A 144,179-nucleotide genomic window follows, 5' to 3' on the forward strand; every position below is an offset into this window, starting at 1 on the left:
GCTTCTGTACGGGACTTTAGTTTCATATGAATTTCACAAAACTTGCCACAAGATGTCGCTAACGTCAGGATAATTAGGCCCTGACCTTATCAGGAAAAGTATTCACGTGTTCTGATTGCAATTGTGAAGTCAAGTTCAAAGTTTATTGTCATATGCACAGTATAGAAACAAGTTCCCTGTACAATGAAATTCTTCCTTTGCCTTCCACTTATGAATGCTGTTAAGAGTAAGAAGTACAATTAGTAAGAAAATACAAGAATTTATAGTGCTGTCAATAGTTCTGTGCAAAATGCATATTGTGTACAGTTGGTTGGGGTGTGGGTGTGTATGTGTGAATGTATGCATGGGCTAGGCCGGGGAGGTGTGTATTTGTGTATTTGACCCATTCAAGAGTCTGATGGCTGTTGGATAGAAGCTGTTCCTTACTCTGGATCTTCTGCATTTCACACTTCTGTACCTCCTGCCAGAGGGTAGACGTGTGAACAGTTCGCACTGGGGATGTCCTGCAGAGAGGGTAACCTTGAAGACCACGGAAATGGAATGATGAGAAACTTAATTTTTGGTTTACAACATTTGCCTATCAAAAAAAAATCAGAAATATCCGTGCTACTATTTGTTCCAGTATGAATACTATTTGCAGGGCAAAATATTTTCATTAAAAATTTCTTATTGCTTGTTAATATTTATGGACTATCATAGATTAATGCCTCAGAGAAGGGGCATATGGGCAGGCATATATCGTTATGTAGTTCAGCTACTCATATGTAACAGATATGGAAATTAGCTGTTCACATGTCACTGGGAATGTGTGTATAGGTGGAGTGTTACCATGGATCTGTTCAATAATTTTCTTTTAAGAACTCAGAAACAGTGTAGTCTCTCTCAGGGAGGACAGGCCCTCAACCACTTTATGCATGTTGGGTGAGATTAAAAGAGGGGGAAGAGCTTGGCTATTATCCCTCATTGACAATAGCCACATATTCCCATCAGTTTAGCCAAGCGGTTCTTTCCTTTCCCTCCTTGCTTTAACTCCCAGGTTGTCATATTTAATACTCCTCTCTTTCCACCTGTGAAGGAGAGCCCTCACCACCTCCCCCTAGGGCAGGGGTGTCCAAACCTCTCCTGGAGGGCCACTTGTCCTGCATGTTTTAGGTCTCTCCATGCTCCAACACAGCTGATTCAAATGATCAGTTTGTTATTCAGTAGCTTCAGGAGTTTGTTACGAATTGATCATTTGAATCAGCTGTGTTGGAGCAGGGAGAGATCTAAAACATGCAGAACAAGTGGCCCTCCAGGAGAGGTTTGGACATCCCTGCCCTAGAGACTAATGTTAATTGCCAATCAAGTGTTAATTGTGTTGACCTGTGTTAATTTGTTTGCGGAACCAGCCTATTGGCTAACAAGCCACACCTGGCTAATTGAAGGTGGATTAAATACAGGTGTGTCTGGAGAACAGTAGTGGTGGGCAGAGTGAGGCTTTGTGAAACACTGAAACTGTCAGGGCTCCCGCCCCCTAGCTGTTGTGTTTTTGTTTTTCCCTGTCCATGTGCCTTTGTTTTCCTTGTGTTCTAGCCCTGCCCCGCTCTCCGCCCTGTCTCCGCCCACCTGATTGTCTCCACCCGCCTGCCTGCACACCTGCTTCCCATCACCTAATCAGCCCAGCCCTATATCTACCCTGCTTGTCTCTGTGTTGTTTGCCAGATCGTTTCAGTGTTTTCTGCCTGTCTCGTTTCCCGCCTGTTTTCCTGTTTGGATTTTGCTGGTTTTTGCCTTGCCTGTTCCTTGACTACGTTTTTGCCTGCCCTCCTGTCCTGATTGCCTGATCTGCCTGCCTTCTAGGTTTGACCCTGCCTGTTTCTGGTTTTGATCCTTGTTTTTCCCCTTGGACTGTCTACCTGGTATTTTTTGACCCTGCCTGTTTTTGGACTGCCGGCTTGTTTGACGATTCTGCTTATAAACGCCTGTAATTGGAGCTCTTGTGGTCCGCGTCTGAGTCCGTGCCTGAGTCCTGACAGAAACGTTTGAAGCAATTGTGGCGGAAATTGTTTCGAGGTTTCGAAACAATCCGACACCCATCTCCATGGTGATGCTTTACTGGCTACTTTTGCGATCTTCATATCTTGAGCCGTTTTCACATATGAACTCCGGACAAAGTGCGGAGAATCTTGCCCTTTCATACATGTAGCACACAACAGGAGATTGTCTGTGACAGACGCGTTCTCACCTACAGGAAATACTCCGGTTTGGTTTAGGTGAGGGGCGGCGCCTGGGTAGAGCGTGCAGGAGGCAGGGCATGACGCAAAAAGTACGCTGCAGAAATCGCAGTGGCTGTATTAGAAACCGCCTACTGCATACTGTGTACTGCGTCCTACTCAAGTATACTGTGTATATACTGCATGCTGTTTTTCAGTGTAGTACCCAGTATGCGACCATTAATAATTACATTTGTAGTATGTTACATTGTCGCTTGAAATCATTGCGAGTTTAGAAACGTCAAGATTTCCTCCTGGTATTTTCCAGTTAGACGCCACTTGCATTTTCACGAAGGAAAAGTATTGAGGAGATCACCTAAAGTATTCGCGAGTTGAAGTATTTTCAGTTTTTTTCTTTTCAATGTCTTTCCTTTCGGTGGTACGGGTACATAATGTGGCACGGAGGAGAAGAAGGCAAACATAGCTATTGTACTTTTGGGTAGCCTATATATATATATAAAAAAAAACACACATAGCCATCCAAATGGTGCTACCGACACATAAAATTTATTATTAATTATACATTTATTATAACAATAAGGTAAGTTTTTGTTGTTCGCTATGTAATGTTAGGTCACCAGTTTACCTACCTCACTATACCTATCACTATTACTTAGCTACAGCTTAGCTAGCTACTAACCAGATAATAAACTACTAACCAACGTTATTAATTGTTATGGCCCGGTCGTAACACCCCACCCCTTAAGACAAAAACCATCGGTAATCCTGTCTGGACGGTAATCTAGGACACAGAGCGTGAGAGCGCATCGGCCACGACATTATCGGCACCTTTTTTGTGCCGAATTGTCAGATTGTATCCCTGAACAATCAAGGACCAACGCATTAGGCGCTGATTCGAGTTACACATCCGATGAAGGAAAGTTAGTGGCTGGTGATCAGTAAAAGCGATGACTGGTTCGGAAGAGGACCCGATGTACACCTCAAAGTGCTGTAGTGCCAGCAACAGCGCGAGAGTTTCCTTTTCAATGATGCTATAATTTAGTTGGTGCTTGTTGAATTTTTTTGAAAAGAAGCAGATAGGATGATCGATATCATGATCATCTTCCTGGAGCAACACAGCACCAGCTCCAATAGCGCTAGCATCGATTTCCAATTTGAACGGCTTCACAAAGTTAGGGGCTGACAACACCGGGGCACTACACAGAAGACTTTTTACAGCCTCAAAAGCACACTGACACTTAGGGGTCCAGACAAAACTCTGAGAGTCTCGAAGCAGGTTCGTCAGGGGTGAGACTACATTGGAGAAATTCCTACAGAAACTCCGGTAGTAGCGGGTCATCCCCAGAAAGCGTCTGAGCTCCCGTTTACACTTGGGGGTTGGGAAGGAACTAATAGCTTGGATTTTTGCATCCAAGGGGCGAACTGTACCTTGGCCAACCTGCTTACCCAAATACGTAACAGTTGCATGCCCAAAGTTGCATTTAGCCAAGTTTAAGGTAAGCGAAGCATCTTGGAGGTGGGAAATCACATGGTCTAAGGTGTGGAGGTGACTATCCCAGTCAGGGGAATACACAACCACGTCATCGAGATACGCTTCGCAGTTTTCGAGATTGGCGAGAACTTTGGTCATTAGCCGCTGGAATGTAGCAGTTGCGTTTCGCAACCTGAACGCCATGACCTTATATTGCAGAAAATGGTCTGGGGTGGCAAAGGCTGAGATCTCGGAGGCATGATCAGTGAGAGGCACTTGCCAGTAGCCTTTCAATAGGTCGAGCTTGGTAACAAATTTGGCATGTCCTATGCGGTCTATACAGTCTTCCATTCTCGGAAGAGGAAATGAGTCTGGCTTGGTTAACGCATTTACCTTTCGGTAATCCGTGCAAAACCAGTGCGTTCCATCGGGTTTAGGGACAAGTATACAGGGGGAACACCAAGGACTGGAGCTCGGGACAGCCTACCCGTTGTCAAGCAGGTAAGCGGCTTCACTCTTCATAATTGCCCGCTTAGCCGGATTAATGCAATATGCATTTTGCTTTACAGGGCTATGACCACAAACATCAATGTCATGCTTCAGGACATTTGTTCGGGAAGGGGTATCAGAGAACAACGATGGGTACTTCTCAACAAGCTGCCTGATATCCACCTGCGCAGACTCTGACAAATGGGATATCTTCGAGGGAAGCGATTGGAGGGTTTCGGAGTTTGGCAATCTTGCACACGGGACGCTGGCGCTACCTTGAAGGAGTCCGTCAATCTCGGGCGAATATTCTGATGGGGACACTACCTCCATTGAAGCAGCAACTGTAACAATAGGCGCGGGCGAGGTGGGAACCTCAAGCCTGGAACGAGACACATAAGGCTTGAGCATGTTTACATGGCACACACGAGTCTTTTTCTTTCGGTCAGGCGTCTTAATCACATAGTCAGTGTCACTGATTTTTGACACGACTACGTAGAGGCCAGAAAACTTTGCTTGGAGAGCAGAACCTGGTATGGGCAGCAACACCAACACCTCATCCTCAACTTGGAATGAGCGCTGAACCGACTTTCGGTCGAACCGAGTTTTCATACGAAACTGAGAGGAAGCTAGAGAGCGTCTGGCTAAGTCGCACACTGTGTGTAACCGCTCACGGAAGGTGGATACGTAATCCAACACATTTCTAGGACCAGACTGCACCTGATCGGAGGATAACCACTGCTCTTGCAGAACCTTCAGTGGACCACGAACCGTGTGACCGAACACTAATTCGGCTGGACTAAATCCAAGGGATTCTTGCACTGTGTCGCGAACGGCAAACAGAAGAAGGGGAACTGCTTCATCCCATTCTTTTCCCTCAGCGAGGCAGCATGTACGAAGCATTGTCTTCAAGGTTTGATGGAACCTTTCCAAGGCGCCCTGGGATTCTGGGTGGTAAGCACTAGAAACCTGGTGTTTAATGTGTAATTGTTTAATCACATTGGCGAAGAGTTTGGAAGTGAAATTTGATCCCTGATCTGTCTGAATAAATTTTGGCAATCCAAATGTCGAACAGAATTTCACTAGGGCTTTAATCACAGTTTTTGCTTTAAGGGTGCGCAGAGGTATGGCCTCAGGATACCTGGTGGCCGCGCACATCAAAGTTAAAAGATACACATTTCCTGCCCTAGTCCTGGGCAGCGGTCCAACACAATCAATAATGATCCTCTCGAACGGTTCACCCATCACAGGAATTAGCCTTAGCGGAGCAGGGGGAATGACCTGGTTGGGCTTTCCCGAAATTTGACAAGAGTGGCAGGAATGGCAATATTTAGTAACGTCAGATTTCAGAGCTGGCCAAAAGAAATGTTTCAAAATACGATATGTTTTCTTCACTCCAAGGTGTCCAGACTGTTCGTGATCGTGAGCTACCGCCAGAACGTGACTTCTGGAGGACCTTGGAACGACTACCTGAAACACAGAAGTCCACTCATGTGCGGACCCAGGCGGTGTCCATTTTCGCACGAGTACCTCACCATCAAAGAAATAAGCTACAGGATGTAGTGACAAGTCCGCCTTGCTTACGACCGCAGCGAAACAGTGGGACAGAGACGCGTCAGCTCGCTGGGTAGCAGTGAGTTGTGCTCTTCCCAAAGGCGGAAGAGGTTCAGTGTCATCTGTAACAGGTGACTCCTTCTCAGACACAGGATACACAGATACAGGAGGATCCACAGTACATTTAGACCCATGTTTCGAGTCCTCGTCACACAGAAAAGTATCAGAGAGATCCACCACATCCTCGAATTTACGAGCTTGAGCGCGTGTGACCACACACGCTGTAAACACAGAGGGAAACCCGCTAAGTCGTTACCAAGGATGAAGGCGACTCCTTTAACCGGCAACTTTAGACACACGGCGACCTTCACGAACCCAGATACGACATCTGACTGTAGGTAAACAGTGTGCAAAGGGATTCTCACAATCCCTAGCTCGATGCCTTGCACGAGCACGTCCGATCCACAGGACGATCTCTCCGAAAATGGCAAAGCACTTGCCAAAATGAGGGACTGGGCTGCTCCAGTATCTCTAAGGATGCGCACAGGGCAACGTACAGTGTCTGTATCGGAAAGCGAAACAACCCCATCTAAAAGAAATGGTTCAAATGAGGGGTCGACAGATGACATAACTAACCTGCTGTCGACAGGGAGAGACGGAGTGTGAATAAGACCTACACTCTTCGCAGGGCCTTGTGCTTTCTGTAGCTGAGTTTTACGTTTCAAAGCTGGGCAAACAGCAATGAGATGTCCAACTTCATGGCAATAAAAACATTCACGGGTTTCACCAGAGGGATCAGGGGACTTGGAAGACTTGGGTACGCTAGGTGATGATTTTGAACTGATATTACGTTCCGTAGCCTCTCGCCTCAGAGACGAGAACGTACCCTTATGCGTGAGCACAAACTCATCCGCCATTACAGCTGCTTCAGATAGCGAAGAGACCTTTTGCTCATTTAGGTAGAGGACGATCTTTTCGGGAAGGCAACTTTTAAACTCTTCTAACAACAATAATTCTTTCAACTGCTCGAAATTTGACACTTTGCTGGCAGAGCACCACTTATCAAACAAGGTAGTTTTCACACGAGCAAATTCAACCAATGTTTGATTAGCAGCCTTAGAAGTGTTCCTAAATTTTTGCCGGTATGCTTCTGGGACTAGTTCGTAAGCTCGTAATACAGTAGTTTTGACAACATTGTACTCTAAGCTTTGCTCCAGAGACAAAGCGGAGCACACTTCCTGCGCTTTCCCAGTGAGTTTACTCTGAAGGAGTAAAGACCATACATCCTTTGGCCAACGTAAAGTTGCGGCGATTCGTTCAAACACCGAGAAGTAGGTATCCACCTCACTTTCCCGGAACAGGGGTACCAGTCGAATGTGTTTAGTCACGTGTTTAGTGTTCACGTCAAAATCAGGGGAGTCAATAGAAGCACCACCGGACACAGGCACAGGAGAAGAGGCGCGGATGGGCACAGGTGCAGCGGGAGAGGCAGGTATCGGAGAAGGTGCAGACACTGCAGAGCCAGCCGCCGACGGAGATGTGCCGGTCTTTGACCGTCGCGGGAAAGGAGTAGGAGCGGGACGAGGTCTCGATCGCCAACTCCAGCTCTTTAGGCTTGATTTCCCGGTCAGTTTCAAGCTCAAATGCCCAAAGTTGCAGAAGCCGGTTCTGGTACTCCTGCCTACACAACTCCAATTCGAGTTCCTTCATGCGCTGCGCAAGCATTTGATCACCCCGAGGCGAGTGCGGATCATCGGGATCTATGCGGGCGGGCGCTTCGGCTTCAGCTGTTGCCGCAGCCTGTAGCGTACGGGCCTGAGAAGCAACACCCGAGACCTCATCTCCCTCAGGGAGGATCTGCTGCAACACCAGCTCTGCGTACAACGCGGCCTTAATCTCCTGCTTCCTCGCAGTACGAGGCACCGAAACATCAAAGAAGTCCGCTACTAGGAGCAAATCCTCTTTTCGGCACAGCTCGAATTGTTCCAGGGAAGGGCAAAGAACAAACTGCTCAAAGTTAAATCTTGAGGCCATCACCACAAGCCAACTGTAAGCCACAGTCCAACAAATACAAGCACCTACACCCCCCCACCGCAAGAACAAGCGCGGGAAAAAAAAAAAGTGGATGAGCCCCCAAATCTGTTACGGCCCGGTCTAGGGTCAGACCGCAACAGGGAAAAAAGAGGGGAGACCACGCACGCAGCCGGAGCAAAACACATACATCGGGGAAAATGAACAAACACAAACACAAACAGTAACGACCATGGTCGTAACATTAATCATCGTAAGAGATAGGTTTTGGCAGTATAGCTATAGCTAACTATCTCTTTAATGATCATTGGACTCAAAATAGCATGTATTTGGACATATCCGCAATGTCAACGAAACAGTGAAAAGTTCAGGCACGCGGAAAAGAGTACGAAGCAGATGTTTGTAGTCTTCCGGTTTCACGCCAGTCACTTAATAGAAACGTCATCAACACGCCCACTCGCTCGCGGTGGATTTTCCGGAACGTTGCCTACTCTGTTCACACATGGGCTCACTCCGACATGAGCCGGACTTTGTACTAGGGAGCTGGCAGAACGAAGTCCGTCACATGCCCGTCCGACTGATTCGGATATTTGCGTTCTCACGTACAGCTCCTCCGACTAAGGGCCGGATACGTTCCGGTGTCCAGTGCATGTGTGAAAGGGGCTTTGATAATGCTATTCTGTGAAACAACGACTCAGACAAGCGTTGACAAATTCTAAACTACGTATTATTCTGGTGGGTTATGCCAGGCTATCAATACATATGATCAACAGCCTACATATTTAGGAGAAATCACCATACAACAAACAAAGAAACAAAGGCTTTCATATTGTCAGGGACAGCAAACTGGGACTGTCATGAACAGTGTGTTTCAATAAATATTTGTTTTTTTCTGTTGTGTTGTGTTTATTAACATCCATGAGGCTATTTCAATTGCTTGGTATTTCACTTTCATGTGTAAGACATGACATTTAGGAATTTAGGAAATCATACACCTCACTTCATTTGGGGTTTCCAAGTGGAAATGATCCCACACCAGAGATCGGGATATCTTACATATTCTCCATTTTAATCTTTCCAATTCAAGCGTCTTTTTGCAAAACGAGGTTAGTTTGTCTCTTATCAAAGGGGTCTTATCACAGTCATTATTGGGAGGGTTTATCATTTCAGAAAAATCTTTTACAAAGATAGTACATGGCAGGTTGGAACAAAATAAATGTACAGTATCGATTTTAACATCGACCGTGCTTACCGGCTTCGGTTTGCAGAGGATGTATTTGTAACGTCAGTGTGAAGGAATTTAGAAATACCTGCAACCAAGGAAACCGGCAATATTAGTTTTCTGTTTTGAGATATTAATGAACAGTATTGTAATCATCACAAAATTAATTTTTGAAGAATTCAAAGAAAATATTACACAATGTCAAGCAGCAGCACTGTCTATGATGATCAAATAAGATTCTTGCCATTCATGGGGGGATATGTTCTTGAGATCCCTGTGAGTGGGATTATCAATAATAAACTCATATAGTAGTGCAAATGAAATGGTTAATATGTGCTTCAATGTGATAATACAATAAGCATATGTATTGTGTAAAATAAATATAGATCATAAGTGTTGGCTTCGTGTTTTGCAGGCAGAACAGAAAGTAAAGAACAGCCTAGCAATCAATATGTATCACTAACCTTATATCTAGCCTATCACTCACTAAATCGCACTGTCAATCGCTATATGTCGCTATCTTTCAAAATTTCCTCTCAAACCCTCGAAGTTGGGATGTGACTTTTACGCATTCTGAGAGTTTGCAGTTGAGACAGATGTGTGATCAGATTTGTTCCAGACACTGTCAATGTTAATCAAACGTAGGAGCGGCGGGTATGCAACCTGTCGAAACGGGTGAAACGCACCGAAGCTTCACTTAGCCATGGTCACGTGACACGGGAGTTTTGAACCACATCTCGGATCAGTGTTTCGAAACGTCTGCGCTTCGGGAGCTCGACACAGCGTCCAATCCCTAGAGAACAGGAGAGGTTCATTTTGTCCCTGCCTTCACCTTCACCTCTTTTTACCTTTGGTTCTTTTCTGCTCATTTATGGGAGAAGTGTCGATCAGCTTCTCTACACCACCCTTTACACCTCTCCATCTCAGTTTTTTTTTCTAATAATGGAAATAACTACGTATAAAAGGTCTAAAATTAGGGGACTGATTCACAAACTTTTTGGAAACAAAGAATTGGGCATTAATTGTACAATGTTATAAAACTGACATGATTTTATTGCAATAATACATAAATATTGACCAAATCGGTGACTAAAACTTTTTTTAAAAGTGTAATTATATTTGTTGCCATAACAGATGGTGAAGTCAGGAACACTAGCATCCCCTGATGAGGATGAAAACATGGGAGTGAAATCCTTATGCAACAAGCCTGACGTCACGATACAATCATGTATCTTTTGGCCGTAAATTTTACAATTTCTGATCCCGTCAGATGAAAAAATATGCGTGATTGACGAAACACGGCTCATGTAACAAAAGAGGAAGCGAAAACGCAGGCTGTATTACTTATGCACCTAGACAGTCCCAGCTATCAGTATTTAACAACACGAAAGAGTAAAAGCTTGACGGATTGCTCAAGCTTTTACGTCTTTCGTGTCGTTGCTTCGCGCAAGCCCTGTTGCACCGATTGGTTAAGTACACTCTTTTCCTTTCCTCTTTTTCTTATCTAGTCGCTTGGTTTACATAGATGTTCTCACTTAAACGTGGGAGGAGTTCCCTTGGTGAAAGTGTGACTCAGCAGACATAAGAGAGCAAAATATTCCATTCAAACAAAATCATGTTCCATACGTGACAGCGACAACTCTTCCGTGATGTCAAAACAGATGTACTTGCAGAGGATCTCTTGCAGCGCCCGTGCTCGAATTTAATCAATTCGCAATGGACGGGAACCATCTTCGGCTACTTTCGAATCCTTAGGGACAATGTGTAACGTGCAGATGAATTATTGATTAAGGCAGAAGTGGATCACTCCTTGCCTGTGACAAACCGTCGTTGGATATGTGGGTTGTGTGTAATCATTTATCAAGAAACGAAAAATAAGAATTTTTCATTTGTTTTGTGTCTGGCAGAATATGATTCGCTAGACAGAGAAATTATTTTAGTAGCTTACGAGTTACATATTCCGAAGTTGGTCCTCTCTGACCGAGAATTATTTTTTATTCACGGATGTCCCTTTCCAATTCAAGCGTCTTTTTGCAAAACGAGGTTAGTTTGTCTCTTATCAAAGGGGTCTTATCACAGTCATTATTGGGAGGGTTTATCATTTCAGAAAAATCTTTTACAAAGATAGTACATGGCAGGTTGGAACAAAATAAATGTACAGTATCGATTTTAACATTGACCGTGCTTACCGGCTTCGGTTTGCAGAGGATGTATTTGTAACGTCAGTGTGAAGGAATTTAGAAATACCTGCAACCAAGGAAACCGGCAATATTAGTTTTCTGTTTTGAGATATTAATGAACAGTATTGTAATCATCACAAAATTAATTTTTGAAGAATTCAAAGAAAATATTACACAATGTCAAGCAGCAGCACTGTCTATGATGATCAAATAAGATTCTTGCCATTCATGGGGGGATATGTTCTTGAGATCCCTGTGAGTGGGATTATCAATAATAAACTCATATAGTAGTGCAAATGAAATGGTTAATATGTGCTTCAATGTGATAATACAATAAGCATATGTATTGTGTAAAATAAATATAGATCATAAGTGTTGGCTTCGTGTTTTGCAGGCAGAACAGAAAGTAAAGAACAGGGAGTGCCTGTAAGGACTCAGGCAGGGACTCAGTCGCAGACCAAGAGAGCTTCAGGTTGCAGGCGGGTTTATTAATGACGGCAGGAAAGTAGCGAAACCAAAAGCAGGCAGGGTCGAAAACCGGAAGGCAGTCCGTGGACAAAAACAGGGTCAGTAACAGAAGCAGGCAGGATCAGGAACCGGGCAGGCAAACAATCAGGCAAAGGGACACAACGGCAGGCAGGAAACGAAGACGAAGGGCAGGCAGAGTCAGGCACAGAGAATACAGAAATCCAAAAAACTGCGGGAACGAAACAGGTACGAAAACACTGAGACGAACTGGCAAACAAGACAGGAACAAGCAGGGTAGAAATAGGGCTGGGCTGATGAGGAGATGGGATGCAGGTGAGCAGGCAGGCAGGTGAAGGTAATGGGGCAATCAGGTGGGCGGGGACCAGGCGGGGAGCGGGGCGGGGCTGGAACACAAGGAAAAACAAAAGCACATGGACAGGGAAAAACAAAAACACCACAGCTAGGAGGGCGGAGCCCTGACAGTACCCCCCCCCCCCCCCCCCTACGGACGCCCCCAGGCGTCACAGCGGGTTCGCCAGGGTGCCGGCGGTGGAAGTCCCGGATGAGGTCGGGGTCCAAGATGTCCCTGGCAGGGACCCAGCACCTCTCTTCAGGACCGTAGCCCTCCCAATCAACCAGGTACTGGAGTCCGCGCCCCCGTCGCCGAACTTTAAGCAGGCGGCGCACGGTGTACGCCTTCGATCCGTCGATCAGGCGGGGTGGCGGGGGCGCCCGGGGTGCAGGACAGAGCGGGCTGCGGAAGACGGGCTTGATCCTCGAGACGTGGAAGGTGGGATGTATGCGGCGGAGCGAGAGCGGCAGCTTCAACCGGACCGCTGCGGGACTGATCACCTTAGCAATGGGGAACGGCCCGATGAAGCGGGGGGCGAGCTTGCGGGAGTCTGTTCTGAGGGGAAGGTCTCTGGTGGAGAGCCACACTCGCTGACCCTGGCGATAACGAGGGGCTTTGGAGCGGTGGCGGTCGGCGAAGCGCTTAGCCTGGGCTGAGGCTCGCAGCAGGGCGAGCCATGCACGCCTCCAGGTGCGGCGACATCGCCGGATGAATGCAGCTGCCGAGGGGACGCCGACTTCCTCCTCCTGGGCAGGAAACAGGGGGGGCTGGTAGCCCAGGCAACAATGGAAAGGGGACAGCCCCGACGACGAAGATGGCAGGGAATTTACGGCGTACTCCACCCAGGGCAGGTGCTGGCTCCACGCCGACGGCTCCTGGGACGTCAGACATCGCAGCACCGTCTCTAGTTGTTGGTTCGCCCGCTCGGTCTGGCCGTTGGACTGGGGGTGGAACCCCGACGACAAGCTGACTGATGCGCCCAGCAATCTGCAAAATGCCCTCCAGAAGTGGGAGGTGAACTGGGGACCCCGGTCAGACACCACGTCAGAGGGCAGGCCATGCAGCCGGAAAACGTGAAGAATAAGCAGCTGCGCTGTTTCTTTGGCGGAGGGAAGTTTGGGCAACGGAATGAAGTGGACAGACTTGGAAAAACGGTCGACGACGGTGAGAATGGTGGTGTTACCATCTGACGAGGGCAAGCCAGTGATGAAGTCCAATGCGATGTGGGACCAGGGTCGTCGGGGAACTGGCAGGGGTTGCAGCAGACCGGCAGGTGGCTGGTTGGACGTCTTATTCCGGGCGCAGACCGAGCAGGCGGAAACGAAGCAGGGAATGTCCTCCCTCATGGTGGGCCACCAGAACCGCTGACCGATGAACGCCGCAGTACGTCGGGCGCCAGGGTGGCAGGCAAGTCTAGACGAGTGCCCCCATTGCAGGACCTGGGATCGGACAGACTGAGGGACAAAGAGACGGTTAAGGGGGCAGGAGCTAGGACCCGGCTTGGTCCGGAGGGCAGCGCGGACGGTGGTCTCGATGTCCCACTGCGCTGCCGCAACCATGCACCGGGTAGGCAGGATGGTGCTGGGTTCTGGGGTCTCGCCTGCTGACGCGAACTGGCGAGAGAGAGCGTCAGGTTTCCCGTTCTTGGTACCCGGTCGGTAGGACAGGGCGAAGTCGAACCGGGAAAAGAACAGGGACCAGCGGGCCTGTCGGGGGTTCAGACGTTTAGCCGACCTGATATATTCCAGATTTTTATGGTCGGTCCACACCAGGAACGGCGTCTTTGCCCCCTCCAGCCAATGCCTCCACTCCTCCAGTGCGAGCTTCACCGCCAGCAGCTCCCGGTCGCCGATGTCGTAATTGCGCTCGGTGGGCGTGAGGCGGTGGGAGAAGAACGCACAGGGATGGAGTTTGTTGTCTGCAGCCAAACGCTGAGAGAGGACGGCCCCCACTCCTATGTCCGAAGCGTCCACTTCCACAATGAACTGACGGGCAGGATCAGGCTGTGTCAGGATGGGCACAGAAGTGAAGCGGCCTTTCAGGCTGCGAAATGCTGCCTCGGCTGCCGGGGTCCAGGAGAATGCCCTGTTGGTAGAGGTCAGGGCCGTGAGGGGAGCTGCTACAGTGCCGTAGTCCCGGATGAAGCGGCGGTAAAAATTGGAAAACCCAAGGAAGCGCTGCAGCTCCCGACGGGAGGTGGGGCGGGGCCACTCCTCCACTGCACGGACCTTCCGCCGGTCCATTTGTATGCTACCCGCTGTGATAACAAAACCCAGGAAGGAGATGGTGTCTCGGTGGAACTCGCTCTTCTCAGCCTTGACGTAGAGGTGATTCTCCAGCAGGCGCTGGAGAACGCAACGGACATGCCAGACGTGTTCGGACAGGGAGCGAGAAAAAATGAGGATGTCGTCGAGGTAGACGAAAACAAACCGGTTCAGCATATCCCGTAGGACATCGTTCACCAGTGACTGAAACACAGCAGGGGCATTAGTTAACCCGAATGGCATAACCAAATATTCATAGTGACCGGTGGAGGTGTTGAAGGCTGTCTTCCACTCATCTCCCTCCCGGATACGGACTAGGTGGTAGGCGTTGCGGAGGTCGAGTTTGGTGAAGATGGTGGCCCCCTGCAGCGACTCAAAAGCAGAGGACAGGAGCGGAAGGGGGTAGCGGTTTTTCACAGTAATGGCATTGAGACCCCGGTAATCAATGCACGGACGAAGAGAGCCGTCCTTCTTCCCAACAAAGAAGAAGCCAGCCCCGGCAGGTGAGGAAGACGGGCGAATAATTCCAGCTGCTAGGGACTCCTGGATGTAGCGATTCATGGCCTCAGTCTCCGGTGGGGATAGGGAGTACAGACGCCCCCTAGGTGGTGAGGAGCCGGGCAGGAGGTCGATCGCACAATCATAAGGACGATGAGGGGGAAGCGAGGCTGCACGGGACTTACTGAACACAGGCTTCAGGTCCAGATACTCCGGCGGCACTGCCGAGAGGTCCGGAAACTCCTCTGGTGCGCAAGCGACAGGTGACACAGGAGCTAGGGCCTCATGCAGACAGTGGGAGTGGCAGAACGGACTCCAGCCCAGGATCTTGTTGCCCTGCCAGTCGATGTGGGGGTTATGTCGCGCCAGCCAGGGATGACCCAGGACTATGGAAGCTTGCGGGGTATCAATGACGTGCAGTACTATCTCCTCGTGATGGTTGCCGGAGATGAGGAAGCCCACGGGGGGAGTGGCGTGGGTGATGCGGACCAGCGGGGCCCCGGTGATGGCATGGGCCTCCAGAGGCGAGTGCAGCGGGACCCGGGGCAGTTGCAGCTGGGCCGCCAGGTTGGCATCGATGAAGCTCCCATCGGCCCCCGAGTCAATCAGGACGGAGACCGGGTGAGGCTGATCCTCGACGAGCAACGTGGCAGAAAACAGAGGGCGGATTTCAGAGGACTGGCTTAAGGGGGTGACACTCACCTGTAGTCCCCTTGCTACAGGTGAGCGCTGGCTTTTTGCTGGGCAGGTTGCCACGAAATGCCCAGGTTGACCACAGTACAGGCACGCCCCGGCGCTGATCCTCCTCTGACGCTCAGCCGGGGACAGGCGAGTCAGGCGAGTGCGGTCGACTTGCATCAGCTCCGGGAAAACAGGCGGCGGTGTAGCAGGGCTGTGCGTTGCTGGTGTGGGTAGGGGCTCACGGGAGGGGCTCCGCAGTTCACTGGCTCCTTTCTCCCGCTGCCGCTGTGACAGGCGCTGGTCAACGCGGATAGCCAGATCCACCAAGGCGTCAAAGCTGACCGGCAACTCCCGAGTGGTCAGCTCGTCCTTGATGGTCTCCGAAAGGCCGTGGAGAAAGGTGTCATACTGTGCCTCCGTGTTCCACCCACTGGAGGCAGCGAGGGTGCGGAAATCGATCGCGTAGTCAGACACCGACTGGCGCCCCTGGCGGATCAGGAGCATCTCCCTCGCGGCTTCACGACCGTGTTTGGAGCAGTCGAAGACCTTCCTCATCTCCTGGGCGAAGGTGGCGAAGGAGTGGCAGAAAGGGGCGTCGGCATCCCAGACCGCAGTGCCCCACTCCCTGGCACGTCCCGTCAACAGGGTAATCACGTAGGCGATCCTCGCCCGGTCCGTGGGAAACGTGGAGGGTTGGAGTTCGAAAACCAGGGAGCACTGGGAGAGGAACGACCGACAGGTTCCGGGATTCCCCGCGTAACATTCAGGAGGTGGCAATCGGGGCTCCCGGCACGGGAGAGCTGGCGGGGCAGACGGGGGAGCTGCCACAGGCGGTGCGGGCGGTTCTCCTGGCTCAGCTGCTGCAGTTGCAGCAGCTGGGACGTGACCCCGGCAAGGTTGGTGGCGAAACTCTCCAAGGACCGGCCTATGGCTTCCAGCTGACTTTGATGGTCCCCCAGTAATGCGCCTTGCAGCTCCAGCGCAGTCCTCAGCTGGGGCAGGTCTGCTGAGTCCATCGTGGCCAGTTCGTACTGTAAGGACTCAGGCAGGGACTCAGTCGCAGACCAAGAGAGCTTCAGGTTGCAGGCGGGTTTATTAATGACGGCAGGAAAGTAGCGAAACCAAAAGCAGGCAGGGTCGAAAACCGGAAGGCAGTCCGTGGACAAAAACAGGGTCAGTAACAGAAGCAGGCAGGATCAGGAACCGGGCAGGCAAACAATCAGGCAAAGGGACACAACGGCAGGCAGGAAACGAAGACGAAGGGCAGGCAGAGTCAGGCACAGAGAATACAGAAATCCAAAAAACTGCGGGAACGAAACAGGTACGAAAACACTGAGACGAACTGGCAAACAAGACAGGAACAAGCAGGGTAGAAATAGGGCTGGGCTGATGAGGAGATGGGATGCAGGTGAGCAGGCAGGCAGGTGAAGGTAATGGGGCAATCAGGTGGGCGGGGACCAGGCGGGGAGCGGGGCGGGGCTGGAACACAAGGAAAAACAAAAGCACATGGACAGGGAAAAACAAAAACACCACAGCTAGGAGGGCGGAGCCCTGACAGTGCCGTCCAGTACCACTATTCAAAGCCATTACTAAATCTGCAAAAGTTGTTAGCATTCAATAACATAGGCTCCACAATTATGCTATAGTAAACAAGGTGATCCTCACCTTATTATGATTTTCCACTAGAAAATTTTGTTGTGCTCTTGAACAAAGGACATTCACAAATCTGTGAGTCATTGAACAGCTTGACATATACCAAGAAGGCTATAGGGACTGGGTATGTGTATTTGGTAAGGATAATAACAAGAATTAGTACTAAATGCCAGCTTAAATGTCAGATTCTGACCAGAACAGAACTGAAGGGACTCAGACCCACACTGCTCTTAAGACAATGTAATATGATGCTAATATAGCCAGTATGTACTAATTCAGCCAATGTAAACATCAATCATCAGAGAAGAACTGACAAAGAGTTATAATGATAACAGTGTTTCCAAAGTAACCTAGGTGCTGTATATATTAAAAAATAACATCAAGGATAGTATGGTAGGGAGAGGAATTTGACACTTAACTGAGTTTTTTGTTAATAAGCACATCAGTTTAAATAACCGATAACCTTTTTGATTATAAATGAAATAAGTGTAACACGTGCTAGGCTCCCAACTGCACCACTTTGGGAATTTCACCCAAAGAAATAATTAACACCCTTTTAATAAAATGTTTGTCCCATACACAGGTCCCTCCAACTAAATGAAGCAAACTGAAACGTGAATTCCACAATCAAACAGCAAGTTTATTAGGGCAGTCGATAAAAGTAAAAAAGCATACAAACCACAAGCGTAAAAAAAAATTACAAAATAAAACCTTGACCGTTCGTCCTCCCGACCATCGGGAGCGTTAGTGTAGTGCATGCAAGTAAGGGCACTGCGGGGAGAGAGAGGCAACTTACCGGAAGAGGAACAGGATGTACTAGTGATGGTGGCATACACACACTGCAAAGGGGGTGAAAGGTGAATTACAAGCCAGTGAGTGCGTGTCATTTAGAGTCTCCACACATTCGTGTACACACGCACAGAGCAAGCGGTGAGGAAAGATACACCCTCCGAAGTGCGCAGTCGCTCCCTCCTACACCAGACAGAGTCTAAACCCACAGCACGGTTTAAAAAAGGAAGAGCAACAATAAAAACAATAGACGCCCCGAGCCCCAACCTGATAGGCTACACAGTTGGTTTGTCAACTGGGAAGCCTGAACAATAGCGAACGCGTCCATTATCAAGTAAGTGCAGTCCCGTAAAGTGGCACAACAGAATTAGCCGGTGCTTGCGGGAGATCAGCTCACCAACGAGAGCGCTAGCTACCGGCAAAACTATGTGGAGACGACATTACTTCCTTTTCGCGGTCAATGTTAAAAGAAGTGGTGTGGTCATACAATCATAACCAGGCAAAACAGCAGCCAGTACTATCCTATAAAATAGGAAAACAGTTAAAAACAATAGCACTCTAATGCCATATTCCTTTTGAACATTTTCACATTTGATACACTTTCATGATACGTTCAGAAACTGAATTAGACTGAATCCATGTATGGAAACCTAGCATAGACAACGCTCATCAGTTTTGCCCAAGTCAATTCAAATTGACATGGATCCAAATGAAAACACCAGCCTACCTTTACACGACAGGAACTCAGAATGCCCAGGGGAGAACCGGAACCACAACAGGCAAGGCGCCCTTTCTCTACCTGGCCACTGCCGCCCATCCACAGGTCACTGTGACAATCACGTCCCCTGCCAGCTAACTGGGCAGCTCCATCACATAAGTTTATTTGCAGTGGAAAAAGATACTGTAATGGTACAAGATTAAAAACAATTGGACAAAAAGAAATTTGGTCATTGGTTGCCAATCATGTCTAATTACGTAATATATAAAGCGTTTAAATGTACTTTAATTTGTAATTGATGCAATGCATCTTTAGGTATTTTGATATGTTCTGTGGAAGCCCTTTCATCTTCAAAGACCACTGCAAGTCTCAGAGGTTTAATCTTCATAAGAGCTGCATTCTGCCTTCTGTTAAATCTTCAGAACTACTCCGTCACATAAAATGAACATTCACATCCCCTGAAACTTGTAAGAAACAGGTGGAAATACAGTGTACAGAACAGGTTGAAGGGACAGACTGGCTGTTGGACAGATGTCTGAGCCTCAGTGCAAATCACGGGAAGGCCAGCTCTGTCTGGGAGGTAGTATGAGCTTCTGTTCTGACAGGTGATGCTTCTCAGTATAGCTTTAAAGCTCCCCTCAGTTAATGTTTTATTTAATGTAGAGTGCTCAGACCAAATACCAACCGATTTGGATTGATGCCCCCCTCCCCATCCTTTTCTCCCCTACTCGTCCTCATAAATTATAAATTGTACATCCACTTGTGTTATAAAACCTGAAATGACACACAGCTATTCAGCACTAGTCCAGTCCTGCCTTGACTTAAACTTCGCCTCAGTTGTAGTGTTTGGTAATTGTGTCTAATTTTACATTAGGACAGGAGATGAGAAGAAATTAGTTTTGTTTTTTTTTTTGCACTCAGGTTTTAAAAGACAACATGTTTAAAGCTACCCTCAACTTCATTGCAGCAAAAAACAATAACCTCTGTTACAAAAAGGCATTTGTTACAGCATCTGCTGCATTCTTCCTCACATCCTGGAACAAAAACCTTTTTATAAAGACTAACTTTGTGAATTGTATCCATATTTGATGATTCCTGTTCATCCATTTGTCTAACATTCTTGCTTCTTGATAATATTTATATGTAAACCTTTATGAATGCTACCTCATTGGCAGAGATGGGCAGTGTTTATGTTACTTGTATTTGAAATTACTTTTTTTGAATTATTGTCTCAGTGTCTTGCTGGTTCGTTCCTGATGTTTGTTTGTTTGTTTTTTGTTAGCTTGCTCTGTCTCTGCCTCTGCTTGTTACCCACTCTGCCTGTTCTGGATTTATCTTTTGCCTGCCGTTTTTGAATGTTGCCCGTTTTCCATTCGATTTTTGTTTATTGACTTGGACTGTGTTTTTGACTTCGATTTTGGTTGAGATTTTTCGACTTCATTAAAAAACTGCCTTTTCATATTGCCTGCGTTGTTTGCGCCTCGGTCCTTTCCCTGCAAGCTCTGACAGGATGACAAAATGGGAAAATAAGATGCTATGTTTCTACCTGCCCTGGATAATATTTTATGTTCACATAATGAATAACTAAAGGGGAGGACAGTGGAAAGCTTTCAGCCATGCATGACTAATCTGAAATTCTACTACTGGGAGATAAAACATTTTCACCCCAACAACTCAATGGGCCTAAACTAAAGACTAAAGCAGATACCAATGAGCAGAGATGGGCAAAGATACATCAAAATGCATCTTGTTACAAAATACAAAATACCCCTCAAATAAATGTATCAAAATAAAATACAAAATACTGGTGCCAGAAAATGTATCAAGATAAAATACATGTATTTTGTATTTTCAAAATACAGGAAAATACATTTGTAACATTGGGCATTCTGAATATGTAAAAAATGGTAGAACATTCAGATTTTTATAATGTACACAAGGCTCTGGTGAGAGTGAACCTTACAGGAAGGGAGAACAGGAAGTAGAATGCTGCTGTATCTAAGAAAAACTGTGAAAAAAAATACTGAGAACAGTATGTCTTGCACGCATACAGTATGTAGAAACTTGCTCTCTGTCCAAACTTGCTCCCTTTCCTTCGGGATTAATAAAGTATTTCTTATTCTTATTCTTAATTCTTAATTCTTAATTCAGACATGATAGTTGAAGAATCAGTAGCCTATTTAGTTGTCTTTAAGAACAACTAAATTTTCAAATATTTCTGGTGTTAACTGCCTCCTGTGCGGATGGAGTATTATTCCTGCAAATGAGCTGCAACCAGAGCTGGAGAGGGGAGGATTGTGTTAAAGCAAGCAAAAAGGAGCTTGATCAGTGGGTACAGCTCCAGAGAAAGCAGATCCCTTCTGGTGTCCTCCAGAATATGAAGGATCTCTAATTCACCTCTGGTCTTTCCCAGACTTATACATCTAGCTAACACTTGCTGGCTACCCATGGCTAACCTATCTTATATGCTCATTGAGCTGTTTCATGTTAACTATCCAAGCCAACTTGTAGCACTAATTAATAGCTAGCTAGCTAGCTTGCTGGCTCACTCACTCCTTTAGCCACAGGTCACATGAATCGATGCTGTCAGGGCACAGACACGGACTCACTGCTGTGCCTTTTTCACCAGGGTGGAAGTGTGAGTGGTCCATGTCAGGTCCACAGTGATGAGTACGCCGAGGTATCAAAAGCTGCACACTGTTTTCACTGGCCTTCTCATTGTTGTTGGTGATCAGGCCCACCACCACAGTATCGTCCACGAACTTAATGATGGTGTTGGAGGTACTCTTTGCCACACAGTCATGCACACGTGGACAGCCTGTCGGGAGCACCGGGACATTTCCCGGTGGCCTGATGGTCATTTTGGCCTGCCGCGAACAGTCAACTTGACCAGCGATATGGTCGTTTAGGCCTGCCATGAACAATCAACTTGACCAGCGATAATATCGCAAGCAGGAATGAATTGACGGACCTCTCAGAATCCACGCATCAGGTGCGACTCTCACTCTCGCCGCAGTGTCAAAAATGATGATGCCATCGCATCTTTTGGCGACGCACATAGCAACCATGTACCCGCTTCTCCACTGATAACATTTTACACAAGTCGCCCAGCTAAATGGGTGGTGGTCATGTTCAGAAGAAAAGGGAAGGTGGAGCAGAGAGGGAGAGAATAAAAAAGAGAAAGGCCCTTGCCACAGATGCAGCTAAATGCTGCAAAATAAGCAACATGTTCGCCAGTAAGGGACCAGGTCAGTCATAGCTAGCTAAGTAGCTAATAACAGTGTGACACAACGGCCCGTAGGCTACACAGTTTGCACATCTTACGTCTTTGTGGAGGAATTATATAATAGCAATGAGTGCAACATAGTGATCATATGACATTGAAGGCAATATGTTTCAACTAGTAAAAAACAGTAAACCTAGACTATGGACTTGCCAGCACTCGGTCATGCCACATAAGCTAGGGAAAGTGCACACACTGTACAGCGAAACAGGCTACAGTAACATAACCATAATACATCCCATGAGTTTCTGCTAGGATTTTTTCTTGCTGGTCCGGTGTCCGGAAAGAATTTGTTTTACTGTACAAATTTGAAACTTACCAGTCACATCTCAGTAACAGTCTATGTTACAAATGCAAATATAATGTACACCAAGGTTGACAAAAGAATGACAACGACCTCAAATCAGTTTGACTATTTAGTGAACAGTAACAATTGAGCAAAACCTCAACATGTAAAAAATAGCCCCGCTAAAATTACGAAACATCTGTAACCTGTAACGTCTGTAGGCTGTTTTGTTTAAAACAAAAAGGCTAGGCCTACATGGCATCGAATGTAGAATATAGGCTACCAGGTAACATTTTATTTTCTCCTTTTTTTCCCCTGCTGACTTTAAATCAAACGTGTCCAATATGTCTCTGCAGCTTGCAATGCACATAAGCCGCGTCACTCTCTTCATCTCCAGATGACTTCGCAGCGTAGTTTTTTGATGAAAAACACTGGCCAGAGCATTTTTTTGAGTAAAAAAAAAACTAGCAGCGTTTATTCCAAAAAGCAGTTGAGAGCGTCCTTTGTTGCCATAACAATAGTAGCATGTACATTGTTAGTGATCTAGCTGGCTATACATTATTGCAGAGCTAATGTTAGCTAACAGGCTAGTTTTGCTAACGACAAGCAGTAAACACAACCACTTTCCAGAAACTCCTAGGATCCGTACAATTTTACTCCAGACAGCCTCTTTATGAAGTATGTTATGATACAATTTAACTGTCATGTTGTACAGTTCACTGCTCAGAAACTAGCACAATTAACTTCTCCACCGCTACCTTCTCCATTTTTGGTGGTTGTTATGGGAAACGATAGGTGTCATTACTCCGCTTGTGATTGGTCATCTGGCATCTGGCTTTTATATATAATAATCAATGATTGAAGTTTTAAGAAACAATGTTGCAAAATGTTAGAATGTGGCAAACTAACATGATCATTTACATGTAAAATATTGTTGTTTCTCAGAGACTATTTTTCTAGTGCCAAATTTGACCAGAAATTCAGATTTTCACATTTATGGACTGTATTGTATGTTGGATCTTAGTGTAGACTAAGCTACAATATCAATGTTATTGTCTATTGTCTCTAGACTATAAAAAATAGCCATTGGTCGAATGTAAACAGTAGGCTAAACTGAAAAATATGGGCTGCTCTTGGGTTTTTCTTTGCAAAAATGGAGAAGGAAGCAGCAGCAACACTAGTGCTTCAGGTGCTCCCGCAGAACTGGAAATCGTGGACAGTTCAGAGTCAGACTCAGAGCAGGAACCTTCAGGTACAACTTAAGAGCGCAAAGCTAAACATGTAGGCTATGCTTTTAGATTAATATGTGCTTTATTTATGAGATCATCAGTAGGACTGTGATCGGGGGGCATACAATTGATGACTGCACAAATAATACAAGTTTAAGTTTAGGTTATTTACAATGTTAATCTCATTCTGCAGAGCAACCAGAGGAGCAGAGAGATAGAGAGAGATTCAGAGCCCAGCACAGGGAGTAATGAAAGGGACAGCGAAAGCACTGAAAATCCATTCGATTATTTTGCCCGTCTTCGGTCCAAGGATTTTGACTTATTTTTTCAGTACCACCCAAAACAAACCCCTCAAAGAGGCATTCCCAATGTATTCCACTCCAAAGATGGCACAAACAGGAAATGGCTGACATACAATGAAGTAACTCACTCCTTGTTCTGCTCAGTATGTCTTGCATTCGCAAAACCTTCAGCCAGTGACAGTGGATTTGTCAAAGGAGGCATGCAGGCCTGGAAACATACCCATTAGAGAGTACAGGTATATGAGAGAAGCAAGACCCATAGAGAAAGTGCAGAAGCCTTTTTCCTCAGAGCCAGCAAAGCAGACATCCATACCCCTCTGAGTGATAAGCAAATGTCAGTTCAACGAGACCAGGTGAGAAAGAGGAGGCAGGTCATGGAACGTGTCTTTGATGTAGTTAAAGTTATTGGTAAATGTGGGCTTAGCTACAGAGGACACAAACATGAAGCTGCATATAACTTGGATAACATGTCTGTCAATCATGGCAACTTTCTTGAGCTTATATTGTTGCTAAGCAAATATGATGTCTACTTACAAGAGCATGTTAGTGATTGTATTGAGAAGAGCAAGAAGCAGATGGGAAGTAAAGGAAGAGGGTTCTTGGTAACTATGATGTCCAAAACAACAGCAAATAAAGTAATTGAAGTCATCAGAATGTTGATTCAGCAGACAATTGCTGTTGAAGTGAGAAAGGCAGGGATGTTCTCAATACAAATGGACACAACACAGGATTTAACATCCAAAGACCTGATGTCACTGAAGTTGTCCAGGAGAGACTCATTGCAGTCATTGACTGTGAGTCATTGACTGGACAGTACTTTGTGGACCTTGTGAAACAGACCCTTGAGAAGATGGACATAGACATCAAAAAGTGTGTTGGTAATGCAACAGATGGAGCAGCTAATATGCAGAGACAATACAGGGGCTTCTCTGCCTTGCTCACAGGAGCGTCTCCTAACCAAGTACACATATGGTGTTACTCAAATGTCCTCAACCTTGTGCTAACTGACACCACTGGGGTTGTTGTGGCAAGTGAATCCCTTTTCTCACTGCTGAATGACATTGCAGTGTTCGTTCGAGATTCCTATAAGTGCATGAAGCTATGGGAGGAAACCAGTGAGGACAGGTGACACAGATGGCTTGGTGTAATTGGTGAAACCCACAGGTGGGCCAAAGACGAGGCCTTGAGGAAAGTATTTGGAAGCTTTGCAAAACCTGATCATGTACTTTACATGGATGTGGTCATCACTATGGAAAGAATTGAAAAGGATGTGACCATAAAACCTGCCATCTGAAGCAAAGCCCAAGGGTACAAGGATGCTCTTCTAAAGTATGAAACCATACTTACAGCTGAGGTTTTTCTCAGGACTTTCGAGCAGACGTCCCCTCTCTCTAAATACTTGCAAACAAGTGGCATGGATGTCGTAACAGCACAGCGCTTGGTGACGGGAACTGAGGATAACCTGAGAAAGTGTGCCCGAGACTTTAAGGGTGTGAAGAGGGCAGCAGACGACTTTGTTGAGTGGGCCAATGGCATTCTGAAGGAGCAGCAGGACTGTGATGCTGAAGCTCAGACTGCTCTCCCAGAGAAGAGAACGAAAAAAAATAAGAGAAAGCCAGGTGAGTTGGCAGAAGATGAGCCCATTGCTGATGCAGACATGGATTACAAAATCAAGATCCACAATGTGATACTGGACACTGTTGTTGAAAGTATTCACCACCGTTATGCAGCAAATGCAGTGCTGCGCGCAGATGTCTGCTGCATGGATCCGAAGCATTTCCCTGCGATCAGAGAAAAGGGCCTTCCAAAGACAGCCATGAAGGAACTCAGCAAATGCTTACTGGAATTTGATGAACATGCCACTGTTGAGGCATTGCAGGCTGAACTAATTGGCCTTGCAGAACAGTGGGAATGACTGAAACAGTCACTGTTGCAGGAGTACAACACCAGGGCCTCTGCCGCCAGTGATGAATCAGGGGAAGGCTTTGAGGATCTTGATGAAAGTGTGGAGTTGGTGAGCAGGAGTTGTTCCACATGTAAAAACTGCCCAATATGCTGCTATCTTCTCCTTTCTCAGTACAATCTGCTCACGGATGCGTATCACATCATTGGTTTGGGCTACAAGTTCCTCCTCACCCTATCCATCACTCAGGTGGCCTTTGAGAGGACCTTTTCCACCCTGAAATTTGTGAAGAACTGCCTAAGAACCTCCCTCACTCAAGAGAACCTTGAAGTCTTCCTTTTGATGGCAACAGAGAAGGAGATTCTTATGGGACTTGATGAAGATGACATCATTGACAAGATGGCAGAGAGCAGTGAGTTACTGCACCGCCTACTGGTTTACTAGTGGTAATTACTGGTTACTCTGAGGTAGCTATGCGATGACTCTTCCTTAACTGGCTGACAAGGGTGAAAGAAAATTTGTTGAGTTAAAGCTTTTATACAGAGGCATGTTTTTTGGACTTTTGTATTATACTTGCAGTTATGTAGCTGTGGCCAATTTTCAATTTCATTGATTCAGTGTGTATAGATGTGTTTATTTTTGTGCTGTTTGCTTTGTGGACACTAGTGAGTAAACATTGTAATCTAAAACTTTTTACTTACTTACATTGTTGTAGCTTATGTTCAATTTCAGTGAATGTGTGTGTGAGAAATTTTTTGATACCTTTGATATGCTTGATGCTTGAATATAAAAATAATTATTTGAACATTTGAGCTAACTCTGTATGTCATTCTCTTTTTAAAAAGTGTAGCCTAATTGTTTTGTGTGTCTAGCCTTGTACATTTGTATGTGCTATGATTGGTGTATTCCTAGTGAGTTTTTAAAGGTTCACCCACAGCCATAGCATACCTTGTATTCCTCAGTATTCAGATAGGCTACTTGTTGGTCAGTCCCAAATTTTTGTATTTTGTAATCTGGATCACTTTCCTCCCAGATGAACATAGTGGCCAAATTTATAACTAGTCCGGTATCCGCTACATCAACAAATAGGGTTAGCCTACAAAATTAGTGGTCTGGTGGTTTGCATGAACAGGATGGCCTGGGATGGAGTCAAATTCCCGGCCTGAATTATTGTTTCAGTCCGCCCCTGCAATCATGTGTATACAAAGAATACAGCAGGGGACTGAGGACACAACCCTGAGGACCACCGGTGTTGAGGGTGAGAGAGGTGGAAGTGGGGCTGCCCACCCTAACCACCTGTGGTCTACCAGTCAGGAAGTTCAGGATCCATTTGCACAGACAGCTATGCAGTCCATGGTCCAGAAGCTTACTGACTAGTAAGGGGGGACTATAGTGTTAAAAGCTGAACAGTAGTCAATGAACAGCATTCTAACATAGTTCCCTCTGCCGATGTCAAGGTGGGATAAGGCGGTGTGCAGTACGTGAGTGACTGCATCATCAGTGGAGCGGTTGGGGCGATAGGTGAACTGAAGGGGGTCCAGAGTGCATGGCAGAGAGGAGCAGATGTAGTTCTTCATAATTCTCTCAAAGCACTTCATTATTTCAGATGTGAGGGCTATAGGGCGGTAGTCGTTTGAGTTGGTTGGGGAGGGTTTTTTGGGCCCAGGAACAAAGACACATCTTTTGAAACATGTGGGTACTATGGACTGGGCCAGGGAGAGGTTGAAGATGGTCGTCAACACAGGGGTTAGCAGATCTGCGCACGTTTTTAGCACCCGCGCAGGTATGACATCAGGACCTGCTGCCTTCTTAGTGTTTATTCGTCTCAGAGTTCTCTGACATCATGCTCTGAGACAGTGAGTGTGTGCTCTCCCCCCGCAGCAGGGCTCAATTCCCAAGCACTAGTCTCTATGCTAACATTAGCGTCATTAGCACCAAACCACACAAAGAAGGAGTTAAGGCTGTTAGCGAGAGAAGCGTCAGCACTCGCCATAGAGGAAACACTGCCTTTATAGTCCGATATTGTCCGTAGTTCTTGCCACATGTGTCGGGTGTCAGAGTTGGAATTGTGCCTCTACTTTGTTCCTGTGCCGTCGCTTTGCGTCTTTCATAGCCCTCCTTAGTTTGTATGATGCCGCTTTGTAGTCATCCATATTCCCATTCAGAAGAGTGTTGTTAAAGGCACCAGGGTGTGCATTCAGTGCTTCGAGTATGGATTTGTCTACCCATGGTTTCTGGTTAGGAAAGGTCCTAACTTTCCGCATTGGGACTACATCATCCACCAATTACACCACCATTACACCAGATCAATACGTTTTTTTAATATAGTTTAATAGGAGATGGGGGGAAGTGTTTCAGGTGCTCAGGTGAGAGCTGAAGAGCTGTGTCTTCAGATGTCTCTTGAAGGCAGAGAGGGACTCAGCAGAATGGATGAGGTGTGGAAGTTCATTCCACCAGCGGGGGACAACGGCGGAGAAAGTCCTGGATAGTGATTTAACGCCGCGATGCGACAGGACCACCAGGCGTCGTTCAGTGGCAGAGTGTAGCAGTGGGGACGGAATATAGGGTTGCAGCAGTGAGTTCAGGTACTTAGGTGCAGTTTTGTTGGTCACCCTGTATGCGAGCATCAAGGCCTTGAAGATGATGTGGGCAGCTACAGGGAGCCAGTGGAGTGAGACTAAGAGAGGTGTAACATGAGCCCTATTAGGTTGGTTGAAAACCAGATGTGCAGCTGCGTTCTGTATCAACTGCAGAGGTTTGATAGTACATGCAGGTAGGCGGGCCAAAAGAGCATTGCAGTAGTCCAGTCTTGAGATGAGCAATGTGGTCAGTAAATTTCAGATGGTCATCAATCATTACCCCCAGGTTCCTTGCAGACCTGGACGCAGTCAGTGTCGTTGAGCCGAGCTGAACGGTGTCGTGCTGGATCGTCGGGCTGGCTGGGATCACTAGAAGCTCAGTCTTGGATAAGTTGAGTTGAAGGTGGCACTCTCTCATCCAGGCTGAGATATCTGAAAGACAGGCAGAGATCCACAGTGAGGTCATCAGGTTGGAATGAGAGGTAGAGCTGGGTGTCATCGGCATAGCAGTGGTAAGAGAAGCCATGCGCCTGGAGCAGTTGTATATACAGAGAAGAGGAGGGGGCCAAGCACCTATCCCTGAGGTACCCTGGTGGTTAGCCGGTGGTTACCCTAGCCTACTTAAACGCGGAGGGGAAGGTGCCAGTTGTGAGTGATGTGTTGATAATGTGAGTGAGTGCAGGCAAGAGTGTGGGAGAGATGGCCTGTAGGAGATGGGAGGGGATAAGATCCAGGGGGCAGGTGGTGGGTCGGTTGGAGAGTAGCAGCTTAGAGACATCAGCCTCAGAGATAGGAGAGAAAGTGAACAGTAGTGTATTGCATGTAGGTGGAGGCTGACTGTGAATGTGTAGAGTGGAGAACTGACTGCTGATGGCATCCACCTTTCCAGTGAAAAAACTGGCAAAGTCATCAGCAGTCAGTGAGGTGGGGGGTGGAGGTGGCGGAGGGCAGAGGAGAGTGTTGAACATTGTGAATAGTTTGCGTGCCTCTGAGGTGCTGTTGATTTTGTCCTGGTAGTAAGTGGCCTAAGCAGTAGAGATGTGTGAGGAGAAAGAGGAAAGAAGAGACTGATACTTATGGTGCGTTTCCACCAAGCAGTACAGTACAGTTCGGTTCGTTACGTAACGGTTTGGTACGGTAAACCCTGGTACGGCTTGTGTCTCCACTACAAACCGTACCCTACTTAATAGGCGGGGCATATGCTGGATGGCGATTGCTGCGTCAGCTAGGTAAGTAGTGTGACATCATAAAAGCGCGCAAAGAACGCAACACAGCAGAGACGGTTGAGGAACTTTTGTGTTAGGGCTGTCGAAACGCTTGTTCGCGATTAATCTGCAAACTTTAACGCGTTAATGTTTTAACGCAAATTAATCATATTATCAAGTCTGACCGCAGCTTCCTTCCATAATTCCAGCGCGGATATTTACCTGGCTGAATTACTGAAAGGCGTGGCAAACGCAGATGTGCTGAACGGCAAATTTCGTTTTAACCCTGTCGCATGTAACTTATTTGTTATGGTATATAGCGCGTGTGTTACCTTATATGGTTCGTTATGTTTTCATTTGTGTTATTAAGTTTCTTGCTGAGTTAAATTGCTGTTTGCTCAAAGCCAATATTAGCTAGAATTTCTCCAATCTAGTGTTCTAATCGCACCAGTTTTAACATATGCGCTAAACGGCTAATCACACCGGTGTGACCGTACGCGCGAGAGGGTTAAAATGAAATTTGCCGTTCAGTACATCTGCGTTTGCCACGCCTTTCAGTAATTCAGGCAGGTAAATATCCGCGCTGGAATTACTGACGGGAGTTGCGGTCCAACTTGATATCATGATTAATTTGCGTTAAAACATTAATGCGTTAAAGTTTCCAGACTAATCGTGAACGAGCGTTAACGCATTAACGTTGACAGCCCTAGTTTGTAATCACGTTGTCGCACGGAAGTGACGACTCTGTGTCGACAAATCAACGGACGGCAGTGGTTGTAGCTCCATCCTTAACAAACCATACAACCGTGCTTGGTACCCCAACAGAAGGGTACCAAAAACCAGTACGGTACGGTATGCTTATTTTGGTACAGTTCGCAACTTTTGATGATGGAAACACAAATAATTGCGTACCGTACTGTACCGAACTGTACTGTACTGCTTGGTGGAAACACACCATTAGACAGATCAGCGGGGTCCCTGGATTTGTGCCATTTCCTCTCGGCAGCCCTGAAGGTGTCGTGTGTGCAGGCCTGGAGGTGAGAGGGCAGATGCTGTCGAGGCAAGCGGCTAGGGTGGAGTAGAGTGTGTTAGTGGCGTCATCTACATTTAGTGAGGAGAAGTGGCTGGGAGGGGGCAGAGAGGCAGTGATCAGGGAGGAAAAGTGGGTTGATGAGAGGAAACTGAGGTTGTGGTGAAAGAAAACAGGAGGAGGGGAGGACGGTGGACATGGAGGGAGACAGATAGTGATCAGATATGTGTAGCAGAGTGACAAGGAGGTTGTCAGTGATACAGTTACATGTCAGGATGATGTCCAGCTGGTTTCCCGCTTTCTGATTCGCTGGAGTGCTTCAGGTCGAAAGAGGCTAGAAGAGTGAGAAGGTCTACAGCTTGAGGTTTGTTGAGGTGGATGTTCAGGCCACCGAGGATCACAAGTGGGCTGCTGTCTTCAGGGAGAAAGGACAGTAATACATCCAGCTCTTTGAAGTTACCCAGTTGACCTGGAGGACGGTAAATGACAACAAAATACATTTTGATAGTAAATGACATGAAAGCTGCATTTGTTAAGAACAAGTGGGATGTACTGAAAACACATATTTCTGGCTGATGGCAAGTATAAAAGGAAAGGCAAGTGAGAAGGAAAGAAAGGTTAAGCTTCTCTGTTTATGACGAGCCTTGTTGGTGTCCTCGCTCGGTGGACTCGCACAGGTAGACTCGCAGGTCTTTACACAGACAGGTCTTCACACAAGGGGGCTTCACACGAAGGCTGTTTCTTCCGTGTCAGTGTTACTTATGTATTTAAATAGATAAGCGAGCTGTGTTCACAGCTGAGGACGCCTTTAATTAGCACAACAACAGTTCTGACGCATGAATGGCTTTCACGTTGCCGAAACTGTACCACTTAAGATAACAATTATACTTCAAAGCACAGAGATTGATAGCCAGATCAACAAAGCTAGCAAATTCTAGCTAAGGATCTGTCAGGAGTGACACTATGCCCAGATAGTTCGCCCTCCTAGGGATCCGCCCGCCACAAGAATGCCAGGACAAGGTGAGTAGGAGCAACTCTTTATTCTTTTTAAAAAAAACACAAACTTAACAACGCAATTCATAAAATCTGAGACGCCACTATCCCTCTCCCAGCGAAGCCCTTCCCCCTATCCTTCTATCCACCCCTGTCTGCCCTCCCCGGCTACAAACAGGCGGGAACGCTACCCAGCCGCTCACACCAAAAGAAGAAAAGAAAAAAAGAAAAAAGGAATCCCCACACACACACTTAGCCTCACTGCACACACCCGTGATCTGGCGTCCCCGCCCACCTGGACGCCGGGAGAGAGAGGACTACTCAATTCCACTGCCGAGGGGGAAGTGCTGCCGCTGTGGGGGAGGCTCCTCACATGCACGCACGCACACGCACACACACCACACAAGACATACAAAATGAAACGAAAATATAAGTGGGGACGTAGCTCAGCCCGCGCCACACTGCCGGGCTTCGCCTACGTCCCAAAAAAAACAAAAAAAGAAATTAAACTCCAGACAAGGCCCCCGCGTCACTCCTGCGGGGGCTGGCGGCTCCGGCGGCGACCCACGTCTTCTCCCCGGTAGTAACTCCGCCGGCTCCGCGGGATCGCACTGAGGGAGACACAGAACAGCAGCCGGTCAGCCTCCCTCTCCACCCCGTGCTGGTGACCCACGCACTCTCTTGAGATTTCGCGGTGCCACCTCCCTTCCAGCTAGGGGATCACCTCCCCAGCTCGCGCTTCCACGGGGTGGGGGCTCCCTTCGGCCCCGGCTGCGTCCGGAACCAAGCGTTGTTTTCCCCGCTCCCTCAGGGATTCACCGCTAAAGTCCCTTCGGTCGCCGCTCTTCTGAAGCTGCCTAAAACACACAAACACACTCGCGCATCTCGCACACTAAAGCAAAAACCAAAAGAAATTAAACAAAGCAAACTCAAAACCCGCTCTGGGTCGCGACTCCCAGAGCTCAAAGAAAAAAAACGGCAAACCAAAATAAACCCTAAACTCAGCCGTGCCGGCACGTTCAAAAGAAAAAAAGAAATCAAAAACCTGGCTCCACGCTAAAATCCCGTGTGGCAACCTCCCTCAGCGTCTCTCGCGTGTTACTCCCACTCACCTGCCTAAATAGTCCCAGCGAAATTACACACAGACAGGCAACAGGTGCGGAGCACACACCAGGCAGCGAACACCGTCAATTGCCAATTATTCCATCCCGAGCCCCCTCGCTCTCCCAGGGAGTGCAGCGCGGTCATGTCAGGAGGAACTCCTGACAGATCTACAAACACACAGCGGTAACGCACGAACAAACTAACAAACTCCTAGCTAGTAACAGCACTAGTCTGACTACCCTTAAAACAGTATACAGCACTTATGGTTACTGTAGACTCCCAATGACAGATTGTTTGTCCTAAACCTGTGCTGTAAGTGAAATGTTCTAAAAGCTACTGAACAACTATTATTATCACCTGTATGTAGTCTTTGTCTCCGGCTGTTTTTTTTTTCATGCATCAAATGAACACTAACTATTTAGTGAAATATCCTCTGATCCAAGCTAAGGAAGGCATTGGGTGTCATATTCTTTAAAACTTCTCTTTTCCTGTATTACAAACCGTAAAATAATCCTTTTCATGTAAAACCCTTCTTCTCATTCCCAGCGCTCTTTCCTCTTGGTGTATTCCCACTGAGCTTTAAGTGACCTAATTAAAGCTTTGGATAAACTAATAATTTACATAATGAGAATTTTTGAATCATTTTTTTTTTTTTAGCATTTTAGGTCTTTATTTCCTCTGATATTACCTTTTTAAAAATTTTACAGTAGTTTTAGAACTCTGAAGCTCAAGTAGGTCAAGGTGTTACACTAGTGCTGCATCTCAATCTGCCCTCAATCCCCCATCCCCTTCACTGGAGGCCCCTCACCATGAACAATTTCTGCCATCACCAAGTGTGCACCAAGTGCACTCAACAAATATTATGGGGAAGGCTTGAGCTTTGAGATTTTCACTTTGAGACACCCTTCATCCTTACTCAGCTTATAGCAGGTTATGCTATATGCAGTTAGGAAGAGTTCAGCTCAGCAACCTTATGTGTTTGGATGGTAGTCCCTGCATGCATTGTTAGACAGAAAGGTATTACATGAAGGAAAGAATAATTGGCATTTCTTGGCCTGCAGGTTAACATCTGGTAAACAGCTATTGCTAATCAAAGGTATACTGAGTTATCTAGTTACCTAGTTATAATAGTTAGCTATCTACTTGTTGTAAGTTAGGGAGCTATCTAGCTGGTTCATATAACTAGCTATCAAGTTATTTTAGCCAGATAGATGATTATTATATGTCTAGCCAGTATGGGTATTGCAGCTAGTTATCAACATTTAGCCAGTTAGCTAATTCTTATATAGCATTGGAGCTAAGTAAATAGTCAGCTGCATACCTAAGTCACAGTACTGTAATATAAGAATTCTTCTGTCACTGGCACAACTTTGTGTCTTTAGCCAGCAAGGGAGTGGGAGGCAAATTGGAATGTCCACTCATTTCAGATCAGAGAATTGATCTCAGGAGACAGAGATGTTTTACATTGAATGTTTTTTTGCTTTTGTTTTTTTTATCGAATATTTGTTTATATTTATATATGAATAGATGTAATAGGTAGTTTATCCACTAAGAGGCTAACTGACTGTACTTGGTCAGGTGATATTATTGTCATTCACGCATCAACATTGTGGAGATGTGTGTTTAGAGTGGAAAAGAAACCAGAGCATTGAATTGCTGGAGTGGACTGTGCAGTTGAGTGCATGAAATGGCCAGGCTTGGCCGAGCATCCCTCCGTGTCTCTCTCAGACCATAGCTCATCACGGCTTTGCATGTTCATTTGCATGTCCCTCAGTCCAGCTCAATGTGAGGAATCCAGTGGTAGCACTCAGCCAGCCATGTTCACTGCACCACCTCCACAACTTGGCTTAATTAAAACCTGCAACTTCCCTGTTCAGTCTTCTTTATGTAGAACAGAACAGAAAGAACAAGAGAGAGAGTGGGGGGAAGAAGAAGGGAAGGGAGGGGAAAGAGATCAGAGAAAGAGAGGGAAAGAAAAATACTCTTCACTCACAAGAGAAAGATAGAATTGAGAGAGAGGAAGAAGGACAGTAACAGAAAAGGATCGAGGATGAATAGGAGGAGAAGGAGAAAGAAAAAGGAGAGAGAGCAGAAATTAGCCATAATGACATAGCAGAAAACTGATGGTATTAGGATGAAAGAGGGTCAGAGAGAGGTAGAGGGGAAGGGGGGGGGGGGGAGCGAGTGAGAGACTTACTATAAAAGCACACTAAAGCACACTTCACTGCTAGCTAAGGGAGGACACACACCATGACTGACTAGCTCTCCAAGCAAGAGACCAGCTGCACTCTCTCCAGCCTCAAACTGAGTAAGTACAAAGACCCTAGAAGCTCTCTCTCCCTCAGTGTGAGCTCTGATGCTGCACAGTGTCTCCGGATGTTCTTTTTTGAGGAAAAGTAACGCAATATTGATATGTTAGGTGAAATTATTCTTTCACTGACATTTGCCTTCATTTGTTCTCCTACTCAATCAATTTAAAAAGATCTGGCAAAAAAGATCTCATTGTCAAAGTCAGTTATCTTCCCAGCTTCTCCAGTTTTTGCCCCCAACATAGTGAATTGTGTGTAATATTTAATGTAACCAAATTTTTTGAAATAATTAATGTGAAAAATTTTAATTAAGACAGTGCATGACTGATAGGGTGTGACCACAATTAGTATTTCACTGTAGAGTTGATTCATGCTTCACAGTTGTGTGATCCATTTTAAACTGTCTATAATTTTAGATCTCAGAACTAAGGATTGTGCAGTGATTCCTGTATGAAACTGGAGATAGGGTGTTTCTTCTTTATCTTGTTTAGTTCAGGTTCTGGTGGTTTTTGCAACTCAGTCTTCTCTGTGATGTCAGTTGTGGGGGTGGGGGCTGTACAGAGCTGCTGGGCTTCCTTTGGGGGATGAATTAAATACTGCATGAGTATGAGCACTAAAAGCCTGCTCTCAAAAGGATACTAGTACTGTGTGTGTGTGTGTGTGTGTATGTTTGTGTTTATGTATGGTGTGTGTATGCTTGCTATATATTTGGTGCTTTTCTATTTGTTGTATTTTATACCTCTTTATTTATTTTATTCAGTTTATTCTTTTGTTGTTTTTGATGTGTGCCGGACGGTGCAGTTCTGACACTCAAATTTCCCTCGGGATTAATAAAGTATTTCTTATTCTTATTCTTATTGTGTATTTATATAATTGTGCATATACACAGCATATAGGCCATACATTGAGTAAAGTTGATATACTAGGACATTCATTGAAGCTATTTTGGTTAAGTACCTTGCTTACGGCTACAATAGCAGTGGCCTGCCCAGATCTGAAGCCTGCAACATTCAACGATTAAGTATGTTTATTCTATAAAAGGGGGAATAATAACCAGAAAAACATGGATTTTAGGATAGGATAAACCACCAACCAAAAACAAACCAAATTCTAGATTCTAGTAAGATTGTAAACATATAAAACAAAACTATGAGATTCACAACTATAAGTTTATAACATGACAGTTAATTAGTGCAAGGACCATTCAGTTAGATTTGATTACAGAGGCTCTGTGTTGACAAATTCTATTGGTCCAGTTGAGTTGGCCCAGATAGATTCTGTTTCATTTAATGCATTGCACTGTGGGCAGAAAGATTTCCTTGCAAATCTGAGAAAGCCAATGGAAACATTGCAGGAAGATGGAACCTTCCTGTGCTGTGAGTCTCTATGGATGAGTACTGTTTAGATTTTACCAGCAGTAAGATGGAGTCTGGTTTCTTGTTAGGATGTGGAACTTCTGATAGGTTGTCATAGAGTGAATTTGGCAGTATGGAGAAAGATAGAGAGTGCTGTAATGCACGGAGGTAATACCCTCTACTGCTCACATCAGCCCCTCAGGCAGCCTCTTTCATTAACAGACTCAAAACTCAGATTTACACTGCTCTTAATCAAAATATACCTGTGATATCACTTTGTGGCGGTATATGAATTATGTAACTCAAGCTACTTTTTGGAGAGGGGGTTGTGAATTAGTACATGAGTACTGAATGGATTTCTACCTGAGAATCTCAAGAGTACAAATCATTAAGTGAAATGACAAAAATCAAATCAAGCAGAGGAAATGTGTGGTAAGGATGACAGCATGTGCACCAAGGGAGATACCCTTAACAAAATCCAGCAGAAGCTGGCATAATGTGTGGAAGCCCTGTTCATGTTCTATCTATGGCCTCACTTCTCCTTATGGCAGGGGTTTTCAACCTTTATCAACAAGCAAAATCAATTCTGCAAAGGCAGATGCACAATCCAGTAAAAAAAAAAATGCGTAGTTCATTTCGCAGTGAAAATATCCGCTGAAGCACTTTTCCTCTCGAAAGCCATCTCACCTCCATATGTAGGAGTAACGATTCATGTTCTGATCCAATTTCTTTACACAACAGTGCAAACAATCTTGACTTTACTTGACAGGTCTTGATGAGATTTACAACTTGTGTTGCTGTCTTTAGCACACTGCTCAATTCTGAAGGGAGCGTTTTTGCAGCAAGGGCCTCCCTATGAATCATGCAGTGAGTAAAATGGACATGCGGAGCTACATCGCGAACCATTTCCTTCAGTCCTTTATTTTTCCCCACCACGGGACCTGCTCCGTCTGTGCACACAGCAACGCAATTATTCCAGCACAGACCCTCTTCATCCAATTTGCTATTGAGTTTATCAAAAATATCCCTCCCTTGTTCCTTCAAGCGCACAGCAAAACAAAAAGTCCTCATGCATTTTTCCCTCGTAGCAGTAGCGGACAAATACAAGAAGTTGCGAGGCATTCGAGATGTCTGTCGATTCATGTAATTGTAATGAAAATTTCTTCACACCCTTAATTCTCTCTACTAGTTGACATTTAACGTCATTTGCCGTCTCACCCATACGGCAGCTGATACAGCGTATTATCAAAGAGTGGAATTTTCGCAATGTTGCTGGCTAACTTCTCTCCATGCATAGATCGACAAATAGCCAATGCTGCTGGATGAATGAGAGTCTCTGCAATCGTATGAGGTGCTTTGGCTTTGGAAATCAAATATGCCACCTCATATTCCGTCGTTTTGTTGCACCCAGGCCTTTACCTTTACTCTGCAGGCCCCACAGGTTGAAAACCCCTGCCTTATGGCACTCCCTTCTGGAAGAGTTCTATAAAGTCATCAAAGGATGTTTCTTCTGTGGTTGTTTGTTTTATTTTTTTTTATATATTACTCATCCTCTACACACAGGTTCTAAAGGTGAATCCCTCTGAATCCAATTCAATGCACCCTGAAATTTAAGTAGCTGTGAATCTCTAACAAAACTTGATTGATGCGAATGATTCTTGAAACCAACTGGACCAGCCATTCTGGATCCATTTGACCAGCTGTGATGAAGCTGGGAATGGGATTGGCAGGAAGTGAAAGTGATTGGATCTAAAATTGTAATCAAATTGGAATCTGCTGTTTCTGCAAGACATACAGTATATACCAGGAGATGAGAGCACTAAACACAAAAGCTTTTATCACACAGTTTTGGGTTTGTGGTTCAAGAAAGTGGTTGAAAAAATGAAAACGTGAAGATCTGAAGGATTTGGACCAATTCTGCCAGGAGAAATGCTAAAAAATTCCTCTCAGAAGTGCCAGAGCCTCATAAAGAATCCTGGGCAGACTTATACATGTCACCCTCATGTTTCCTGGTATGAAATTTATCATTTGGGCATCCTTTTTAATTTTAAGCAGAAAGATTATGTAAACTGTGCATTTTTCTATTCAGTTTTTTTTTTAATTTATTAATATCCCTGCCATTTTCACTCTTTTTTTTCTAATCAGCAGCTGTGCTTTAGGCTCATCCTGCTGCAACACGCTCTGTGCACAAACAAGTGCCAAGCATAAGATAGGTGCATTCATCCAATCTTTTGTCAGCAAAATAACAAAAATTGTTATTTGCTATTTCCAAAGCAAAGGAAGTCTGACAGGCTGGGACCAACATGCCCATGTAGGTGTCGGCCAATTCACTTCAGAAGAAGGAGCAGCAACCTTTATGTTGCATTTAACTGGTTTTCCATAATGTTTGCCACTTGCCACACTTAAGGAGTTTTGACTTTGTTGCTCAGATTTTTGTAAGTTTAGGTCAGATGGAAACAATCATTCTTAAAAATTTCCTCATTAGTCTGGCCAGCTATTCAAAAAAATAAATAAATAAATTCGTTGTGAAATGAATGATGTGAAAACCTGGTGGAAATCCACTTCTTTATGATTTCTACACTAACTGACCTAACTGCTTAAGGTTTTATATCCAGTCACTCACAAACAACATTGCAAAGTTTGCCACAGCATGACCAAAATACTAAGGTTAATAGTAGCCAATTTGCCACAAGCTTTTTTGGAGTTTGGGAAGAAATTGTATTCTCCAGAAAGCACAGAAACATAGGAAAAACTGTTTGGCAGTATTTATGACTCTCATCCCATGTGCCTTGCTGTACAGACAATGCATTATGGTTTTCAGATTGGAGCTACTCTTTAAGTGAAAGCAAGATCTGGATCCACTGTTGTCACTTCTTCCCCTCACTGCTGTCCTGCCCTCCTGGCAGAAGTGTTTGGGATCATCAGAACTGTTGTGTGAAGACTAATCACCAGGCAGAAGATGATGGTACTGAATGAAAAGCTGAGCTAAATTTAGGTTGAGCCACTTCCAGCAAAATAGATTTGCTTTTGAATTACTAGACCTCAGGCTGAAGGCAGACAGGCAACATCACTCTCAGTTCCTCCAAATGTCCCTCTCTCTCCATTTCATTACTACTCCTGCTCCTATTCATGCCTCATGATCCATCCTACCACTCTACCCCATCTCTTATTCACCCCACTCTGTTCTCCAAAACTCTGTGCATTCATTTATCTATCCCTTTCTTTTTCCACAACTCTACTCCTACTCTTATCTATTGCTCTCTCTTACCCTGCTTGCAATCTGTTGTCTCTCTGCCATATCTCTTACTTTCAGCTCAGCATCTGGTTCCATATAAAGGTGAATAACAACTACAGTGCAAATGCTGAGGTATGCAACATTCCCCCACCACCCCATCTACTGAGATTTAAAAGTGCAGAATAAAGGAGTCAGTGGGCCGTGTTAATGTGCACAGGCTTCTCTTTACTTTAAAAATGCACAAGAAACAGCTGTGAGGCTTGCATTGAAAAGCAATGTATCAGAGAGCTCTTATGGTGCTACAGCAGCACACCCAGCAGAGCTGAATGAGAGACCAGAATATGCTGCCAGGGCAGTGGACACAAAAGTAAGGGCCTGGTTGCCCTGGGGGAGCATGAGCCCAAGCAGGCGCAGAGATTTAATAGACCCCGAAATGGAGAGGAACAACACAGCTCTCCCACACTGTAGGCATCACTGCTGCCCTGTGAAACTGCTTGAAAGGCCTCATCCCTGACTCACCCGTGTGTCTCTGTGGCTCTGCTTTTCAATGACTTGCTAAGCAATCACTACCTCATTAGGGTAATGGTTACAAAATTAGGGCACCTCGTTTGAGGTGTAGAGGTATTTAGATATTTCTGTTTTAAATATAATTAAATATAATTCTGCTCTGTGCAATGTATTGAGGTATTTAAAGATGGTTTTGTCCTGAGTTTCCCTCAGCTAGGGGAAATTTATTGTTTTTAAAAGGGCACCTATTAATTACCAGGCAAAAGTGGTAGGAATTCAAGAGGAAATATCAAATGTCAGTGATCTGAGTTTGCTCATAGAGCCATACCTAGTATAACTGTACATCATGTAAGGACATTTTATTTTCACAAATGCAAACAATTATTATCAAAAACATGCAGTGGTATGTAATCCAGAAATAAATGAAACTGTAATATTTGACATTTGGAAATTAATTACAAAATATGAATTAATTTACTCATTTGACATAGTGTCTCACAGTTTCAATACCTCATGAAAATGAAAATTGGGGTGCAGATTTGTTTTGCTCAAGCCTGATGTCAGGTCAGATGCCTTACAGCTAAATCTGATATATGTTCAACTATGTGAGAAAATATTACTGACTTCACAGGAGATGAGGATAGTCTTTCTGCGTTACAAGGGCAGGGAGTGGAAGAATCATAATACTGGAAGTTGTCATTTATATTAGTTACTACTACTAATTAAACTAAACAGTGCCTTCCATGTCTCTTTTGACTAAAACATTTAACATTGCACTGACCATAATATCACATTATTTTGACAGTATCAAATTGATTGCACAAATCCAGCCTGCACAATCATTTCACAGAGATGTTCAATTTCCTTAGCGACTGGGATTTTATAGGAAAGGGGAGACTAGGGTGTCAGGGGGTAAAAAAAGTTAGACTGGAGACGTGAAGGCGTGCAGCCTGGAGTCAGGGCAGACGTGCACCAGCGCAATAGTGAGGCCATCAATTATTTATTGGAAATGGCAGCTAAGAGACTGGGCAAAGCATATTAAAGTCATTATAGAGCCCTCAGACTGAGTGTATTTTTGCAGGTAGTCAGCCTGTGTGGACCATAAATGCTGAAATGTGGGAGTGCTGGTGTAACAGAGAGGGACAGAGAGTGCAGGACAGACTTGCTTGTGTATGTCTGATTCCAGTGCCATGGTCCTCATTAATGTGGAAGGCCTGGCTCTGTCCTTCTTTATATCTTGTCTGCATGTCCACCTGTCCTTCTATCTGTCTGTCTGTCTGTGGTCTACTTCAAATCTATCTGTCAGTTGAGTGCCTATCTCCTTGTCAAGTTCCCAGTTTCTCACCTCTGTCCATTAAAGTATGTCTACACCTGACTTTAAAAAACTTCAGTCATGCCAGAAGTCATTGTTTTTAGGTGACAGTCATGCTTTAATATGCAGAGCAATTGCTATTTTGACACTGATCCTTGCTTCCCTTCAAAGCACTGAAAAAAGACATTGAGTCCATTTGAGCCAAGCAATCCCTAAAAATATGTAACCTGATTAAGAGATGGGACTTGGCAGTAATGCATGAAGGCTAGCTTATTTCAGCAACAGACCTTCTGATGAAACCTAGCATTACTGCCACCTTTACCTGCTTTTACCACCTTTACCTAATCCCCCCCCCCTCCCCGCTACTGCCACCACTGCCACCACTGCCACCAGCACTCATCTGTCGCTTTCTTTCTCTGTCTTCTAACACCTTTCTCCAACTCTATATTATATTATATTATGTTATGTTATACAGTATTATATTATGTTATGCAGTATTATATTACATTACATTATAGTATAAGCTATATATACAGAGGCAGGGTGCTATCCCAGATCATTAAATAAATGTGTGTAATGTCCATCTAAATGCTGGTTTGCATTTGAGCATTACAGTCTACACTGAAATCCTTTCTAAACTCAGCAGAAAAGATGAAGGCTTTGGTGCAGCATGCTAGTGACATGAATAGTTGAAACTAAGGCAATGAACCTGGATGAAGTGTATTACTGTCATATATATTAATCTTGATGAATGAATTTTCAGTTCAGTTTATAAACTATGTTTATTTCATGTTTAAAGCATATTTGATATAATTTTTCAGTAGTTAACAGTACTTTCTGAAGTTCTGGAACTATTCCCTGTGCATGCTATGTTCAAGATGTTTTTTGCAAAAAAGTAATTTCTGATAACACAATGACCTGGATGGTCTCTATTTAGTTAAGCAAAGGATATCTGACAGCACATGCAAATGTCAATGTAATAATGAAGGTTGGTATGGCACTCTGCAGTCAGGGTAAAGAGTGAACCTATGAACAAAATTTGTTGCCTGGCTCCAGAATTTGAAACCATGAATAAAGAATCTGCAAAAGGAAGGGGGTCTCTTTTTATCAATGTAATGTTTGGATGCCTTTGTTCAGAAACATTGGGATAAGAGATATTTATTGATCGTCTATTCCCCATTTCAGTTACAGTGAACTCTGAGGTATGGTATACTACCTGGCTCCATCTATGCTTAAAGTTGTTGTGAGAGAAACAGCTCATTGGCCAAACTGATTTGCTGATATATACAGCAGTAGTTACTTGTTATCATTCTTTCCTCTATCCTTGCCAGGTGGTGAGAAGAGATTCCATGGTAACAAAAAGTGTTCAGCTTTTAGGCAGATATCTATCTTGCTGGAATGGAACTAGTAACTATTTGTTTACATATGTAGCCAGGCTTGCATAATAACCCAATTAATACAAGGAACTGTGTGTTGAGAATATATTTTAGATATTATATTTTTAGCTCTATCAAAATATTATAAAATATGTAAATTATAGTAATTTTGGTACATTTAAATGTATTTTTAATCTCCATGAAGACATTTTAATTGTATTTGCAATGTATGAACTACATATTCCTCAGTATATTACAGTATATTCCATTTGGTAGAACAGTTTTGTTTTTACTTCCAAGAGGAATCTGAGAAGTGGTTGAATGTACATTAGCTTGCTTCACATGTATAATGGCTATGATGTTGTATTTTATCAGTGTTAGCTATCTAGCTTATATGTTTTACAGTGTAGTATTGTTAATATGAGTTTACTAGAGAAATATAACCATGGTTGCTATTTAGTTAAGGTACTTGAGTTAACCTGCTGTCTACAGTTTGGACATTGGGATTACAGGTGTGCCATCTATCTGGTTACGGCAGGTTGACAGGACTTACTCCTGTACAATGAGAGCCTTTTTGTGATTTATTACAGAAATAACTATAATGACCCTGAGGTATCATTTTGATGAATAAAATTAGCAGCTATAATTATGGTAGAACAGTTAACTTGCTAATCAGAGTAGGCAGCTAACTAACACTAGGAAGTTGGCTGGCTAGAAAGCTTTACAGTTACAGTGTCTTTCATGTTTACTCATATCCCTGATTAAACTAGAACTAAAAACATGATGTAATGGTGCCAATGTACATACTAGATTTTACTAGATTCTGAAAGATAAAACATTAAAAACAAACGTAAAATTTCATTCTTGAATTGTAATAGCATTACACACAGCAAACTCATACTGTTCACAAATAATGAATTTTTTCCAGAAAATACAAGAGGGTCATCTTAATCATATGTTTATTAACCTTTTAAATAAAATCGAATAAAACAAATCTACACCAACATTCTACTTTTTGGAAGTTCAATGGAACCATCTGGAGGTATTTTAGTTTCCATATTTATTCTTTCATTCATATCAAAATTCTCAACAAAACAGGAATCTTCTTTATGGACCGCTAGAGTTAATGCACCATTAATGCACATTGGAGTCTAAAACACTTCATGTGAAACAAAGTCTATTAGAATGAGTTGGAATCAGACTGTTGAGCTCAATGAAGCATTTCTATTTGGAGTTCAGTCTAGATGGCTTTCTGCAATGCTTTTATCTCACTGCTCCAAGTTTCATTAGGAAGCTGGTTGATTGGCTGAGATTAATATGTATATGTAGGCCTATCAGGCAGTATTCAAGACAAAAAAAATTGCATGGGCCATAACACTGACACCTGCACCTGTGCAAAAGTTACAAGATCAATATATTAGAAATTACTTCAAGTTTTCAAAAGTTAAGTTATTTCATTATGGGTGGAGGATAACTGCATTATTAAGCTTTCTATAATTGGCCCTCATACTGCTGCCACACACAGTGATATCAGCTCATTGCGCAATACAGAATCTCATGGAATTAGCTGTCTGTTTTGGTGATGTGTTTTGAAACTTTAGGTCCCTTTGCTGGCTAAATTTTGCCACTATTCAACATCTCATTTATTTCTTTTAAGATAAGATAAGATAAGATGAGATAGAACTTTACTGATCCCACAGCGGGGAAATTCACATGTCACAGCAGCATTAAGACAGAGGTAGAAAGGAAAAGTGGCAATGTGCAATAAGTTAAAAAATACAAAAATACAAAAGAAAATACAAAGAAATATATATATAAGAAGTCAAGAATCAATAAATTAGTAAATATATGTACATTAGAAGTAAAAAAATACAGTGCAGAAATGAGCACTGAGTGCAACCTATATATAATCAGTGAAATAGAAAATTGAGAACTACACCATAGTATTTATTTACTGAGTGATGGGGTTTATTGCCCAATGATATTATTAAACAGTCTGACCACAGTTGGGATGAATGACCTGCGATAGCAGGCATGGCAATCCTTTTCCACATAAACTGCATACATTAAGGCCAAACATGAAGTGGCTGGTGTGATATCTATGAGGCAAAACTATAAAGATATATAGGGATATGTACATACATTGGGATAATTCATGCAGTTATGAGGACCACACTGCAGGCATTGATAAACCAGCGCTGTAATTACAAGAAAAGATAAAACAATTCAGTGTTGTCAGTTTAAGTGTGGCAGTGCATGAGTACATGCATTTGTGTGTATGTATGTGCTTAAGTAAGTGTATGTGTGTGTGTCAAAATGTATCTGTGTATGTCAATGTGTGTGTGGAGTATGAGATGAATGAGTGAAGGAATATGGGCAGCTGCAGCTAGAGGAATATTGGTGAATAATCAGGTTTTCATATATAATTATTTGTGTATCTTTTGATCTTCTGACCTGGATCTTTGCCTTTAAACAGTTAATGCTGAGGCAGGAAAAATAGTTAAACTGACTTCTCTTGCCAACCACTTCTCTAAATTATTCATTCACTCAATTCAGCTTCAGCGCCCATGTTTGAGACACTCTCCCTCTGTTTGGGCACATATGCATTTTTACTAGATAATTTAATCTGGTGTGTATGAGAAAAAGGTTTCTGTGTGTATGTATGTGTGTTTAAGAGAGACAGAGAGAGGAAGAGAAAAAGTTGTATGTTTGACTGTGTATGTGTGTTGTGTGTGAGAGAGAGATATGTTTGTGGGTGTGGAGGGGGCAGGTTTAAATTACCTTCTGAGGAGGGGTAGGGGTAGGGATCTCAGTGCATCAGTTTGGTTCTGAGAACACTGTTTATTGTGTCAGTGGAGAGGGAGAACGTGCTGGGTTTATAAGGTTAGCATGGGAAATGATTGGAGGTATTCCAGATTTGTAGCCAAGTTTGCAGGATATCAACTCATTGTATCTATCATGTGTGCATACCTCAATGGAAACATTTGTGTGTGTGTGTGTGGTGGGGGGTTAGTAAACGAATGGTAGCAAAAAGAACAAAGAGAGTACAGGAGCTGAAAAGCTTCCAGCTAGAAACCAACAACCATCTAGAGAAAAGACCAGCCATGCTTAACAGAAGACTCAGTTAAATCAGAGCTCACAGGAGGTGAATATTTGAAGACATGCTTCCAGGGACTAAATTAAACTCAGTCATGCAGTTCCTAAGCAGGGCTTAAAAAAAAGAGAGATGGAGGGAAGGGGGGTGGGGGGGGTGGGGAGGGAAGAAAGGGGCAGTGGGATGGAGAAAATGGGGGAAGGGCTGGGAAGGAGGGAGGGAGGGAGGGAGAGAGAGAGCAGGCAGAGGAGACGGAAAGGGAGGGAAACATAGAGAGACACCGGGTTAACAGACACTGACAGAGGGCTTCAGCAACATCCAGAACAACTTCTCTGTCCACTTGGATTTTCTCCAGCCCGCTACATTTGGGTGTCGATATTTGGAGTTGACAGAATCAGGGCTGTAACAAAGGGTTTAAGCAGCATTCGAACAATTACTGAAATAACATGTGCAGGACGTTCCTCATTAAAGAATGTTAGCACCATATTTTGACAAAATGACATTTTACAGATTCATGCTGCATGTTTACCATATGCTTTGAAAGGTTCTCTCAAAGAAGGAGTGTTTCACAGGAATGTTCTAGTGGGTGAGATGTCTAACCCCCCCCCCCCACCCCCCCCACCCCCCCCACCCCCCACACACACACACACACACACACACACACATACACATGGCCCCAGGGTTCAGCCGATTCCTACACCAGTAGACCCTCGGACTCCGACGTGTCTGTGGAGGAGGACCAGGAGGCGGGTCGGCGTGAGGCCGAACGCCAGGCCCAGCTGCAGCTAGAGAGAGCCAAGGTAAGATCACATTAGAGAAGATCAGAAAATCACATCAGGAAATCAGGAATATGAATTTGACTCAGCACTGAAGACGAGCATTTTTATGGTGGTGCACCAAAACCAAATGAACAATGATCTTACATCTTTGAACTTGGGGGTTAAGAACTGAAGATGTAGAACTTGGAACATTCTGTAGAAACGTATTTAGCTTCTCTCATCAGGGGTGAGCATGATTTGAAGTGATATGTGTGGTATTCATTGGTGAGGTTGGAAATAACATCTACATGGTTTTGCAACATTTTCAGTACATCATAACTGTATTTCCATGCGTGCTATTCAGCAATGCCAATGTCAACAGTGTAAATGTATTGTTTAATGTACCCATCTTGTTCATTGCTTTGGATAAGAGTGTCAAGTGCCAAGTGACAAAATGTAAATGTAGAATGATCTTACATTCAATTCATCTATGGAGAAAAACAAGCATAAAAGTGTTTGAAGCCAGTTTATTCATACTTTACAACAATGGACAGCTGCTCTGTGACAGGGTCTGTAGGGGTTTTTTTTTACAGGAACCATTACATGACAAAAACTGAACCGGGGTGATAGGCACCCTCACTTAGTCTGCCTCACAAATATTTCTTTTTCATTCGTTCACTAAACTGAGTTTATCCTTACCATTGTCTTATTGGGGTCTAGCTTTCCTCATTGCAGCATTTCCCGAACCTCTCCTGGAGTACCCCTTGTCCTGCATGTTTTAGATCTCTCCTTGCTCCAACACAGCTGATTTAAATGATCAGTTTGTTATTAAGCAGCTTCAAGAGTTCATAATGAGTTGATCATTTGAATCAGCTGTGTTGGAGAAGGGAGAGATCTAAAACATGCAGGACAAGGGGTCCTCCAGGGGAGGTTTGGGAAACGCTGCCTTATTGTATAAAGCTTGTTTAATCTGAACACCACTGTATCTGGTTATACACAGAGTCAGTGCCTGTGGTAGAATATGTGGTTTGTGATGATCTTGATGACCCAGACTGCAGGCCCACAAGTGGAGAAGAGAAATGCCAGTTCTACAGCAGCTGAAGAATAGGTCCTGTCGCATCAGCAGTCCCTCTGACCCAGTTTCCTTTGCAGACTAAACCAGTGGCATTTGCAGTGAAAACCAATGTAGGCTACTGCGGGGCACTGGATGAAGAATGTCCCGTTCAGGGGTTAGCAGTCAACTTCGAAACCAAAGACTTTCTGCACATTAAAGAGGTGGGGGATGCATCAACCCTCAATGACTCATGCTAAATTTGTTGGAGCCATCAATGACTCACTGAGCTGAACAAATTATATTGTTTTGTGTTTTGCTAGTGAGAGCACTGTTTTTTGGCACTGCATGATGGATCAACCCATTAGGTAGTCTCATACTCTTGTGACTAGTCTCACTGTGAGAATTGTACAGGGGTTAGGTGTATGAGCTGTGCCAGGTCTACCTGTCTGTATGACAGTATGGTAGCAGTGTCTGTGAGTATTACAGAAATACAAATATAGCACTGTTATTATTTATTGTCATTACCCATTTTATATCCTTATGCTTTATGTTCCTTTGATGTACTAATAGTCTTACCTACTGACAATTTAGTAAGTCACCAGATATAGCAGATACACTCAACACATTCACTGATTCACCTCTTGAGATAAGAATGTAAAGAAATTATTACAAATTATTTAAATTCTTCCAAGATAAATTCTTCCATCTCTGACTTTTTCTTATTTCTCTTTTTGTCAGAAATTTAACAATGACTGGTGGATCGGAAGGTTAGTGAAGGAGGGGGCTGATGTTGCCTTCATCCCCAGCCCCCTCCGACTGGAAGCCATAAGGCTGAAGCAGGAGCAGAAACAGCAGAGGTAAGAGTCTCCCTCTCCATCTTACTCAACCTGTCAGAACTTCAGCTTCAGATGTCTTCCTTGTGTTGTATTTCTGTCTTCCTGTCTGTCAATGAGGGTGTGTATTTGTTTTTATTTTTGCCCACATATGCTTTTGTTTTTGTTTACAGCCCCATGTGCTTCCTTGTTCCACCTCCTGTCATGTCAAGCTGCTCTTCTGCCACACCCACCACCTGAAGCCTGTCCTGCTCTCCTGTTCCCTGTTAATTCATTATTAGTCCGTGTATAAATATCCCTCTCTTTTCTTTGTTCTCTGCCAGTTTGTCTTAGTATATTAGCCTGTTTTGTTCTCACCTGTTTAAAGCTTATATCTGTACACTCATGTTTGATTTCTGCCTGTGCCCCTCTGTTCCTGTTTACCTGTTTAATCTCCTGTGAATGACCTCTGCCTGTTTTTGTGGCTCTACTGGTGTTGACTTGGACTGTTTGACTGTAACAGTTTGACAACTGTTTTGTGGCTTGTGCTGTATAATAAAATGCCTAAGTCTGGCATTCTGGTCTGCGCCTGGGTCCTTCCACCTGAAACCCTGACACGACCATCCGCTGCTCCTCTCACAACAACATTGCCCCCTGGTGGCCAAGCAAGGAAGGACCCTTTTTTGAGGGGGGATTATCAAGTTCAATGTTACCAAGGTTTTAACACTTTTACAGTGAGATATTGATTTTGTACTCAGTTTCCTTTTATGAAATTAGTTTTTTTTCCAGATCTGTCTGATTACACTTCCCTAACCACCACATCACACAACTCAGGTGGTGCCCAGGTGTAACTGTTTATACCTGTGTGTATTGCAGGAAAGTGGGAGGCAACACATCTTCAAGTCTGGGTTCTGGAGGAAGGAGGGGGGCTCCCGCCTCTGCAGGTAAGTGTATTTGGGACAAGTATGTGTCAGCTGCATCTGGGAGAAGAGTGAATCATATTTAGTCTATGGTCATAGTGACTGAGGCCTCATTTAAAAACCCAGGAATCTGTTTCATAATGATGTGGTATAAAACTGGGCTTATATTAATATCATTTAAAGCAATTACAAATATTATACAGAGTGCAGATACTCTTTTGAATTCATGAAAACTTTCTTGGTTTAAGTCTGGATAATGAGTAAAAACATTCAAAAGAAAATATACATGGCTGATGAGGGGGCAGAGGTTGCATCACAGAACAGATTGACAGATTTTTTTCTGGAGTTTTCTCTGATTTTTTATTTTTATTTTTTTTCAAGCCAAACAGAAGCAGAAGCAGGTAGGTTTGATATGCAGTCAGCTCTGTTTCAGCATGAAGTGGATGCACAGAGCTATGAATTGACGTAGTCACTCTTGCTATAGTAACAGCACTGTTTATGCCCCCCCCCCCACGACCATGAAGTTATATCCACAATTATAGACCAGATACAGTTAAGGTATTTGTGCAGAATAATGTATCTCTATTTTGAATTCCAGTTTCTTATTTTTATTTATTCAAGGAAATCGAGTATTCCCAGAAACAGTTAAGAGTATATGGACTCCTCAGTTAGTATCAGCTGCTTATGAACATGTAGTGTCTTTTGTTTCTATGTATGTGCTCGTAGTGGTTTAGTGTCTCGTCTCGTCGGTTTAGGCATAAGGATCAGGGTTTTGTGGACATGTTTTTGATTTGGTAGTTTTCTTAGTCCTTTTCTTATATTGCATTCTGTATCAAGCTTCTTTAATAGCTTTCTATTAATAGGTTTGTTTCTTGACATTTTCAATAGATGTTTTTATCATTGTACCTGAATGCAAAATTATCTGGTTGACACCTTCTTCACTGTGAGTGTATGTCATTTTTCCAGTGATTGTTGTGTGGAGTTCCCCTGCTCTGTTACGAACCCTTCTGTATGATTTTGTTTGGACTTTCTGGACTGTGTGTGTGTGTGTGTGTGTGGGGGGGGGGGGGGGGGGGGGGGGGCGGCTCTGACACACAAGTTTACAAAAAAAGCCAAGATCAGAAGAAATCCTGTTTTTAGGATTTTTTAATCCTGTTTTCAAATGAAGCAGTAAGAATTTTTTGCTTTGTCTTATGACTTATGGTGTGAATTGTATGTTTTTCCATATTGACAGTGAAAGTTTGAATAAGTTCAGCTTTTGTCACTTTGCTTTGCTGATAGTGTAGTTACAGCACAGCCTATGAAATGTGGGTGTGAAGTCAATACAGCAGACCAAAATACAGGTGAGGCTAATTGTAGTTTAGATTTCAGATTTTTCTGAATTAATATGCAGCAATGACTAGCAATGCAGTGTGCCTGAAAACAACCAGAGTATGGTGGTGTTTGTTTCTGTTCTTTTCTGGAACATAGTACTTTGGTAAACAGTGACAGTAAATTCTCTGAAATCTGTGACTATGTAATCAAATGTACTGTTGCCAAAAAGTGAGCAATAGGTGTGAAGAGTTCCCTCATAAGCAAATGACAATGTACAGACTTGAGCTACAGTAGAACTACAGGAGTTCCTGTTTTTGTTGATGACATCATGGCTGTTTCTTGTGGGATGATTAAAACTGTTCAATGGTTATTGGTCGGTAATGTAGTTATGTTTACTTTTATGTCACTGAAATCTGGCAATGTTCTAGCTCTGGCATTCTGATCCCTGAAGATATCCATATCCTTGGGCCTGAAAATGGCTTGTGTCTTTGTTAAGGGTAGGGAGGACATCCTTAATGTGACAGAAGGGCTTTGACAGGGGAATGTACAATGCATAGAGGAAACTATATGAAGACTAATTCTTTTTTGGTTTTTTGAAGTGCAACAGCTGCCTTGGTTTCTCTGTGGTATTGTGGCAATGCAGCAGCTCCTCTGCCACTTCAAATGCTTTCTTAAAATCAATGAAGCATGGGGAACATGCTGATTTATTAGGGTGTGTAGGTTCAGTTTGGTGGCTCACACACAGATGCCATAGTAAGTATTGGAATTAAATTTATCTCTTTATATATTTATATTGTGGATGAAGCAGCCATCTGAACAAGCTGAACAAATTAAGTAAGGCCCTCTGCAGCTCAGGAGTATTGTGTTTAAGGCTTAAATGCAAAAATGTCACCCTGACAGCATCAGCTTATTGGAGGTCCTTAGAAAATTGTCTTTATAAAGGATTCAAATTTTTTTTCCAAATTTTGCTATTTATTATGACTTGCTCTTGGGTTTGTTTTGTAGTCTTTCCTACAAGTGAGTTTGGTTAATGGAGTCCTCAATTTCTGTAAGAGTTTTGTTGTAATGCTCTGTTTTTTTCTGCTTAATGGTTTCTTATATTCTATTAGTGTTTCACAGTATTTTCTTAAATTGATATCTTGTGGCTTATGATGTTTTTCATTAGATAAATGTCTGAGTTTTTCCCTTATGTTTCTGCATTCTTTATTAAACTATTTTTCTTTTATGTTTGATGTTAACTTTGTAAAGATTTGATTTAGATGCTGCTTTATAGTAATTACAGTAATGGATTTCAAAAATTTGAGTAACTGCTAGGTTTACACCAACTGGGTCTGGCTGGAACTGTGTTAAGAGGAATGTGCTAATAAGGTTAGTAATCTCTGCAGTATGAATTGCATTGGTAAATTCAACCACACTGTTAGGAGCCCATTTGTATGTTTGTTTTAGTTTCATTAACCTGCAGGGCTCTGTCTGTTTGATCTTTGTTAATCCAGTTCTTTTTAAGAATACATTTATTTGGCAGTGGTCTGATAAAGGTGTACAGTTCTGGTCAACATTATTGGTATGTACATCATGTACAATATCTTGAGAAATAATTGGAAATGCACCAACTTTGTGTCATCAGAATATTTTATAAGGATGCCCAAAGTAATTCATCAAAAAAGATGCCTTTTCAACTTAAATGTAGTGATTTCACAAAATAAACATAAAATGTGACCTGACAGCATAAAAGGCACCTTTCCCTAATATTTGGTTACATAACCCTTGGCAGCAATGACAGCCTCTAAACGTTTCTTGTAGACATCTATAAGCTTCCTGCACCTGTCTACTGGTAGTTTCTCCCACTCTTCAATTGCCATTTGTTCAACCGCTTAAATGTCTGCAGGATTCCTTTTCCCAATAGCTTTCAGATCTTTCCAAAGATTTTCAATCGGACTGAGATCAGGACTCATTGCTGGCCAGTTTAAAATTTTTTTTTCCTTTTCAACCATTCTTTTGTGCTTTTGGGTCATTGTCCTGTTGGAGGACCCATGATCTTTGACCCATACCTAGTTTTCTGACACTAGGTAGCACATTTTGCTCTAAAATGCTAATTATCTGATTTCATAGTTCCTTTAACACATTCAAGGCCTCCAGTACCAGAGGCAGCAAAGCAGCCCCACAACATTACAGATCCTCCACCATATTTAACAGTAGGTAGGGTGTTCTTTTCCTTGTAAGCTTCATTTTGTCACCTATAAACAAATCGCTGATCTGCATTTCCAAAGAGCTCTACTTTGGCTTCATCTGCCCATAGAACATTTTCCCAGAAGGACTGTGGTTTGTCTAGGTACATCTTGGCAAAGATCAGTCTTGCCTTTTTATCTTTTTCTTTCAGCAGTGGGGTCCTCCTTGGCCTTTGCCCATAAAGCTCTTCTCGGTTTAGTGTGCAGCATATGATACAGGTTGAAACCATCACTCCAAATTGCTCCAGGTCAGCCTTAAGCTCTGGATGTTTTATGTGGTGGTTTTTTCACAGTTCACACCAACTTCCAAAGACTCTTTCCAACTCATCCTGGGAGGTTCTTGACAGTTCCATGCATAGTAAGCTTCTTAATAACATTGCGAACTGTTTAAACAGGGATGCCAAGGTTTTTTGAGATAGCCTTGTACCCTTTAGAATTCTTGTGTTTGGTGACAATAGCTGCAACTCTCTGATAAGAGAGAATCTCTTCTCTGTGTCAGTAAAGAGGAAATATGACAGAAGGATTTCGAAGACCCAATCCATTAGTGTTTGATGGCAATATTGCTGAAAACTGGTGTGTATTTGAACAAGAATATGACTTATTCATAATGCTCAAAAATGCTCAAACTCGGGCATTCATTCTCAACTCAGCCAGCTCTGAAGCCATCGCGCATTTGTGTATGCAGGGGAAGGACAGCAAAGCCACTTTGTTACTGCTGCTGAATCTAGAGAAAATCTGGAATGTTTGAAACGAAAATTCCGCGAACTGTGCAACCCACAAACATAACATCCACAAGCCTGTCACACTCACCTGTGGCGCTTCCAATTTTGGACTCAGCGCAGCATGCCTACAAGACAATGCTCCCGTGGTGGATGCCTCACAGACATTGACATAGACAGAAATGCGCTACGCGCAAATTGAAAAAGAACTTCTTGCAGTAGTGTTTGCATGTGCTAAATTCAATGACTACCTCTATGGAAAACCAATCCACATCGAAACGGACCACCAGCCATTAGTCACAATACTCAATAAGCCCATACACAAAACACCGGTGTGTCTACAACGCGTGATGCTGAAACTGCAGAAGTGCAACTTCAGACTTCAGAAACTGTGCTATGACAAATCCAGTAAACCCCTTCGACCACTGTCACAAGGAGAAGTGGTTAGACTACAAATGCCTCATGGATACAACAGAATGGGAACCATCAAAGGAATCTGCAAGGAACCCAGATCCTATGTTGTCGAATCAGAAGGTCAGGAATACAGACAGACCCACAGACACATCTTACCTGTCCAAGAACCACCACAACAGTACAGCAAGTCCAACCCAATAGATCACCATCAGTCACCCCATCAAATCAGGTTTATCCCATGCTCCCCATCCTGTCTCACTGCTGGACAAATCTTTTCTAAGCCTGACACTAGGGGTGGACGGTATAAACGGTATAGAAAGTACACCAGTATGAATTTGCCCTACGGTCGTGCTGACTGGTAGAGCCCTCATAGATCTAGATTTAACTTCATCAAAAAGACACAATACTAAGCTTTATCTACAAACACAAATCTTTGCTGACCTGACAGCAATTAATTTTCTGAATTTTTCTGAAGCATTAACCCTTTCGCACGTGACTTATTTTTATGCTGTGTAGCGCGTGTTACGTTCTTTAAGTTTTCATTAGCATTATTAAGCTATCAAAGCAAATATTTGCTACAGTTTTTCCAATCTCGTGTTGTAATCACACCGGTTTTAGCATACGCACCAGTGTACGCATGAAAGGGTTAAAATATTGTTGTCCGGGACACTGTGAGCACGGTGGCTGTATAGCCTACAGGACACCGTGAGTTTGCGCTACTGTCAGAAGCGCACCCATTCTCTATCTCACACACACACACACACACACAAAGCAGTAGCCTAACCTGACAAAATGTAGCCTGCATACAACGACGTGACAAAACCCTTCAAAACCCCCATGTCCCACTATAATGGCCACCCATTAAAAGTCTATCTGCATGTTATTTTCTTTTAATAATAACACGTTATTCTCTTTCCATTACTCTTGAGTTATGTATACATTGTGTGTGTTAACAGTTGATTGACATTGTATAATGAAGACGGATAGGACGTCCTCACAGGCCAAGTGCTAGGGATGAGGGGAAATTAGTGTGTGCATGCAGGTGAACACTATTCGGGCGTTCACTATTCACAGGTGAATGCATTCGGGCTCATCTAATTGCAAACTGTCACGATTTTTAGCTGCTGGAATAAACTTTCCTTGTGGATTATTCCCGGTCGGAAGATGTGGGCAGTTGTAAAAGGATTGCTTTCTTCTCGTTCGTCGGAGTGGTGAGATTGCAGTTTGCTCCTTTTTGAACCGCGGCTTCTCGCTTCTTCTTCGTCACAAACTTTGACAATTAACTTTTTTCGTATTTGAACTATTTTTATTGCTTGCTAGACATTAAGACCCTTGTGATTTCGGGGTTTTGGGGTATTTTGTCACGTTTATAAATGTAGCCTATATTTTGGTGTTAATCTAACATCGGTTTATGTGTAGACTAAAGTTGAATGTGCGCACGTCCGCCGAGACGTGATTAATTGATTAACCACTTCAATACACTGTGGGGCTATATTATCGTCTCCGATTGTTTCGATATGCCTATACAAATCAGCTACCTATCACCTGGTAGCGATTCCTAAATCCCGTGACACCCCCCTCCCCTTGCTTTTTTCCCCCTTGGGATCTACACTGATCTCATACATGCCGCTTTGGAATCCAGTTGACGGAAATTCGTCGTAGCGAGGGAGAACTTTAATCCCTGAGTAAGTTTATTTTCACTTTGTGCAGCTTGATTTTATTGCGTTTCATGAAAAAGTGTTTTTCAGAGATGGGAGTTACTTGAGAAAAGGTTTCGTATTTTTTTCTATTTATTGCAGTTTTGCACAATAAATGTTCTTAAAATACCTTAAATGCCATACCAGTGCTTTACCCGTTCAGAAGCATTTATATTGAAATTTTGAGTGAATATACTGTGATATATACTGTTACCGTCCGTGCTTCAAATTATACCGCGTTATAAATTTTCATACCGCCCAGCCCTATCTGACGCAACACAAAAAACCATTCTACCTCTGAGTGAATCTGAAGCAAGTCCTTATGTGACACAGTCAGGTAGAATCTCAAAGTCAAATCCAAAGTATGTGCAGTAAGCAGTACAAGGACTGTTTGTTTTTTTTGAAGTGTTTTTGAGTTGCCTTTTCACACGTTGATGCATATTGAGTTAACAGTAATAATTATGAATGAATGAATATACCGTGATATATACCGTTGCAGTCCGTGCTTCAAATTATACCATGATATAAATTTTAGGCCATACCGCCCAGCCCTATAAATGTCATTTATCATCACCTTTCTTGTCTGGGGGTGGCGTTGGGGGCAAGGTGAGACTGAACTAGTCAGTGATGTGATGACAAAATTTCCTTTTCCCATTTCCATCACATTGCATCATTTTACATCAGATCAGGTAGCATTTGCTCTGAGTATGTATTTTTTCTAATGATTACGTTTGAAAGTTATTAAAAATATGAGATTATGTCAGGTGTATCTTGCTACGTAGCGCATAAATCAAGGGTATCAATGAATTTCTCAAACAAAGCCATGCAGGCTACCTGGCTAACAATATCTGTGTGTGGTATTGAGAATCAAATCTTTAGGTTTCCAATTGCACTAACTTATTTGTAAAGTCATGGAATGTGCACATAATCCTTAGCTAGCCAATTTATGTGGATGATTATGTGTACAAATATGGGTACATTATTAATTAGTAAACATAGCTAGCTAGGTAATTATTTATCAGTCAATATTTAAGGGTAAATTTTCTAATTACCTTGGTTAGAAAACATGCTAATTAGTAACAAATGTGCCAGCTTTAGCCAGAGTAAATTTTGTCATTAAAATGGATCTTTATGCTGAAAAGAAATGCCTTTTGCTACTATTTACCGGTAAAATATAAAACTTTTGAGACCTTGTGATTCAAAGACAACATTATGCTAACTAATCATTACAACAATGTGGGCCAATGACAATAGCTGTTAATTAATAATTACAACAAATAATCTCAGTCTCAGGACTGAGAACCTGAAGAACCTAAGAAAAGGGTCAACATAATAGGAAGGTTAAGGAAGAATCATGTGCAAAATTCCAAGTAGTAGTAATTATCATTCACTGATGAAGGAGAAAAAGGAGAGAAAAAGGCCACTTTTTGGACAAAAGAACCAAATCGTGAGAAAGAGGTATAAATAAGAGGGAGGTAGACTTCTTTTTTACATTTTTTTCATGCTAGCTAGCTAATATTTCCAGCCAAGAGGCTACCTAAATCCCAGCACTGTGCAGACATTCTGACAGTTGAAAGTGGATACATTTATCTCAAAGGAACAAAAGGGGTGGGGCTTCAGTAATCTTGAAATCAGATATTGTGATGATGTCACCAGTGACACTGGGGGGAAAAGTGCAAGACCTGGCTACTGAAAGAATTCCCAGAGATTTCTGAGGTCAGACTTCATTCAGCTGAATCACAGAGAAATCAAAGCAGACCTGCTCTTCTGAACAGAACATCCAACTACCTGGCACACAGCCATCCGCATAGCCAATAAAGACCTGAAAATGGCTGGTATTAAAACAATAAGACAGTTATATCTCAATACATCAAAAATTCACCAAAATTCAAAATAAACTTCTATAATAATGGCACAAAAGCAAGGCTAGAGCAGTTTGAAAAAGATTTTTAAAATGTAAAAAAATTCTGTAAAATTTAGATTTAGATTTTATGATGAGCATTTGTATGATGAACTAAAGAGGAAAACTTGTGAGCAAATTTTGGTTTGGACCTTCCGTAGGCTGCAATAGAATAGAATGCACAGGGTCAGACAGCAGTGCCTGTATGATGAACATTTGTATGTATATATATATATATATATATATATATATATATAATATATACACAAACTGATTCATGTCCAGATTTTTTGTGATAGTTTTCTCGTATTCCAAAATGACTAAATCTCTTTTCCCTGAATGCAGCATTGATCTGTGGAGAGGGGTGAGAGGGCAGGACAAGGTAGAAAAAGAGATTTCACATCCAGCTGATGACACACCGATGATGAGTGCTGTGACATACAGCCTATGCAACATGGGGAAGGCCTCTTTGTACTCCTGAATGCATTTGCATACTGTAGAAAGGTCTGCATCAGTTGGGTAGTTTATTCTTTCGCCACAGCAATTTCATTGTGCAAGCTCATACTATTTTGCTCTATGCCTGCAAGCACCTGAAGTGGCTTCAGGAGAGAGTGGTAAAGAAAAGGTGCAGATTTTGTCTCCATCTCCATCAAGAATGCTAAACATAGCTCTTTATCAGGGTTCAGGCAGGGACTCAGGCGCAGACAGCGAAACAGTGCACAAAGCGCATTGTTTATTAAGCCAAATTGAGAATCCAAAAACGTGGTCAAGAAAACAGGCAAAAGATCAGCAAAACAGGCAGGCAGGTAGAACAGGAAAAACATCTTGTAGTGACACAGATGAACTGAGACGAACTAGCGACGAGACATGAAACAAAAGGGGGAATATATAGGGCAAGGCTGATGGCGAGATGGGATTCAGGTGTGCAGGTAGGCAGGTGGAGGCAGTCAGGTGACCAGGTAGGTGGAGAACAGGGCAGGGCTGGAACACAGGGATAAACAAAAGCACATGGACAAGGAAAGCAAAAACAAACCCGGCTAAGAAGCCGCAGTCCTGACACTCTTTTAAAAGAGCTGATTTGGAGTGCTAGTTTGGCCATAAGAGTCACCTTGCCCAATAGTTGACAACACTATTTTCACGCTGTGAGTGCACTGTCCTCACAGCGTGAGGTATTTCCACATTGAGAGAAATGCTCCTCCCAAAACGAGTCACATCGCATCTCCTTCAGTGTCCCCAGTGAAGTGGTCACTACCTCCCCTGCAGTGCACAAGTCCACTGTTTGTGACTGCAGAAATGAATTGGCTGGCTTCAGCGCACCAAGCACATGGAGGAGAAATTTGCCAATGTCAAAGAAGTTCTGTCTGTTTAACTGTGTCAAAAGACCACACACCTCTGTACTGAGATCAAAAGGAGCACTGTCATCCTCAGACTAAAGACTCATAATGCTTTCCTCATTGTCAACAATGGACTTGGTGACATCATGATGGCTGGTCCAGCAAATCTCTAGTAGCCTTTTGAGTGTGGGAGTATTGTGCCTGTGTGCAACATAGTATCTGTGACAGAATGTATTCAATGAATTGCACCATTCAAAGAACTTCTCTGCAAGAGGTTCTGATTGCCTCACATGTACCACTGCCAAGTGGAGTTGGTGGTTGTAGCAGTGCACATACAGAATGTCCTTGCCTACTTTTTGTTGCAGCAAAGTCTGCACACTGCCCCTCACCCCAGACATCACTGAAGCCCCATCATAACACAGACACTAAACTGTCAGCATTGTATCCCAGGTCAGAGAGGGTGTTTTCAATACTTGCTCCCTTTCAGCCCTCAAAACGAACTCCGAGCGATTAGTCAGCATTTTTTGCACATATGTGAACACTCCAAACACACTCAGACCCCTCTGAAGCGAACCAAACTGAGACCACCTCAAGAGCCTTCAAGTCTGCGTTGCGGTTCGCTTAACCTGTGCATTGTGAACACAAAGCGCTCCAGGTTTGCTTCACCTTTTGCCATTGTATTTTAGCCCTTTAGGCTTACCATAGACAGATCACATGCTTTTGCACTGGGACACTCGAAAAAACAAACAGACGGAGGTCTGAGCACTCCAGAGGAACTATAGTGTGAACAGCAAGAGGACTGAGGCCCCATCAGAGCTGAAGTGGACCAGAAAGAGAACTGAGTCCTCTTTCAAGTGAACTCACAATGTGAACACAAAAAGAACCGAGTCCCTTTTCTGTTGGTCCACTTTTTGGTCCACTTTAAGAGGACTGAGTTTGGTTCGTTTAAAAAGGACTATAGATGTGAAAACGCCCAGAGATGAGAGAGAATTTGGTTGCACACATATTCAGCATCAAGCTGAACCAAGTCAATCAAACCAATTAAATGTTCTTCTGGGATGGAGTTGCGGACAAATATTAATATTATTAAGTTCTCAATGTTACAGCAATCCCTGGTGTCATCACTTTTAATGCAAAGTCCAGGAGAGTCAGCTTCCTCATATTTGGCCCTGATATCTTTTAAAATCATTTTGGCAAGGGTTTCAATTATTTCGTTTTGAATGACATTTGATGTGTATTTAGCATTTTCAGGGATGCATTTAGCAATTTCTGTGAGTTTGGGATCTTTTTGAATGGTGTAATCAAACAGCCTAATTAAAAGACCTGCCTCATCCCCATCCCCCTGACAATGCCCACTTACTCACTTAGCTCACTTACACTGAGAAACTGAATGACTTTGCCCATGCTTTTAACATAGTACCTGTTCTCTTCTGTCTGGGTTTGACCCAATAGCTGCATGATACTTTCACATGTCTCTGAGCGATGCTGGTATTCCTGCCATGCAGACATTGCTCTAATGTGAGGAATACACATACAGGCATGTATAGGGAAACCACCGTCTCATTCAAGTGCTCTCTTCTGATTAGTGCATCCACGTTTCGTATATATGTCCTCTCATTCAGAATTGGAAACCCCAAATTTGCGACAGGGAAAGCAAAAGCAGGCATCACGTGGGACAGAATATTCTAGCCATGGTCGAGACTGGTACCAGCCTGCACTAAAGCTTCTCACAGTTTGTCCAAATGGGCACTTGGGATAACTAGGCTGGGATGGGCTATCCATATTTAAGTCAGGAGCGGACACGGCAGAGCTGGAGGATGGTGTGTCTGGATTTTGTAGAGGACGGACGTTTGCTGCCCCCAACACCGAGGCAGTAATGCTTTGGTAGATGTGCTGGGCTCGACAGTGGAGGCAGCATGCACTGGGGTTGAGGGTGCCTGTTTTTTAATGAGCCACCTATCCATGCTGGAAGATTACCTAGCTAGCTAAATAAAACTAATAATGTAATCCTTCTGTAAAATTATTTTATACCCAACAAGTCAACTCCAGTGACTAGCAGCAATTCAGCTATAGCTAGCCTGGAGCTAGCTAGCCAGCTGGCTAATAACTAAACCAATGGCCACCAAGTGAGCCGGTAACTTAATAGAAACATGCAGCTTGCAAAACATGATAATGTAAAGGAGGAGCACTGACCTAGGACACCCACACCTTCAACATAGCCAATAGGAAAGGCGTGCATTTTTTTTGATGACCAATGACAAAATTACAGAAAACTATGAACGCTCGAAAAATAGCTATAACGGTGATTTTTTTCAGAGTTTTCATTGGATGGGTACGCCCACCCCTGCCCATCCGTTGACGTGCCCCTGGAGAAACAGTGTCCGAGTCAGTTAGAAAGGTAGTGGAAAAGGCACAAAGAATTCCCCAGACCGAACATCACAGTCTCCACCCTAGTGCCAAGGAAAGGCTACCTCTGGCACTGGAAAATGATAAAAAAATAAACAGGAAAATACCAAAAGACTGTGCCTTTATGACTAATGTCAACATCATCCACCACCCCACTGTAACTCGCACGCACCTCTACGACCACATACACCTTGACCAGGAGGAAGTCCTGACATTTGCAGGGGACCTAAAGGATGCAGCACTTGAGCCTCCTGCACCCACCACTCCAGCAGAGACCCGCCACAGCATCAGCAGGGATGACAAGACACTCGTCACCCATAAGTCACCCATCCAGTGGGGCCCAGCCCACAAAAGCTGTCCATCAGGCCCTAGCCCAGCAGAATCCCACCCAGCGGACCCCTGCCCCTGAGAGCTGGGCCCAGTGGTGTTCAGCCCATGCTAAATGCAGAGATAGTCTCCAGCCAAAAGCACTCAGCTCACTCTGATCATGATCACTCTTATCGTGACAAAACAAAAGGTTGTTTCCTCTTATTATTTATAATGTTTATCAGAGATCAGAAGTGCCATGCCAGCATGCATCTTGTGGCAACTGATTTAAGCTGAAAATATCAGGAGTACCCAATATTGATCAACGCATCAGACTGTACTTCAGTCAAGGTCTAACACAGGCAGAAATTGCATTGTGTCTTTCTGTTAGAGATAACATTGAGATCAGTCCTCAATAATTAAAGGAGAAGACCCTCATCAATTAAGGAGAAGGCCAGCTGCAACTTCAGAGGCGAGCGCACTTCAGTGATCAGGTGTGATCAAATGAACCAGACACTCATTTTTGAGTTCTCCATAATTATCCTGTGATCTCGAGAAAACAGAAGTTGTTTTCTCGTGATAAATTGTCGTTATCTCGAGAAATCAGCCTTTTGTTTTCTCAAGATAACAAAATAATTAACTCATGATCTCGAGAGAACAGCATTAAAAAAAATAATCGCAAGCACGGCCATTCTTGGCTTCCGTAGATAAGCACTATGAGGGTTATGGTATTAATAGTGAATAGTAAAACTATCTAAGTTTTTTTAAAAATATTCTTTGTTATGAAAGTAAAATATTGATTGTTCCCATTTTTATTGTACAGTACTGTAGTTAAATGGTTTTTTGATGAGGTGAATTACAATCTCCTGGAGTATGCAAGGTTTATACTAGAGATACTAGTGATCTTCACAGTCCCTCAGGCTACAGAGAAATTCTCCCATCCTTTACGAACTAGAATGTGTTGAATGATAAGCGGCAGGCGGGGTTTAGTTTAAGGTTCTTTACTAAATGAACTTAGCCACGACATAGGCTACATACACACAGGTAGGCTAACGGCTGTCTAACATCAAGTGGACTGGTGGCTTCTGCAGGTGAACAACATACATCTACGCAAGCATCTACTACATCCCCTTTCTTTAGCTGGCTTGGCATTTTCTTTCTTGGGAATAAATATAACATATTTATTATAAATATGTTATATTTAAATATAACATACTTACTAGGACATATACTAGGACATATTTCACATAGTACAGAGGTATTTTAAGAACATTTATTGTGCAAAACTGCAATAATAAATAGAAAAAAATACAAAACCTTTTCTCAGGTAACTCCCATCTCTGAAAAACACTTTTTCATGAAATACAATAAACTCAAGCTGCACAAAGTGAAAATAAAAACTGACTCAGGGATTAAAGTTTATGTATTTATTTACATTTATACAGTAACTGGGCAGATACTTCATGCCCTTTGTCTCTCAGGCTGTGGCACTTGGATATGTATCCTGCTGCTAAAGGTGCAGTATTTCCCTCTCTCAGAACAATCTGTAATTTGTCTTCATCTTTCCATGTGGGGAGGTGCAATTAAAATCACTTAATGTATTTGTCTTTAATCATTTGCAAATTACAGTGCAGGAGAGTGCATTTCTTCCTCACCTGTCTCAGTGTCCACATAGTCTTTCTTCTTTTGGTAGCCATGACTGTCTGTCTCTACCTTTTTCAATTGCTAGGATTTGGTCACTGAGCCTGTACTTGGTCAGGATCAGTCTCTGCTTTGTATCTCTGACAACAAAGAAATACTATGAAGAACAGTACACCATTCACTGAAATACATTGCTTTATCATTGCAGTGTTTGGGTAATTCCCATTTAATATGTTTACCTTAGATTACTTAAAAAATACCTAATTAAAATGAGCCAATTACTTCATTAGCTAAACAATATGGCATTCCTTTTTATTGTATTTTGACTTCTCAGTTTTACATATTGTTGAAATATTCAATTTTTCCTTAAAGTATTTTCAAAACAGTTCAGTATTATGGAGAAAAGTACATTAAACAAGATTCATATAAGCTTTTGTCTAAAAATGCTGATCTCTCTGTTTCCTGCATCCTCACATCCTCAGTGACTGAAATTGATATCTGGTCACCATATTAAGGACTATCTATGTAGGAGTTACATGAGTTCCCAGATTCTTTCCTCTGGTCATGCACGCAGAAATGCATGCTCATATTGAAGAGTTTTTCAAGGATTTCTGACATATGCCTCCCCACAAGTCACATTCCGTGCATTCTTTGCTTAAAACACATCTGTACTGAAGAGGGAATTCCTGCTAAACCTCCATGTCCCTCGCTTCTTTGATGCCTCCCTCCTTTCTCCTCAAGAGACTCAAGGACTTAATGGAATGACCCATAATCATGTACTGAAGAAACTTGAAGAACTGATTGAATCCATAGTGAATTGATGAACTATGTCAGACTCACATGGTCTCAGGCTGTAGGCACTGAATGAATGTGTGCATTATGTAATTAATCGCTCAGTGTTTCTGGGCATTTATGTCCAGTGATTGTAAAGTTCAGTGTTCTATATCTTACCTAGGAAGCAAATGTAAGTTTACCTTCCACTCATAGTTATTTTTGATTTTGCACTTTTGTCCAGCTACTCTGCATGTTTTGTAAGCAAGTGTACTCTATTACTGCTGGGTGAGCTGACTCACCTTGGTCTTGACAGCAGCCTCAACCTTCTTGTACTTTTCTTTAAGATCCTTGGCCCTGTGGTCATAACCTACTGTCTTCACCCTTGGCCTGACAATAATTGCAGATTCTTGATCTGGCTCCTCCAAGCATATTATGGCTTCATTACCATTCTCAATCTTCACAGAGGCAAAAAAAAAATTTATTTGATGGTGTAATACTCTGATAAATATCAGTTGTATTTATTTTGTTTTCTCCTCTCCTGGGAATAATTTAAAGATAGAATGCCAGTTGTTACGGCGAAGTTAAAATTTATAAATAGTGTTGAGATAAATAGGATATTAAAATGGATAAATAATTTTTGTTTAAAATGTGTGACTTTAAAATATACAATGTCATGGGTTCTGAATGCTTTTGAGAAAAAAAACAGAAAAAGTATTTTTTTATTTCGTACGAGAGTTCATGACCTTGGAGTGAGAGTTTCCGGAAAGAAGCGGGGGGGACGAAAAAGTTAATGGCGCGGAGCAGATAGCAGGGAACGGGGGAACAGTTGTACCACGTATGGAGAGTGTGCGAGGCAGGCTCCCCACGGCAGTCACGCGTTTGTGTTGGTGAACGCGAGGCGAGTTCGGCTAGGTGGCTGGCCGGAGCTGAGCTGACGGTGCGGTCATTGCTGTGAGAAGACATCACCTGCACGGACGGGAGGAGTTTCGCCGGGTCGACGGAGATAGCTGCTGCCAAGGGAGACGGAGGACCGACGCTGCTAGCAGGTGCCGAGGGGTACAGAGGGCTGTCGCTGCGAGTTGCTGCGGGCGGAGACGGTTGCTGCCGTGACGAGGGAGCGATTCATTCATTCGCTCTCCGCGGTCTGGTCCTGCTGATTTCACCGATACACGGAGGTATTGTTATCCAAGGTTTCCCTCATGAGCTCCAACTAAAGCGCGCCAACGAAACAAAATAAGAGTGCACTCAAAACTAGACAGTTTGGGACAAAAAGACAAACTATCATTATTCGTGTTTCTGTTTGTATTTTTTTCTTTTCCTATAAAAAGGCTTGAATGTGTTTCTACTGTTCATTTTAATGTACAATTTAAAGCCTGAGATCCTGTGTTGATATTATTGGACTGCGTTTCATAACATTGTTGATTCTGTATTATATGAGTGCTTATAGGTCCAAGTGTATTACCCACCGTCTCCACACATTTATTAATGAGAGTGAGAATCATACATTACCTTAGGCAGTTATTCACTAATTTGAAATGTCTCTTTTACCATAAGATATTGAAGAAGGGTTAAGGCTTCATCTTACAGCATAAGGTGGGTTTTAATACACGAGCCGGTGGTAAAAGGGTTACATTTTTGGGGGCTCGTCCGGGATTTAATTTTGTTATGACTGACCTGTTTTTTTCTTTATCTGAAAAGTTGAGGCTGCTGATGTAATTACCTTTATTGCTAATAGAAAAATTACGTGTAGCTATATTTACTGTGAAGTTCTCTCTTTTACTGTTTGAGCTAAGAAAAATGGAAGCAGTTGAAATTGAAGCCTGGTGTAAAAAGAAACAGTTAGCTTGTGAAAATGCAGTTGTTTTGAGTGAGGTTGACCCAGATGTTACAGATGCAGTTCTGCTAACAGCTGTGAGTCAGGTTAAAGCATTTGGGAAACTTGAGATAGTTGATCGCTGTCTTGATGTAGCTTCTAAAACACAGTTCATACTGATTAAGACTTCTAATGATCTGACTAATCAAACCCTACCTGACCTTGTTGGACTTCCTGGGGAGGCTGGTCCGTGGCCTGCTCATGTGCTCACTGCTCCTGCAGACAGCGAAGGATTTCAAGCTAAACTAATGTCATTTCTGAAGAATGAGGGTAAAACTCTCACTGATGTCCATGGCCTACTCAACCCTTCACCCCTAGACATGAACACTGCACTAATACACGCGATCAGCTCCCTAGTGGATAAATGTCACACCACATCTGTTGATTCCCAGAGTTATTGTAAGCTTCGCATGTTCTCTGGTGTGAAACCTATGCCCAATGGGGAGGAAGAGTATGATGCCTGGGCAGAGCAAACAGCGCATTTGCTAGAAGAGTGGCAGTGCAGTGACAACACAAAAAAACAGAGGGTAGTGGAGAGCCTGAGAGGTCCAGCTGCTGACATTGTGAGATTCCTGAGAGTGCAGAAGCCCACTGCAACTTCATATGACTACATGCAAGCTTTGGAGACAGCTTTCGGAACAGTTGAGAGTACATCTGATCTCCTGGTGAAGTTTAGACACACATATCAAAATGTTGGTGAAAGAATGTCTGCTTACCTGTTGAGATTGGACAAGCTGCTGCACTGTATTTTCAGGAAAGGAGGTGTGGCACTGTCCGACATGAATCGATTACGGATTGAGCAGGTTGTTAGAGGGGCTCTGCAACAAGACATGATTGCTCTCCGCCTCCGTATGACACATAAGCTGCGAGAACCTCTTTCTTTCAGTGAGTTGCTAAAAGAGGTGAAGGAGGAGGAAGATATGCTCCAAAGCAGAAACGATGTCAAGAACCCAGTAATGTCACAGTCTGTAGCTCCTGTTTTCGAGCCTGCACCTGAAACAGAAGTTGATGCTGAAGTAGTACAGCTGAGAAAAGAGATCAGTGTCATGAAAGCTGAAATGATTAGCCTGAAAGCTGCTACAGTTGCAATACAACCAGACCCCCAAAGTCCACAACTTGGAGTCCCTGCCAAGACCAAATACAAAAAAAATGCTACCCCACCAAGGTCTGGATATCAAGAAGATAAACCTGGGATATTTTGTTATAGATGTGGGGAGGATGGACACTTCAAGAGAGAATGTGAGGGGGAAGAAAATCTACTCAAAGTCAATAAGCGCCTCATTAAACTGACGAAGAGATTGGGAAACTACGGGGGGGTCTAGTAGGGGAACGGCCTGGCACCCCGGTGGTTGTAACACGTTCCACAAAGTGCAGAAACTCAGATAGAAAAGTGGAGGACACTATACCTGAAGGCTTAGTGGGCCCTAGCTCTGTCGTGTCCGTACAGATTGAGGGCGTCTACTCCAAAGCCATACTCGATTCTGGTTCTCAAGTAACTTTGCTGTACAGATCCTTTTACGACAGATATTTGACACACCTGCCATTGACATCTATAAGCACTTTGCAGATATGGGGTCTTAGTCCTGCTGACTACCCTTATGATGGCTATTTGTCACTTAGGCTGGAGTTTTTGGAAGCTGACGTAGGAGTGAGTGAGACCATTGATGCACTTGTGTTGGTATGTCCCGACCCAGTTGTAAGGGGTGAGGCTTCCATGCTTGTTGGCACAAACACACCCACTGTGAGACGACTGCTTAGCCACTGTAGAGAAAAGGGGGGAGAAAACTTTGTGAAAACCCTGCACATTCACCCAGTCTTCAGAGAAGCTTTTGATGAGATCTCACAGCTACCACCTGACACTGACAACAACAAGAGAGGAACTGTGTGGTTCACTCAAGCCAAAGCCGTCACCTTACGGCCTGGGGGAGTCGCCAGGGTGACTGGTACACCAAAGTTTGCGGGAGTGCCAAGCACTCACGCCATCCTCGTGGACTCACCTGATGACCCTGCAGATGAATCACGGTATCCGGATGAGCTCCTGGTGAGGCCAGAGTTACAGGCACCCACCGTTGTGATGGCTAAGAGAATCACTGTTCTAGTCACTGTTCTAGAAACATGTCAACACGAGAAATAACTTTGACAAGAGGAATGCCGATAGCTCATCTGTTTCCAGTCAATGTCGTGTCATCACCTCCTGGAAAGGAAGAGTCTGATGTTGAGTCACCTGGAAAGTTGACCCCCTCTTCGTTTAACTTTGGAGACTCACCAGTCCCTAAGGAGTGGAAAGAAAGATTGGTGACAAAAATGATGGAACGGGGTGAGGTTTTTTCTCTGCATGAGTTTGATGTAGGATGCAGTAAGAGCACCCAGCACCCTATCAAGACCACCGATGACAAACCATTTCGTGAGAGGTCTCGTCGACTGCCGCCTGCAGATGTGGAGGCATTGAGACAGCATCTGTCGCAGCTAAAAAGTGCTGGTGTTATCACAGAGTCACGAAGTCCTTATGCCTCACCCATTGTGGTTGTGAGAAAGAAAAATGGGAAAATAAGGATGTGTGTGGATTTCAGGACTCTAAACCGCCGCACTGTCCCTGATCAATACACAGTGCCAAGAATTGATGACGCTTTGGCCTGTCTTAGTGGAAGCAAGTGGTTTAGTGTGCTTGACCTTCGCAGTGGATACTATCAAGTGCCTATGAATGACTCTGATAAAGAGAAGACAGCTTTCATCTGCCCGGCTGGATTCTTCCAGTTTGAAAGAATGCCACAAGGAGTGACAGGGGCCCCTGCTACGTTTCAGCGAATAATGGAACAGACTGTTGGAGATATGAACTTGCTCGAAGTCTTGGTCTATCTCGATGATCTCATTGTGTTTGGCGCGAAGCTTGAGGAGCATGAGACCAGGTAGTTAAAGGTGCTTGACCGCTTGAGAGGTGAAGGACTCAAGTTGTCACTGGATAAATGCCAGTTTTGTCAGCCATCAGTAACATATGTGGGACACATTATATCTCAAGATGGGGTATCCACTGATCCGAAGAAGACTGAAGCCGTAGCCACATGGCCCAGACCAAACACTGTGACTGCTTTGCGGTCATTCCTTGGGTTCTGTGGGTATTACAGGCGCTTCGTGAAGGATTATTCCAAGGTGGCTCAACCATTGAACCAACTGTTGTCCGGCTACCCACCGGCTGCAAAGAAATCCAAGGGCAAACAGGAAAATACTTACCTAAACCCCTCAGAGCCTTTTGGTAGTCGGTGGGATGACCGATGTGATGCAGCCTTTGAGGAGCTGAAGCGACAGCTTACTCAAGCTCCCGTGTTAGCTTTTGCAAACCCTCAGCTACCTTATGTGCTGCATGTAGACGCTAGTCGAGAGGGGCTAGGAGGAGTGTTGTACCAGGATCAGGGTGAAGGATTAAGACCAGTGGCTTTTGTCAGTCGAAGCTTGACTCCTTCAGAGAAAAATTACCCAGCCCATAAATTAGAGTTTTTGGCGCTGAAGTGGGCGGTAGCCGATAAGCTGCATGATTATCTGTATGGGGCCAAGTTTGAGGTGAGGACAGACAACAATCCATTGACCTACGTGCTGACGTCTGCTAAGCTGGATGCGACGGGGCACCGTTGGCTTGCTGCGCTGTCTACCTATGATTTCAGTCTCAAATACAGATCAGGAGTCCAAAACATTGATGCCGATGCTCTGTCTCGTCGCCCACATCCCAGTCCAATACAGAATACAGAGTGGGAAGACATCCCTGCAGCAGGAGTGAGAGCCATGTGCCAGGTGTCTGCGGTGACCAAACAGAGAAACCCGCAGTCTGGTAGAGCCATTGACTTCTTGGGGATTTCTCCACAAGCCATCCCACAAGCCTATTGCAATCTGGCTTCTTTAAGTGTCAAAAATATGCCTATTTTGAGTCTCACTGAGTTGTCAACTGCTCAGCAGGAAGACCCTGGCATAGGACAAGTGTGGTCGGCTCTGAGAAATGGAAATATCACCCAAGTTGACAAGACAAAACATCGAGCTTGCTCTTTGCTGTTGAGAGAGTGGGATAGGTTAAGGATGCAAAAAGGGGTGATGTATCGCATTATAAGCCCACCAGGAAAAACATGCTGTTCTCAGTTAGTACTACCAGCAAAGTACAGGAACACAGTAATGAAATCACTACATGATGACTCGGGTCATCTTGGCCTCGACAAGACGTATGGCCTGATCAAGGATCGATTCTACTGGCCTCGGATGAAGTCAGAGATTGAGGAGTCTTGCCAGTCTTGTGTGAGGTGCATAAAAAGGAAGACTTTACCCAGGCGAGTTGCACCGTTGTCTCATTTGCAAAGTGATGGACCATTGGACCTGGTTTGTATGGACTTTCTGTCTGTTGAACCAGATTCAAGCAACATAGAAAATGTCCTAGTCATTACTGATCACTACACCCGCTACACTCAAGCTTTTCCAACCAAGGACCAAAAAGCCTCTACAGTGGCAAAAGTGTTGCTGGAGAAATATTTTGTCCACTATGGATTGCCCAAGAGGATGCACAGTGATCAGGGGAGAGATTTTGAAAGTCGCCTTGTCCACGAAGTATTGAGTTCACTTGGAGTTGAAAAGTCAAGAACGACACCCTATCATCCTCAAGGGGACCCCCAACCCGAGAGGTTTAATAGGACCTTGTTGGACATGTTGGGGACTCTGGAACCAAACAGGAAGAAAAAATGGAGTCAGCACATTGCACATTTGGTTCACGCTTATAATTGCACTCCAAATGAAGCTACAGGGTTTTCTCCCTACTTCCTCATGTTTGGGCGTGAAGCCAGACTACCTGTGGATCTATGTTTTGAGACTTCCAGTGACGGCACACAACAGAAAACTTACCTCAGGTATGTTTCCGACATGAGGAGGGAGTTGAAAGCTGCATATGAGCTAGCAGAGTCCATTGCTGCCAAGCGAAATGATGACAATAAGCAGAGGTATGACAAAAGAGTCAGATTTTCACAGTTGTTGCCTGGAGACAGAGTCTTGCTGCGGAACCTTGGATTACAAGGGAAGCATAAACTGGCAGATCGCTGGGCCTCAACCCCATATGTTGTGGAAAGCCAGATGCCTAACTTGCCAGTGTTCCGGTTGAAACCTGAAGATGGTGATGGACCAATCAAAATCCTCCATCGAAATCACCTCCTGCCTCTTGGGAAGAGTTGTCCAGATCCTGTGTCTAATACAGATCCTATACCTATCAGGAGAGTCCCTCGACGGAGAAGACAGAAAGAACACACAGGCAAGCCTGAAAAGGAAAAGACATCACAGAAAATGCCAGATGAAGACTCTGAAAGAAGAGACTCCGAAGATGAGGGCTATGGGCGATGGTATGATCCAATTATTGAACCTTTCAGGAATAATGTGGATGATAATACGTTGGAACCACTCAGCCTGGATTTGGATGTTTCCTTAAGTGACCTGACTGAGCAACCAAAAGTCGTTGAGCCGGCAGTAATACAGGAATCTGTGGAGGAATCTGAGATGGACAGTGGAAATGAACCAAAGTCTACTGAGACAACACAACCTGAGCTGCAAGAGACTGAGAGAGACAAAACACTGACTGAAGACATTCCCTTGCAACAAGAATACACTGACCCTGACTTTGACACTAAGACTGGGTGACCTCAGAGAATGAAGAGGGCTCCTTTAAGGTTAACTTATGACACCCCAGGTCATCCAAGTGTTGTAGCAGCCCCTATAGTGAAATATGTTTCTTGTGTTTACAAGTGGATAGGTGCTCCTGTTATTGCTTGATTATGTGACTTACCAGATGTGCCATGGTTGTTTATGTTTTCAATGGTACAAAGTCCTGAGGGCATGCCTTTATTTTGGTGGGGGGAGAGTGTAATACTCTGATAAATATCAGTTGTATTTATTTTGTTTTCTCCTCTCCTGGGAATAATTTAAAGATAGAATGCCAGTTGTTACGGCGAAGTTAAAATTTATAAATAGTGTTGAGATAAATAAATTATTTATCCATTTTAATATTCTTTGTTTAAAATGTGTGACTTTAAAATATACAATGTCATGGGTTCTGAATGCTTTTGAGAAAAAAAACAGAAAAAGTATTTTTTTTATTTCGTACGAGAGTTCATGACCTTGGAGTGAGAGTTTCCGGAAAGAAGCGGGGGGGGACGAAAAAGTTAATGGCGCGGAGCAGATAGCAGGGAACGGGGGAACAGTTGTTGTACCACGTATGGAGAGTGTGCGAGGCAGGCTCCCCACGGCAGTCACGCGTTTGTGTTGGTGAACGCGAGGCGAGTTCGGCTAGGTGGCTGGCCGGAGCTGAGCTGACGGTGCGGTCATTGCTGTGAGAAGACATCACCTGCACGGACGGGAGGAGTTTCGCCGGGTCGACGGAGATAGCTGCTGCCAAGGGAGACGGAGGACCGACGCTGCTAGCAGGTGCCGAGGGGTACAGAGGGCTGTCGCTGCGAGTTGCTGTGGGCGGAGACGGTTGTTGACGAGGGAGCGATTCATTCATTCGCTCTCCGCGGTCTGGTCCTGCTGATTTCACCGATACACGGAGGTATTGTTATCCAAGGTTTCCCTCATGAGCTCCAACTAAAGCGCGCCAACGAAACAACATAAGAGTGCACTCAAAACTAGACAGTTTGGGACAAAAAGACAAACTATCATTATTCGTGTTTCTGTTTGTATTTTTTTCTTTTCCTATAAAAAGGCTTGAATGTGTTTCTACTGTTCATTTTAATGTACAATTTAAAGCCTGAGATCCTGTGTTGATATTATTGGACTGCGTTTCATAACATTGTTGATTCTGTATTATATGAGTGCTTATAGGTCCAAGTGTATTACCCACCGTCTCCACACATTTATTAATGAGAGTGAGAATCATACATTACCTTAGGCAGTTATTCACTAATTTGAAATGTCTCTTTTACCATAAGATATTGAAGAAGGGTTAAGGCTTCATCTTACAGCATAAGGTGGGTTTTAATACACGAGCCGGTGGTAAAAGGGTTACAATGGTAATGAGGAGGAGTATGTAATGTATCTTCCGGTGACTGTGTCTATCTATGCTTAGACTGCAGTTCTTCCTGGTAGCGGTCTCTCTCCCTCTCAGCCACAGAGAGAGCTTTCTGCACCTGTTTCAGAAAACACATAACTGAATCTCCACTGTTCACAAAATCAATAACATTACACACATTTGGCATGAAAGTAGAAACCAAAAATCTTAAAATGTATCAATGTTTCAAAATCTGGAAAAGGACCTTTGTTGTCTGTCAGTGGTGGAATGAACTTCCACACTTCATCTGATGTGCTGAGTCCCTCACTGTCTTCAAGAAACATCTGAAAACACAGCTCTTGCTCACGTGAACACCTGAAACATTACCACCTAAAGCACTTTCTTATGTCTTAATCTTTGTTTTCCTTAAAAAATTCAAATGTATAGTTTCATGCACTTGTATCTCTACTAGCTAGCTTGTACCTTGTCTGGCCAACTATTGAACTGAATTAATGTAACTGTAACTGTAGCCTTGAAAAAACACCACATCATATAAATCAGATGAAGATATACCAATGACTGTACAAAACCTTTTAAAGTTAGTCTTTACTGGATAGGTTGATGCATTTTACCTTTTAAATACTTTTCCAATTTGTGACATTACAAAATTTTTAGTGAATTAAAAAGTGCATATTGCTTAACAAAATAACTCCCCATTTTGCCTTTTTCAATATCTTATAGCAATCCTTAACAGATGCCTTTAGAAAATATGAAATGGAATAAATATAAAAATATTTCAAATTGAGTGGTTGACTAATTCGACAAATGACGAGACTATAATTAATTATAATTCAAAACTAATTATAGAATTAAGATATTTTTCTTGACAGTTTTTTTAAGGAATGCAGTTTGCCCATGTCATGTTAAATTACTGGCTTCATTTCAGTTGATCTGCACATTCAGTTTGCTCACTACACTCATGATCATGTTCAATCCAACTGCCCAACTCAGGTTCTTAACCTTCAGATCCTCATTTCCTTTACAGGTGATGACATCAATTTTTCAGCTGTTGCCAGTTCATTGTCATGTTCAGTGATCTATAATAGGCAAGTACAGGACATATGAGGATTAAAGAGATCAGGCAGTGTGTAGCTTTGAACTTTTTATTTTGTTGCTTTAAGGCACAAAATGTGTGCATACAAGTAGATGTTGACACCTTATATTCAGAGTCTTCTGGATCCCACTCTGTTATTGTGCTTGTTGTTTCTTGAGCTCTTGTTGAACAGCTTGGCTGACGTAGATGGAACTTCTTCAATGCCTGTGGATATCGCAAAATGCGCCATCTGGTCATCCGTTTTATCTGTGGCTGGCGTTAGGGTTGCAAAATTCTGTGAACTTTTGGGAAATTTTCCATGGAAATTAATAGGAATTTATGGGAATTTATGGAAATTGATACAGTATGTTTCATGCACAGAAGAGAAATAAAATATGCTTTGAAATCATCTGTTTAAAGTTTTAAAGTTTAGTTAAGTAAAATTAAAAGATTGTAACATTTCTTGAACTTTTCAAAACATTCTTTGATTTGTTTTATATCCTTTTATTTGTTTATAAGAAAACTGTGTTAAGAGGTGAAATGTCATGTGAATTGTACACTGAAACTTGATGTTGGCTGAGATAAAATGCGTCTACACATCTGATGATAAATGTGGCATTGTTGCCCTCTCAGTCCATGTGTTTGTGTGACTTTATATGTGCCATTAAATCTTTCTTGAGAGTTTTCAAGGTGCAGAGATGTACAGCACAATGAGCACCATTTCCGTTGCCTCTTACTGGCCTTAAACCATGCATTGAAAAAAGAAGGAAATATATCAGTAGGCTTAATGATCACAAGCATATACACTCTCTCTGTCTCTTTCAGTACTTCAGTTCCCCTTATCAGGAAGATAGTGTAATTTAAATTTAAAAATAAAAATAAAAAATACTAACCTCCATCTATTCCCCAATTTATTATAGACTAATAAACTAATTTGCATAGATCTGTGCATTTTATGATATACAGAGGATGTAGCCGCATACTCTGCTTATCTCAGGAGCTGGCCCTGGCTGGGGTTAACCTCTACATGAATATAGCTAAGTACTGCATTTCACTTAAAATGAGAAAAGCTCTACTGTTCAGATTAACCTATTTATTCATTTGGAACTTAAGATACTTTTTTTTTTTTTTACAAAAATATATTTAATTTTCAAATAATTATTTGGATTTCAACAAAATCCAAAACAACATTTTAAACCCAATATAAGGCTACAGCTAGACATAATGAGCACTCACCAGAACACTCACCCTTGAAACAAGTAAGTTAGTAAATGTTGTTACTAACTAGTGTTAGTAAATGCTTTGGACTGTATGCCCAGTTGTTCTTCTCCCTAGGGTGTATTTATGTCCAGTGAGCAGTCCGGGATGCCACTTAAAGGCATGGTCATGGTTGTCTCTGTCTCCCCCACAGACTGAACATGTTCCGCCATATGATGTGGTTCCCTCCATGAGGCCTGTGGTGCTAGTTGGTCCTTCCCTCAAAGGCTACGAGATGAGTCCATCACTGTTCTATCATTTCAGTTTTTGTGATGTCAGACCTCTGCTTTTGTGATATTTTTTGTAACTGGAGTTGGTGATGGTGGTTTGATGTCAGGTGTCAGAGGCACATATCTTAATGATCTGACAGTAGGGCTACTATATCTGTAAAACATTCATGTCTGTCTACTTTCCTTTCATAAAGCATTCCGTTTCCAGCTCCTCCCATTTCAAAACACTCTCACCTCAAGCAGGCCCTGTCAAAGCCTCATAGTTTTAGCGCAATCCCCTTCAAATCTTTAACTCACTAAAAATGAAGCAGAGTTGATTTATTTATGTAACTTAGATAACTTTTAAATCTACTACCAGCTTTTAAAACAATTGTGAGCAAATGTTGTCCTGGACCTTTGCAAGACAGTTATCTCTTGAAATCCTCTAGACTCCTGTTGGTAGAGAAATGCAGTGTGGAGCTAAGTGGAGCCCACAGACCTGTGTGCTGAAACCCTCTCCTCATCCCCCCTGCAGGTGACAGATATGATGCAGAAAGCACTCTTTGACTTCCTGAAGCACAGATTTGAAGGGCGGTAAGTCATTGGGCCAACAATGAATGATTTAGGCAATACAATAGTGTAAAATACATTGATACAAGACAATGGAATTTAAATCACAAATGATTCCAGTTTAAATCGTGATCATAACTAGTTGTGGACCATAAGTACATCTAAAATAAACTTCAGATAGACATGCTTTTGCTTAATAAAATTGTGGTTATGTTCTTTGTAATAGATGAGTATGCATGTGGCCATTGAGCAGAAAACAAAGGCAGAGAACTTCCCTTTTGACTGATAGCTGTCTTTATTCTTGTTTTTGATTGTATTCCATGATTAACACACCAACAATATTGTAGCATATGGTACCTTTTGGGCACTTTAAATGTGCATGGCACATGTTAAATGCATTTAATCACAACAAAGACCAGGTGGCATAAAATAATTTGACACACAGCAAAGCAGACAGTTTTAGCTTAAAATCAAATATTAGGTTTTAGCTTAAAATCAGATGTTTTTTCATGATCTAATTCATTTTCTGCAAAGAGTGCTATAATTATTGCTATCGCAGATGCAATCAACTAAGCGAACATATATGATTCATGCAGGGTCAAGATAATTATCAAATAAAGCAGTGCTCTGGACTGCTCTGCATGTAGCTCACATGATTTTGATGGTGTTAAGTAGACTTTTTCTAAAATATGTTACTGTGGAGAGTTAAAGTGTATTGATGGGATGCCATCTTGCAGAATTTCCATCACACGGGTGACAGCTGATCTCTCTCTGGCTAAAAGATCTGTTCTGAACAAGAGAGCCATCCTGGAGAGGTCCAACACACGATCCAGTCTAGGTGAGCTGGGATGGGCCTGGCTAGTATACACCACAGTCTCTAAAAACTTGTTGGTTGGATAGGTCACTGTTTTTTTGAGTGGTGATCCCCTGAGTGCTTTTGATGTTTTTTATTGAGGTGTTTTGTGGCAACAGGTGAAAGTCTCTGTGTTTTGTCCCCCACAGTGGAGGTCCAGAGTGAGATTGAGAGGATATTTGAGCTGGCCAAGACCTTGCAGCTGGTGGTCCTGGATGCAGACACAATTAACCACCCTGCACAACTCTCTAAGACCTCACTAGCTCCCATAATCATCTATGTCAAAGTTTCCTCACCTAAGGTAGGAAACTAAAAACAGTCACAGTCTGCATGGTATACAGCTTGTTTCAGTGGATACTGGCTTTGTTTTGCTGATGTGTGCAAGGTTCTGAGTTTGAATCATTTGTCTGATGCATTAGAATTTTAAATGGGATTAATAAATTGGACCATGGAGCATAAAGCTGAGTTTAGTGATCAGAACCAAGGGGCATGGTTGAAACTGAACAAAATTTGACACTTACATTGGACAGAATTTCAGTTCACAGCTATTCATGCATGAATTAATATGCTGGGATTTGTGGAGGTGTCAGTAATTCTGGCATCATGACAAAAGCCATCAGTTTTTCTCAACTTATTTTCTTGCATGCACTTCAGCCCTCTAACACCAAGAGATTGACACAGCCTTTTTTCAAGCGACTTGTTAAACACTTATACAAGTGCCCCTTCACAATCATCTGAGTTGATTTACTAACTGCCACTAATTAAGCACAAATGACAGTGATGTTTAGATCTGACAGTGTGAAGTATTGAATTTAGTCCAACTATTTAGAACCATGGACAATGTGGACGTGTGTGTGCAGGAGTGTGTTCAAGCCTTGAATGTTGGTATATGCCTTTAGTATCAGTTGCATTGTTGGATACAAATGCAGTCACATTATTCAAATGAAAGTTTTATTCAAGTTAATTCAATAATTCAAGTTGGTTGCCTGATGGAACTGCCCCACCCCCAACCCACCAGCTTGTTCAAAATGCACGCAATAAGAGATTGTCCACTTTTTCAAGAGGAGTTAAAGTTGCTGCTAGGATAAATTTTCATCCCCCACAAATTGCGAAACTTTCTCTATAATTTTCATAGATAAGCTTTTCATCATTTCATTAGCCTAGTATTAAATAAAGTCTCACCAGAAAGACAGCATGATGTAGATGTATTTTATGAGCCTTTGGAAATGCTGCTAAAATGACAAGGTCCTCATTGAATATTTCAGTTGTTCTGGCCCTAACATTCATTTTTCACAGTGGGTTCACAGCACACCACAGTATGGCTCTGAAATGCACCAAACAGTTATTCAGCAATTCATTCAAACTATTCATTTATTTTAAATGAAATTTTAAAACTTTTGTATTCGTTACATTGTAACTCATTGCAGAATTCATCTTGAACATCAATACTTGAATATTAATGGCACATAAAAAAAATGCTTATCTGGAAAGTCTATGAGATTATATGCAAGTTATGAAATTGTTTGCACAATTGTGCATTTCATAGCACTCACTTTAACAAATACCTGCTATACAATGTTTAATCGTGGCAACTGAATCTGTCACAGACTCTTTGACATAGAATCGTGCAAGGATTTTGTAAACTGATAAACTCATTTCCCCTCACACCCCTGCACAGTTTTAACCTGTTGGTCTGTGTTGCGGATTGTTTGTAATAATGACAGACATTAACTGTATATGTGGTGTTTGATTTCAGACAGAGGCATCCCTAGTGGCGAGTGTTATTCTGTGACTGTAAATGGGTGCTGTGATATAATAAACAAAAGGATGAACTTGAACAGGGGACCGATATGAAACCTCTTAAGGAGCAAAGCAAAGCAGATAATGTTCTCTGTAAATCACATGTTTAGGAGTGTTTTTTCCTGTCAAAATGACAAGCTGGATTAAATTTTCCAGTCAAAGCTTACAAAATTTGGGAAATGAGGGGTAATTGTCAGTTAAAGGAAAACATAGGGACTATTTGCACTTCTAAATGCTGTCACATCATGAATGACAGCAGATACTGTTGCACTCTTTCACTCAAAGGTATGATCTTTGATTTGCATGTTCTTGATGTTCCTTATATGACTTCTTCTTGCCTCCTCCCTTGTAAGCCAAATTATTTTTTTGTTTGTTTTTAAAGAATGTCACAATTAGTTATCAGCTGTGTTAATCAGTGCAGTCATCTGACTAATTATACATTTAATGGCTGAGTTCTGACAATGAACCCAGAGGGTAATGACTGAAATACAGGTGTCCCCACAGGTCATGTGGTTAAGATTCATGAGCAAGATCAGCACAGCTATTGATTCTGTCTGAGGAGCCAAGACAGGCTGATTGTGCTCATTGTTTACAACACAAAATGTGTCAGCAGAATGTCTTCTTTGATATCACCCCTCAGGTCCTGCAGCGGCTGATAAAATCTCGAGGGAAGTCTCAGAGCAAACACCTGAATGTTCAGATGATGGCGGGAGACAAGCTGGCACAGTGTCCCCCTGTGAGTGACCCCTCCCCACCACTCCACTGCAGAGCTGGAACCAGACTGACTTATTATACCCCCACTTCATTGCAGTGCTGGCTTATTTTACCCCCTTCCACTGCAGAGGTGGAGTCAGGCTGGCCTATTATACCCCTCTCTAATGCAGAGCTGGAACCACTCTGGCTTATTATACCCCTTTCCACTACAGAGCTGGAATCAGGCTGGCTCATTATATCCCTTTCCATTACAAGCTGGAACCAGGCTGGCTTATTATACCCCCTCTTCATTGTAGTGCTGGCTCATTATAACCCATTTTCATTATAGATCTGGAACCAAGCTGGCTTATTATATCCTTTTCCATTGAAGAGCTGGAACCAGCCTGGCTCATTATAACTCTTTTCCACTGTACAACTGGAACCAGGCTGGCACAAGCTGGTACAACATGACTTCTTTCCTTATTTAACTTTAATATAATATAGAGTGAATTAAAACAGACAAAATAATTCAGTTTGATATCCTGGAATAACTGAGGACACAAATTGTTTTGCTTCCTGAGTACTAAATGAGAGGTTTCATTTATTACTGGTAATTTAACTCAATGCCCAACCGCTGCTGCTGTCAGGATATGTTTGACGTCATTCTGGATGAAAACCAGCTGGAAGATGCTTGTGAACACCTGGCTGAATACTTGGAAATCTACTGGCGTGCCACTCACCTCCCTGGCTCCGCCTCTGTTATCCCTCTGTTGGAGCCAAATCCGATTACCCCACCCTCAGGCAACTCCAGCCTCCAGGTGAATTATTCTCCTTTTCTGCTAAAAGTACGGCCATCGCTCTTATCCACCTCCACCTTCTTCTTACTGTTTTATCTTTAAAGTACCCCCTAGTGTTGGCTTTTTTGTCTTTTTGTATCTTACTCATTTTACACATTACTCTCATCCTTTTTGCAGTTCTCTGAGACACAGGAGTTAATTGAATGATCACTCACAGATTGGGGTGAGTAAAAAATGTTCCTCAACTCAGCTATCCTCCGTCCTCTTGACTCACCAAAACAACATTGTAATGAATAGATTACCATGACTCCACATTTGTCCATTCAGATGCAGATTCAGTAGACAATTGCAATGGTTGTGACCTTTTCTCATTTGCTCTGTCCTATGTGTTTCAGGACCAGCTGTCAGATGGGGCTGGGGCTGGGGAGAAAGGAGGAGGAGCTACACAGCCTCATGCCCTCTGACTAAGCCCTCTTCTCATGTTGTCAATGCAGCTGCACCAAGAAGAAGATGAGGAGGAGGAGCCAGAGCAAAGTACACATGCACATGTTGCAACATGCTCCCACCCCACTGCAGCGATCCAGTCAGTGTTCAAAGGAGCTATGGACTGACTGATGGGATGGCATACTGAACTGAATTACAACCAGCACAACAATCACCAACATGCACACACCTGCTCACAGAACCACTGACCATACCAAAGGAGGGTGGGAGGAAGAGAGGGCTGTTACTAGTGGTCAGGAGCTGTCAGTATTGATCATGGGACGGTCATGAAGCGACAGAATGGTGAAGAAGGAGTATTGGAGTTGATACTGTTGGACCCTCTGGTCTGTATCAACTTCAGAAGCCTGATTGGTCCTTACATTATTTACATTATGTTATTAGTGTGGTTGCCTGAAGGGTGATAAACTGTTTTTGAGATATTTTGAGATATGAGCCTTTGTTCAGTCTTTGGTATCCCCTCATTCTGACCAGTTTAACAGGTGACATTTAAATTGTTGCAACTGAGCCAATCAGAGACAGCTGGTGTCACAGAGGGAAGGGCGAGGGAGACTGCAGCTCCAATGCACACAAATTCGCATGTATGTTCCTCCCTCCACCTGCTGAGATGAGCATTACAGATTGCAGAGACTCTGTTGTCCTTTGCAGTGCAGGTCACTGTTTTAGCTCTGCTTCAGTAAATTGGAAACTCATTGAGAAACCAGACAAGTATATGCAGATTCTGGAGGTGACACAGAACCTGGCAGCAGATGGCAACATCATGGCAACAACAAAAGGGGGAAAGGTTTAAACAGGTCTAGAAATTGCAGAAAATGATTTGGAAACAATGGCTTTTACCCTCTGTTTTTACTTGAATAATTTTGTTCCTTAAAACAGTATTAAACAGCAAAATAACAAGTCATTATGTGCCATTAGTCATTATGATGTCACTCTGTAAATCAAGCAGGATATACAATCATAATTTTCTTTCTGAAAAGCCACAATTCTGCTTCTTAAAAGCATGTGTATAGGAAGCTAATGTAAAATTGAGTCTATTGAGTGTGACACAAGCATGGTCCTGTCCCTTTTGTTTCTAATTTTTCATCAAAAGTAATTTCTCCACTTATTTTTATCCGCTAAACAGGCCAAGTTATGTTAGTCGGGGAGTTAAAGTAGTTAAATTCTCATAGCCCCATATAACTGAATAACATAACACAGTCAACCATGCAGAAGTGGAAAAGAATGTGTGTGGGTGAGTGTGCATGAATGTGTTTGTGTGCATGTATGTGTTTGTGTATTTATACATATCAACATTTGTGTATGTGTGTGTGAGACCACATCCCTTATGTCTTAGTGTGTTTGCATGCATGTGTATGTTAGCGTGTGTGTGTGTGTGTGTGTGTGTGTGTGTGTGTGTGCGCGCGCATGCGAGTGTGTGTTTATGTTGTAGCCATTTCATAAGCTCTGCAGCACTTGAGTCATAGGATCACTAGGCCTTGTCCTTGTCTTCCCAGTGAATGCAAACATCGTGGGCATCCCTGGTTCTGCTTTACTGGACTGTGGAGGTAAAGCAGTGGTGACTATGCATGCCAAAGACCAGGCCAGTTAATGTTTGAAAACTCCGGACTGCTGCCTCCCTCGCTTGTTATCAGTAAAATTCTAATGTGATAAATATTAGTTACATTTATTTACATTAAACTGCCATGTGCAGGCAGTATGTTTAGTGTAGATTTCTGCCACTTTGGCAGCCAAATACAGCATGCCAAATTCATGTAATGGTTACAATACAAATCTCCTTTACTGGTGAAGAAGCACTGAACAGAACCCCCTTGGTTTAGCTATTATTTTAGTGGCTATTGATGAGTTTAAGAGTTACAATGAGGGAACATTCAAAAGGGATGGCTACGTTAGCCCCTGTACCTCTGTGTCCAGTTGGTAAAAAAAAATTCAGTGCACAATATTCTAATCTAGTGCACAAGCTTTGAGTAGTCTGTCCTTGATCACAGCCCTTGATGAAAATTCATCATGAGTAAGGAAATCATAAAACACTTTTGGCTTCAACAGTGGTAGAGACATGAGAAGCACGTTGTGCTAGATCTTTATTTATTAAATAGATACTTGTGGTAGCAAGGATAGAGTTTCTAATGCAAAGTACTGAATGTTTGACATCTTGTTTACAGCATGATACTGGTTCATGGGACCAGATGTAGACCGTGTCAAAGAGAGGCAAGAACGTGCGGCAAAAAAGTGGACAATGTGGACGACTCACACACACACACACACACACCCTCAGACACATGCACACACATATGCACTCACTCCCAGGCACACACACACTATATTCTCAGGAATGTAGTCTTGCATGATTTAAAAAATGTGGCATTCCTCTCCAGCAGGTTCCTGGTTTCCAGACATCAGAACATTGTCTCGAGTTTGTTCTTCTGTCCGTTGTCTCCACATTGTCAGTCTAGTGCACAAAACCTTCACTGCACTCTAGCACCTGTACAATTTTGGTCTTCAATGCCAACATACATACACGACACCATATATGGTGATAAGTCAGCCCATGGTCAAGCAGCTAGAATGTTGCATATTGCACTTACTACGCAGTACAACAGAGTTTCAGCTTTGTTAACTGAACAGCAAAGTGAGATGTGTATACCCCTAAAAAAGGACCCCATTCTGTAATGGGAGACTATCCTAACAACATGTTGGTTATAGGACTGCTGTGCCCTTACCCAGAACTTCAAAGTGAATTCTAATTAGCCTGCAGTAAACGGAATGTATTCATAGTGCACTCTTTATTATTTTGTTAAATATCTCTAAAATGACATGGGGCACTGGGACTCCTTTTGGAACAGGGGTGACCTCTACAAGCGGGACGGGTTGTACCTGAACCAGAGGGTTACAGCTGCACTGGCCCAGTGTATGCTTAGGGTAGCAGAGGGTTATTTAAACTAGGGTCTGGGGGGGCAGGGAGGTTATACAGTGAGATGGGTAGGGATAGACAGACTGCCGGAATAGAACACACCATGGCTAAATATTTTATTAGTAGTGAGGAAACGATGCTTGTAAATCAGTCAGAGCAGCACTGTAATAGAGGTGGTTCTGAGCAGCTGGGGGCAGGGGTGAAGGACAAGAAATGCACACATGGTACCCTGAAATTCCTCTGTTTAAATGCTAGAAGCATAAAAAATAAAAAAATTTGGATCTGGAAACCATTATGATGTAATTAGTAATTATGATGATGTTGGGATTACAGAGACGTGGCTTGGTGCAGGGGATGGGGATGAGTTCAGCGTAGAGGGATACAAGCTGCTAAGAAAAGATAGAATCAATAGAAGAGGAGGAGGTGTAGCTCTCTATGTAAAAGATAATCTTAATATTCAGGAAATACCAGGAATGGAGCCCCTTGGTGTTAGTGAAGACACATGGATTAAAATATTGGGGGAAAATGAAAAAGGTCTGAATGTTGGAGTATGCTATAGGCCACCAGCCTAAGACAGCAGTGTCAACAGTATGCTCTTTGATAACATTAAACTAGCATGTCAGGAGGGTGAGACAATAGTAATGGGGGACTTCAATTACCCTTCAATTAATTGGGAAGCTATGTCAGGTCAAGGTAAATGTGAGGAAGAGTTTTTGGATGTTGTAAATGGCTGTTTTTTGATACAGTCTATTACTCAACCCACGAGAGAGAACACAATCCTAGATCTGGTTCTGTGTAATAATCCTGATAGAATCGGCAGTATTGAGGTAGGGGAACCACTCGGAACAAGTGACCATAGTTCAATTACATTTGAGGTTTTTTGGCAAGTTAAGTCTGCATTCTCCAATGAGTATTCAACTTTAGATGAGCTGACTTCATTAAGATGCGTGATTATACAAAGAATATAAACTGGGTACCTCTTCTAGATGGTAAAACTGTGAAAGATATGTGGTGCATATTTAAAACGATTATTCTGGATGTACAGCGTAAATTCATTCCGCAAGTGAGAAAAGGGAAGCTGAAAAAGAAGCATCCACAGAGGATGAATAAGTCGCTACGGGAAAGTTTGAAACAAAAAAGGAAATTATTTAGAAAATACAAGTTGGAGAGCTCTGAGAGTAATAAGATTGAATACAGTAATATGCAAGCTCAAGTTAAGAAAAAAATAAGGGAAGCTAAAAGGTGTTTTGAAAGACAGATTGCACTAGATGCAAAGAGCAACTCTAAACGCTTTTTTCAACATTAAGGTCGAAAAAGGATAGTTAAGGATGACATAAGAGGTATAAAAAATAAGGATGGAGTTATGGTTTACGATAACAAAGCTATTGCTGACACACTAAACAGTTACTTTGTGGAGAGTTTCACTAGTGAAGTGTTTTCGCATATGCCTTCAGGTACAGTCAGTTCTCAGAGACTTGGAGAAAATAGATTTTGGAGAGGAGGATGGAGGAAATTGATTTAAATGATGCAGAAGTACTAGATAAAATTCAAAAACGTAAAACAAATAAGGCAGCAAGCCCTGATGGAATATATCCAAGAGTTCTCAAAGAACTAGCAGAGGTGGTTTACAAGCCTCTGACAGTTATTTTTAAGCAATCCCTTAAAACTGGAGAAATGCCAGATGACTGGAAACATGGCAGTGTAGTACCTATCTACAAGAGAGGAGACCGAACTGATCCAGGAAATTATAGGCCTGTCATCTTAACTTGTATCGCATGCAAAATACTGGAATCCATCATTAGGGATAATTTAGAATTATTCCTGGAACGAAATGGTGTCTTAAATGATAGCCTACACAGTTTTCGCAGAGGGAGGTCATGCTTAACAAACCTCCTGGACTTCTTTGAGGAAGCTACAGCTACTGGACTCAAACCAAGCTTATGATATTATCTATTTGGACTTTCAAAAGGCATTTGACAAAGTTCCGCACGAGAGGCTCATAATGAAAATGAAATCTGCAGGAATTACAGGAGCTATCACTGAGTGGGTTCGAAGTTGGTTGTCTAATAGAAAGCAGACTGTAACTGTAGGAGGAATTGTATCAGAGCAGGGTTCTGTACAAAGTGGAGTCCCGCAGGGATCGGTGTTGGGGCCTTTGCTATTTCTTATATACATAAATGATCTTGATGCAGAGGTTAGTAGTAAAATAGTAAAATTTGCAGATGATACAAAACTAGGGGGTCTAGCCAACAGTATAGAATCAACTAAGGTAATACAGGAAGACCTAAACAGCATCCAAAAGTGGGCATCTGGCAGATGACATTCAATTTAGATAAAGGTAAAAGTCTTGCATGTGTGCACCAGAATGTGCTCAATTTGAAAAAGACTTGGGAGTAATAGTTGACCCAAGCTTAACAGGATCTAGGCAGTGTGCTGTAGCAGTAAAAAAAAGCCAACAGGATGCTGGGATATATAGCCAAAAGTATTGAGTATAAATCTAAAGAGGTTATATTGAAATTATATAATGCCTTAGTCAGACCTCACTTGGAATACTGTGTGCAGTTCTGGGCACCGCACTATAAAAAAGATATCAAAGTTCTTGAAAAGGTTCAAAGAAGGGCAACTAAATTAGTTCCTGGCATGAAATATAAAAGCTACGAGGAAAGACTCAAGTTACTTAACCTATTTAGACTAAGCAAGAGGAGGCTTAGGGGTGATTTAATTGAGGTTTATAAATTTATAAAAGGACTCAATAAGGTTAACTATAATAGATTTTTTTAGGGTGAGTTCAGTCTGTAAAACAAGAGGACATGAATAGAAACTAGTTAAGAGTAAGTTCACACTGATATAAGTATTATTTTACACAAAGAGTTATCAATACATGGAATAGTTGCCAGGTCATGTAGTTGAGGCAGAGACCCTTGCTGTGTTCAAGTCAAGACTTGATGCAGTTTTGGATACTCTTTAATTAGGAAATGGCGAGCTTAGTTGGGCTGAATGGCCTGTTCTCGTCATAATATGTTCTTATGTTCTTATGACATTATCACCATCAATGACAAGTAGCTTCAAGACACTTTTGTAAAAAGAGAAATAATGGTAAATATATGATGTCTGGCCCTAAATTCTGCTGTTAAATAAATTTGGTCTGACACTGCTTTGTCTCCTGTTTATCTTGAACCTTGGACAGAAACAAAGCCATACATACAAGCAAGCGCACACACACACTCCTCCTGTTGTGTGGTACATTGCAATTTTGGTTTTCCACTCTGAACCAATGTCCTGGGTGTTCTATTAGAAAGGGTGCAGTGTGATCTCTGGAGTATGGGGACTGAGCACAGGGTCAGAGAGGATCACATCTAGAATTATTTTCATATTTTAATGTACTCGTTCTTATGCAATCGGGTCAGAAATGAAGGAGTATATAGGATATATACAGGAGTAATATTATGTATGTCTGTCTGACATCTCCCTGTCATTGTTGAAACATTCACTGCATGACTGAAGATACAAATTTTTCAAATGAAAGTATTGCATGCGATTTTTTAATGTATACAGTTCTGATACACATTACAAATTAATTATTCTTCATGTTGGTACTACTGTTAGTATGTGTGTGGGTCAATCTCCATTTTCATAATTACAGATCCTGGATAATGTGAATTAAGATGTGAAGCAGATTCATCTCGAATACAGGAAAGTGCATGTCTCAACAAGCAGCATCTTTACATATACATGAATATCATGTGGTTTCACTGAACACATTACAGTTTACGAAAGATGTGTGTCGTGATCTGAAGTTCTCATCACAAAGGGTAACGGAGGACTTTCACATGTTTGAAATGCTGTCACTTATAATTACTTTCACTGTAAGTATGGCTTTGGAACCTTAACACATGTGAGATCTTGTGATGAGAGTCTTCACAAGATAGGTGTAGTAAGTGGCTTAATGATTTAATAATACTATTTTGTTGCAAAACACAGTCTTTTGGTTGGTTTTAGAAAAGTAAGTGACCAAGCTACTTAAACTGAATTGTTTTATATATCTGGCTGTAGTTGTACACATAATATGTAAAAATAATAAACTGTGTTATAATAAACTGTCACTCTGGATAATAGTGTCTTCTAATGTAATAATGACACACGTCTCATTGCAAACCCACCCATCTTGGGGTTCATGAAGTGAAGTGTCACTACTGAAATCACACTGCTGGAGTATGTGCATGAATTCTCATTGTGAACTTTTCGAGGACAATTGTTAACAGACTCACCAACATTCTATTCAACACCACCAACTACACGAATGGGCTCCTTTAAAAAAAAAAAAAAAAACAAGGGGGGTAGTTTGAGGACAAATTCATGAGGAGTCTTTTTGAGCTCTTTTTTGTAACAGCACAGTATTACACCAAACTGCATCTCCAGTACCCTCTGTATTCCTCAAAAGTGAAATGCTCACATTCCATGCACAGCCTCATGTTTTAAACACACCAGTCAGCATTTCACCTTTAAAGACACCTCCAATTTGCTATACAGTGGAGCAATGATGTGAAAGAGATTTTTTGGGATATCTGAAGCACAATTTTTATAGTGATTCATTTACTTGATCCCTTTGTCTGACATCCTCACATTCTATATGCAATATAAAGCTTTGGAATAAAATGCTGTGGACCATGTAAACTTCCTCTTTTCTGTATGTGGGGAAAAAGAACAATAAAATTGCACTATTCTCGTGTTGTCTTTCTGTACTTTATTGCAACAATCATGTAGCACTACATGTAAATGCAGACTCCATGTTGACACTTTAAAGGTGTGCTAGTGTGCTATTCTGTGCCTCTACCACCTAAAAAATAAAAATACCCTTAATGTTGCTAACCAATTTTCAATTTAACTACACACTTAAAACACAAAGAACTGCAATAAACCAGAGATTATTTGCTTGCTGGTGCCTCAGTCAGCTGCCTCAGTTCAGTGTTCTCTTGCTACCTTGTTATGTGTGTTTGTCCCATGCTGAGTGAAAATTTTCAGATCACTTTCACCAAATAAGAGCTACTCTGGACTTCCATTTACACAGAGCAGACCACATTGTAGAGCTGTTGGGGAAATCAAGAGGTGGTGGAATCTGCCTCTACGTTATGAAGGTTGGTGTACTGGTGCCTGGACCTGAAAACTTTGTTCGTGAACTGCAAACTATTTTATTCACTGCAGGAGTTTGTCTCCATAATACTGTATGGTGTTACATTCCACCTCAAGCCTGCGTGGCTTGGCCAGCTAGATAATCAATGTGTAGGAAAAACACCCACACTCTGTTGCTGTTGTTTTGGGGGATTGTAGCAGAGCAAACCTCTGTCAAGAACTGCTGATGTACAGACAACACATTAGGTATCCCACCAGGGACAGCAACACACTAGACCAGTGTTTCCCGAAGTGTGGGCCGTGAAGGTACTGCAAGTGGTGCACGAGAGGTCATTTACAATAAATAAATAAAAGGTTTTTCATTGTCAATTTTGTAATTAAGTTTGAAATTACCATAAAATATTTATGATTAAATATTTACATTTAAAAAAGTAATCAGAACTAATAAAACAAAGCCATGGGAATTTAAATTATGCCTTATTCTTCATTTATCTGACCTATTTTTGATGCGGAACGTATCTTATATCTCGTCATTGCTGGGGAATCCTGTATGCAAACACTATGAAACACTGGAACTGGGGTCAAATTCCTTGTATGTGTAGAAGCATGCTTGGCCAATAAATTCTGATTCTGATTATTTATATATTCATTAGCTGAGTTTCAGTTCCTGCAATTTTGAATGAAGCTGATCATATTATTAGCTGACGTTAAGATATCCTCAGCTAATCAAAATAATGTTTACACTGGAAGTGAATCTCTTATAATTAATTTTAAATTAATGTTCAAAGAACTAGAAAACCATTAAAGTATTTAGTGCTTAGTTAAAGCATTAACTAGGGCAGGACAGCGAAGTAGAAGGACTGAAGATCAGGATGTGTTGCTTGAGCTACAGCTCCAGGCAGGAGCCCGGAGCAGGGACAGGAAACAAATGTTTAAAACACTGATTAGTGGATGATAAGAATGACAGTAATGTACAGCAAAGAGGCTGGAGAGGAGGGGCAGGGAAAAAGATGCCAGTGTGCAACAAGGAAAAACCCTGGCAGGCTAACATTATGGCAGCATAACTAGGGGACGGGAAGCAAGGAACCGGCATAGTCATGATGGTGACCCTAAGGCAGTCAACACCAGTTCACAGCACAGAGTCCATGTCATGACAGCAATGACCACTTAGTCCACCACAGACTCTATGATCCATGCCAGCACCAGCCCATGTCCCTCAGCTGAAGAATTTACTGTATAGATATGTTTTGAGCCTAGACGTAAAGGTGGAGAGAGAGTCTGCTCCCTGAACCTCGGTAGGTAAGCTGTTTCATTGGAGAGGGGCTCCAATCATTGAAAGATTAATTAGCCAGATAGATAACTTTGCACATATTTTGGAGGTGTGTTTACAGAGCCCCCTAGTGGACAGTAACCTCCCCCCCAGTATTGCTGTGGTATGCTTAGGATGCATGAAGGGGGTCCAACCGTACTCATCTACACTTATGTTTATTATTACACAACCCCAACCCATTTCCTGAATGTGACACCACAGAGGACTGTCCATGTGAGAACCACACAGATGAACATGTATTTGCTCCAGAAAATGCAGAAATGATTATAGATTTATAGCTTATAAGAACAAACTTTTTTTAAACAAAATTTAATTTACTTTAATTTAAAAGTCTGTGTACTGTATGCTAGGATAAAGAACATTTTGATTGATTTGTTATTGATAAGCCTGAATACACACAGCCACTTGATAAGACTATAAAGATCTCCATGATCTATAGAACCATAAAATGCTAATTGTAAATTGCTAAACTAATTGTGTATCTAAATAAATATAGGGAAGGAGACAAAAAGGCTAAATGGTATAATCTGATAACACATTCGTTTTTTATCACTGGTGTGTGTGTGTGTGTGTGTGTGTGTGTGTGTATGCATTGTATTCAAAAGGGATTGCTGAGGAACAGTAATTAGAAATACCTGTTTTGTGACTGGAACACAATTAACAGACCCTGCAGTGAATCACAGCAAACACATGGGTGTGGTCTGACTCTGCATTGTCTCCTATCCCAACGAGGTAGGAGGCGGGATCAGATCAACAGTGAATCTGGAAGTAGACTTCTCAGGACATGTGAGCAACAGCCAACTGTCTCCCCCCATCATTCCTGCTCTTAGCACACTTCAAAATAAACTGCCTCACTCCAGTTGTGGATATTTTTATCCATGAGACTTGATTAAAGGCTGATTTAGCTCTATCTTCTCTTCTGAGTCAGATGGCAGCAGCTAGCACCCCAGCCCCCTCCCCTACACAGCCCATACTCCAGATGCGATCATAACCTGTGAGTGGATCTTGTATTCTCTGGGAATGAGAAGAGTTATTGGAGTGAAAGGATACTGACACACACCTCTACATCCCTCCAAATACATACACACAGGGTGTGAAACACGGGGGGTCTCGGGGGTGCGAGACCCCTTGATTGACACTTGAGACCCCCTGAAAGCCTCAACAGCAACATTTTGGGGGGTCTCTGGAAAAATCTTTAAAAAATTATTTGTCACTTGCAATTGTCACTAAAAATGTCTTTTAACCCTTAAAGCCCGACAGACGCAGCCTGCGTCCAAATTCACATCCCTTCTTGGCTGCATTGCTCACGAAGTGTTCATCACTAACGATACTAGTTGCTTGTCTATGCCACAAAGTGTTGGCGAGAAAAATAATTTTGAATTTACATCAAATTTAATCATAGTTACAATCTGCATACAGCTCTGCGTCCATCTCCACACCCATTACTCGTTTGAATTACTCATGAACTCGTCATTGCATAGATATGGAACACATATCACAAGAAAGAGCATAACTGGAGCTTTGTAATGATGCTAGTCACATATTTGTACATACTGAAGTAATCAAGTTATGAAGACAGATCAAACTTCTGCCAAGTAATGTCTTTACTAATTTCTTCACCCATTTTCACACTCGTGCTTCTTGGTTGAATAAGTCATGAAGTCCCTATTGCTTCACAATGTATATCAAACACATATCAAAATAAACAACAGAACTTACCCTTTCCGATGATACTAGTTGTCAAGTAATCCGGTTTTGAAATCACAGCAAATTTCTGCATTGTCTCCAACATAGGGCTGACATTAATGATATAAGCCTTGGTGATGTGTATGCAAAGCGTGTATAGCCTAGCTGATTGTCTTGGCTTGCATCCATGAAATCTTGTCTGTGTAAGACTTCAGCATAACACTTGGAGCACTAGGTAGGGGCATACCCAACACTCCCGTTTTTCCCGTATTTCAAGGCCATCTCCCAGCGCCCTCCCATTTTGTTGTTTCTCCCGGGAAACTCCCGTAATTTGCATGGCAAACTTTATTATGAATAATCGTCATACACGGATCCATAAGTTTTGTATGTTTGTCTGATGTTACCCAAGTTGCCTGATCATCTATGAAACACAATTTACACATACAATCCACACACTACATACAATTATTTATTTACTTATTTATTTACTATCCACCCCCTGCTGAAAAAACGTCCCGTATTTTGAAACCTAAATGTTGGCAGGTATGGATAAGGGGGGCCCCCCGATTGCCACCGGGTAATTCACACACTGCATACACACATCTAATGAACACACATAAGGCCATATACTCACACTTACTCACCCAATACACACAAACACACTCATCCCTTGCAACTCTTTCTGCTGCAAGGCGTATTCAGGGGGATGGCTCCCATTGCAGTTTGTACATGTGCTATAGCCCAGAGCTTTTCAGCTAGCCATGTGAAATCTGGTTTATCAGCTTTGGGGAAAAAATGTTTGTTTTTTTCCTGAAGCTTCTACTCTGTCTGCTAGATTGAGGTGTGAGTGAGGTGAGGTTGAGGTGTGGTGGATTCTGTATTTGCTGGTCTGTAAAACAATGGGACATTTAGTTCTTAATTCACAGGGAGAGCTCCAATTAAACTGCTCTTTTCTGAGCAAAACAAAAATGTGTGCTCTGTGCTTGTGTTCTGTGTGCAGCCATTTAACACTGCAATGTGCAATCTTTTATCTTTGTATTTTATGCCCGGAATAAAGAAGCGCTTCAATATGTACGTCCTGCACAATCGTGGAAATCCCTGCAACCGTTGACTCATTTACACATGTTAATTAGCCTCCATCCTGTCTCCTTCCCCTGGGAACTGTGGAACAAGCTGGAGGTGGGAGTCTGGACTTGGGTTTGAGAAAAGGTGGAGCGAGACCCAATGCTGCATGCTGAGGACAACAGCAGTCATGACCAGCAGGACCCCCAGCTGAGGAAGAGAGACACAAAGAGAAAGGGGCAGAGAGAGAGGCAGAATGGGGAGTTGCAGAGAGGGAGAGATGTTAACAGAGACATAGCTGTACATACAACCATGATAAGAAAGGTAGAGAGAGTTGTAAATGCAAAAAGAGGGAAGAAGAAATGCACTTAGAGTAAACTGCACTGCACAAACGTAGGAAGAGAGGGAGGCATGGTGAGAGAAAGACAAGGTGGAGAAAGAAAAAGAGAGAAAGGTTAAAACAGAGAGGCATAAGGTTGGCTGACTGGGAGAAGCCAAAGCTCATGGGAAACATGGCATCTCCCTCTCCCTTACACCCGCATTCTCAAGAGACAGACGCAATATGAGATTATTCAGTAGGACCTTCAGTCAAGTGTAAGGAAAGAGGGAGTGAAATCATCTCCTGGTGTGCTATTGTGATAAGTCATTGGGGCTAAGAAAAAAATGGATGTCGCTGGTCCCATATGCCTATTGCACATTTTGCTACGCTCCACTTCCTCCCAGAACCTCGATTCCCTTAATGCACCTCTTCTGTTTCAGAGAATTGTGGCCATGGCCATCTGTGATATCAGTTCAGGGCTGGCAGCTGACCTTACCCTTCCTCTCACAGTGTCAGCAATGATCAATATTCTCCCGTAAAAACATCTTGAAAACCAGTTGTCCATTACAACTATTTCTATCTGTATTATGTTTTGAGAAAGCAAGTAAATTTGAAAGAGTGGTGTAAATAGAAATTTAAATAATATTTATATGTAAATATTTAAATCCCTTTACATGTTGAACTTAAGCAGTGCAGTGCAGTGTTTTTCTCCAACATAGAAAGTTTGAGTGCAGTCTTGTCCTGTCCCTTGCTACCCCTACAGACACCTCAATCTCCCTCTCTTTCCTCTCACCAGATTGCTGAGTGTCACTTTGTTCTACCTGTTTATTCAAACCCACCTGCTTCACTGTGTTCTGGGAGCTCTCTGTCCCATCAGGGGAATTCAATGCTGAGAAATCAGGTGGAGACTTCTCTCTCTGTCCTTCCCCAACAGATTTTCACCCTCGTCCTTATTGTGGTCCCAATAGCCAGACCTCTACCAGAACATGCAGATATTGTTTCTTTTTGTGCATGTGTGTGTGTGTGTGTGTGTGAATATGTGTGCAGAATCTCTATTCCTCTAATTACTTTCCAGGTAAAACACACTAATGCTACAGTGTTACTTGTGTCAATTTTAAAATGATTTTTTGATTGAATTTCAGGGTCCTCACAAGAGATTTTGGAAGAAAACCATACTTGGCTCATGAAAATCTGCGGTGAATTTAAACTACTGAATTTAAACTACTGAATGCGAGACTGAGCATGGGCTTAGTGCACACATGGGCACCATACGGCCTGTGGGCCGGAACCATTGTTGTCATGTATATCAAATTCATGTCATTTAACCTAGCACTATGCGTTTCATGTTTCATTTCAATCGTCCAATGTGTAGCCCTTGGCTTACTTTATCAGAGTAAGTATGGCCCTCTGGAAAAAAATGTTGCCCATCCCTGGCTTAGTGAAACTGGCCACTACAGCAGGTGGGGATAACATGCTTTTATTTACAACCACTAAATTCTAGAAAAAAACAAGTAATTTAACTGTAGTTGCCTAAGGCAATGCTATCATTAACAAAAAACTCAAGCCCAAGATCATTTCTGCCCAAATACTTTTCATTTGGGTCACTATGATCTAAATCTAATTTAAAATAGTCAACAATTGCTGACATATCCAGGTTCGAAATACCTCAATATTGATCCAATCCTCCCTCTCTCTTGTATTAGAACAGGAAATTCTTTGTGGATTTTTCTTAAGTGTCAACAAATTAAGATCTAATTTGTTCCTAATTAGAAAATGAATTAGTCTGTCAAGACCTGCTTTGAATGCTGTTATGAAAACAAAACTGCTTCAGCTGGATATATTAGGTCAACATGATAGTGTGGGTGATACTTTGTGTGACTTTAGCGAGCAGACAGAAGGCGATTTCTTTGATCACATGGAACGCCACACACACACACACACACACACAAAATCTCACTGGTCATCAAGCCAGAGGGAGCATGGGAGGTCTGTCAGTATCTGTGAAGTGTGGCTGCATTTGATTATTGCAGGAACAGCATGAGGTTAGTAAATTAGAGGACGTGAAAGGAGGGTGGTTAGGGGGAAGGGGGAATAGGTATTTTGAGGCAGGGTTGGGGGGGATGTTTGTTGTCTTGATGTCCACAGCTTGGGGTATGGAACTACTTTGCATTTAGAGATAACCTTGAAAGTGCCATCCACAGTGTCTGTTTCCTGCTGATTTAAAAGCACCTCTGCCAGTCAGAAGAACCCCAGCAATCTACCTGCAGAGAGCTCCAGCAGGCACTGACACGGACGCCCGAGGGTGGCCTTGGCCAGTATAACAGGGGGAACACATGCAGGCAGGGACAGAGTGCAATTTGCCCTACAGCCAGATCAGATGTATCTTCACTGTAATTTTTTTCCATGTAATTACATTCTTAAAAGGCTAAATTCAATTCAATTCAATTCATTTTTATTTGTATAGCGCTTTTTACAACACAAGTTGTCACAAAGCAGCTTTACATTGTTCCCAGGCCTGAGACCCCCTGAGAGCAAGCCTAAGGCAACAGTGGCAAGGAAAAACTCCCTATCAGGAAGAAACCTTGAGCAGAACCGGGCTCATGGGGGGGGCCCATCTGCTTCTGGCCGGCACTGGGCAGATAGAACAATAGTAGTTAACAGTAGAGTAATTATAAGAATGTCTCCTAGGATGTCCGGGTCTTGGAATGCAGTTGGCTTTGATGGGCAGTGCAGCGAGGTAGCAGGACTGGAAAACGGGATGAGGCGCTTGGGCTACAGCTCTGGACAGGAGCCCGGAGCAGGGAATAGGAAGCAAACAGAAAACAGTGGTTAGTGGATGATAAGAATGGCAGGGATGTAGAACAGAGAGGCAGGAGAGGAAGGGCAGAGAAAAAGGTGTGCAACAAGGAAAGACCCCGGCAGGCTAACATTATGGCAGCATACCTAAGGGACGGGAGGCAAGGGACCGGCATAGTCATGAGGGCGACCCTAAGACAGTCAACACCAGATCATGGCACAGGGTCCATGAAAGCAATGACCACTTAGTCCACCAGAGACTCTATGATCCACGCAAGCACCAGGCCATGTCCCTCAGCTGAAGGATTTACTATATAGATACGTTTTGAGCCTAGACTTAAAGGTGGAGAGAGAGTCTGTTCCCCGAATCTCAGAGGGTAAGCTGAGGTAAATGAGACCACGTATCAACACACTTCGACATGTGTGGTTTTTTGACTATTCTTGGTACTTTGTCATAGAGTGGTAGAAGTTGATATTGAGATGTTTGAAGGAAGCATAATTTGCGCTGGTGAAGACAGAGGTTGTGAGACAGTGAGAGATGTCCTCTCACTCACTTGAAGAATCAGCCAAGGGATTCAATGCTAATGGCCACATTATCTGAGACAGCTTACAGTCTCTGCTTAGAGATAATCATCTTGAGTGGAATGAATAGGATTGTGACACCGGGTCATTTCATTTGAGCTGACACTCTAAGGAGTGAAAGGTATAGAAAGGTAAGAAGTGCTACCATATTTTAAACAATTACCATCTGTCACAAACAGTGCTATACTACACATTCAGTCTCACAGGAAGAACTCTGTTGCCATGGTTACCCATAAACAAATTTAGTGAGGTACCAAAAAAGTCAAATGTAGCCATTTTTAAACAACTGTTAAATTCTGTGTCAGCATTTCTGTGTTTTATTACAGGTACATTTATTCATTTGGCAGATTCTTTTATCCAAAGTGTCTTACAAGTTAGGCAGAGTACAACAAAAGTAAAAGCCATACATGGAGTCACAATATTAGACGTGCTGTATGACCAAGAATAGTTCACCAGAGAAGGTACAAGCTAGCTGGTAGAGAGGGGGATATAGAGTACATCATCTGACAAAATGATGTCTCTCCTTCACAGTCCTTTCCAAAATGACTGTAGTACTTACAATGGATCTAGAAAGTCTGCACACCCTTTCAAATTTTCTTGTTCTTGGTGTCTTAAAGGCTGAAATCAGGACAAGTGAAATCAGATTTTTTAGCTTCATTTATACATTGTAACCAAAAATATTTAAGTGAAAATCAAATGCCTCACTTTAAAATATATATATATATTAAAAATGAAAAACTGTGAATGCCTTGGTTGCAGAAGTCTGCAAACCCTTACTTGGTGGAAGCACCTTTAGCTTGGATAACTTCAGTGAGTCTGTTTGCATAGTCTGTACCAACTTCTCACATGTAGATTTTGTCATTTTCTCCCATTCTTCTCTGCAGGAGAGTCTGAGTTCACTTAAATTTTGAGGAGACCATTTATGAACAACTCTCTTCAGGTCAGTCCAAAGATTTTAAATAGGTTTGAGATCAGGGCTCTGATTGGCCATTCCAGGACATTGATCTTTTTTCAGCCATTACATTATGAATCTGGTTATACACTTTGTGTCATTGTCATGCTGAAAGGTTAGATTCTTCCCCAACCTCAGCTTTTTTTCAGAGTGTAGCAGATTTTTCTCTCAAATCTTTTGGTATTTTATAGGCTACCATTCATTTTCCCCTCTATCCTCACTAGAGCTCCTGTCCCTGCTGATGAGAAACAGCCCCATAGAATGATGCTGCCAGCACCATACTTGACAACTGTGCTCTTAGGCTGACGGGTAGTGTTGTTGAAAGCACAGTCCGACTTGAAGGACGACTGAAACCGAGGGGGCAGTTTCACCCATAAACTAGCTTCAGGCTAATGTTGCTGTCACAGTGGTGTCAGGACACAGGAGTCAGGTTCCGGGTTCAGAATTTTATTGAGGGATTTTCGTGGTGTGGAGTATGTGCGGTATGTGGTTTCCTGGAAAGATCCAGGAAGAATAATAAATTAGAACTGATAGATCATATCGTAAATGTGCAATACACAATGCCACATGATAATGCAATTACAGCATTTATAAAATATACATATATCATCTATGCAGAAAACGTACAAGCAGGCATTCGGGCGATATTGCAAAGTACATTGCACTGGGATAGCTATAGCCTACACTGTATCCAATTACTGACGTACAGACTCTAACTGCGTTAATGGCTATGGCAATGAGAACATTTACACATGAAGGACAAACACAACTTGACCAAACAACAGTGTGTGTGTGCTGCTATGCGTTCACTTATTTCCCTTGCATGCAGTTGGTACGCTACTCACCAGTCCGCAGCTCAGTGCTTCTCTCACAGCCGCGCAATCTCGCTGTGAGCTAGTAGCGGCTAGACACTTAAGGAGCCGCCACCTTAAGCTACTGCGCATACATGAGAGGGTTAACAATAGGATGCGGTTCTCTTTACGACCACCTGAGGTCCTAGGTGTGTAGTGCTCTTTTCTGTGCCTATGTAAGTAGTATGCCTCAGTTCAACTGGTTGCATTACATTTGTCTGTAGAGAGAGAGGGGTGATGTGCATTACTCTACAATGTAACTTGTGTGTGCACTGTAGTTATGATCATGTTCATCTGCAATTTGTACTGAAACTGAAAGTGTTTGTGTACGACAACACGTTAGCATCGCGCATTGTATTTTATGTTAAATTACACTGTTGCAGAGCAAATGGCAGGCTAAACGATTATGCTACCATCAGTCCAGCTAGCTAGTGTCATCAATTCCTATGCATGCATGCGGTGCAACATACTACTTACATAGGCACAGACGCACACAACACCACAATACTCAGTCCCCAAGGGTTTAGTCTTCCCAGTTCTTCACCCCACAGGTATCAGTGCAGTACTGAGGTGGGGGAAGTCACCACTACTTTTATATTGTCCCATATCCTTGGCCCTGTTGGGGTTCTTATTGGTGGCCAAAGGATACAGACAGGTCAGATGGCAAATGGTGACCTGGGGGCTATGCCTGTGCCTTAGGTTACCTGCACGGGTCCTGCTGATAAGGGGAGCAGCAGGACCGGTTTGGGCAGGTTTCAACTGAGTTGTAAACAAAGTTTCCATGAGAGGTGGGGGTCGTGTGCACAAACAAGGACGTGTGGCCCTTTTCTACAGTCGGCTTTGTGCCAAACATGTCATTTGGAATCAAGACCAAAACATTCTACCTTCTAACATTCTCATCAGACCACAAGACCTTTTCCCACATGACAACAGGAGATTCAGAGTGTCTTTTTGCATAATTCAGATGAGATTGGATGTACTGCTTTGTGAGAAGTGGCTTCCCATCTTGCCACCCTACCCACAGCTCAGAATTGTGGAGAACATATGAAACTGCTACTATGTGCATATGGTGGCCAGTCCTTGCCCTGAAGCCCTGCATCTTTTTTAATGTTGCTGTTGGCCTCTTGGTGGCCTCCCTGACAAATTCTTCCTCCATGGTCATTCATCTTGGAGGGACGGCCTGATCTAGGCAAGGTCTTGGAGGTGCTGTATTTAATCCATTTCTTGATTATGGTTATTACTGTGCTCCATGATATATTTATGGCCTTTGATATTTTTCTATAACCCTCTTCCTGATTTGTACCTTTCAAAACTTTGATCCCGGCAATGTCTTGGTAGCTCCTTGTTGCCCACAGTTGTTTCCTTACAGTGGCATGCACTAAGAAATGACAAAATCTGTTGAGAAAACCTGCAGGAAAATCTGATTTTATCCTGAAGTATTCAGCATCACTTCAGTTGGTCGCAGGTTTTTATGTTTATAGGAAATACACTATATGGACAAAAATATTTGGCCACACCTGTTTTCAGGGTTTGGACTAGGCCCCTTATCTCCAGTGAAGGGCAATCTTAATGCTTCAGCATACCAAGACATTTTGGACAATGCTATGCTTCCAACTTTGTGGCAACAGTTTGGGGAAGGCCCTTTTCTATTCCAACATGACTGTGCCCCAGTGCACAAAGCAAGGACTATAAAGACATGGTTTGATGAGTCTGGTGTGGAAGAACTTGACTGGCTCACACAGAGCCCTGACCTCAACCCCATCGAGCACCTTTGGGATGAACTGGAACGGAGATTGCGAGCCAGGCCTTCTAGTCCAACATCAGTGCCTGACCTCATAAATACTCTACAGAATGAATGGGCACAAATTCCCACAGAAAGACTCCAAAATCTTGTGGAAAGCCTTCCAAGAAGAGTGGAAGCTGTTATAGCTGCAAAAGGGGGACCAACTCCATATTAAAGTATATGTATTTGAATACAATGTCATTACAGTCCCTGTTGGTGTAATGGTCAGGCATCCGAATACTTTTGTCCATATAGTGTACCTTTCTGTTATGGTACATGTTGCGGACCCCTATTACATTGATTGATTAGTAGGCTGCGCATGGATACACTGAGTCAGTGAGATGCACTGATGTATTAAATTAGCAGAGACAGAGAGATGTGGTGGTTTGAGAAGTTTGTGGTAGTGGTGGGCAGTTCGATTCATTTTAGTGAACCAATTCTTTTGAACAGTGTCAGAAACTGAACCAGATTTTTTCAGGTTTTTGAGTTTTGATTCTTTTGCACTTCCGGTACGTTTCCTCCCTTGTTTCTTCAGCTTACGGCACTCACTGAAGCTCTACATTGAATGCAAAAGGCAGTGTACAAATCTAATGTTAATAAAATAATTACTCAAACTTTGCATAATTTCAATAAGGCTATTTATTTCTTCTTTGCTAATGTTCCCTTTATAACCTGTTTAAATTCATGTAAATTTACATACTCACATATATTTATTCAAGTTATAAATATGTATTTAAAATATCATTGTGCTTATTTTTGTTTCTACATTTAGTTCATACTAAAGTTGTATTTATTGTATTCAATTTTATATCCATTATTTTATTCAAACTATTTTAGTTTATATTGTTGTTTGATTATTCAAGTAATAAACTCATTTTGCAAGAACTTTTACTGTTTTGAATTAAAGCCTATCCAGTGATTGAAAATTAATTGGGTCTGTTATTTAAATAGACCTAGATAAAACGTTCGACTTTTCAAACGTTTTAAGCATGCATACATTTTACATACAGCCTGTGCGGCTTTAAGCCTCTTACCTCCTTGTTTCCGAACTGTCGAAGAAAGTATCTGCTAGCTAGGCCTTATGGGATACTGGAATGGTGAATCCACTGAATCGACAGAATGACCCAGAACATGAGGCAAGTCTTCGGGTGTCTTCTGGTAGAATCATCTGCTCTGCTGCATGAACCATGGAACGCAAGCTGAGCCATGAGTTCAGGCAGACTCATCTTCTTGCACAAACTGTTGAACTTGAGCTTTTGAACTCCGTTGTGCTGGTGAACCGGTACGAACGACTCACTAAAAAGAGTTGTTCAAAAAGAATGACTCGTTCGCGAACTGCACACCACTAGTTGGTGGGAACTTTGTTGGCTGTCCAGCGTCATCGTGTGGGTGTACAAACACAACAGAATTGCCAACGAGAGTGAAATCATCAGAAACGAATTTGGCGTGTAATGACACAGCAGGTGACTACAAGCACACTGCAATGCTCTCAACCGTTGAAAATTATGTGTAGTTTGGAGTGATCTAATGGTCACTCATGGATGTGGACTTGCTCATTTGAATCGCTGTAGGGTGTCCAGTTAGAACGTGATGTCCGTTTCCTTATGAGGTGTTGCCAAACACAACAACTTGATCTTCACTCAAGTATTTTTTATTGAGTGATTGTGGGTGTGTGGTTCTGCAATAACAACAAAATACAGCATTGACGCATAAATAACAAGGAGCTTGTCTACTGAATTAGAACACTCTAAATTAAATATCAACAGACTCTTATTTTGCCTAAATTATCTGAAACTAGTAAAGCAGGTAATATGATAGATTTCTTTATATTAACATACAATAAACATTTCAATTATGCATAGAGAATTGAGTTACTATGCGTATCTACTGTTGTGCACACAGCAGCTTTTACATATGCAAAATATGATAGGGATATCGCAACCGGCTCACTGTTACAGGTACTCGCACCTGCATCTTCCTTGAGCCAGTGGCATAGCAATCACTCTCTCCTCCATTCCCTCCCTCAAGGCACCAACCCCCCAGTGGTTGAGTTGAGTGGCTTCTGCAGGTCTTCAGATGGACACCACCCTTCACCGATGTTTCGTCGATTAGCCCATGACATCTTGGGAGGGCTCGACAGTAGAACCAGCGTCCTGGAACTACCCCTGCGGTCCATCACTCAATTCAACGTTGTTTTCCCCGTCGCCAGCTCAGCTCTGCCACTGCTCATTCCTCTTAATTCAAATCCACCGGGATGCTACTTCTGCCTGCCTACCAATGTTCGCTACCAGCCTTCTCCTTGCTGTTCCCTCAACTCCAAGCAGTCCAAGCGCCCTCCAGAGTGACTGCCCTACAAAGCCCCTGCAGCTGACTTCAACTGGCAGATTCCAGGCTTTCCATCCCTTCTGCTGGCACTCTAAGATGAGGGGCTGATACTTCTTCATCTTGTGCTTGTGTGCCTCGAGGGCACTGTTAGCTCAACGAGGACCACCTGCTTGGTACCTCTAGACCAAAGGACAATGTCGGGTCTGAGGCTTGTGTGCGTCATCTCGTGTAGGAATTCAAGGTGTTTCCTGAGGTTTTCCTGCATCTCCCAATCACCTGCGGTGGCCAGGATCCCTTTGCTCCTTTTCTGCTGTGCTGTGCTCTCCCCAGGCCCGAGGAAATGTATAAATTGAGGGCAATTGGTGAGTGGTCTTGGCTTCTTTCTTGCCTGCTCCAAACCCGCAGCCAAATGGGTAAGAATCTGGTCATGTCGCCACCGGAATTTTCCATCCGCCAGACTTGCCTGACATGAGGATAGAATATGTTTGAGGCTGGCTAGCCTTCCACAAAGTCTGCAACAGGGACTCTATGCCAAACCCCACGTGTGTCGGTTTGATGGTGTAGGCAAGACATCATATACAGAACACAACAGAAACTTAATCCGATGTCCTTCCATAGACCATATGTCCTGCCAAGTCAGTGCCCTCTCCCGCATGTTCTCCCCCCATGTCCAGCTGCCCTGTTTTCCCATGGCTACAGCTTTGACATTACAGTTTTCTTCCTCTGCCTTCCGAACCTCCCTCTGCACCATGCCACAACACTCTTTTGGATTTGCCCTGCTCCAGCTTACCCTTTTGGAACATCCCAGGCCTAGCCTACCCTGGACTACTGACCCAACAATGTCGGCATGTTGCAAGCGATCTTCCGCCTCCTTGGGGGCTCTGCTGGCTGACCACTTGCGACCTGTTCTGACATCAATATCTGCTTGGCGTATATGAGATAACTAGTGATATAAATGTATATATATACACAACAATACTCACTGGTAGATGAACGCACAAACAACACTCAAAGACAACTCTCAACATTAAACTAAAGAACCAGACATGAGTTTCCTAACTGCAGCTGCCGATGGCGCACGTCTTCTTCACTTTGCTGCTGGTGAAGTCCTGATGGGAAAGACAAATAATTTGCCTTGATTGGCGGAAAGTTTTGGCTCGTGGTGATGAATTGCTGGTGGGCTGTCCAACTTAGCTAGATGAAGGGGGTAGTTTGGCAGCATTCAAGTTTTACATACAAGCTTTTTTCACAACCGTGGAATAGCTCGCAACCTGTTTGCCCTTTCCTGCCTGGTGAGCCTATGCTGCATGGCTAGCTGGCTAGCTGCGACTGGAGGAGGGGACAGGCATTGTGAAAATGAACAGTGAGTAACATAAAGGAATCACAAAGAATAGAAAGTTACCCACCAAAAACGGAAAACATGTACGGCTGTGTTGGACAATGAATGCTTTTGATAGTACAGTGGAAGAATGGGGAACGTACATAGAACGACTCGAACAGTACTGCCTTGCTAACAGGGTCGGTGATGATAGAAAAGTAGCTGTGCTGTTGAGCGTGATGGGACCAAAGACGTACAATCTACAGAGCAGTTTAACCGCACTGACAAAACCAGCAGAGAAAACCTTTAAAGATATTGAGGACTTGTTATAAAACCACTTCAATCCCAAAATACTAGTTATAGCCGAACGATTCAGATTCCATAAGCGTAACACGACAAAGAATCAATAGGAGATTACCTCTCTGAGCTAAGGAGGCTAGCGAAACACAGCAAATTCGGAGCGGGATCGTGCACCCGATGCGCTCAGGGATAGGCTGGTGTGCGGGCTGAATACTGAAAGCATACAGGAGCAACTCCTGACAGAGAGAGAGCTAACACTGACTCGCGCTGTAGAGATAGCAGTATCAATGGAAACCGCAGAGAAAGATGCGCAGGAATTGTGGAGGAAATCCACCATTGAATGCACTGTAAGTAAATTCACAACAAAATGTTCAGAGAAAGCATCCGCATGCTTTAGATATGGAAGAAGGTCACGTGATTCGTTGGAATGTTGGTTAGGATATAGCCGGTATAGCTTTAAGACCGCAGAGAAGATGGGACAGGATAAGAGGGGAGTAAGAGCTGACACAGGTGTTGTGTTCAGTGAGTCTACCGCGAGAACTCAAGTTTGCGTTTGTGTGGAAGCGTTGCAAGCAAGGTGGTGTGAGACTCCATTCACTTACAAGCCTGCTAGGTACAGAGCAAGCTGTGGGAGGCTGCCGGTGTGTGTTTTTTGGCGATTGCAGCTTGACCAGTGCCGTTATTTAGGTGCTGCTTCCACAGGAGATTGAGGGAGAGATTTTCAGGACTGCCAAATCAGCCAGCCAGTGTGTGTGCGAATAAATGGCTAAGTGACGCAGACATCACGAAAAGAAAGAAGTGGCCTACTAGCCGCCACTGCTTTTCCCATTGTATAGGATAATTGCTAGTGCCTTTTACCTGTGCATGGTTGGTGTTTGCCCATTGAAAATTTGAGTGTTTCTTTTGTAATCGACAGGTAGTATTTTAACATTGTGGATTTTGGGTGCTCCGGTTAAAGAACGCGTTTGACGCTCTTGGGAATACTTGTACTTATTACTAGCCGTCGGGTAATGCTTTAGACCTTGGTGGATTTTGGTGCTCTGGTTAAAGGGCGCTTTTGACGCTCTTGGGAATACTTGTACTTACTACTAGCCGCAAGGCCACCGTCTTCCGAGGCTGTTTTAGCTTTTGTAAAATTTAACCAAATTTCCTGTGTGTACACTGGGCTTAGCGTGGGCATTCAGGCCTGCTTGACACGTGTATAGTGAATGTGGGGCTTGGGTTTTATCTTTGTATTTATTGGTGTGCGGGGAAATTTGTGGTGCTTTTATTCTACCACCTGATTCCTGAGTCTAGTCGGTAGTGTGACGCACTGTTTGGTTGTGATAGCGTTGCCCATGGTATAGTAGTGATCTTCTGTTTTTAAATCTGGGCTGTGGAAATAAAAGATATATTTTTGATACACCAGCCTCCTGTCCCAGTTATTCTGGACACCTGCCTTTTGGGGAACCCAGCTTTGGTGATTTGGAGGGTCCCTTGCCCCCCCAAGCAAGGGTGGCGTAGTTCAACTCCCAGGTTCATTTTACTATTGGTTTGTAGTTCTTGCCACATAAAGATAAGGGATGCAACCAGTGCAACAGAAAGGACATATCCAGAAAATGTGCAAAACGACACAGAATGAGAAAAAGTGGAGACCGAAGAAAAAGGATAAAAGGGTGAATGAGATTAATGAAACTGATTCAGGAGAATCTGATGAAGCTTTGGCTTACATAGAACTACATAGAAAGTGATCGCAAAATGATATGGGTGACTCCAGAAATTGCAGGAAAGAAATTAAAAATGGAGCTAGATACTGGGCCAGCCCTGTCAACAATCTTACCGGAACATTACAAAGCAAAATTCCCCAACATAAAACTGAAATAGACTTCAGTCTCATTGAACATACACGGGGAGAAGATTGCGCCAGTAGGCAAACTCAAAGTGAATGTGAAATATGAAAACAAAAGGCGAATACTGGATTTGTATGTACTGCAAAATGATGGTGTACCCTTAGTGAATCTGCACAGGAGAAGTTGAGTCTTCTATTGAACAGATGTTTCAAGAGGGAATTGGAACCTTAACCCTTTCGCGCGTACGGTTATACTGGTGTGATTCGGTAAAACCAGTAGGTCAAACTAAGTGTTCTAGTAGAACACTACATTGGAAAAATTCTAGCTAATGTTAGCTTTGAGGAAACAGCGATTTCATACATACAACATAAAAAATATAGCAAATGCGGTGGTGAAAACTATGAGAGGCTTAATGAAATGCTAATGAAAACATATCCAGCCATGTAACATAAAACGCGCGCTACATAGCAGTCGAAGAGAATGTACAGGCCAAATTTCACAAAGCTCATCCTGTGCCAGTGAGCAGCCGATCACTTTTGCTTCAAGGTCACTGAATTCGGCTGAAAAGAACTATGCACAAATTGACAGAGGCCTAAGCCTCATTTGGGGTGTGAAGAAGTTTAAAAAAATACTATGGGAAACTTTTTACCTTAATTACTGATCACTAACCTCTAGTGGCTATCTTTAACCCTCGTAAGTCCATCCCCACCATGGCAGTGATGGGCATTGTTTTTAGGTGCCCATAACTACACAACAGGCTTCAAAGGAACCAAACAACATGCGAATGCTGATGGACTCTCACCCTGCCCGGTGAACCAAAGGAAGGAGACATATTGGCAGATCCAGCTGAGAAGGTCCACCTGACACAAATAGAGAACTTACCTGTCACCAGTGCCCAAAGGAAGGAGAAAGGAGACTAGCCGAGACCCAACTATGACTGAGGTTTTTGAGCTAATGGTGAAGGGATGGCCTGTTAAAGGCAAAGTGGACTTACCTGAGTACTTCAGTCGACACGAGCAGCTATCAGTGTGTCAGGGATGCATCATGTGGGGGTCCAGGGTCATAGTCCCACCCAAATTTCGCTCTCGAGTTCTGGATGCACTTCAAGGTGTCAGGGCTGGGCAAGGACTCAGACACGGACCACGGGAGCTTCAGGTTCCAAGCGGGTTTATTGATCGTCACGCTAATCGCAAACCAGAAACAGGCAGGGTCGAAAACCGGAAGGCAGTCTGCGGACAGAATCAAAGTTGGGAACCGGAGCAGGCAGGCAATAAGGCAGTCGTGGCAAGGCGGCAGGCAGGAACAACTTCGGTGCACAGGTGAGGTCAAGAAACGGGAAAGCAAACGGGCAGAAACAACGGCGGGGAAGAAACAGGTAAGGATCCACACTGTGACGAACAAGCAACAGGACAGAGACACGCTGGAAAGATATAGGGCAGGGCAGACGAGGGGATGGAAAGCAGGTGTGCAGGCAGGCAGGTGAAGGCAATCAAGCAATCAGGCAGGCGGAGACAAGGCGGGGAGCGGCGCAGGGCTAGAAACACAAGGAAAAACGAAAGCACTGGACCGGGGAAAACAAAAACACCACAGCTAGGGGGCTGGAGTACTGTCAGAAGGACACCTAGGTGTGGTGAAGATGAAAAGTCTGGCAAGAAGTTATATTTGGCGGCCAGGAATTTCTCACCACATAGAGGAACTAGTTAAGTCGTGCTCTGGATGTCAGCAAACTCAAAAGCAACCACAAGCAGCTCCACTTCACACGTGAGAGTGGCCAACCACTGTCTGGCAGAGTCCACATTGATCACGTGGGAACATCTGTTGATTGGATGTTCCTGGTGGTGGTTGATGCCTACTCAAAATGGCCAGAGGTCTTCATTGTGAAAACTGCCACATCTCCAAAGACTATGGAGATCCTGCGTACCCTGTTTGCACGTACAATTCCAGTCTTTCATCAGGAAAATGGCATCAAGCACATTACTACTGTACCTTACCATCCTTCCACAAACATGCTTGCAGAGAGATTTATCCAGTCCTTTAAGCAGTTCATGAAAACTGTATCAAACACAAAGATGTCACTGCAAGTGAAAATGGCAAAGTTCCTGCTTGCTTACTGCAACACTGACCATTGTACAATGGGTCAAGCTCCAGTTGTGATATTCACGGGAAGACGTCTGAGATCACGTTTGGACCTCCTAAAGCCTGATCTACGTCGAGATGTGACTCAGAAGCAAAACACCTGAGCTGAAAGACAGCAAGTTGGACAACAAGTGCTTGCCAGAGATTATTGTCATTCCAATCAGAAATGGCAGTCTGGTGAAATTGTGTCCAAAATAGGGCCTCTGTCATACACTGTGAAGGTTGGGCATGACATGATCTGGCGCAGACATGTTGACCAATTGTTCAATGCAACAGTTCAGAATGCAGTCATGAAGGACAAGGTGGAAGCTGGCATTGTCTCAGAGAACTATGAGGAGGATGCTTCCATAACACTAGAATTGTCTCATGTTGATGACAACCATACTCCGAGACTGCCAACCCAAACATTTCTCAGGATGCTGTTCCAGAGTCCAGTTTGAAAGAGAGACGTTATCCTGAGAGAGTTCGCCACCCACCTCAAAGACTGGACTTGTAATTGAAAAAAAGAAAAAAAAGAACAGTGTTCTGGTTAAAAGAAAAGATCTCTACACTGTCATTGTTGTGTGTTCATTCAATTTATTGATTATTTGTTAACATGTGCTAAACTGTCAGGTACAGAAGTAATCAAAAGAAGGCTGACAATTCATAGGCATTTACTGTTTGATTGTAATCCACATCAGTGCTGGAAGGGAGGAAATGTTATGTTTATAGGAAATAGTGTTATGGTACATTTGGTCTATTTTATGTTGCAGACCCCTATTATATTGATCGGTTAGTAGGCTGCACATAGATACAGTGATTCAGTGAGATGCACTGATGTATTAAATGAGCAGAGACTGTTATGTTCATAGGTCAGAAATGATGGCGTTAAGACAAGAATACTAGAAACGTTTGTTTTACTCAGCAAGCATGGTCATCCCAACACGGTAGCATTAACTCAGAAGCAGTCAAACATCCCTCATATACACCCTGCATATCGTCCACATTTCCTGTAGTTCAATAACACTGTTGCATTAAAGCATTGAACACAACATTTTCCCTTTTTTTTTTTTACAAAAGAAGCGGTTACCTTACACAACACAAAGGCATATATATAATGGCTATACACATGGAATTGAAAATAAATCTAATTCTTTGGTAAAAGAATAACCTAACAATATTACCGCTTATTCCTTCATTATCAATACAGTCAAGTACGGAAAAATCACATCAGCTTATTATTGATCCAGGCAATGGAAGGATCGTTTAGACTGAGATAACATACAAGATGGGTGTACAGAACAAACCAACCCCTCTGACCGAAACAGTGCATTAGCAGTTAACCTCAAGTACAACCCAATATACATCAATTCAACAAGTCATAAGGTCACTTAACTGCAAACACACAAGAATCACAGGTGTGACCCAGTCTACAGTGTAAATGCATGTAAGAGTCAAGTAACATAGTCCTTCAGCCAGCTAGGCTGGCGAGTATCTCGCATGGGCATGGGAGTGCAAGTGAGATCAGGTGGCTTAGTTTCCTTGTTTGTGTGCATGTGTGTAGCTGTGGTGTCAGGGAATGCAGTAAGGTGCAAGGCGTTCCAGGTTTTACCATTACTCAGTATGTATGTGCCTTCGCCAACCTTCTCACTTATTGTTAGAAGGTCACTGAACTTCCTGTGCCCTTTAGGGACATGTAACGGGTTTCTCACTCACACTCTGCCCCCTTTTTGGAAGCAAGGAGAACGAGCACCTCCTTTGGCATCCACTTACACCTTCATTTTGTGCTGGTGTTGGCTGACCCTGCAGCGAATGTCCATGTTCGTCAGCAAGGATGTAGAAGCAGGTGGCAACATAGTCAGCTTTGTGCGCATCGGTCATCCATGGAGCAGCTCTAAGGGTGAAGTACCCATTGTGGCGTGAGGTGTAGCATGATAGACTTGTAAAAATTCAAAGATTGACAGCTGGTATCCCTGGCTGGTGTTGCTGAATGGCTAACTGTATGGTCTGTTTAAGCACCCTGTTAAATCTTTCTATGGCCCCATTGGCCACGGGATAGTAGAGAGAAGAGCGATTATGGCAGATTTGTCTGTCCTCTAGGAAGGCAGCAAAGGGTGCAGAGGTGAACTGGACGCCATTATCTGTCACAATGCTCAGGGGGTTGCCATGCTGACTGAACACAGATGACTGGAACGCAATCATGGTGTCAGTAGAAATGTTCTGAGTAAAGGCAACCTCAGGCCATTTGCTACAGTAGTCAGTCAGAGTGATTGCATACCTGCAGTCTGAAGCATCTGTATCAAATGGCCCCAAACCTTCTGCCATGGCCCATCTGGAAGAGGCACTGGTTGTAGTGGAACTGGGTGTGGCTTGGCGGTTTTGTTATTCACCTGGCACCAATGACAGGAGCGGATGGTGCTGAGCACCTGAACATCCATCTTCGGCCACGAGTAGAGGTCACAGAGTCATTGCTTTCTCCGCACCACCCCCTGATGAGACTTGTGTGCAAGGGAAATCGGGGCAGGGCAGAGGTAATGGGTATAATCAGCCGAGAGCCACGAAAAATGAAATTGTCTTTGCCAGAGAGTTCCAGGCGGAGCCTGTAGTATGGCAGCAGTTCAGGATCGAGGCCTTGAGGTGAAGGACGCCAGCTGCGCGTAATCTGAGCGCAGTTTTTTAAGCCCAGGGAAAGTTGCACAAGCAGAGTCAAGATCAGCAGCAGGAAATGTTTTACGAGCAGTAGAGAGGAGAGCAACAAACTCTGCGTTGCTGGCGTCAGCCTCCGCAAGAGCAACAGTACTATCAGCCGATGGAGCAGCAGGTTAGGGTAGGCGGGACATGCAGTCAGCTGGAGCATTTTCAGCGCCTGGACGGTAGATGATATCATAATTGAAGGTCATGAGATGAGCAGACCATCTTGACACACGTAGACCAGCATGCCCGTTGCCCTTTGTGGTCAGCAGGGCTGTCAGCGGCTGGTGGTCCGTAGGGTAAAGCGGCGGCCCCACAGGTAAGTACGCTACCTTTCAACAGCCCACACACAAGCTTGAGCTTCTTTTTGCACTGTAATGTATTTACGCTCAGCGGCAGAGAGAGTTCGAGATGCAAATGCCACAGTTCTTTCAACCTTGTCTGGGCCCACTTGTGACAATATGCCACCTAAACCATAGTCCGATGCATCCATGGACACTATGGTGTGCAGTGTGGAGTCAAACAGTGCTAAGGCCTGGCTATCTACCAGCATTTTCTTCACTGCATCAAAGCTAGCCTGTGCCTCATCTGTCCACTGGAAGGCACTGTCGGTCGGGCTCGGACATGCACGCGTAGGTTCCACCACAATAGCGTGTTTTGACAGGAACTTGGAGTACCATGAAAGCAATCCAAGGAAGGAGCACAAAGTAGAAGCATCGGTTGGCACAGAAGCATTGGCAATAGCCTGTATACATTCTGTGTCAGGAAGAAGGCCGTCAGCTGAGACAATATGCCCTAGGAAAGGCAGGCTAGGCTGGCAGAAACGGCACTTCTCTTCATTAAGCTGCCGGCCAGCGGATTTCAGGTGGTGTAAGACAGCTTCAAGGGCCTTGTCATGAGCAGGCATGTCACAGCCATGGACTATGATGTCATCCAACTAGTTCTCTACCCCTGGCAGGTCAGCAAAGACGATGCTCATCATTTTCTGGAATGCAGCAGGTGCTGAAGCCAGTCCATACGGTACAAGGCAGAAATGGAACAGCCAATCATGGGTGATGAATGCTGTAAGGTCGCAGCTGTTTTCATGTAGAGGTACTTGGTAGTAGGTGCTGCTCAGGTCAATTGTAGAGAAGACAGTGGCACCTTTGAGGGTAGACAGAAATTCATCTATATGGGGCAATGGAAAGGCATTCACAATGACTGCTTTATTGGGCTCGCGCAAATCAACGCACATACGAGTTTTGCCTGACATTCTCAGTGTGACAACAATCGGTGACACCTATGCTGAAGCATCAATGTGTTTAATTATGCCAGCTGCTAGCAGACAATTTAGTTCCTCCAATATTGTGTTTCTAACAGACAATGGCAGACGACAGAGTTTTTGGCACACTGGTGTGACGGCATCATCGATTTTCACACAATGGACAAAGTTCTTTGCACAGCTGAAAGCAGAGGTAGGTGTAGCAGTACACTCTAGCACTGGTGCAGAAGGAGGAGGAGGAGAGGTAGTGTCAGGAGGCAGAACCCTGTTGTGTGCTATGCGCACTTGTAGTACTGTCATTAGGTCCCTCCCCAACAGTGGAGTCCGATTGTCCACAATGAAGAAGGTACCCAGAGTTGTGCAGCCGTTTAGTGACACATTCGCGGACAAGCAGCCAAGGACAAGCATGTGTGTTTTAGAGTAAGTTACAAGCCTGACTTTGGGCTAAGTCAACAGAATGTGGCTGAAATGATGCACGTAGATGCTATGAGACAGGACGGAAACAGAAGACCCAGTGTCTACAACCAAGTCGACCGTGCAAGGCTGTGAATGTAGAGCAGAAATGTCCACAGTACATGTGATTTTATTGGTTGTACTTGTAGCATGCTCCGCGTATAGTACTGTGACTTCGGGCAGTTCAACCTCATGTACTTCACATGTGTGGGACTGTGTGGAGTGACAGACTTTAGAAAAGTGACCATTTTTTTACATTGTCTGCATGCTGCTGTTGCTGCTGGGCAGTTTGTTGCATTGGCTAAGTGCACCTCTGATCCACAGTGATAACATGTTTTTCTCTTCCCGTGGTGAACAGGAGCAGTGGTACTGTTTCCCTCTCCCTTTTCATTTGAAAGTATGCTGCACAGCCTGTACTGGAGGTGCACGTGTGTCTGTAATGGCCTTGGCTTGATCTGCAGCAGATTCAATTTGAGTAGCTAAAGTCAAAGCTCTCTCAAGTGTAAGTTCAGGGTCTAACAACAGTCTCTCATGTATTTGTGAGTTGCACACATTTTCTATGAGCTGATCACGTATCATTTCATCTGTACGTTTGCCAAAATCGCAAGTTGCAACAAGTTCACGAAGGGCTGCCATGTACTGTAGGATTGTCTCATGCAGTGCTTGAGATTGCTTATGGAAAGCATGACGTTCTGCTACTACATTAGCCTTTGGAGTAAAGTACATCTTCAGCGCATTCACAGCTGTATCATAAGTAGTACCTGTGTCGGGAAGTGAATAGAAGATTTTTTGTCCCTCTGTACTGAGGCAGTGTAGCAGGACAGATTTTTTTCTGGCAACTGGCCAAGCGTCTCCACTTGCGTCGATGACCAGTAAATAATTCTTTGGCAGCCAGGTTTTAAACGGTACAGCAGGCTCACTGGGACTCGGGAGAAAAAACTCGGGAAAGACACATCTGCAGCCGTCATCTCCAGGAAAGAACATTTATGTGATCAGGAATCTTGTTGCCAATTTTGTTATGTTCGCAGGTCAGAAATGATGGTGTTAAGACAAGAATACTAGAAACGTTTATTTTACTCAGCAAGCATGCTCATCCCAACAGCATTAACCCGGAAGCAGTCAAACATCCCTCATATACACCCTGCATATCGTACACACTTCCTGTAGTTCAATAATACTGTTGCATTAATGCTTTGAACACAGCAGAGACACATTAAAGTTGGTGGGAACTTTGTTGGTTATCCAGCGTCGTTGTGTGGGTGTACAAACACAACACAGGTGAAGTCAGTTAACTTTGGGCATGATTTAGATGGTGAATGGTTAGGACAGAGTACAATTACAAATATAGCTGCAAGCAGCGATACAGAGGCTAAGCACAATGAGGGCAATGGTTAAATGATACAAAACTTATTGGAAATCCTTAGGGGGTGCTTTCAAGCACGCGTACCAAGTTTGGTGTCAGTACACAAAAGTACTGGTGAGATATGGCCTCACTTTCTGTTTGGTATGTTTGTGGTTGACCTCATTAGCACATTATGGGCAAAAGCTTTCAATAATCAAAAATCCATGGATAACTTTTGTGAGGCATAGTCTCACTGAGCTCTGACTCAATTTTGGTGTTGACTCGAGAACATTTGTGGGAGGAGTAGCAGAAAGATTTCATTAAAAATTCAAAATGGCAGACAATCCAATATGGCAGACATTGAAATCATTATGTATGCTGAACTTGGCATGACTGAAGGAATCAGAAAAAGAAAGAATTATGATTTTAGGCCATGCAATTCCAAAGATATGTTAAAATATAAGTACAATATAAATTATATGCAATATGTGTTATAGCGCCACCTAGTGATCAAATGACACAAAACTTCTTGGACACTCTCAGGACTGTGTAGGAAGTCCCTATACCAAGTTTGGTGTGAAGACACAAAAACATTGATGAGATATGACTCATCACTTCCTGTTTGGTGTCTTCACTGTTAAACTCATTTGCATGTTACGGACGAATGCTTTGGAATATCTAAAATATTTGGATAACTTTTGTGAGGCATGGTCTCAAGATGATATGTACCAAACATGGTAAAGATTAGACAGAATTTGTAGGAGGAGTAGCGAAAAACTGTTTTTGTAAAAATTCAAAATTGCGGAAAATCCAATATGGCAGACATTGACGGTAATGGGTGCGTTGGACTGAGATTGACCTAAGGATTGTAGGAAAAAATTCCGACATGGTCAGGAGTTATGGCCAGAAATATTAGCTGAAATTTCACCTGATGGTGGCGCTAGAGGGGTTGATTTACTGACCCCAAAATTGGTGAGTGGACAACTGGGACTGACCTCTATGAGTGTGCCAAATTTCATAAAAAAGTACGAAAGGATCTATGGGCTGCCATAGACCCCCATGGCAGATGTATAATAATAATAAATGAGAAAACTAACAAAAACAATAGGGTTCCAGCACCTTCAGTGCTTGGCCCCTAATAATAAGAAAACTAACAAAAACAATAGGGTTCCAGCACCTTCGGTGCTTGGCCCCTAATTGTATTATAAAGGGTGTGTAAACTTATACAACCAAGGTGTTTTAGTTTTTCTGCTTGAAATTACTATTCAGAGATGTGTTACTTTTTCTGTTTACTTTGATGCTTTGGGTTACCATGTCTAAAATGGGGGGAAAAAATCTGGTTTAATGGGTTTTCATTTCAGACCTCAAAGCATTAAAACAAGAAAGAATTTTGGGTGTATAGGGTGTGTAGACTTTCTAGATCCACTGTATATGGGAGCATCGCAGAGCTGGAGTAATTTATGGTTGCTGTCATGACTGCGGCGTCTTTGCCGGTTGTTTTCTTTTCCCTGTCCATGTGCTTTTGTTTTTCCTTGTGTTCTTGCCCTGCCCCGTTCTCCGCCCACCTGATTGTCTCTACCTGCCTGCCTGCACACCTGCATCCCATCTTGTCATCTGCCTTGCCCTATATATTCCCCGTTTGTTTCTTGTCTCGTTGCTAGTTCGTCTCAGTTATCGGTTTCGCTACAAGCTATTTTTCCTGTTCTGCCTGCCAGCCTGTTTTCCCGATCTTGCCTGTTTCCCTCGACCGTGTTTTTGGATCTGTTTGGTACTGTTTGCCGTGTTTTTCTGGTTTTCCGACTTTGCCTGTTTTTGACTTCGTTTTCTGGATTCCCCGTATCGGCTTATTATACTTCGCTTGGTGCACCCCATTCCTGCGTCTGCGCTTGAGTCCCTGCCTGAGTCATGACAGTTGCTGCCTGAGTACGGGACTGTGTTAAACCAGATTCCTCACATAAAAGCTGCCAGCTGAAGGGATTGATTAGGGACAATGGAAGGTATTCACTTCTATTAGAAAAAAGGATAACCATAATTATGCCAGTTTGTGGATATTTTGGGAGATATTCTGTCTGAAACCGATCAGTTGAAATGGATGTTAACTTAATACACACAACTGTTCAAAATAACTATGACATGTGCACAGATACTTAATCCTATTCACTGGGACACCCGATTGTTTAAAATGTAGATTTGAATTCAGCTATCAGCTGAACGGTCTGGTCAAACGCTATTGATCGCAGGAAATACCTTTACATGGAATGATTTAATTTGCCTGTCCGTGGACGCATTACATAAGCATCACTGTTTCCATGGCCAGATGACTTTGCCAATAATCTCTCATTGATTTGACAGATTTCTCTAATCGTCTGTTCTGAAAGAATTTACGAATATCTGCATATTAATTAGCAATACCTGCCAAAAGTTGACGCCAATGGTCATGCTCGAAGAACGGAATTTCATCACTAGAGTAGTGTAACAGATGGTATCTTACTGCGTTGTGTATTGGATATTAACGGGAATCAGCGGGATTCAAACCGAGGTTCTCACGGCTTGCTACCAATCCCTTAAAGCCGGCGTCGTTGCCAGTTGAGCTAAAGGCATACTGCCATTAGCACATCGGCAACAACGCTGCTTAACCAGGTCTCGGGGAGTGACATAGCTGCTGTAACCGCTCGGCTACCTGCTGCCTATGGCTTTACGCAGGACTCACACGAGCTAATCACTTCAGCTCTGCTACTGTAGCATAGGTCTGACATTAAGACTGTACGCTCATTGGCTGGCGACGCTGCATATTAAGAGCTTCTGCGCAGTTTATTAACATCAACAAGCTGCGGACGGACGGGCTGAGGTGGCAGTGAGAGCGCAAAACGTGGTGCTAAGTACCTGCGCTGACTGTTTTGATCCTTTGTGTATTTTTATAGCACTGCCGTTTTCACATAAAAATCATAATGAAGGAGAGGAGAAATACTCAACCACTGGTGGTGAGATGCAAACTGGTGGTGGTTGGGGATGTCCAATGCGGAAAAACGGCGATGCTGCAAGTATTAGCCAAGGACTGTTACCCAGAGGTATGTCAATTCTGTCGTGACAGTTCGCTTTCATTGATTTGGAAGCTTATTGGTGCCCACTGTTAAGGAATACACTGTATTTGCAATATTTTTGATGTAGTGTTCGTGAACTTGTACACGTATAGATTCACCTTCCTTGTATTAATGAAGTATATTGCATGTAAGAGCAGTATTTATGGACAATGAACATGCATTTAAACACGCAGCTGTCAAGAGCTTAATGGGCAATATGAATGTTGGCAAGGAGAAAAGCCAACAGTAAGCCGGCGATTGACTAAATGTTGCAATGACTCAGTAATAATTCTTTTAGCTTGTTGCTGTGAGTATAGTTACCCGATACCTGAATGCAGCTGTTACGAAGTATCTCACCATTCGAACGACGTGTGTCCTTAAAATACTCTAGAAAACTGCTTTAAAATTGTTACAGCACTGCGGTTAATGATGTTACGGCCTATTAAATGGAATTACGCTGATAGTGACCTTTCTAATTTTCCAGACGTATGTACCAACAGTGTTTGAGAATTACACTGCCTGTTTGGAGGTTGAGGAGCAGCGCGTGGAGCTGAGTCTTTGGGACACGTCAGGTGAGAGGTGTCGACGGTCTCCATATGGACTGCGGAAACGCACGCTTTCAAATCTGAGAAAGGCCGATATGGACCGTTAATTCTAAGAGCATATGATTATAGATACAGTGTATATATCTGTTTATAAATAATAATAACCTTGCAACATGTTAGCAATAACAGAGGGACGCTTTTGTTATAATTTTAAAAGAATACACGTAGCCAAATTAAAGCAATGCAGTACAAGAGTAATATTGTTTTATGTATACATAAATAAACTCAATCACTGCTGTTTGGGGAAAATTTATAAGTTGATTTTTGACCGCTGAGGTAGAAATAAATGGACAGGGAAATGTGTCAATGAGGCTAAACGGCGACAGTTGTTTCACGAGCGCGTGTATTTTGCTGTATTTTCCCAATACGCATGTCAGTGAGCTCCTGTTATCATTTAACATGGGTTCGCGGATGGATGATAAAATATAAAAATGCTTTTATGGTGTTGAGAATGACGAGTTCATCTGTAGATAATCACTGATCCTGTGTCAGCTAGGCAAACCTCTTAAGCAAATGTAGACGTAGTGCAGCAGTTGTCAGTGTGATGAAAACCTCATGTGATGTCTGCAGCGGAATGTTGATTTGTGATATTTTTTCGATTCATGCAGCAATGCAATGGGTATTCCGAACATATGCAGTATGAATTTTGCAAAGACCTGAAGACCTCGGGCTTGTATGCTATCACAAATACGTTCATAACGCAACAATTCCGTTGGTTGTTTTTGAAATAAGCATATTCTATGAAAAAGGGAAACCCTTTGTTTGTTGTATAGTCAACCAATATTTAAGGTAAACATTTTTCATGACATACATTTATTCTTAGAATATTTATGATGATCAGTAATCATTGAATTTCTAGTGCTTGCATTATTATTATGCTGTTGGGTTTAAGTTAATGATATGAAGCCTTTACAACATACTGCTTTGCCCTTAACAAATCTTTTTTTAGAAAACTTGTGTTGTCTCTAATAACATCAAGTTCAGAAATGGAGAAAATAAAAGTGTAGGCTAGTTGTGTGCTTTGCTTTACTTTGCCACTTGAGCTCAGGATCAATAACGACACCAAGGTCTTTGATAGCTGCACTCAAGGAGAGGGAGACACCATCAAGGTCCAGTGTAAAGTGAGTGAATTTGCTCCTGATTGAATTTTGGCCAACGACCAAAATTTAGGTTTTGTCTGAGTTAAGGAGGAGAAAATTTTGGGCCATCAATTCTTCACATTTGTTAGGCAGGCCTCCATGTTTGAGATATTCAGAGGGACATCAGGTTTGACTGATATGTATAACTGAGTGTCATCCGCGTAACAGTGGAAGCTAATGTCATGTTTACGGATGATATCGCCGAGAGGCAACATGTATAACAAGAAGAGCAGAGGCCCAAGCACAGATCCTTGTGGTATACCATATCTTACTCTGGAACGAACAGAAGATTCATTGTTAATGGAGACAAACTGATATCTTTCTGATAGATAGGACCTAAACCAGGATAGATCCTGTCCACTTACGCCAACCAGATTTTTGAGGCAGTCGAGGAGGATACAATGATCGATGGTATCAAAGGCAGCACTCAGGTCAAGTAGCCTAAGAAGAGAGATACAGCCATTGTGGCAGGAGAGTAGCAGATCGTTGAGCACTTTCAGGAGAGCGGTTTCCATATTATGATGAGGTCTAAACCCGGACTGAAAGACTTCCAAAATGATGTTAGTGTGTAAAAATGCAGAGTTGTTTTGATTCTACTTTTTCCAGGATTTTTGAGAGGAATGGAAGATTCGAGATGGGCCTATAGTTTGACAGGTCATTGGGATCTAGATTGGGCTTCTTCAGAATAGGCTTGATAACCGCTACTTTGAAAGACTGAGGTACGTGTCCAGATGTAAGGGAGGCATTGAAAAGACTTAATAATGGTGTGCCAATTGCAGGTAGTTGTCAGGGCTCCCGCACCCTAGCTGTTGTTTTTTTTTTTTCCTGTCCATGTGCTTTTGTTTTCCTTGTGTTCTAGCCCTGCCCCGCTCTCCGCCCTGTCTCCGCCCACCTGATTGTCTCCACCTGCCTGCCTGCACACCTGCTTCCCATCACCTCATCAGCCTAGCCCTATATCTACCCTGCTTGTCTCTGTCTTGTTTGCCAGTTTGTTTCAGTGTTTCTGCCCGCCTGTGTTTCTCGCCTGCGTTTCTCTGTTTGGATTTTGCTGGTTTTTGCCTCGCCTGTTCCTCGACATCGTCTTTGCCTGCCCTTCTGTCCTGATTGCTTGATCTGCCTGCCTTCACGGTTTGACCCTGCCTGTTGCTGTTTTGATCCTTGTTTTGCCCTTGGACTGCCTACCTGGTATTTTGACACTGCCTGTTTTGGACTGCCTGCTTGACGATTCTGTTAATAAACGCCTGGAATTGGAGCACTCGTGGTCCGCGTCTGAGTCCGTGCCTGAGTCCTGACAGTAGTAGCGGTTTTAGGAAGCTGGTTGGTATGGGGTCTAGTTGGCTGGTAGTTTTTTAGATGAATTGATAAAAGTCGCTAAGTAATGTGTATTTTGACCGTAGAACCATTTGTAGTGTTTCTGGCTATGCTGTGTGTCCTAAAAACCTTTTAGCTGTTCAGCACACAAGGATTTTAAATTGGGATGACATCCCAATACAGAAATGCTTTTAGAAGACAGTTATACTTAGAGCGGCACTAATTCCAGAACTCCAAGCTCTGGACCTGAAGATGGAGCAGGGGTTGCCTTGACGACCCCCCCCACTCTTCCCTCTGACAATTTCTGTCAAGACCAAAGCAGATTTTAAACCCTAATATAATTTCAGACAGGTGCATTTTGCTTTGTAAGTCCAGAAGCAATGCAGTGTGCACGTGAAACCTTGTCTGGATGTAGTAGGTTGATTTTGAACCTGACTATGTAGGTCTTTATCTCAGACCTGTAGGGTCCTGTTTACTCCCATAGTACCACACACATTTCAAGAAGGAGCTCAACATAACATGGTATGGATGGGGGTTTGTAACACAGTATATACACTCTGCACATCCCCCAACCTTCGCCACACACACACCAGACTGAATGGGCAGCAATTTTGAGAAACTTAAATGGGCTTTAGGTTGGAGCTGAAACTCTGCAGCAGCCCTGCCTCTGAGTGGGGGCTGAGGCTCTACAGGCAGTGCAGTCGTTTAATCAGGCTGGCTGGTGGGACATAAGCTGAGCAAGTATGCTGGAAGGACCTGGAAGATGGAGTGCCTCATATTTCAGTGTGGAAGAAGCATTTATAGGATATGACTGCTACAGCAGTATTTTTGGAGTTTTCTGAATGGTTGGCAGTGTGATGTGCTGTTTAGTGGTTAAGTGCATGGGCTTCTAAGCCAAAAGTCCAATTCTCAGGCAGGACACAGCCATTGTACACTTGAGAAAGGTACTTAGCAGAGTTTCTCTAACTGTCTGACAGTGTATGCAGATAATTTCTAAATTGTGAGCTGTGTGATACTGTGATATGTGTTACATTTATGTTTTGGCTACTGTGGTGAGATTTCCTTTAGGCTACTGTGAAGAGAAAGGTATGCTTCAAGATATTTGATTAGAGGCATATAGAGCTGAGTTAATGTAATACAATGGCACCAATGCAGAAAAATATAAACAATTGGAATCAACTATGAGAGAAAACAAATAAGGAAATTATGTACTGCACTTTGTGCAAACAGGCAACAGGAGAGGAGTCCTTCAAAAGAGGAGAAACCATCCTTAGTAGTGGTCAGTGCTAGTTTTGCAGAAACCCTCTGAAGTGTAGGTTAGCCCTGGAGATGCACCCCTCTGTGTATGTCACGAGAATATGAACGCTTGGGTTCTCACGGTGGCTGAATTGGCCTCAGACACAAATGTATGTTACAAGGTGCACACTGAGCAGAATAGGCACTCCAAAGCAGCGGCTGTGTTCTGACAGGGGATTCCCTGGAGGGCTGAGTGCAGGTGACCACACAGTCTGACTGGGGTTCCCTCATCATCAGCACAAGGGCAGCAACATTCCACCATTGCAGAGGCAGGGAGGGGCTCAGTGGAGGGGGGAGCAGCAGGGGAGGGCTGGGAGGGCTGGGGGGGCTGGGGTGTCTAGGCATGTCCCTTATCTTTCATTCTTGGGAAAATCTCCCTCCATTGTCCCTTATAGACCTTGTTCAAGACCTCTGACCTCGCCTAGCCTCATGAGTCTTTTAATAGAATGTTAAACAGCTCTGGGCGTCGCATCAGACTACATTCCTACTTCAGAATATGTACGATGTGAAGTGTCACAATGTACTTGAACATTTTAATAATATAAGAAAATTATAAAATGAGCCTTTTGGCATGACATGACGTGAACAAATTATGTCATTATTGAGCTGAAGTTTTTGTTTTGTTTCTACAGTTATTAGATGCACAACTGTATGGCAACACTGGCGTCATCCTGCATTTTTTAAACATTTTACAGAGATAGTAGAATGTTGTTGGAATATTCTTGCAGTTGTTCTGATTAGACCTCAGTAATGTCATTGTCTGCCAGGCTAGGGGCTAGACGTAGCTGGTTAGCTAATGATATGAATATAATATCATAAATCATATCAGTTTTATCATTGTCTCATCCATCTTTTTTCAAATATTAGCATAGTTAGTATTACCCCTATAAATTCAGTAGCTACATAAGTACTAACGGAGTTACTAAGTGGCATCTTTTTTCTTTGTGAATTTTCATAATTTCTTCATTGATACAGATTCATTATGCAGACTGTCTGGACAAATCAAAAGAAAGTAACTGTGTGGAGTTCTGACAGACTCCCCTGAAGAAAGAAGGGCATGAGTGTGTGAAAGGGAATTGATGTATTGATCAGATGCATGGTGCAGTGATTCAAGCCAGTTGTGTAAGAATCAAATGGCTGAATGATAATTTGCCTAGGACAGATGTGAATATTGAATTGTGTTGATAAACTAATCTGAAAGAGTTTGACACATTGGATTGAGGTGTTAAATGAAAGCCTTTATTAATAAGAAATCTAGCAGGGGTGCTGCAGTGGCATTGGTGTGTAACAGACTTTTCCTATGTGGGGCTCACCTCAGTAGCACTGTGACCCCATTTCCATTTCAGTTCTATACCACAGACACTACATCATGGGACAAGATTTTGTTCAACTACAGGACTGCTGCAGTTTATTTTCACTCTTGACACCTCTCTGTTTTCATCAGAAACTGCAGTTTTTTGCCTGGTTTTGCTGTGAAGACATGGGAGAGGAGTCAAGCCAGAGCGGTTTTGAATAGGACCACAGCGCTCTGTTCAGAGCAATGCAGTAGACCTATTCAGTGCATCGCTGTCAGTCAGAGGAGGTGCATCTCTATGCCCCCTGTCTATCTTTTTATCTGTGCTCACTGGGTATTCCTGTATTCCCTGAGGGATTAGTAAGTAAGTCGTGACAGTGTTATAGGATATTAGTGACAGTAATTGAAGGGGGAAGAGTCACTTTTGGGGGATTATTGACTTTCTTGGGGGATTAGTGCTTGTGAGTGAAGGGGTTTAATCACTGTAGGTGATGGATAATTTGTGATTGTGATAGATGATCATTTACTGTAGGTTAATGGGATCAATGAGTGTCAGTGATAGGGCATTAGTGACTATGTGTCATGGGGAATTAGTGACTGTGGGTCAAGGGGAATTAATGACTTTGTTGGAGGATTAGTTTCAAAGGCTTGGTACAAAATCACCATCAAGAACAGCCAAACCTACTTTATTTCCTTAGCAGATATTGTTGTGCAAGTTGATTTCCAAAACGTTTTTACGTGTGATACTATCTAGTGTGATACTATCTAGTTATATCTTGATAGTTACGGAAGCTCCCTGTACATACAAAATGCTGTACTCTCTGAACAAGCAAGATGGAAAATGCTGTTTTTCACTGCGGCATTAGGAGAGCAGCCAGAGGATCAAGACTGGCTTGTGTATAGATGCACTCCTTTTCCCCCTTCATCCCTCCCAGGATTTGTGTGACTCATTGGGAAAACTGAATGCAACATGTTCCTTAGTTCCCTTTTACCAGTCAGTGTTTCATGATTTGGCATCAATCAGTTTCTCTTTTAAGCGCAGCCACTTCCTGGATGTCCCCTTGAGGCAGACAGACCACATGAGGTCTCATTAATGCAAATGCTACAGGCTTGTGTCATTTTCAGCAAGGATCACATGATTCATCCTCAGGATTAGACCAGGGTTTTTTCAGCTACTTTTGCAACCATGCCCTTTGTAGTGGTGATTTCTCTCTCTGTAGCAACATTGTGCAATACGTTCCAATCTCAGCTATTTATTGGAATTTTGCTGCAAGTCCTTTTTGTTCAGTGCTGCTCTCTGGTCATCTGGTCCATTTAATTTGTCTGTAAACTAATCCAAAGGATCCACTGCCTGGAGTGCTAAACACACACATGTGAACTCCACCATTAGTAATGGAATTTTTTTGTGTAGCATAGCAAAAGATCACTGATGTTATGGAGGTGCGTCTTGTACAGTTTCATGTGGGATTTCTCTAAGATTAAAAAGAACCTAAGAGCTAAAGATGTAACCAAACAGAAGGAGAGGAACAGCTCCATGTGTGAGTACATGTCTACATGTGTGTGTGTGCATATGTGGACTGAGATAACTACATAAAGCAGCCTCTTCTGCAGTATGTGGGTGAGTAGGTGCAAGGTGTAATGATCATGATTTGGAATATGGGGGCGGTGTTAGGGATGCCAATATGGATAGAGGGGGGTAAGTGGAATGCTGGATGCAGATGATGCACTCCAAGGCGGTTTCCGTGGTAACTGGGGGACTGTATGTAACGCGCGTGTAGGAGACAAGGGGTGGGGGTGGGCTTGCTTAAGGATTCTGCGCATGAGTGTGAGCGTCTGCCGACCGCCCCTGACAGCCTGTTGCATAATCTCTGCTGAAAGGTGTATGTAAGAATTCATACTTCCATCAGCTTCCTCTTCACCATATCAGGTATAAGGAAAGATGGGAAATGGCAGCACCCTTGGGGGGGGGGGGGGGGGGCTGACAATGTAGCACTGCTCTGCCTGTCCTTTGTCTGTCATTTTAAAAATTTCAGGGTTTTGAACTTGTTTTTCCTGAAGTGTAATGTGCATGACTGTAAACCAAACACGTATTTCCTCCTGAACAAGAGAATGATAGTGATTAAACATAACTCATTTTATTTCATGATACATGGAAGCAACTTAATACCACCTGATATCACCTGAAGAAATGTGTTATGTTAAGCAGGGTGTGGGGTTTCAATATTATCCAAAAAAGTATTTTGCCCATATTACTCTTGCATTTTACAGTTAAACAAAGCAAATTTTATTTCTGTGCTGTACTAGCATTATGGTATTACATGTAAAGTATTGTTTTCAATGGACGCATACTGTGCTTGACTACAATGATCATACATCTTCATCTGTAACGTCATGAAGGCACAGTAGCCTTCATTCAGAGCATTTCAATTGATATACAGTATTCCCCAAAATTTCTCAATCTAACAAGTTAGAAGATCAAATACAAAAGCAGCATGTATGACACTACTGTATATTTGAGTGAAAAGTAATTACATTATTGGCATTTAGCAGACACTCTCACCCACAGCCACTTACATCAGTTACAATGTTATCCATTTATACAGCTGGATATTTACTAGGGTAATTTGGGATTAAGTACCTTGCCCAAGGGTACAACAGCAGTGCCCCAGCCGGGAATCGACCCAGCATTTTTTTGGGTCACAAGTCCTGCTCCATAACTACTATGCTACACTGCCGCCCCACCACTCTTGGAAATGATACAGGCACAATTTGACTAAGCTGTTTTTATTTTAAAAGGGCAGAACCAAAAACTAAAGCTAACAAGTAGCTAGCCAAGTATTTTCCCAGTGTTGTAGTTGCTAAGTATAATTGTATTGGTTAAATCAATTATTTTAAATCTATACACCCAAAGGCGTTGACGGTATAATTAGCTACTTTGAAACTGACAACAAACAGGGTCCAGGTGATATCAAAAGAGTTCATCATCAGTGATGCTACAGGTAGTTTTGAAAAAATGTGGGGTCAGAGTCTGAGGTGAAATGCAACATTTTGTCCTTCAGGTTCCCCATATTACGACAACGTTAGGCCCCTTTGCTACAGTGACTCTGATGCAGTTCTCCTGTGTTTCGATGTGAGTCGTCCAGACACTGTCGACAGTGCACTGAAGAAGGTAACTGCCTCAAATATCCACATCCGTGCTCAGCATCAGGACCTGTGTCCAGGCACTCTCCATCCCAGTCACGTTGATCCCCAGTATGCAATTGCTTAAATTCTCTGCCAAAGGACTCTGCCAAAAACTGGGACACAGTGGATAATCCCGCCCATTGCAGAATTGAGTTTAGATAGAATGTGACTGAGTGGAGTGACCTGTTTATGAATTAATAAGTGTCTGATAAAATACATCACAGTATACTCTCCTGTGATTAATGTGTGGTATTCAAGAGTGACTTACATTCATGGTTCACTATTCAATGAACAATCCAGTTGTGGCATTTGTCTATGTAGTGAGCTGTAATACAACCACAAATATAGGCCATTTTAATGCTTTTTCACATGTTTTTTTTTTTTTCATTCATCAAATACAGCCATGACTCTGTCTCCTATGTTCAAGTTAATCTCTGTATCCTTTTGGTTTTTCAGTTGGGACAGAACCATATGATATATAGGTGGGCAGATCCTGGCCTCCTGCTTTTGAAACACTACTCACACCTGTATACCTTTCAATGTCTCTCTCCCTCTCTGTCATTCTCTCCCATCTTGTTCTTTGTCCCTTTCTCTCTGCCCATCTCTGTCTCTGTGTTCTGCTCTATCTTGTGTCTCTGTCTATATGCTTGTTTCTCTCACTCTCTTACTTTCTGTCATGGCAGTGGAAGAAGGAAATCCTGGACTTCTGTCCTAACACGCATGTTCTTCTCGTCGGTTGCAAAACAGACCTGCGTACAGATGTCTGCACTCTGCAGGAACTGTCCAATCAGAAGCAGACGCCCATATCTCAGGAGCAGGTAAGACCATCAACCCAGCAGAGTGCATATGAAACAAATCATTTTCCCAGAGACAGTGTTCATTGAAAAATCCACATATCTGCAGACAAAGATGTTGACTCTCAAGGAACACAAGATAACATGGAAAGAACCTTCAGTGTCTGCTCAGTGAAAAATAAGAAATATGCAAATACATGGAGTGGAAATATGTTTTTAATTCATTCGAATCTTGCAGTTTTTTGTGTTCAAATACATAAAAGACTGTTTACTGTTTGTAACATGCTCAAATGCTTCTTTATTATACCTTGTATCCAGTGAAATTGTAGAATATAAAAAGGGAACAGTATAAATATGTTAAATCCTTTACTGAAATCACAGTTGACTTCCTCTTCACATCTAGTGGATCCAGTGCTCGAAGTGGGCCAGTACTCACCGGTACGCAGTACCAGCACTTCTACATTTTACTCTTTGGCCTACCGTTGACTTTTTCTTGTGTACCAGCACTTCTCACAAGCTGCCGGTACTCTTTTCTGCCCTCTCCATATCAGGTTCTGGGCGATTCAAAATGACCCTATATAAACTGCATCACCCAGGGGGCACTATGTGACGCTCCCCTGTTCCCATTCTCTCAACAAGTTTGAGTAACGTTAATGCTAGTCTAAGTAATGTAATGTTAATGCCATGGGCGTTTCTAGCTATTGAAAAGATCAGGGGCTAAATCTACTGCAGCCAACTACAATGTTAACAATAACGTCAGTAAAGATGAATGGCCAGACTGTTGGTCAAAGGATCAAATGATGTATTTTTGCTCCCAGAACAACTGGCTCATTGTCAAAGACAAAAACCTTGGGTGCAAAGTATGTAGCAATGTTCCATCGCTTGCTGCTCAGAAAGAGCAGGGACCGAGGCTGTCAACTGAGTGGAATGAGTGTTTAATTTCTGCCTTTGGTACTGACAAGGCTAGACAACAACAATCATTGCATAAGAAAATCAAGGAACACAGAAATTCCAGATCCCACTTAAAGGCAGCAGAAATTGAAAAGATGGCATCACGCGATAAACTTAACAAGAAAATGATACAACTTGCTGAGTGTTCAGAACAACCTACAAAATCGGTAAGCATGAACGTCCATTTACAGATATGCCAACTGATGTGAGTGTGCAAGAGTTAAATGGAGTGAACATGGGCCGAGTTTTGCACTCGGAAATGTGCAAAACATCATAAGGTTTGACTTGTATATTTGCTCATATTCTTGGTGTCTTTGAAACACCCGCGAAAGGTTTTGAATTTCAAACCTGATTTCAATACTGTACCTGTTTTTAAGAGTTTCTAGCGCTGTTCTATTTCACATGCTGTGTTCTACTATGCTATAACATGCCTCATGTCATACAGATATTACATTATTAAATTATTATATATTATTATTATATATTATACAAGTAATAGTTTGGCAAATGGTTGTCCCTTTGAGTAAATAAATTTATGTTGTGAACATCAGCGATATCTCCTAGTATCTTTTATTCACTGTAGAATTTCAGAATGTAATACTTAATGATTTACTGATACAAGCCGATACACACGCCAACCATAGGAGGTTTTGGAGACCAGCCAACAGGGGCCAGTGCCCCTGTAACACTGAGCTTGGACTCCCCTGTGGCCCCCTCTGAACAAAGAGTCTACAAAAATAATTTAGGCCTGGGCGATAAAACGATAGCGATATGTACCGCGATAGACACTTCGGGACATATGTGTCAATCCTTGTGTACAACTTGCCGTAGGAACATGCGTACGCAGAATCCTACGGTTTGTGTACGGAGGTTTTTTTTGTCAGAGTTATCAAACACCATGTACGCCTGATTGTGTTCATAAATCTGAGTGTAAATCAAATCAGCATGACATTATGTGCACATGAACCTGCTTAACGTCCACTCCCACAATTGTTCTTATATGGACCGAGACATGTCTTTAATTAGTCTAATTAGCATATAAAGATCCCAGATAAATCTGAGTGAAATGCAGAGATTGATGTTGAGGATCAATGGTAGGACATAAGAGAAGAAATTATTTGAACACGGAGATAGAGGTGATGGTTGATGAGGTGGAGAGAAGAAAAAAAAAGTCCTTTTTGGAGGCCAGAAAAGCGGCATTTCAAATCGACGGAAAAATGTGGAGTGCTATGAATGCAGTTTCAGGTGTGTACAGTGGAGGAGGTGAAGAAGAAGTGTTTTTGATTTACAAAAACAACTTCATCCTCTTTTGGTTCCCGTATTGCAATGTGAGTGCAGTCGATTGCGCCAATTACATTAAGAAAACCAGCCATTGCTGCAAAGTGCATTTTGATATTGGCCTGTTCCTCCGCAGTCTAACAAAACGTTATATATTCTGGAGTCATCTGGGTGATCCCTTCCCATACTATGGGCGTGATACAGCTCAGAGAGGATTGTAATATTCCCGTCCTGTCTGCAAGCTCTCTTTGGAGTGTCCCGGTGGTGAGAGAACCCAAGGTGGTTAGAACTTGGAGATGAACCGGTATTGCATGGGTTCTCTGCATTTCTCTGAGGAGAAGAGGCTCCAGTTCCTCACAGAATGGCCCTTGGCAATCTAAAGCGACTTCTTTGCCAGTGATGATGTATGGCTAATAAGTCCGCCTGGTCTCTGAACACACGTTCATGCCTGATTAGGTTATTCTCGATATCCTTTAAAAGCGCTAGCACAGCCATACTGATTGTGAATGCTTTAAGCTTATACGTTGTAAATGCCAGTTATATAGAAGTACACATTAAAAATGTTTGGTTACACATGGTGATCTGTGACGTTTTGATTTTTTTGACTACAAGGCCCAATTACAATGTTAATATAATTCCAAACTGGCAGTCAGTTTTGCCATAATGTACGACATTGTTCACAGTTTACAGTTAAACCAGCATTTCACATGGATGCATGCACGATAACACTCATCTGACACATGACCCGTTTACTTACATCACCATTAGTTCCTCTTGGTGTTACCAATCTGCAAATTACAAATTTTATGCGTACGCCATCTGGAGACCACGCGCAGAGGTACGCATATTTTCCCGGCAAGTATCTTTTCATAAATAGTATTTTATGTGTAGAAAAGTGCTCAGCACGATTTTAGTGCATACGCACTGTTGATACATGTGGTCCTTCATCAATAGCAATAAGAAAATTGTTTGATAGAATGTTCGATAGTTTCACTTAAATGCATTAAATGCAAACCACCAGGAAAGCACATAACGAATATGCAAAGTTCGTTTGCATGAAAAAAACCCCAAGCATGCTCTCTCCCTGGCTCATAAACAGCCTATCATATCCCTTGATTATGGAGTATGCTGAGAGTGACACGCAAACAGCCAGTCATTTAACAGGTGTATCATTCGGTTGCGCCATCAACATGTGACACAACAACAGAAACAGCGTGGAGTGAGAAAATGAGTGCAGACGGTGAGGAAATTGTTGATAAAAAGGAAAGATCAGCTAGCCAGTCCCACCCTTTGGACTTTTTAAGAACATTTTTGTGTACTGGGTAGTTATTGTCTTTTAATATAGTTTATTACATCTTGATGTTAGGTTGCTCTACCTCAAAGTTGAATTTGATCTTGTAAGTTACATTACAGTTTACATTTTATCTCATTTTGTTTACTGAGTTTTAGAGGTTTTTAAAATGTTTGTTACATCTTACAGATGTTAGGTTGATCTACCTCAAAGTTTACTTTTCTACGTTTACAAAACACTTTTACATTTCACAAATTTTGTAACATTTTATTTACTAAGTTCAAGAGTTTCTTTAATGTTTGTTTGTTTATTGCATCTTATTGATGTTAGGTCAGTTTATCTCAACGTTGATTTTACTTGCTTGCTTTATTTAATGTGTATCAAGATGAGATCATTCCTTTATCCTTACTTATGTTTATTTATTTGTGTGTTTTTCATTGTTCTGTTAACATTAAAATTATTACCTGTGTGCCTTGATAAATAAAGTGGTTAAATTCAAAGTAAGGTGGTTAAATTCAAAATAAAGTGGTTAAATTCAAACTTTTTTCTCCTGGTAATTATTAAAAATAGGTCATTAAAAATTATCAATAATTATCGATATCAACTGAAATGAAACATTTTATCTTGATAAATTTTTCAGCTATGCCGCCCAGCCCTGAATAAAAATGATCGATTTCTTGTGATGATATGGCGCTGACGCGAAAGGCGGAACAAATGTGACTCAACATTCTAAGTGGATCCCTTAGAACTTACCTCAGGTCCACCATAACCGATGAGAGTTTGAGCAATCTGGGTGTACTAAGTATTGAGTCTAGGAGGGCAAAGGCTTTGAATCTTGACTCATTTGTTGATTGGTTTGCCAAAAATTACAAAAAACACAGAATACAGTTGCTGTAATGTGAAATTCTAGAAAGGAAAATACAGACTGGGATGCAGAGACCCTCTACTACAGTAGACCTTGCCTTGTAGTGTTCATTGAGCCTTATAAAGAAGTGTTGCAGCAAAGAATGTACTGTAACTTGAGCTGAAGCTAACAGGAATGTGTTTTATTTTGTTTTCAATATTGTAATTTAATAAAATTGTAACTGTAACTGTGAGTTACTGAAACAAATACCAATCATGGTATTTCATGTTGTTTTTTGTGCGCTATTACTTTATATATAGAACTAAAAATTTTGAAAGCTTGAACACTGTCTTTGTCTCTTTTGTCCCTGGTCAAATGTGCCCCTCTGACAAAACAACTGGCCCCAGTTTGGCCCCCCAAGTAAAATTGGTCTAGAACTGCCACTGACGCCAACATGTGAATAAGGGGTGTACCGGCACTTTTTTTTCCACTTCAAGCACCGAGTGATTCACATTTTCTGCTTGGCGGACATGTTTATACAGCAAGTGCATATTTGTAGACTTTCCAGTGTCCACACCCCATGTTAAGCTTAGACTTCATCAGAAGTATCCCACCCAGTATTACTGATAATAACCCTACTTCCTTAACTGCTGTACACTCCTGCAGCCTGTGAGTGCTGCAAGGCCTCAGCCTCTCCTGTCTTAATCCCAGGGTGCTGCAATGGCCACACAGTTGGGCACAGAGACCTACCTGGAATGTTCGGCATTCACTTCTGAGAAGAGTGTCCACAGTGTCTTCCGAACAGCTGCCCTGGCCTGTGTGAACAAGTTGCAGGCTCCACCCAAACCCAGCCCCACACGCCGCCACTCCAAGAGACTGCTGCACCTGCCCAACACATCCGAGCTGCTCCTCTCCACCTTCAGGAAGGAAAAGACCAAGAGCTGCTCTGTAATGTGAGCAGGTGAGGGGTGATGCCCATTCACAGTGACCCACCAACCAGCACCACTCTTTGTTGGGGGGAGTGGGAGGGGTTGGTTCAATCAGCATTAAAAGACACTTTAAATCATCCTCACAATTCAAAGATGACCCCCATCTGCCCCATCCCCCCAAAAATTCACACAAGCAGGAGCCTGTCTGACAGTGCATATCAGTTTCCATTTCCTCTGAATCATGTTTGCCATCATCACTCTGTCTTAACAGAACGGCTCTGTGCATCCACATTTTGTAAAAAACAAATTGTGTTACTGGACTGTTAGGGCTGAACACAGAATTAACAAATCATAAAAAAGGGAGAAATCCAGCTGTGTGGATTTCAGCATTATCACATTCATGGTTCTGAGGCTGAGCTAATGAACAGTCTGTCCATAGCCCATTTATGGTAAAAAGCTGGTCCCACAAGTATGCACTTTAAGAATAAATTACTGCACAAGGTAATGGCTTACCCTATCCCTATCCCTAACCCTATAAAAAGTAATGGCTTAAGTGGATATGCTGGGCTTTAGTGGGGGATATGCCTTGGTTCTATGGTAGGATATTCTGGATGACCCCAGTATTGCAACACATGCAGTGGAAGTGGTAATGCCAAAAGTGATTATAGCTGATGACCTGAGACTGACCCAAAATGGCCTGTGGTCTTGGTGGCTCATTTATAAACCTTCATCTCCCTCAGGAGGACTTTCCAAACAGGCATATCAGAAAAGTGGGGATTTTCACATATATGGCATAATACTTTGAATCATCCATAAAGTTCAACATGTATATACATGTTAAAAATTCCATTGTTCTGTCATCCTCAAATTCACATCTGAAATTTTTTGCCAGAATGTTATTACAGTCGACTACATACTCACAGGTCAGGGTTGATTAATTTTATTTACATTAGTTTACAGCTTTGCCTTTGAGTTTCCTTGTATCTCCCTGCATTTGCCTCTAGTCTGCTGCACTTGCATTTGAAAAGCAGACAGATTTCTCCATGTGTAAAGCCTCAGCTTGACTCTCTCTTTATGATGATGCAACATACAGAATTTGATCCTGAAACCTCTACTTTTAACCAACAGGCAATAATTATTTAAGTGCTCATGATGTAACATTGTACTGAGTGGCAATAAAGCACAATTTTGAGCAACTGTAGGTTTTTGTTGTGTGGTGGAGAGGGCCTACTGAAGTTTTTTCCATTGAGTTTAATGAATGCCTAGCGCAGTATGCTTATCACCTTGGCTGCATCCAAATACTCAGTATGCACCAACTTCGGTTAAGAACGTACTACTGTTACTCTAGTACGTTCTATGAGTATGTGAGCGAGTAGTAAGGACACAATTCGGATGTACTTTGCTGCCATCTTACCTGTCCTTTGACCTCTGATGTTTGCATGTTTTAAAAATCAATCAACCTGAGGTAAAATGAAAAGCTAACGTTACGTAACAAACCAATTGATTTGTTAGCTTAACCAAGTGGACTACACCACCATCTTCTTTCTCTTTTTCCCAGGGAATTCTTCTTCGGTTATTCGGGCTCCAGCTGACTTATGGGATAGCGTAGAGTAGTACATTAGCATACTTCAGATGTAGTAGGTCATCCGGTTACCATTCGACTACTATTAAATGCCTACTGAGTATTCGGACACCCTACAGGTTGTGACGTACTGCTTTTTGTGTACTATATAGTATGGCAGTATGAGTATTCGGATGCAGCCCATGTCTCTGCTGTGCACCACACATGCAAAGGATTCTGGGACTCTGGAAGAGCTGCAAATGACATGAAATGATGGTGTATGACATTTCAGAATGTTTCCCAGAAACGGTACAGTTGTACAGCAGACACAGAAATGGAGCACTAGATTCTGAAAATTGGACAAACTTACCCTAAAACACTGCGGAGTTGTTTGTAAGAGTCATTAGTAGGTTTTGGAAGAATAATTTTGGTGCCAGGCTACTGATTGGGAGGGTGTGTGGTCTGTCAGGTTTGTGGATTTGTGGTTGAAACGGAACAGGCTGGCCCTGTCCAAAAGAAGTGATGTGTCTATTTTTAGTTTGTAGAGTGCCGGTCAGTGCATTTTTTGGTCTTTGTGGTATTGTTTTGTTTTTCTTAAACTTGAAATCAAAATAATCAGTGTCCTTTAAATTAAGTCATCTTATACGCGGCAGTATGGACAGCCCCTCTTTGACTTCAGGAAATGATTTGCACTGGGTTCCTGATTCTTTGGGCAAACAAGGAATTCTTCTGTGTTGCTTAGCAAGAAGGGTTGGCCTGAGAATGGCTGGTGTGTTCAGGGAGCTTTTCTGGTTTTGGAAAAGGGAATTCTCCCAAAAAGACATCTCGCCTTTCATCGTAGCTTAAAGTAATGGCTGTACATCTGGGGAGTTGACCAATAGTGGATCAGAAAGATACATTCCCTGGAAGTGTTGGTCATATGCTGTGATCCAACCAAAAATCCATTTCAGAACTGTAAGGTTCAATATCAATAAATATGCAGCCATTGTCTAGTGGTGGGTATCTTCAACCTCTTAGTGTGTCCTTGTTAAAGTGAACAAAATCTGCTTGTACGCATCCTGTTTTATAATGTTTGTAAAAGTTCTGAATGTTAATTGAAAATAATTATTCAAACATCAAAGAAAAGATGTGATTTGATGTAAAATAGCCTCATCTTATTAAAGTATCAGAAGTTAAATGTTGCTCTTTGTTTTGTATTTTACATGTACATTTGTAACTTTGTTTTAAAAATGACCATTGAAACTTTTTTCTGCAACTGTTCTTTTTTCCTGTCACTTTATTTTAATAAAGCCTGCCTTGGTTAGTAGTGGTTGACCCAGAAATTTGAGTCTCTAAATTAATTGAAGACACTGCATTAGGATCAGGAGGCAAGGGCTAAGTCTGAGGCAGGGCACTGTGAATCAATTAGTGCCTCTGTCAGTGGAAACTGTTCAGACACATGCAACAGCAGATAACAGTCCAGATTATGCTCAGATGATAACAAGCAGATTACACGTCAAGGACGTCATTAATTTCTCTTCCAAATGTGGTAGCTAACAGATTGTGCAGAAATTGTGGCAGGAGTACAGCTTCCCTGGGTCATTAATGGAGTGCTTTGTCCGTATATTTGATTATGTGAACTCAGAGGGATGGAGCGAAACAACTATCCTTAACTGAAACTCTCAATTGAACAGCAATGTTGATAACATCCCTCCTACTACATTAGTCATTCAGCAGGTTACACAGTGCATCTAATAGAGTGGCATGAAAAGATTTGCATAAACAGGACACCACTGTTTTTGGCAATTCACTGAAGATAAGAGGGAGCCATTCCTCTCACCACTCAGCAGGCCAACACCAGATACAATCCATCACCTGTAGCCAGTGAAGAGAGATCAGGAAGGGTGACACAGGAGAATTTATCAAAGCATCATAGTGGTTAAACTGAATAACCACCTTAACCCTCTGCACAAAACCATTATAGAAAACAGCATACAAAAACTCTGATGAATGAAAACTACTCACCCAGCACCAGATGCAGTCACTCCAGAGGCAGAGCATTGTCATCCAATCAGCTGACTCCACTTCACACAGTGACAGAGTTACAAATACAAAACCTCATAGTGCAAGCAACAGCTAGGCCTGCTTAATTCAAACACATTGCATTCTGTACATTCTGACCTGGGGTGGAGCTGTGTAGTCCTTGAGGGCTACATGCCTATGGAAATGGACTTGCGGAGTTTTAACTGTATGCTGTATTCAAAGGTTTCCCATAACCACTATTATATCTTTGGTACAATAGGTAAATACATTAGAAATGGAGTCCATTAATCAGTGCTTCTGTCAGGGCTCAGGCAAGGACTCAGGCGCGGACCACGGGAGCTTCGGGTTCCAAGCGTCTTTATTGAAATCGTCAGGCAGATCGCAAATCAGAAACAGGCAGGGTCGAAAACCGGAAGGCAGTCCGTGGACAGAATCAGGGTCGGGAACCAGAGCTGGCAGGGTCGGGAACCAGAGCTGGCAGGGTCAGGAACCGGGCAGGTGGGCAATCAGGCAATCGTGGCAAGGCAGCAGGCAAAAACAAGGTCTAGATGTGAGCAGGGTGGAGAATGGGGGAAAAACACGCAGACAGAACCACCGGCAGGGCCATAACAGGTGCTACACACTGTGACAAACTAGCAACAAGACAGAGACGCGCAGGGAAGATATAGGGCTGGGGTGATGAGGAGATGGGATGCAGGTGGGCAGGCAGGCAGGTGAAGGCGATGAGGCAATCAGGCAAACAAAAGCACATGGACAGGGAAAAACAAAAACACTACAGCTAAGGGGGCGGAGCACTGACAGCTTCAAACAAATCAACCTATTTTTAACTGCTATTTGGATCTGATGGAACGCACTGCAGGTAACATTTTTTGTTATGTTGCAAAATTTGGACGTTGCCTTTCTAAGAATGTCCTGTGCCGCATGGTGACATCACCAAATGTTTGTGTTCATGTGAAATTCATGCATTGGAGGGGTATATATCAGGCTGTATGGCTATTTCATTTCCTGCCACAATCAAACATAGGGAAAACAGATAATAGTATGAAAACCTCAACACTATGACAAACCTGAAAGGAGAAGAGTAACATAATTGACCAGACAACAGAATACTGCCATAGAGAAAGCACACCAAAATAGTGCTTCAAGAGGAAACTGTGTTTATTTTAATTCCAGCTGTCACTAATGATGAGAAGTCTTGGAATTCAGTTTTCTTGATGGCTCACTCAGTTTCCCAGATGTGTATGTAAGTTTGAACTTATGTCATAGTGATCCATAAATCAAATGCCCGTCTTTCTGTTTGTTGTCTGAATATGTACGTGTGGCTGTAGTCAAGACCACCTTTGTCAAGTCCAAGACAAGTCCAAGACCAGGACTAGTCGAGACCGAGTCAAGATCAAGTCCAAAGAGGTTCGAGTCCATGTCAAGTCCGAGTCCAAAGACGTTCGAGTCCAAGTCAAGACTGAGTCCAAATGAAAGAGACAGAGTCAAGACTGAGACGGAAAAAAAGAATCCTCTTCGAGACCACTTACTTACCTGTTTATAATTTTTGTGTGACGCTAGAGACACAGTATATCTTCTATTTTAAGATGATCATTTTGCACTATTATTTGTATTGATCAAAAAGTAAGTGCAGTATAACAACACTGTAGGATCAAATTAGGCCATATTAATTACTTTAAGTATAGCCATTTCACTTGATATCATAATCAACACTCTCCAAAGCCAAAACAGTTTGTAACCCCCACCCCGAGAAGGGTGTTGTACCGTATTTGTGATGATCAAAAAGCAAGTGCAGTGTAACCACACTGTAGGATCAAATTAGGTCATATTGTTTACTTTTCACTTAAAAGTCACATAAAGCTGATGTCAATGTCAATGCCCTTTCTAGATGGATTTTGAATTAATTAACCCAATGCCCGTTTTCTGAACAAGCTCGCTTAACCCTTTCGCACGTTTATTTTATGCTATGTAAAGCACGTGTTATATGGTTCGTAATGTTTTCAATAGCGTTTTAAGCTTAAGTTTTAAGCTCATAGTTTTCACCGCGGCATTTACTATATTTTTTATATTAAATCGTTGTTTCCTCAAAGCTAAAATTAGCTAGAAATTTCCCCATCTCGTGTTCTAATTGCACCGGCAGTGGCGATTCTAGACTTTTTGACTGGGGTGGCCCGAGTGGAGCACTGATTCATTCAAAGGTGGCATGAGGATAACGCAACATCCACAATAACAGAAATAGGCGGCTTTTTTTACAGTAATGGTTTACATTTACATAACTCTGCTTGTTAGCAGTAGTGTTGTAAAGTAACTCTCCTGCTAACAACCAATTACACATATAGAACGGCTGTTTCTTGGCTATATCAAAACGTGTACTTAAATTTTTGAAGTCAGTCACTCCCGACTCCCGAGCTGATTTGAACCACTGAGTATATTAAGAAAAGTCCCGCCTTCGACCTGGTTGATGGCCAATCATAGACTAGGATATTTGGGTGGCACCCGGGATGGCCAATCAAATGTCCAGGATGGCCCATTGAGACAGACAGCCCCAATAGTTAAAGAGTGCCATCTCATCATTTGTGACAGGAAATTACTCCCAGCTTTATGGACTGATTTCAATCAAGGGCGGGGGGGGGGGGGGCGGCGTAAGGGGGCACCTAAGATGGACTACCCCGCCCCCTCAGTGAAGACTAAGGCCTAATTTGAATTATTATTTTTTTAAAGTTTATATTAAAATACTAATACACAGTGGTGGACCGTGCCCTCTCACCGTGGGCCTTCAATTTCCAAAATCCGCCCTTACACCCTCCTCCCCCAAACAAGCACCCCAGCAGAAAACAAAAACAAAACAGCCAAACTTCCACCTACATTCACAACTGTACTGGGTCTCACTAGAATGGTAGCTATGGCATAAAGCTACAGCAAAGTTACAAAAAATTCTAAAGAGATTTAAAACTCTGAAGAGATTTACTTAAACCAAGACTCACTCATTTGATACTAGATATAGCATATTTTAGCGAGGCTAATTACGATCGCTTCAAATGGCTAACAGCTAACACAGAGTTCAACTCTGTAAAACTAGCTCAGAGAAATTTCGCTGAGAAGCTTGAAATTGTTCACAGGGGGAGACCTTAACCAAATGTTCAGACTCCCACAAACAGGCAAAGGATTCACAAGGCATTTTAGTGAGGCTAATTATGATCGCTTCAAATGGCTAACACCTAGCACAGAGTTAGATATTGGTCATAACTGGAATTCTTGATATGAACTCTGTGCTAGCTGTCCCAACTTTGGTTTTGGTCTCCCCCTGTTAACAATTTCAAGCTTCTCAGCGAAATTTCTCCGAGTAAATGGTACCTTCACAGTTCATTTAAACAGTTTATGCAAACATGTAAAAAAATAGAATTAGAAATATAAACAATAACTTATAGAAGTAATACAGTTCACGAATTTGTACTTTTATTTTAGGCTATGTATTAGAAGCATGTATTGATGTATCCAATCTAATAAGGTATTCAGAGAATACCCTGAAGGCTGTGACGGACCACCACTGCTAATACATAATTTAGCCCACCATGATTCGCTAAAAACCAAAGTCACGTTCTAGCCTACATTTTCCAATCCACTTGATCGGTTGCCTGGGTGAGTGTGCGCTAACTAACACACATAAGCTTGTTGTGTTGCGTTGTGTGTGAACTCCGAGTTGGCAACTTTTCCACGGTATTTAAGTAAAGTAGCTAGCTTAGTTTGTTAAATAGCTTTTAGCAAAGAAAAATGGACATCCAAAAGTGGATAAAAAACCCACGATAGAGGACCCTGGGACCAGCACTGACCAACCAGCCACTCAGGATAACACAGGCAAGCCAGGAAAATCGATTTTAAAATTGGGAGAGCAGTCGCTCATTGACAGGTCTGCTCAGCCTGCTACTACTGATAACGTGAGCATTCAGCCAGGGGACCCTGGCTAGGAGAAGCCAGTTCAGCCAGCTCTAAAGCAATTCCCAAAGAAACAGCAGTACAAAAATGATTGCTATCAGTCATTTTTAGCCACTTGGTATAGAGGAAGAGATTGGCTCAAGTATTCTGTTCAAGCAGACTCTGCATTTTGTTTTCCATGTCGAAAATATGGAGGGAGCGACTCCGCGTTCACAACTTTGGGGTTTAGCAACTGGAAACATGCTAGGCAAAAGGGTTTAACAGACATGCCAGTAGTAAAGAGCATCAAACATGTGAAGCTTTTTGGAAAGAGAGACAGTTGCGATGTTGAACAGGCAGTGAAATTTCAATGCTGGTTAATTCCAGCCAGCTCTCTCGAAACCGCCTGTACGTATCTGCGATTGTAGACGTAATTGAATTCCTTGTCTCAAACTAATTGCCATTGAGGGGATCCATTGATTCAGTTGATAACCGAGATCAAGTGGGAAGTGGACTTTTTCTGTCCTTGTTTGATTACACTTTGAAACAGAATGAAGAGCTCGTGCGGGCTTATAGTACCATTCCAAAAAACGCTACATACACTTCACATGACATACAAAACCACACAATTGAACTGATGAGTATGATCGTAACTGAGGAAATTGTAAAGGATATCGGGGAGTCATGGTTTACGATTAAGGTGGATGGAACAAAGGATCCTACTGGCCACGAGAATGTCTCTATTGTAATTCGTTATATGGACCAGAAATGCACAGTGAAAGAGCGACTGCTGTCGGTTGACCACTGACAAGTGTGATGCCCTGTCACTCACTGATTTAGTGCTTGAGGAACTGTGAAATGTTGGTCTCGACACAAGCAAAATACTAAGTCAGTGTTATGATGGGGCCAGTGTGATGTCTGGGAGGGATGGAGGTATGCAGAAACTTATTTTGAATAAGTTAAACAGAGAGATCATGTATATTCATTGTTCTCTGCAATTCACTATATAAATTCCTGAGAAAGCCTGCTGTAGCTGCACAGTATGAAGGAGAGAAGCTTAAAAGACTGTTGGAACAAAGGTGGACTGGACACTTTGACACTGTATCTGTGATTCTGTGAAAACCATTGAATGGTTTCAAAGTGAAACCATTACTGGATTTAACCAAGACCGAAATGGATGAGTTGCAGTTCACCGTTGCGCGTCAGTTTTTGGAGAGCCGGTGTGCAGGCCAGCGTGGCGAGAAAGTAACTTTAAGACAACTTGTCTCTAGTTACACCAGCGCTTTCGATACCATGCCTGTGGTTCTTACTGCATTCAAACATGCGCTGACATTTGGGGCCTCAACTGCTGTGTGCGAGAATTCTTTCTTCACATTGAAGAACGTATTTTCCGTGCACAAATGAAAAGCTAATCTGATCAAGCTGGCCTTCGAGAATGACCTGAGCAGAAAATTTAAACAAGAGTGGAAGGATCTTCTTCATAGGAGATTCAACTCATCAGCAAACCGAAGACTTCAACTGTACTGAATTAAGGTAGGATTGGATATTTTTTTCATGTTTTGAGGTTGGTCGAGGGATACTTATATTTGTTGGGTAGGCCATTTTGTTAGCCTATTGTTTATGTTACTAATAGTTTTGTTAGTTTATAATAGGCAGCCTACAGGACAATATGTGCCTGCTACATTGCACTGCCTGTGTTAGATTCTGTTCTTCAGTAAAGACTAATTCTCAATTTCCAGTTGCATGTGTTTATTAGCAGAGGTTTCTCCAGAGCGTTGTATGGGTGACTTGACGTGGTGGTTGTTGCTTTAAGCGCTCACTTGCTTTATGTCGGTAAACGTTGTTGGCTGTTGAAATCAAGCTCAGAGAGTCGCTGTCATACAATGGTGTGTGGATGGTACGTGTTTCCTGGGGTTTGTTGATCTGTTAATGTGTGTGTGTGGTGTAATGATGCACTTGTTAAACGATCGTATAGCTGTGCGCAGCGTGTGTAATTTTTTGGGTGAAGTCACCGCCCCCTCTCCACATTTCAGTTGCCCCCCAAATTCGTTGTCTGCTGGCGCCGGCTCAAACACTGTCTGAGCACAAACACACTGCAGTCTGTCTGTATCTGATTTGGAAAATTCATCAGCATGACATTAATATTAATGTCATCTCGTCTTGCCATTGAGATCTCACTGGCATGAGCAGACAAAAAGCACACACAGGAGCCCACTCATAGAGAAAGTGAGCCTCTGTGTATGGTTGCAGCCAGTGCATGTAGAGGGTACTACAACATTGGAGACAGTGACTGAGTGAGTGAATGGGGTGCTGCGGAGATCTGTTTCAGGCCTGTTGACAAGGTTCTCCTGCTCTGGGCTGACCTTCCCCTTGCTTCTATCACTCCCTCCCACGTCACTGCTGATGGAAGACCTCGGGGTTGGAGGTGGTCTGTCTTTCTTCCCGTTAATTTCTTCCCAGCATAGGGCAAACTGATGGGGCTGCAGGCAGAATGCTCCCCAGACCCCGCACAGAATACTTGGAGACAGCAGGAATTGGCAGGAGAAACCAGAGGCAGCTGGACTGAGGATCACCAAAGAGTAATTGAGTTGGACTGTTATCGCGCATGCACACACATGTTCGTGTGTGTGTCTGTTCGTGTGTGAGTGTGTGTCTGTTTGCATGAGTGCGTCTGTTTGTGTGTGCATCTGTTTGTGTATGCGTGTTTCTGTGTCTCTATGGCCCTGTTCACACCTGGTATTCACATGCGTCTTGGGTGATCCGATCACAAGTGGACAGCTCTAAATACGTCTTTTCACACTTGGCATTAAAATGCGTCCCCATATGCGTCTCGAGTGACCACTTGTGATCGGATCTCACTTCCCCGCTCTATATGCAAATAAACACGTACATCATTTCTGTTTGCAAATGTAAGTTTACGCATCATTTAAAGGTCTGCTTGAACGAATCTTGTTATGACTGTCACAATGAAATAATGCGTGTTGTATCTGTACATGAAAACCTAGCTGACTAGCAAGCTAGATTCCATTCATCACTGACATTAAATACCCGTAACTCAGCCGCAGCTGATCTTTTGTTAAATTCTGTTTATCGTTGGAAAAAGCATAAACGCTAGATTAGAACATTTTGAACTTCACCGTATTTGTCTGGCACCTTGTCAGTATGGTTAAATTAAATAGGCTAAGCAAGATATGTTTCCAACGTTTCTTACGTTATTCACTGCAATGAAGATGTTTCATAATGTAGTTTAATATCTGTTATGTATTCGGCGGTTCTAAAAGATCGTATGTGCCGGTCACCGTAGTTAGTTGGGAATCGTATTGTTCTAAAAGGTGATATACACTGGCCACTGTAGTCAGGAAGTTAAAGATATATAGGTCATTGTTGCTTGACACGAGCTGAAGTATGTAAGCTGTCTAGTTCTCCAGTAAACGGTTCCGGAGCATTAATCTTGCAGTCATCTTCATTTAACGGCACCCAACATTACACTGGCGACGAAGCGGATTGCTGTATGCTTCTCAACGAATGATCATGAACCAACGCAGTGCACATTCCCTTCAATGGGCGGTTCTGTGAGTACTGTTGTATCAACGCCGCTTCCTACCTAGCTCCGGTTTAAATCGGCGACATTTTTTTTTTTTGCTACTATGGCTACTTTCGGGCACATTGAAGAGTTTTCAGAGGAGAAAGGAAATTAATGGCAGGAGTATTCTGAAAGATTGGAATGTTTTTTTCGTGGCAAATGATATCGAGGATGATAACAAGAAAAGAGCCGTCTTATGTCTGTGGGCCAGCTACGTATTCCACTTTGCGGTCTCTGCTTGCACCGCGGCTGCCTACACAAGTGAGGTATAAGGACATTGTTGCGAGTCTGCCCAAGCATACTCGGTCACACACAGTCCTCCGCCATCTCCCATTGTCCAACGTTTTCATTTTCACAACTGCAAACAGAAACCAGACCAATCCATTGGCAGTTACCTTGCAGAGCTACGGAAGATCTCTGTATATTGTGAGTTTAGTGATTGCGTAGTTTGCGGTGTTCTCGATGTTAACCTGCAGCGCCCCCTACTGGCTGAACCTAATCTGACTTTTCAAATGGCTGAAGAAAAGGCCCTTGCACCTGAGACAGCCTCTGCAAACGCGCGTATGGTTCGCCCTGAGGGAACATCTGAATCACATGATGTTCGCCAGGCACTGCAACAGCTAAGACGGGTCAAAAAGCCTACAGATGATGTCGAGGAAGGGTGTAAGCCTTGTTTTCGCTGTGGTGGAATGCATAGCTCTTCTGCTTGTAAATTTAGCACAGCCGTCTGCCATTACTTCAAAAAGAGGGGGCACATTGCCCGAGCCTGCATGTCAAAGTTACGTGCAAATGCATCTTTCTCAACAAATGTTGTGGCGGCGCAACCCCAACAGGGTGATGATATGCTTGGCGACATAGAAGGAACATATATGATCAACAGTGTTGTGTGAGCTGAGTGCCACCACAAGAAAGTGCCCTTCTATGCTACAGTTACAATTAATAAAAAACAACTCAAGATGGAAGTAGACTCAGGTGCTGCCTGTTCCCTGAGCAGTGAGGACACTTTTCACAGCCTCTGGCCTACAGATGCCCCCCAGCTAATGAGTGAGGATCGAGTCCAAAGGCAGTGGTCAAGTGCACCACTGAGCACACTGGGTAAGATTATTATTGATGTGGAGTACCATGGGGCAAAACATGCCCTGCCTTTGTTGGTCATCCAGGGCCATGGAACAAGACTGCTTGGACGTGATTGGTTCAGTACCCTTGGCATTGATGTCACTGGAGTTTACCAGGTTCATCAGCACTCCTTGTTCAGCATCATCGAAAAACACGCTGAAGTTTTTGGTGAAGAGCTAGGAGCATACAGGGGCCCACCGGTGTCAATTGAAGTAGACCCAAGTGTGGCACCCAAGTTTTTCAAAGCCCGCACAGTTCCTTTTACATTGCGTGCTAAGGTGGATGAGGCCTTGGACCTCCTAGTTGAGCAAGGTGTTTTTACACCTGTGAGGCATTCAAGGTGGGCAACTCCTAT

At 42.8% G+C, this 144,179-nt stretch overlaps 2 protein-coding genes and 1 long non-coding RNA gene across 3 annotated transcripts; 2 read left to right on the forward strand and 1 right to left on the reverse strand.

Moving 5' to 3' along the window:
• Positions 1-412: 412 nt before the first annotated feature.
• On the reverse strand, positions 413-18,660 carry LOC118781396. The gene is made up of 6 exons (XR_005005089.1): positions 18,590-18,660; positions 17,870-17,912; positions 11,167-11,224; positions 9,664-9,770; positions 9,008-9,065; positions 413-519 (listed from the first exon to the last, which is right to left on the reverse strand). It is a non-coding gene; the product is annotated as an uncharacterized LOC118781396 (long non-coding RNA).
• A 6,434-nt stretch (positions 18,661-25,094) lies between these two features.
• cacnb3b (calcium channel, voltage-dependent, beta 3b) lies at positions 25,095-80,308 on the forward strand. Its single transcript, XM_036533571.1, has 14 exons — positions 25,095-25,364; positions 25,617-25,694; positions 46,363-46,482; positions 47,593-47,715; positions 48,233-48,351; positions 49,183-49,250; positions 49,608-49,627; positions 75,334-75,412; positions 75,922-75,982; positions 76,696-76,796; positions 76,961-77,112; positions 79,252-79,347; positions 79,952-80,122; positions 80,279-80,308. Exons 1-14 carry the CDS (start codon positions 25,095-25,097, stop codon positions 80,306-80,308), a joined length of 1,488 nt encoding a protein of 495 aa, XP_036389464.1.
• Positions 80,309-116,480: 36,172 nt separating this feature from the next.
• On the forward strand, positions 116,481-133,024 carry rnd1b (Rho family GTPase 1b). The gene is made up of 5 exons (XM_036534228.1): positions 116,481-116,703; positions 117,200-117,287; positions 125,420-125,529; positions 126,227-126,361; positions 131,413-133,024. The coding sequence occupies exons 1-5, from the start codon at positions 116,584-116,586 to the stop codon at positions 131,656-131,658; spliced, it is 699 nt and encodes a 232-aa protein (XP_036390121.1). The 5' UTR covers positions 116,481-116,583; the 3' UTR covers positions 131,659-133,024.
• The last annotated feature ends 11,155 nt before the right edge of the window (positions 133,025-144,179 follow it).

This window comes from Megalops cyprinoides, chromosome 7, assembly GCF_013368585.1.
Source record: "Megalops cyprinoides isolate fMegCyp1 chromosome 7, fMegCyp1.pri, whole genome shotgun sequence".
NCBI classification, from domain to species: Eukaryota; Metazoa; Chordata; class Actinopteri; order Elopiformes; family Megalopidae; genus Megalops; species Megalops cyprinoides.

Coding starts and splice junctions, on each gene's coding strand:
- cacnb3b (XM_036533571.1), top strand. CDS start 25,095: ATGGATGTCGTAACAGCACAGCGCTTGGTGACGGGAACTGAGGATAAC. Junction 75,413..75,921: donor TCCTTCCCTCAAAGGCTACG/AGATGAGTCCAT, acceptor CATCCCCCCTGC/AGGTGACAGATATGATGCAG. Junction 79,348..79,951: donor AGCTGGCACAGTGTCCCCCT/GTGAGTGACCCC, acceptor TGCTGCTGTCAG/GATATGTTTGACGTCATTCT.
- rnd1b (XM_036534228.1), top strand. CDS start 116,584: ATGAAGGAGAGGAGAAATACTCAACCACTGGTGGTGAGATGCAAACTG. Junction 116,704..117,199: donor CCAAGGACTGTTACCCAGAG/GTATGTCAATTC, acceptor CTAATTTTCCAG/ACGTATGTACCAACAGTGTT. Junction 117,288..125,419: donor GAGTCTTTGGGACACGTCAG/GTGAGAGGTGTC, acceptor TTTGTCCTTCAG/GTTCCCCATATTACGACAAC.